Here is a 142,182-nt window from a genome sequence, read left to right on the forward strand (position 1 = left end):
GCGGTCAGCCATCAGATGGCGATCCAGGCGCTTTGGCTTCACTTTAGGGGAGCCGTAATGTCATCCATCTTCATTGACAAACATTCCAAACTGTGTTTAGTGTTCTTGATCATTTAAAAGTTTCCTTGCTGAATTATGAAGATAAACCCCGGTTTTTAATGACTTCTTAGTCGTAATGTCTTAAGCCTGAAACATGCTTCTGCGTTTTCACGGGCCCGTAAGCGCAAGAGCCCTTCCGGGTCCCTTACGTGCTTATGTATCCCTCCTTACGTGCTGACGGGTGTCGACCCCCTTTTCTAAAATTTACGGCAAAGCTCCGCAAGCTCATTCGGCCCGCAAGGCTGTGATTGGTCTGCTCTACATCCCTTCTGGAGCTGCGTTTCCGGTTTCATGACCCATAATACCGGCAGAAATCACGGAAGATGTAGAAGAACGAATATGGACCAAATAGAAGAGCACTTGGCAGAAGATATCCGATAGTATGATCACTTGTATAACCTGTCACTGACTGGCGGATTTGTCCGCCAGAAAAAGGCTACGAGGAGCCGCAGTGGCTATGTAAATAAACAATCGACGAAGAAGAAAGAAGGCGTCTCTCAGGTCGTCTTCGACAAAAAGCATTACTCCGCCTAGTGTTCTGGCGCGGAATTGCTTTGTAAGACGCGCAACGGTTGGGGAAGCATGAATGAAAACGAGTCTTGCGCCACAGCGGCGTGAAAAGACGCAGACGCAGTCGCAGAAGCATGTTTCAGGCTTTAAGCCTGAAACATGCTTCCAAACATTTTTCCATATTCGTTCTTCTAAATCTTCCGTGATTTCTGCCGGTATTATGGGGCATGAAACCGGAAATGCAGCTCCAGAAGGGATGTAGAGCAGACCAATCACAGCCTTGCGGGCTGAGTGAGCTTGCGGAGCTTTGCCGTAAATTTTAGAAAAGGGGGTCGACACCCGTCAGCACGTAAGGAGGGATACATAAGCACGTAAGGGACCCGGAAGGGCTCTTGCGCTTACGGGCCCGTGAAAACGCAGAAGCATGTTTCAGGCTTTAGTCCGAAACTACACGACAAAACGACGCGAGCCTCACGCAGCCCGCAAGGCTTGTTATTGGTCTGCTTACGACATCCCGTCCGGAGTCTAGTTTCCGGTTTCATGCCCCACAATACGCGGAAATCACGGAAGATTTAGAAGAACGAATATGGAACAAATAGAAGAGCACTTGGCAGAAGAGATCTGAAAGTATGGCCACTTGTATAACCCGTCACTGACTGGCCGATTTGTCCGCCAGAAATAGGCTATGAGGAGCCGGAGTGGCGATGTTAATAAAGATTCGACGAAGAAGAAGACGTCTCTTCTTTGTGTGTTTTGTTTTCGAAAAAAAAACGTTACTCCGCCTAGTGTTCTGGCGGTGAATTGCGTTGCAACGCGTGCCAGTAAGAGAAAAAAAGATGAATGCTAATTCGAAATGATAAGATAAAAAGAAATATAGAAATAATGAGCTAGCAAGTCATTAATATTAAATAGTACATTCACACTATGAGATAATGAGTCAAATTATGAGATAACAAGTCATAATTCTTAAATAGTACATTCAAATTATGAGATAATGAGTAATTTCATGATAGTTAGTCATTATTTTTAATGAAATAACATCTATTGTTAAAATATGGACTTACAGGATGTTTACTATACAAAGTCAGGGAAACAGAGGATTCCATACACTTGTGGGGCCTGATCCTGGCAACTATCAGTCACTTACTGAACAAAGTAGAGCAAGGACGGGTTCTTGGTGAGGAATCAGACCTTCATCATTCTCCCTGATATAAGTCAGTGAAGCATCATTCTGAAGCTGCTGCTTTAAGGTTACAAAAAGCGACATAGCGCTGCTTTAAGTTTCCCATCTGATCAAAGCAGCTCTTTGATTTAAGCATAACCCTGAACAGGACTTTTGGACAGGAGTGTGGAGCGCAATGTGCGCGAGTGACAGCAGCGCGGCCGCCCACTCGCACTCTGGATCTTAATTGTGTAACGTCCATTGACGACTCGGCACAATGCTGCTGCCGCCGCTGAGAGCGCGGAGGAGGCGCACCGAGCCGAGCAGTGCGATCAGATGCTCCCATCGAGGAGGACACAGATGGACAGCCTCGTTCAGCCGCTCGTCGCCCAGTACCTCGCCATGGGATGTCAGTCGAAAGAGAACCACCAAAACGAAAGTGCGAGTCCGGACGAGAAGGGGAAGGACGATGCGTAAGTTGGAATCTGTTTTACTCAGGCGCTACAGGTGTGGTTTGGCGACAGTTTGAGCAGCCTACATATTCAACAGTGATCTGATCATTCTAGCACGTCAGAGTGGATTTTGAAGACTGCGTCTAACTGTAGTATTAACAAGCAGCCTTGTCTCTTGGGGCCATCCAAGTATTTTACGCACAACAGCGACACAGGTCCAAAGCCTCCCAAATCTCACTTGTTGCAACTTTCTGACCTGCTGCATTCAAGTGCTTCACGCAAATTCCTTCTTGTTTACTGCTCACTTACTGGATGTCCGCGATGAACTGGTATCCCCCCATTTAAAGGAAGGAAATGAGAACAATGAATGGCAACATTCCGTGTGGGTGGTGGAGGAGGTGGTTTTTAATTCACACAATAGCTCTAAACTGTTTTTCTTTTTTGCTACACTTCACATGTGTAATAATCTGTGGTCTCATTATAGCGTGGTTTGAAAGACACACACTATATATGCTCATAAGCAAACAGAGACACACTTTTTTTGCCTACATCCAACCCTCCTCACTCCTTATCGCGTTTGCTCTTTCTCAAGTAGTGCGACTCCAAGATGCAGCCCCAGAGCTAGAGTCTCTCCACCTGGACTTCCTCACAGGTTCCACAGACCCAGCCCGGCCCAGACGGCCCCGTCCAAATCCATGATGCCCCTGGGTCCCCTCACCAAGGGGGCGAGCTGGGAGGGCATCATCCAGGCCTGCCTGCAGTCCTTTGGTAAGTCCACGCTGAGCTGGCTCTTTAGTTTACACAGATTGCACAGCAAGTGTAGGTGTGTTTGTACTGTTGCAGTATATTGTAATCATGCAACTCTATTGTTGTTTTTTCGAAGAAGAAGTAGAAAAAAGACACACTGGTCTGCAGTGCTCATCTGTGCCAGGCTGCAATCCTCAATATGGAAAACCTCCCTTAATGGGTGATAACATGAGTTTCTATGAAGCTTCGGTTTTTCTCACTTCTTTTTCTGGTATTTTGGCACAAAACTCTGACAAGTTCGGGCAGGACCCATCGACAAGAGGAGGGTGGTGTTTTGCATTTGAATGGAATCTCCTAATACAGCCAAGTTTGGTAATGTTTAGTTTGGTATTTTGTCTTTTGAGGAAGGAATATTTCCCAGTGAAGCTGGTCTGATATGGTGAAAATGTCCTCCTTGGTGATAAGTTTCAGCAACTATTAGACGGCCATGGTATTTGACGATCATTGTATTATTAGTCATATTTAACTGGATGCAGGATTAATAGAGGGATTTTTGTTAGGGAAAAAACTCACAGCAGTGATTGAGTAGGCTGGAGTTTGGATCAATCAAGCGATGATCATTGGCCTCGTCAAGTTGTCTGGAGGGCTCTCAGAGTTATGGTGATTGTGTCTCTGAAGAGACAGGCATTCAAATGGTCGTTGCCTGGTTACACAAATGGAGCGGGAGCATTGGAGAGGTGTGACCATGAGCTGCACATAAAATGACATCCCATAATCACATTTATCTGTAGAGAGGCAGAAAGTACTGACCGCCTGTCGCTCATTTCTGATTCACAACGGAAACAGGAGTAAATCATAAGGAACGCCATCGTACAATATCAAAAGATCATTTCACTGTCACGACGCAAAAAAACTGGATTCATCCGAGCATGCTCCAGATACGCTCAAGTGTGTCATGACTAGGGTTTGTCATGACTTGGGTTTTCCTTGAATGGCCTCTCCTGATAAAACTATGCTCAGCCCTAATGCTCCTGGCCCACATCACAGGCGAACCCCTGAGGTCAGGGGCTCCTGCCACCTTTTCAAATGTGAGCGTGCACGTAAGAGCTATTTGAAGGATTACCCGATGGCTGCTTCAAGCCCGGCTGAGCCGAAAGGTCAGCTCCATGAGCACTGGCCCTCAGATGCTGGCCCAGCCTTTGAAATGCAGAGCGCTATGAGGTGTGGATCAATAGCTATTGACATCATCACCCTCTCTCTCTTAGGCCGCATTGTGCTGTGCTTCACGCTCTGATCATACTCAACTTTACTCATGTAGCCTCTGTACAAGTTGCATATTTATTTGACATTTTTATTAATTGCTGAAATTTATAAGACGCAAAACAGTGGATCCAGGTACTTTTGGTCAGACGTACAGACTGTCATGTTGCATATGTGTTCATTGTAATTGTTTTTATACTTATTATAGATTTCTACTAATATTATCAATGTAGAGATAATTTTAGATGCTTTTGCTGATCAGTCAAAGTTTGGTTTCTTATTAGTACCTGGAAAGGCAGAGACAAGATGTTTCAACTTCTCATGACTTAGTTCACTGTTCAAAACCATTACATTAACTATAGTGGTTTTCTTCTGTTTCAGCTGATTATTCTCTACCTTTAGCCATGTATATTTTAAGAAGTTTTCCATTATTACATTGTATCTTATCTTATATGTCAATATGTCAATGTATATCAATCCATTATTACCTCAACAAAGGAGATTCTGTTTTCAAACTACTGGACTGATGATCATCTAACTTGGTTGAAGGAGGTTTTACTGTATGGGTCGACAAATAATTTTGATGTGGTCTAGGATCAGGGGGCGGATCCAGGAAATGTTCTTACACATTGAGAGATAGGGCATTATTCAACACTTTCATTGATTTCTCAGATAATCATTTATGGATCTTAATGAAAAAAAAACTGATATGTCTAGGAGTCTGTTATTTGAGTGTGTAAAGTTGGGTGCAGAGCCAAAGGAAAATCCGGATCTAGTGAAAAGTATTTATCCATAACTTTTGAATCAATTTATTTTGACCAATGACCAATTATATATACAGATATATTTAATGGTTTTGACTTAACAAATCATCCAAATGATTTGTTTGCTAATTATATTTTCTGTTTTATCACAACAGTTGAACTACTCTACAGTTTCTTTTGTGGAGAACTGAGCAAAATAGCCCTGGTTGGGAATCACTTCTCTAAAGCATGCATGCATACAAACAGTATTATCCATGAAGCTACACTGGGTCCTGATTTATCATGGAGAGTTTTGCACAGCGCGCAGGGAGATAATCATCATCCTGCATCTGACTCTAAATCCTCTGAAACAAAGGGACCATCCAGACGGATAGCGTCTGTCAAAACAAGGAAATATCCACGAGCCACACCAAAACCTGCATGTGGCTGATGAGCGTCTGAGATAACCTCAGAAGTAGGCCAGGCTCCGCATGCCCTCGGCCGTGTTTGTTTCCATACAGTATCGCACAGTTCCAGTGTGGCGGGCGGCTGTAGCTTTCCTAATTTTCCAGTCGCCAAACAGACGGTCCGGAGGGGATTTCCTCCTGCAATTAACCCTGGGAGGGTTAGTGGTTGGAAAGTTGTGAAAAAAAAGATGGAGCAATTGTTTATATGACAGGGAGTCATGACTTCCTGTTGTGCGCTCGCCACCGTTCTGACTCTGGCTGCTTCACACCTAATACACACGAGTACATTGAAGTAAATCAGGCAGGTGGGTTTTTCTGCATGCACATGTTTTAACTACATCTGAGCTCTGCTACTTTACAAGCCATGTATTATTGAACACTATTGAACGTTTCACTTCTCTTTTAGTCTCCTATTGTCTCAACTGGGGAGTCTACTGGGTTTAACTGGAAGCTGCTGTGTCTGGCAAACAGAAACACACCCTATGCAGGATATGCGGGCTGGATTAGTCAGCTGCGGCTGGAGTTGTGAGTTGCTCTCAGATAACAAAGATTAGAAAACATGTTGCCATAGCGTCTGAGGTATTTCCAAGGTGATGTGGTTTAAAAGTGGGTCCTCAGACGCCTGATGTCCTCGATGATGTCAAGATACTGTGAGAGCTCAAACTGATACTCAGCTTGAGGATTTTGGAAACGTTCTTTCAGCATACAGGCAGCGTGAGGAAGATTTAAAAAGCTTTCAATATATGGTTTACTGTATAAATATAATTTTCAAGCTACAGTTAAATGGTTTTCTTTATATCAGCCACCAATTCACTCCATGTGTGTTTTTCTGGAAAGTCTGTGATCTTATGGAATATTTTGATGCCTCTTTGCCAGAGAGCAGTGACTGGAGGCGTTGTGTTTTCGGTTTGTTCATCTGTACTTGTCATTCTCATAACCAGAATATCTCTGGAACCTCTCAAGGGATTTTCTAAGACAAACTTTCACTTGGAATCACAGAATTTTGTGGTCAACGATCAACGTCACCGTGACCTCTCAAAAGATATATTTAGCTGCATGACAGTGATATCTAAGGAATCTAGCGTAATGTACTGGTCAGATTCACTCGCACTCGAGGATGATTTGATTTGATTTTGGTGGTTAAAGGTTATACGTCAATACAATGTGACTTCTCAAGAACCATTTTTGGCCTCATGTGTGTACCCAGGGAACACCTGGAACAGACATTCACTTGGTGGTTGAAGGTCAAAGGGCAAGGGCACTCAAACATCAAGAAACAAGTATTTGCCCAGAACTAACTATTCCTTTAATTATGACACGTTTTTCAGTCAAATGTCTTAACTGGCTGAAGTGAAGTAGCAATGATTTTTTATATTGAAAAGGTCCAAGGGGAACTTTTCAGTGGCATCACAATGTACAACAACACTTCATTACTCGACTCAACAACAGAGGGAGCGATTGTGACCGTACAACTTGTTATTTGATTGGTTGGCGGAGGCATGATGCAACAATCATGTGGTAGCTTTAGTTTATTCATCTCATGTTTCAATTCAAAAAAGTTGTTGAAAATAAAACCTTCTCTCTCTCTCTCTCTCTCTCTCTCTCTCTCTCTCTCTCTCTCTCTCTGTGGGTCTCAAGATGTCAGTTGTTGCTTAGAGTCATATGAGACAGATAAGGAAACATCACAAAGAGAGTAACCAAACCGGGATGAATGTGAGGAGAAAGGAAGAGGAAAAGATGAGGGAAACAAGCAGAAGAGGTTCACATGATCAGAGGATCATTTTCCGAAACAGGCTCGGTCAGTCATCTGTCTGTGATTCACCTGGTTAATCTAAGTCTGTGTGGATAAATCTGGAGCTTTACTCTTAGATAAAATTGTCGTCATCGCAATAAAATATCAATATTTCTAATCTAATCTAATCTGTGAGTTGCTGAAACACTTTATTCAATGCTATCAATTTGCTGTCCATCATATTAATATAGCCTGAAATATTTCATATAAATTATATAGATATTTTTTGAAATATTTTTCTTGTAAACCTGACAAATGACTAATTGATGATCAAATGATTGATATTCAGTTACTCTTCCCTGTCAAATTTGTGTATTGATATTATTTTCAACCCTATAATCCAAATAAGTTAAATATTTAAATGATTACAGACAAACCAAAATATATTAAGTGTACGTCTGTTGTAAACCCTCAGCCTGTATGTCCACTAAGCACATCACAAACATCCATTCAGCCCCACAGATTAAAGGGAGGCTAAATGGCTGAAGCACAAGAATGAAAACACAAATGTGATGTGTCATACGCAAGATGTGATTCTCGTTTGATGTATTCAGGGCAAACCACATGTCCCTGACACAAGTTGTATTTCGAGGAGCTGACATGCTGTCCTGTAATGCTGCTCCACTCTGCTGCAAAGACTCAAGTGTGTGCGTTTCTGTGTTGCAGATTCAAGAGGTTGCGTGTGCGGGAGCGGCCACTTGCTGAACATCACCCTGACCATGCACCGTCTCCTCATCTCGTCCAGTGATCTGCTGGACAAACTCATCACTCTATATCCTTCCACAGCCCGCGGTGACGCTCCGAGCGCTACGGATGATTCCAACGGTTCACTGGCCAATTTGGAGAAACCAAGAGTAACGAGGGGTCAGATCACCGGCTCCCTGTGTGCCGCTTTTGTCTCGTTGTCAACAGCAACGGGCGATCAAGCTCGTACTTGGCTTCCAACGCAGCCAGGAGCTGTCAGCGCAAAACTCTGATAGGAAAGTGGCAGTTTGTGTTTACTCCTGGTGCCGCGTACACCCCTCACGTCTGTTATTGAGCCATTTTTAGCTGCACTGTGTAAACTCTGTTGACTCTGTGCACTGTTTCTCATGCTCTTTTAATAACAGCCAGGGAATCAGAGTTCTGCTAGATTCTGTCGCTTTCATATATTCCACGTCACACAAGACAAAAAAAAAGCATGTTTTTGTTGTAATGTCTGGTTACTTGAGTTGAGGGATATACTATTCTTCTATTCAGGAAAAAGCTGTGGTGTCATGAAGCCTCTCAGAGGAGCTCACAGGACCCGGAGCGCTGCCTCGGAGTTTCAGGTGTTAATTACCTCTGCCTTGTTCACATACAAATGCTCTTCAGCTATATATATATAAAAACAGACCCTCCTTTGGTTAAAGAGGACCCTCGCTCACATGAACCCACGTCACTGCGCGCAACAGCGAATGGCCCCCTCTGCTATTTTTAACCCTCTCATTCTGAGCCCAGGACCCAAAAGCGTACATCATATAAATGCAGTGTGTGGGTTAGGACCAGGGAAGAGACACGGGGGCCATTAACAGCCTTCATCGCCGTCTGGCCTTGGGATTGCGTGGGCAGATCTTCTGCTCCCATGACGCAATTAGCCTTTTTATGTGCATCACTTCAAGCTGATTTCTGCCATTCAAGAGCTGTGCTGTTAGTCTCTTTATAAAAGCTGCTGGGCGTAATAAGAAAATACTTTTGTGTGTACTGTATATAATTCCACGGGATAATGTTGTTTTCAGTCAACAAGTGCAGAATGTAGGGCAGATCGGCCGCAGCAATGACGACATTGATTAAAACATCTTTTGAGTCCTGCGACTAAACAATGCATATTAATCAACTGTTAGTTCTTTGGAATATGAAACATTGATTATGTATTATTTTCTCTTAAATTCTGTTCTTCACCTACTTCTGCATGCCAGCATGATTCATTCAGTGATGCTTATCTGGTTTCTGCCTCATGCAGTTGCCTCCTCCCACATTTCCAAATGTCACTTGTTTTCCTTTTAGTTCAGTTTCTATAGTTTTCACTTAGTAGTTGTTAGTCTGTGGGAGAGAACCATATGCTAATTTGTACATATCTGTTGTGTATAACGTCTGAGATCAGCCCATTCACTGGTGAGATACTTTCACCTTAATCCAAAGTGTGGCTGAAACTTAACCACTTTCAGAAAATGACACAACAAAGAACAACAACTCAGAAAGATCTTTTTGTATTATTCCTTTACCAAAGTCCTTACATTCAAAACAGCGATGGACAATGAGCTGGCAACAGAGTGTCAGAAGATATGCTACCTCATCAGGTCAGTCTAACACATTGACACATTGTCAGAGTGTCCCTCTCTGTGTGTTTTCATCAGTCACATATCATCTTTGATCTCCAGACACTGGATCCAGGAGTTCTGGATGATGTTCCGCTTGCACCACAGCTTGTCAGACAGCATGGAGGAGTTCCGGGAGCTGATCAGGGAGCAGGGACAGGAGCATCTCTGCTCTCTCCTAGAGACCAAATGGATGTAAGTGTTAATGTCTGACCAGCTGGCGACTGAGACACGAGGTCTACACGACGCTCAGTTGTTTGTGCAGTCGTGGAAAGTCCTGAAATCAGTCACGATCAGGAAAACAGACAAACCTTTAGGCTGTGGAGGTGGCTTCAGAGTAGATCTGAAGGTTTTGTCACTTGCTTTATATCAGACACACTCGGTTTTACACTTTTTGATTGTCCTTTTCCAATTGATGCTATACGTCACATTTGACAACACTGCTAACAACTGTTTCACTGTAAAGAAAACTCACCATTATTTTTCTCCTTTTTAGAAACTTTGATCCATAGAATGTCAGAAAACTATAAAGTATGTGTTGCAATTTCTTAGGCAATATATCTTGATGTCTTTGAAATAACTTTTTCAAGACTCCAAAACCCAAAGATATTTAGTTTATATCCTTGAAGGACTCCTTGAAACAGAATATATATATATGTTTTAGATATTTTGCTTAAATGGTTTTCAATGAACTTATCCAGCTTTATATCAAAATGTTCAACTAATTCATTTACTAATTTAGTTCTTGGCAGTATCATTACATGAAATATAAAATGCAATGTACATAATTTCTTGCCTCCTTTACTAGCTGCAATTTTGTAATAAAGCGGGAGGTAATTTTTTAATTACTGACTTTGTCATGAGGCTGGGTGACAAAAAAATATGAATAATTATCACAATATTATCTTTACCAATAGCAATATAACTAAAGTCCAATATATATATATCGATACATAATTTGTATTTCTCTGTCCATAACGAAGAGTAATGCCAGAACCTTCACTCAGGAGCAACAATCTGTCTTCACCATTCTTTTGTGGTGTGTTGTAGAAATGAGCGGGATTGGTCGTGGAAGGCCAGCCAGAAGATGAAAGCCAACAGCAGTAAAAAGAGGAAGGTTTCTCTTCTTTTCGATCACCTGGAGCCCATCGAGTTGGCAGAGCACCTCACCTTCTTGGAGTTTAAATCTTTTTGCAGGATTTCAGTGAGTACACACGACCATGACAGTTCAAACATGAGAAAAACACTTAGCATTTCCTCCTCAGGGGAAATGCCTTGCAGTTTCCGTGCAGCAGTTAACGCTCCTGTCTTTGATCTCTCCATCAGTTTGTAGACTATCAGAATTACATTCGCAGCTGCTGCATGAAGGACATCCCTGTGATGGAGCGTTCCATTGCACTGTGTAATGGTATCTCCCAGTGGGTTCAGCTGATGGTGCTGAGCCGACCGACCGCTCAGCTGAGAGCTGAGGTTTTCACCAAGTTTATCCACGTTGCAAAGGTAGTGGTTGAATCAGCCCATCACTATTTCTGATCTTACAATTTCTGTTCCTCACTTGGCGGAAAAAAAAGGGAACCATATTTGACACTTTTCTCTCTTTGCTTGCGTCTACGTGTTATTGTTCATGCACATTATTTAACTAATGACTGCCTATCACACTGTAGACACTTTACACCATAGATGCTCAATAACGTAGTTGCATAATGCTTATTCACAGAGATGTGGTAATGAATCTCAAGAGCTCTGCTGCAGCCTTTTAGCATATCCAAAGATTTTACCAAAAGAAAAGTATTAACTGAATGCAAGCTAATGGAGCCGTCAAGCAGAGTGCACTCACACATTGAGTTAGTGAAAGTGGAAAAGAGAAACTCGTGATAGTAGCTGCCGATCAGACCTTGTCTGCTAAAACCACTTCAGTATGAAGCTGCATGCGACCTGCTTAGAAGGTGATGTGCTGGCGTAAAGAAGCCGTTAGGCAGGCTTTTACTCTGGAGGGGCCTCTTGCACTGTAACACTAATGCACCAGACTGCTGCTGCTGCTGCTTACTGCTGTCAACCTCAAATCCCACGAGTGTGGGAACGAATTTCACACCATAATGCTCCAGCGACAGCACGAATTAGAGAACTGAACGAGAGGGAAAGGCACTTTCAAAAAGAGAGTGAGATATCACAGCATAAGAAAAGCCAACAATGTAAGTGGCTTATGTAATGGCAGTATTGTGAATCATATAACCAGAGATACCTGGAACAAGTTTAATTGTCTGTGTTTATATATGTGCTCGTGGATGGACTGATGCATGTGTTTTTATGTGTGTGTCCTCTAGAGTCTCCATCTTATGCACAACTACAACACATTAATGGCAGTGGTGGGGGGCCTATGTCACAGCTCCATCTCCAGACTGAAAGACACAACCTCGCACGTACCTAGTGAGGTCACAAAGGTAAACGACAACTAAACACCTACAACGAGGACTTAAAAGCAGAGGAGTGTCATTTTATTCTTTTGAAATAAATACTGTTTAATCCCTAGATGCTGAACGAGATGACTGACCTGCTGTCCTCATGCAGAAACTATGACAACTATAGACAAGCTTACAGCAGGTGTACAGGTTTTAAAATCCCAATCTTGGGCGTCCACCTCAAAGACCTTATATCCGTCAATGAGGCCATGTCGGACTACGTAGAGGACAACAAGGTCAACGTCCAGAAGCTCCAGGCCATCTACAGCCACATCAACGAGCTGATCCAGCTCCAGCAGATCCCACCCAGGCTGGACGCCAACAAGGACCTTGTCCATCTGTTGACGGTTGTTCACTTTTCTGTTTGTTTTTTAAAAACTATTATGAAGCTTTGTGTGAATCACTGCATTGCATTGAACGCAGGCACAGATGCAAATGAGGGTGTTACAGCATGTGGATTGTCTGCCCCAGTGTGGGTGGGATGAGAGACCAGTATCTATGAGTGTGTGGGTGACAAACTGAGTGTGACAGAGTGAGTTGAGTTTGCTGTATTGTTGTGTTATCTGTGCGCTGTGTGTGCTTTTTAATCGTACTTAAACGACAGAATGCCCATGAACAGACAATAGTAGCCCGTGACCCGATTGGCCTTCATCAAAAACATGTTTCAAGGAGAAATGTGGAGACACAAAGAGCTCTTTCTGTTTTCTGTTTACAAGCCATGTGCTGACATGTGCTCGCTCTTTCCCCACAGCTGTCCTTGGACCTTTATTACACAGAGGATGAGATCTATGAATTGTCTTACACCAGGGAACCCAAGAACTGTAAAGCACCGGTGAGTGATGAATAACATGATGTTTATGTTCTTTGTTATCTACCAGTAGATGGGATGTTAAACATGTCTGTGGAGTGAAAATGAAGATACAGCAATTGATGAATATTAGCTTAGCTTAGAGATTGTTGGGGAAACAGCTAGCCAGTCATTTGTCAGATACCCACCTAACTAGCTACAGGGCAAACGGATAAAAGTAAAAGATGAATAAGTCTTGAAGAATTTGATATTTTGGGGATGGCACTTATTCACATTCTTGAGTAATTGAGATTATCGATAGCACCCTTGACACTAAATAGCCACAGCAATACACTGATTATAAAGATGGACGATGAATCCCCACTTTCTCCAACTATCCAGAAATGAATCGTGAGTGTCAGCCGTCAACCATGAATCAAAGTACCAAAAATGACAGAAATCATCTTTCTGAAAAATTTGACTGACGTGTACTTTGACTTTATAGTTGGTGCATGTCCCATCCACAAGCATGGAGGAGGCAGGGTTTATGGCCTTTACTACAAACAGCCAACAGGTGGCCGTCAAGAGACTTTGGCTTCACTTTTTGGGAGCTGTCATGTTGTCCATCTTATTGACAGTCTATTGCTACACCTAGCAACCAGTTAGCTTGGCTTTTGAAAAAGAAATTGTATTTGTCCATTATTTAACTGAGTTTCTTCTGCTACTGAAGAGCACTCTCTACATAGATTTAGTCTCAAAGAATTGTCCAGATAATATTGTATATATTTATAATATATGTCATATTGACTTACACATTAGCCATCCACCCCCTCAAGACCTCCTGTGGTTGTGGAGTGGGGATCAGGAGTGGCACCCAAACCGGACCGCCGAACCATCAGCAAACATGTGCAGAGAATGGTGGACGTGAGTGCTTCCGTTTTTAAATTGTAGCCTCCGCATAGCTGCTGACTAAAACTGTTATATAACAATAATATTTATTTTAACTATTCTTCTGCACGCCGTCACGATGACAGCAAGCTCTTGTGGCCATTGTTCACGATCAGGCCAGCACCTAAGGTTTTTTTTCCTCTTGTCTTTCGCAGTCTGTGTTTAAGAACTACGATCACGACGAGAACGGTTTCATTTCTCAAGAGGAATTTGAGAAAATTGCTGCTAGCTTTCCATTTTCCTTCTGTGTCATGGACAAAGAGAAGTGAGTGTTTAGCAGGTCACACACACACACAAACACACACACACACACACACACACACACACACACACACACACACACAAACAGGGACTTCACAGGAGAGGAAGCCAAAGTGATATTTTTTCTGATGAGCGGAGCAACAGGAAACAGATAATAGCTGCAGACCCAACCATACCCCCACCACTAACTTTTTTCTCACGCACGCCCTGTGCTGCATGTGATTCCTGAACCTGAAAACTATCACAGACAATGGTACCATTATTTCACATCACACAGTGACAAAGTGGCATTCTATGTTTAGCACACGGTGCAGATGAGTAGGTGCATTCATAAATATATCAGGTCTAAAAATGTATGTGGAAAAGTAAAATAAGTTCCAGTCGTTTCCTCTCTTACATTATACTGTGTGTGTGTGTTGGGGTTGTCCAGGGAAGGCCTCATCAGCAGAGAGGAGATCACAGCCTATTTCATGCGGGCCAGCGTCCTCTGCTCCAAACTGGGACTTGGGTTTGTCCACAAATTCCAGGAAACCACTTACATGAAGCCCACCTTCTGCGACAACTGCTCAGGATTTGTAAGTCAGCGCACAAACTCAAGAAATAAGCTTTTTGAGACACAAACACTGTTGTAATACATCACTGCAAATACCATTATCGCATTTAATCGGGTTTATATTCCATAATTATGAGTGTTTTTTTTCTTCTTCACAGTTGTGGGGTGTCATCAAGCAAGGCTACAGATGCAAAGGTAGTTGTTGCACTTCACCCGCTGTGCAACTTCAGAGCTTCGTTTCTTTGACAATTGTCAGTATCAGGCTTGGTTTTCAAGCCGAGGAGTTGTAGATAGTGTAGTTCAGGTAAAGGGAAGCTATCTTAGGAAGGTGCCCTGTGGTTTTGTATGTTGCATATAGCGAGCTGAACCCTGCAGCACATCAAATACAGAATGTTTGCAGTCAGAACCACAATTTTCGCTCCTCCCCCAACCTTCAAAACAGACGAGAACTATTTGCAGTGAGCATGCAAAGGTCTGAGAGTTGCATTTGCAGAACCGATAGTGTTCAAACAGAAGTCAGTTTGTCAAAGTTGGACTGTTGCTGATTCCTGTTCTAACATGTTTGCACATTCTTCTGCTCTGCACAGACTGCGGAATGAACTGCCACAAGCTGTGCAAGGACCAGGTGGCGTTTGAGTGCAAGAAGAACGCCAAAGTGTCCAATGCCACAGACAGTCCTACACCGAGCTCAACGCCCGTCACCGCAGGCACCTATGAGGGTGGGTAGAGGTGATGGGGTTCTTTCGCAGAATTATATATATAGAGAGTCCCGTTTATGCTATTATTAATCACAGTCACAAAAAATACAAATTATGAAGACAACGACTTGCATCTAACAGGGAAATAATCACTAAATCTTTATGCTATGTGCCATCTGGGGGCTGTGAACTGTCACAAATGCCGTATTGGGATTATACTAGAAATTGTGCAGCCAATGCCTGGCAGACACTGCAGCAAAATGCCCCAAATCATAGTTAAGGTATCTTCACATTAGCGTGCAGCATCTGAAAGTAAAGAACATCAGAGTGCAGGGTCTACAGTCTGCGTGATTTCCCTCCAGTCGTTTCATTTACAGTAATACTGAGACACCCACCCGCTGCAAGAAGGCTGCTGTATTCATAGCAGAAGTACTTTCAGTTTTACTTAAAGGGGATTGGCACAACAAGAAACATCATAAAAACACAGACTTTATTAATAGCCCCTACTATAAATTAAAGAGAGGGTTTGGTATCTATAGATCTATAAATGACATCTCTAACTTGATGTTTTATTTTGTGGTTAATTTATAATAATCATATTTAACTTTATTTACATTGCACTTTCCCTAACAATGTTACAAAGTGCATTAACAAGAAGAAATAAAACCTAAAAATATAGACTAAAAGAACATTAGCCACAAGAGATAAAAAACATTTAATCAAACAAATGCAAATCAAACATTGTTAAAAGATTTCACAAAGGGGAAGGTTTTGAGGTGAGATTTAAAAGAAGAGGTATTGGGTTTTGGTTTTGGGGAACAGACACATTAAGTGGGAGGGGGGGTGCTTTGTCACAGAACACAGCCTTGAAGAGACCGGCATGGCTCCAACTGCAGATCTGTGATATTTGGCATTTAGCATAAAGTATTATTCTCCTACATGAAGATTTGAAAATATTAATATCTATCATTAGGAATAATAACTTCCTGTCGCACTCTTCAGGTTCAGAAGACTGTCCCTTCCCCTATCCAACTGATGACAGCAAAGACTGGAGCCCGGAGTCCCCAGTCACCTCCATGCTGAGGCCCCGGAAGGTCCACAGTGGCACCCAGACAGAGCCGACTGTCACTGCATCCCCCTCAGCCAGTCGCCCTCAGCCTGCACTGTTAGTCCCAGCAGTGCCCCCCCTCACCTCATGTCCCAGCCCGGTACCCCAGAGGAAACACTGTGCCAAGTGGGAAAACAGAGCTTCTGTCATGCAAAAGCCTAAAGAATCAGAGGAGGAGAGCAAACCTACATATGAATCTCTAGATTCGGTGCGTATCAAAACCAAAGTTTCCATTTATCTCTACACGGTTCTTGAAGGCACCTCAGCTGTGTCAATAAAAATCTTCTGTGTCTTTCCCAGGACAACCAGAGGCTGCAGAAATCCAACGAGACACTACGGAGGAAGCTGAAGGAGACCGAGCGGGAGGTGGAGATCTTAAAGACGCTGCTGAAGAGACACGCTCTCCACCCTGTGGAGGAAGACTCCTCATCCTAGTCGTGTGCATACAGTTTACTGAGCCTCCTCCAGGGAGACCGCTGCTGCCCCCTTATGGGGGCATGCATTACATTTGGATTCAATATTTAACTTGGTGGTCATTAACGGTGCAAGTAATTTATCTGTGTAAAGAAACCTAGACAACCAGGCATCAGGTGGTAGACAGTGGGAAACAATGCAATCAAAAAATGTATTCCAAGCAGTATGTGACCAACAATGAGGTTACGGAATTTTTTAAGTGTGTATGCTTAGTGCTGTTAATACAGTTTACCAATTTGATACGAAAACAAAACACACACCAAAGCCACTTTACAGTATGATGATGCTAAAATGCTGAAGTGTTACATTTACAGAAGTGAGCAGAAAGAGTCCCTTGTACAGTTTTACAGGAAAATTGCAATTGGCTGAGCCCATAGAGTAGTACCAGTTGGAATTGAGTTTTCTGTGAAAAGTATGTGAACATTGAATGAAGGAGTGACATATTGGAGTGAAGATATAGCTAAATGTGTTTGATCAATTTTTGATCAATTAATGGCCTTAGACATTTATGTTGAACATAAAATGGAAATGAGGGACCGCAGTGAACTGAATGCAGCGAAATATCTATCAAAAAACAAGTTGTGCCATGTATGACAGATGTGTTATTATAAATATTATTATTATTATTATTATTAGAGATGTTCCAATACCATTTCCTCCCACCCGATACCAAAACCAATACCTGGACTGCATATCGGCCAAGACAAATACCAATTTGGGACTGTCTTTGTTGAATTTATTTCGTCATTCGAATGTTTGTTTCCAAAGATATCTGCTGCTCTTCTTCCTTTTCCCCCCATTTGCGTTGGTTACCTCCTTGTGCTCTTTCTTATGATTGTTCCTTATGAGATTGCTAGAGCTGTAATTGGGGACAACCCTCGAAACTGAAGTCTTTTATACATACATGTCGCTGATTTTACTTGTGGGACTTTGCAGTGAGAAATATTCCAAAATTGCTGCCAATTTAGCTAGCTGGCTAGCTGGCTAACGCTACACTACCAGAAATCACTCCTTTCCCCTCAATGTCAGTAAAGCTTAACTGCTGTTTTAATGTGGTGAAAAAGAAGGGATTTCCAGGAAAAGAAAAGGGAAATTTTATCTGCGTGAAACTAATTTACTTATTTAAAAGTCGTGGTATCAGATCTGTACATATATTTGCGTACTTGCCAATGCCCGACCTGGCATTTTTTAGTCTGTATCGGAGTAGTTTATGATGCTATTAGAACATCTAGTATTAATAAACTAATAAGAGCCAATTGATGATAGCAGCAGAATGAAATATCAGCACAGTCAGAACGGCCTCAACAGAACTGAAGTTAGCGCTGCGTTCATATGTATTGTCTCAAACACTACACAATGGTTCAAAGAGTGAGATAAATGAACATTTTGTACAGTGTGCTGGTACTTTCGGTGAATTGTTTATGCTTGAGTGTGTGTGTGTGTGTGTGTGTGTGTGTGTGTGTGTGTGTGTGTGCGTGTGTGTGTGTTGGCATCATATTGATACTTTCTATTTTTATCGTGCAGCCATGTCATTCAATTACTGAGTGGTCCACTGTAGCAGTGTTGTGCTCTGATTGGGAGTGGAGATAGATGTGTTTGTACTATGTATAATGTTCTGTATATATGCACTGTGTCGTCTTAGTTATAGGTCCCCCCCCCCCCCAGTATTGTTATCTTATTATTATAATAAACTGTGTGAGTTCTACATAAAACAATTGCCTGTGCTGCGCTGCCTGACCACTGGAGGTCACTAAAGCCTCATAATGTTCCTCCAGCGTCTTGTTAATGATTGTTGACTTCCTGTTTCCAGATGCACTAGGGCCTGCACTGTAGGTGTTGCACTCTAATTAGCTGTGTGTGAGACTGTTGCTGTCAAATTAGAGAGCAAATGGGGATCAGAGTCAGACACAACTTTAAATGAGTTTACTTTTACTGTAAAGTTAAAAAATATATATTTAAATGAAATAGGGGAGACATTTCTTTACGTCTATAACGTGGATGGATGGATTTGTGGAGACGTGAACCTTTGAGGACCGGCTGTGTGTCACACCTTTGACTGGAGACTGTGGCAATCTGCCCGGTCCCCTGGGCTCTGCTGCTCGTAATGAGTCCAGCTCTGCAGTTAATGTCGCTCGATAATGAGAAGGCGACTGTCTGCAGCTGGAGAAGCACACAACCAAACCGTTCACTTAATCCCTCAGATTCTTTGCATTTCTTTAAGACGCTCTGCACAGCTATTCTTGGTGCTGTCGGACATTTCTATAGATTGATGTGACTCAGATATTGTGCGTCTTCACTTCTTGCAGCTGTAATGACTTGTTGCCTCTAGACTGGCTGGTCAGTGAGCAGAGAACCATCGGAGGAAAAATAGGGATCGTCTCTGATGCGTAACAGCAGCTCCCCAGCCTTGCCTTGGTGACAGCTAATTTACTTCTATTTGAATGTGACAATGCAGCTGCAGGACCATAGCAGGCTCCATGCTCACTCTAATGCTGAATAATTTCCAATATCATGGCCGGCTGAGGGAAATTGACAGAGAAAACGCACGTTAGACTCGAGGGGATGATGCCCTAGCAAAGGCCGCTTCTTCCCGCGCCTCCGTCACAGCTGTAGCACAAGCTTGAGAGGAGAAAAGTATTTACCCAGACATATTAGAGCAGTCATCCTAAAGATAAATATAATCAGTCTAAAATCCATTTACAAACCCAACGGAGAATGTAAACATAATTAATTGCGGTGGTTTCGAGCCTGAGGGAGATTTTAAGATGTATGATGGTTAACTCATCTGCTGCATAACTTAGCAATCCACACACTGAGAGCAAAATATGACACCTCAGAAGTCAGTCTAATTACAGTGTGCAGACAGATGATTTATCACCCCGACATCAGGGCACTTGAGGGAACCGGGCGATTGTGAGATCCCCATATTTAACTGAATGTGCTCAGTCTAATGAACACACTCCAAAACTAATTAGGAAAGATACGGAGCATCCCATTATGTTCCCCTGAAAGCTGAGTGTAGGACACGCAGAAGAACACAAAAAGAACACAAAATGTTACACTGTGCAAACATGGAGAGGAGGAGAGCCGGTGGCGGCAGGAAAACAGAGACGCCACACTAATTCCCTTGATTATTAAACCAAGTTCATTAAGTTCCAACGATGGCCACAGGACCTCAGTGGAGGAGCAGAGGAAGAGAAACTGTTAGTGGGAGGGGATAAAGAGGAAAATAAACATTTTGAGAGAATCTTCTGGAGGTGGTTTGATAATTGTGTGAAGCCGCGGTGAGTTTTTTAATTAACCTTGATGATAACAGAGGAGTGTAACAGGAGAAGGGCCGGGCAGGAGAAACATCACCGCTCTGCTGTGTCTCACTCTGAGACCCCTTTAATAATCATGTAGCTTTAGAATAGATTCACGTCGCAGCTCCTCTGCGTCACAAAAGAAATAGATGGTAGAATTCACTCTGACCGTTTTCGACCTCCGGAGGGTGTTGTGAGTACGGGGTCCAGAATTTCTCCTATGGTTGCCTTTCACTTATGAACAACACAGCAGGTGATTCTCTTGTGGAGATGTTTATTTATGTGCTAGCGAAGATACTATAAACATTTGGACATATCCGAAGTAATGTTCTGGTTAAAATGTTTTATAGAACCTTGACGATGAGCAGTGAAGAAACCATTTTCCTATGTTCTGGTGTATGTAGGATTTGTGACGTCTGATGAAACCTGTTCTAACGAGACAGACCAAACAATGGCGAAAATAACTTGAACCAGGTTGGGGACCGGCCATCGTTCTTTGGTGGTATTCAACACCGAGAGATTATATAGCAATGAGCTCTCTTTTGGGCTTATCACTGCCCACGTTGTGGGCCCTGGTTCATGAAGTGACATTGGTCTGTCTCAACACTAATCACACGGAGTCAATACGTTTATGGATTCACACACTCACATCATTATCACAGGTTTTCTCATTATCTTTGCACTCACATTAGTAAATAAAAAACAATAAATAATTTTTGGTTTTTGTACACCGCTACATTGTGACACCACTGATCCCATAACCCAGCTGGGTCTTGGGGGCGGTGCACGGAGGAGCGGTGTAGCAATCACATGATGTGATCTGTCCACACTAAGGGCCCGGTTACGCAAATGCAAATGTGAAGTGGTCAAAGTTCACCAAATTTGCTGCGCTAAAGGAAGCAAATGTTTCATTCACCTGCTAGCTTGCACAAGTTGGATTGTGAACAACGAGGGCAAGGTTTACCACGGAAACATTTGCGTATGTGTGATACGCATATTTAAGCAGCTGTAAGCCGTTATCTCTACATTCGCTCAGCACTTCTAGCTCTAATTTCAAGTTTCGAGCTGAATTTAGCATCTGCACCACATGACCAGCATCTGCCTCGCCTGTCTTACCTGTACATAAGCTTCCTGAGCATGCGCACAGTGTTGTTCTCTGGTATTTGTATTCTAGCTATATTTATTATGTTTTTGTCTTTGAGTTACCTTGTCTGCTGCATCAGTCCTTCTTCCTGGTTAAATACAGAGGCCCAGCAAATGGACCAGATCAAGTTCTGGATCAAGATAGGGGGGAAATGGCATTTCTTTGTGTGATGTTTTGATTGTTGTCTATGTTGTTCCCCACCTATTGTTTCAAATAGTCTGATCAGCCAGTTTATATTTTTACCTCTCTTCTCCCATTTGTTGGGTCAGATTTTTGAGTTGATGTTTCGTTTGCAGTTTTTTTTTTTAAGTAAGGTTCTGCTTTTTACTAAGTGTGCTTGTCCTTCATTCCTTCATGTGTTTGAAGTTGCTTGCTTGGATCAAATAAATCCCATCTTTAGAAAAAATAACCCTCTGACCTTTGTCCCTCAATCACTTGGCACCTATCAGAGTGTGAGAGAAAAGAGGTCAAGAATTCTGAATTCCTCAGAATAAAGATGTGCACCCTAGAATGTGGATACCTGACCGTAGCCCATTGGGACCTGATGAGTCGGGCTCGGCTCAGACCGAATTTTGTGTATCATGACAATTTAATAGCATATAATGATTCACATCATGAAAGAGGAAACAGGACACAGCTTGCAGTTACATGCTGTTTTGGTAATGTGAGATTTATGTTAATACAGAATTCACCAGTGCAGCTGCCAGAGTGATTTACGATTGATGTGCATTTCGCTCTCATTGCTCCACAAGGTGAACTTTGCAGCAGATGTGATGTGATGGGGAACAAACAAAAAAAAAGCCGTTGTAATTGTTGCATGAAATAAGTGCTGCACATTTGATCACAAAGTTGAATTGAAGAGCAGATAGTTCAGTTGTCTATGTCTTGTTTCATGTTTTATGCAGTAATAGTAGAAGCCAAGAAGTTATGCTTCCAAATTGCAGTATGAGGTTTGATGTAAAGTAGGTACCCAAGCCAAGAACAGAAGGCTGTGTGGTAACAGAACACAGACAGATTGCAGAGGAGGATGTATTGATGGAAAAAAGGAAGAAGAATGAAAATGGAGGGACAAGAGCAGAGAGAAGAGCGGAAGCTGCAGCGTTGGAACAGACGGGGCGCCTTTCGACTCGGAGTAGAACCCTCTGAAACAACACAGTCCAAGATCAAGGAAAGTCAAGCAAAGCACCGCTGCAGCAAAGGGACAGATATAGAGCGAGAGGAGGAGGCAGCGGTAGGAGGAGAGTGAGTTTTCCCCTCACTGAGAATTCCTGATGAAGGTGAGTAACACAGAGCAAATGAAGCGCTCTGTCTATATCTGAACCCTCCGAACTCAACATCTCCTTCTGTTTCCGCGGAGCTCCGGGACACAGTTGGACTCCCCCGCCTGCCTAGTGGGAACCTCAGTCTGCTGCTCAGAGTGCAGCAGCTCAAAAATAGAACGCGCACTGCAGATCACTGAAACCAGAAATTACCTCACTTGTCTGTTTTACAGGGTCATTAATCAGAGAAGAGGCAGAAGCACCTCGATCTGCAGGAGAGATCATAGATCCTTCCTCCTCCATGTTAAAGGATTTGACATAAACCTAAAAGGTCAAGGTAAACAAATACAATTTCACAGCTAAATGTGATGTGACCGAGTCTACAAAGTGCTGTGACAGGCAAAGGAGATGCAGGATGCTCAGGGGCCAATCGCAAACGTTCACTTACTCTGATACAAACAGTTGATACAAAAAAAGCAATAAGAGGAGATCATCGCGTAAAAGCAGACATTTCAAATAAAAAGAATTGAGACAATAAAAAGAAGTTGGGATTACAGCAGTAAACAGCAAAAATGTAAAAGAGAGCATCACATAAAGGAAAGTCTGTAAAAATGGTGACTCATCTGTAACCCTTATCTCCTCGGGCAGGTCGTTCCAAAGCCGAGGGGCCTTGATGGCAGACTGAATGATCACCTTTAGACTGAAGTCTCTGCTATACATAGATATATGTAAGAGAGAGTGCAATTTGGTGCAGCTTGATTGAATTTAAGTGCACTGAAGAACCTTGGCTGAAATATGTGCTCTACTTAGTGCCATTTATAGTTTTATATATCATTTCAAATATTTATAATATAATGCCAGTGGTATTCTTCAGCACAACAGAACAGATGACATCCACACATCAACTTTAAATTAATAACCCCTCTCAGATTTCTTCGTGCGCTGGCAGGACATTATTGTTTTCCTTGAGGCAAGACCTCTACAGCTGCTGCACCTCATTAGCATACACCAGCCTGTGGACGTGGTGTTTGCACCGCGTATCTCCACAAACAATCACAGCTCACAACAGTGTGTGTGTGTGTGTGTGTGTGTGTGTGTGTGTGATCCAGTAGCGGCAGGAGATTCATGGTGGATTTCATCGAAATCGACTGAAAGTAAAAACAGTGAAGACAAATTTAATTACCCGAGCAATGGTTTTTACATCGGGCACAGTGTGATGGCACATGAAATGAATCATCTGCCATAAGTGCTGCACGTCCACTGACTGCATCCCTGTAAAACGTGGACACACAAATCAGATGCAACACCATGCTATTAGAGAAAGGCCAGAAATTCACTGCTAGCATATTTCCAGGCTCTTGATTGAACATTTCGACCGAGGAACCATTGATATTCACCCCAGCATGCGATGTGTTAAAGCTGCAATCAAACCAAATCATGCTCAAATTTCAGGGACCACAGATTCTGAAACACTATCACTGAGGTAGAGCTGCGCTAATTTGCTGAATGGAGCCTCATCAGTGCATCTGTGTCTAATGACGAGTTGGACACTGTAGCAAAAACACAGGGAGTCCATTTCCTCATACCATCAGCCACACACCTCTGCATCGCGGCTGGATGAAACAGCCTCAGGGCTTTAACTAAGGCTAGCCCGCTGCTGCTGGTCGCTGTTGGTCGACCAACTTCTGCTGCTTCCTTCAATGACCCTCGCAATGAGGACACGGCCAGGCGGACAGACAGCACTGTCTCAACAAAATGCCTGCAGGACATAGTGACATATGTACGTTGCACATCACGACAGGAAACCATTGATATCACTTACTGCTCTAGGGCGATACATCACTTAAAGGTCAGAAACAGAGATGGTTCAATCATGCCTTTGCCTTGTCGACTTCTTATTCTCTTTGAAGGTCACGTCCCTGAGATAAAGAATTGGACTGTGATCCAGCATCATTTCTTATATATATTTTTAAAAAGCTGTTTTTATTCCATTGCATGGTCTTTGTGCTACAGGTGAGGCAAGCAAAGGGACACTTGTTTACAGAAGTTAATCTGGGATGTCTTTTGTGTATGTTGATTTGTACTGACAGTCTACCGGTTAGATTCATGAGAGAGAGATTCCTCTGTCATCTTCACCATGGGGGAAATAGACTTAATAAAGATGGACGATGCATCTTCACTTCCTCCCGTTGTACGAAACTGAACCTGAAAAGTCCCTGGTACAGATTCTGCCATTTTTGTTTATTTGATATGGAGCCAGTCTGCGCATTAGTGATCGTGGTAAAGAGCTGTGATATCAAGGAAATATGCCAAATCCTCCATCATTTCTGTATGGTAAATATGAAGCTAATGATGAGGTTAGCCTGAGCTGTTAAATCTGACACAAAGATCAAATGAGGGGAAACAGAATATGGATACACACTCCGGGTCCAGAGAGTGAATCCACTGCTGTGGGCCTTGAAACCTGTCTTCTCTTGAATGACCTGCAGAGGGCGAATCAACTGGTTACAAAAAAGTCCTTTTCTATTGAAGTCAATGAGAAAAACTTGATTTACAATGTCAGTAAACACTTACCCAAGGTATTGCTATAGTCTAAAGGCTGGTCCCATTTAGAGTCAAATAGATGAAAAATCATGGTATGCATTGGGGCATTGATACCGTGTGATTGACAGCCAATACTGTCCAATGGGTGCAGGTCACACGATTAGGCGTGTGTGCATTGTCCCCGAGCTCTCAGCTGACTGTCCACTGGCATTTAAAATCCAGGAACAAATGTGGTATCGATCTTCTCAACTAACTGTGATCAAAAAGTCAAATAAGTATCCCAAAGAATGTACTATTACCTCATGATTTATGAATTATTCGATTATTTAACCAAATAAACACAAACAGGACATTGGTATCATGGCTGCTTTGAATCAACAACACAACACCACACAATGATTCCTGGTTCATTAGTAGACCGACCTCCAACCTTTGTTCCGCACCGTAACCATCGAGGATCACCTTTGCTGATCCCTGGAGTCGTCAGTGTGATGGGCTCAAGTTAATTTGGTTCAACCTGAGAGGAGTCAAACACATCACAGACAACTCCCCACCATCTGTCAGCAGCCGACCCACAGGGAGCAGCCAACTGTTCACATTAATGTGATTTGATGCTTCCGTCACCGCAGGCATCCCCGGAGAGTGACCATTAGCCCTGCAGCCGGTTTCTTTAGAGCAGAACAATAGGAGCTGAAAGGTGGACCTCAGGTTTTTTCTTAGAACTGGAGCAGGTTTGATCAACGGGCAAATCAGAGACACACCTGCCACGATCAGTCATTCATGTGAAAATGCTGCGACGAGGTTACGGCTGCACCGAGTCAGGGGGCCGCTCGCAGAGGTCCGATCTCTCAGTCGACCCTTTCAGCCGAGGTCCCGAAATAGGGCTGATATCTGACCTTCTCTGTGGCGCGCTGCCTGCCTGAGCAGAGGAAGCTCACAGATAATGTGAGTCGACAGCTCAGACCTGTGCAGCCACTGCTCTTCATTTATACATGGCGGCGCCCGGGATCCAGTCCCCTGGTATCTCAGAAAACTTCAACCTCTTACATCTTTGTGAAATCACTGAATGCACAAACTGAGCGACCCACCGCGCATACTGTCGAGTTCTGGGTAGTCAGATAAATCCAGATCTGCAAGTGCACAGTTATAAGTGCACTTCTCCTCAAGTGTATACATTATTGTCTGCAGTACTTTTGTGTTGTTATTTCTTGGTCAAATTGTTTCAGCGCGCCTAACAAATCTATATATAGGAAGTGTTGTTTGGGCTTTGAGCAGTTGTGCAATTAGATACAAGCGTTTCTTATATATGAGATTGTAGTGGGAGGTGGACAGAGAAAAAGCAGACAACAGAAATAATGAGCAAACACAAGGTCACATCTCAGCCTCAGTTCACAGTCTCTCTGGAAGAAGAAGAAACTTCTCCAGCCAACATTGGAAAATTATGAAACTGCCATTCTTTGTTGTAATGCTGCTATATTGTTTTAAGAACTCACTAAAATCTATTTTAAATTGATCATTACGCACTGATTTCTCATCTTGTAATGTTGGTGTGAAAGAGATATTGTTTGGTGAGTGTTGTAGACTGTATGTCAAAGTAAGAGTCAAACTAATTATCTCAAAGACTGTTTGTGTCGACACTGGTGTTTTTTCAAGTGAAATCATTCTAGTAAGTCTGGTTTTGTTATTTCATACTAATTGGGATGATATGTAATGATTGACAGCTGAGACTGCCTCCGGATTGGTCAGGCGCATGTATCAGCAGGATCTTTATACCGCAGCTCCTTCCAGTGATCAATGCTCTGCAGACTGTGGCTTCAAATGATATCTTCAGAGCAAAATGGCGACAATCGTATTGTATTTTGTGTTAGTTTCCGGATAGAAAGAGGAAGCTGAGACACGTCATCCATCTTCATATACAGTCCATGGTGCAATCACACATTTTAGCTAATATTTAGAATTCCGAAACGCTAAGAATATAGGATTAGGAATAGGGATATTCCACATCTTGTCCTGTATTATATTATATTTATCATGTCTACTGTGGTAATATAATTAATTTCTTCAATTGCTTATTGCCTTGTTACATTTTCCCCAAATTATTATATTCAATCCTGTCTTATGAAAACAAAATAAAAACAATAGAAAATACTGTGGGATAAAATAGTTTATCTTCCATATATGTGATATCCGGTTCCTCGCATACTTGCCACTTTTGCATCTTGGCAAGCGAGCGTTCAGATACAGGAACCTCTACATGGAGCAGTGCCATTTAGTAGCTTTGAGTTTAATATTAGCACTCGGTGCTGCACAGCTTTATTGCCTACAGTCTGGATGTATGCCTGCACCATCTGTACCTCCTAATGCCTCTTCAGAAAAGTGAATTAGCTGCACTAACCCAGATAACCTGTGCAGGTTCACCCCCTGTGCCCCCCTCCCCCCCCCCCTCCCGCTCTATCTCATACTTGGTAACCATGGTTACTTTAGGCGTCACTTTGTTTAGTTATTTTAAGAAACTATCATGGCTATCATATAGTGTAGCCTACCACACACACACACACACACACACACACACACACACACACGCACACCTTGTGGGACGCTGCTCTGTTTGTTATGCTGATGCTGTGAGTTACATAATGTTTGACAGGTGTTAATCTCTAGTATGGTAAATACAGCATCAGGCCATGATGTAATGTTCAAAGTAAAAGCTACGATTGTTAGATTACAGTGTGTTACGTATAGCAAATGAAGATTTATACATACAAACTCAACCATCCTCACTTAATAATTGTTATATGTTGTATATTGTGTTCATATATGTATATTATATATTATATGTAAATTATATATTATCTTATTGACAGTATCTTCTAATGGCACTGGTATGTATGGAAAAATCCACATATCCAGTGAAATATCTGATCATCTATTGGATGGATCGGCTCTAAGTGAAGCATAATTATTTTTCTCCCATCATCACTACGTGGTTGACGTGCGCAATTTTAAGTTTTAAATCTCGTCTGACACATATGACATATGTAGACACTCACATTCTTGTCTAAGTGAATGCTCGCTGTGGACTGTTGGAGGAAGCTGAAGTACCCGGAGAAAGCTCAAACAGACACGGGGAGAGCATGCAAACTCCACAGAGAAGAATCCGAACCTAGATTCAAACTAAGACATGTCTTGCTGAGAGGTAACAGTGCTAACCACTGGACCACTGTGCCACCCATCATGTAATGTAAGCTAAATAAAAGCTACCTTCTATTAGTTACTTCCAAACATGAAAAGAAAACTGATGTACAACTTGTCATTCTGAGCCTGATCACTCTCGGCTGTAAAGAAGAAGAACATCATCTATTGATTTAAAAATATGAATATCTCATTGGTTTTTTATTGCTTGGTTTCAAAGAGAAAACCTACATGGAACTGTCTCAGCAATGATTCACAGTGCCACAGTAAAATAGCATGTCCACCTCTGACTCACAGTCAAGTGGGATATAGGTCATTATGAAATGAATGAGAGATTAAAAAGGACCTGATTAAATCTCCATCCCAGCTATCACTCAACATAATGAGCACTTCAATAAAATATAGATACGCCAATGAAATATGTATCCTTCCAGCAGTCCCCAGTGTTAAACTGACTCAACTTCAGTGTCCAGCACCTCTGGAGTCACAGTTAGGTTTATCACGAAGCTTATGAATCTTTAAGTTAATGCACAGAGCTATATGCCGCACGGAGGTTTTACTTTATACTTCAGATAAACTAAAAAGCAGCTCCTCCTCTGGGGTTTAGTGTAAGCTCTGGTTGCTCCAACTGTGACTGTGATGTTCTCATTACACCCAGCATCCTCTCCTCATGACGAGAATAAACAGCTGACACAGAGGCAGAGCCTGTGACAACTCCAGCCGTGAACTTGGGGAGGGGAAAAAATCCACAAATACCACATTTTCGATGAATTATGCATAGTAAGGCATCTATTATTCAGCCTAACAGGGGAAAGCAATGTCAATTATATTTGCAGACATGTTGCTGCCAAGTATCATCCAGAATCAGATCATCTCCCACAGTCATTATAATTGCAGTGCACATATTTTCTCATATATAGTGTCAATTTCAACAACCGCCTTAAAAACATTTTGATTTGAATTTCTGTGTCGTCACTTTACGTGAGCTCAGTGATTACTCTCACATGGCGCAGAGCATGAGCTTATTCCCGAGATGAAATGAGGGAACATTTCACCGACGTCCTCTCCTGCTGCATCACTTATTACAGGATCGCTCTATAGTAACAGGCAGCTGCTGGGGTATAGATGACCAAACTAATATGGCAGAGCAGACCAGTCGTTTAAAAGAGCTTTTGAGCCACGAGCGCTCGATGGATGAGCAGTTAGAGAAATTCATCTTTCTCCATCTCAGGACCCGATGATTACTCCTCTCCCAGGGGTTACACATGCGAGCATTGATTCTCGAAGACGGCGGGCCCGAGTCAATGGGTATCCTGTGGAGCAGTTGTGTGCAGCCATTGACGCTGAAACGATCGCGGGGCAGAGCATCACGGATTTCTGGCGGGCTGTAATTATGTCGCCATCGGTCTTTAGCCGTGGAAACAAGTGTTGCGGCTCCTCCGGGTCCATTAGAGGCTTTAGAGGAAAATGAGAGGCAGGAAGGCACAGATAAATAAGCAGTTCTTCCTGACCTTCTGACACCCACAGCAAACGCTGGGCTTCTTGTATTGTGCATCACGCACAGCTGCGGCCACAGTGACAGCGTGCACAGAAAATAGCTTTTAAATAAGAGCACAGACGGCAGGCTGCCAAGGCTGTGATAATAAACGCACCTGAAATTACCACTCCGAGAGCAACATTAGAGAAAAACATTAGGGAACGTGTGGCTATTGATTCAAATCAGCAAAGAGAAATTTTACAGCACGTTCATAATGTACTGTAAGCCTCATCCAATGAAATAATTAGTTTGACAATTTCACTTTGGTGGAATGTGTTTCTCAAACACATCACACTGAAGAGGATTATGCAATCTACTCCAATCTGTACATCAGCGTTTTAGTTGCATTGTTCAAACTGTACCAAGTGATTTTTGTGCAACTGTATCACACTGATAAAGTATTTCTAAGACAGTCATATTTCCACAGCTGCTGAATGCACAAAGGCATTATACTTTCATAAATAAACCACGGTCTTTATCAGGGCTCATGAGAGCCTGCACTGCAATAGGAGTGTGGGGCTAAGCTATACCACAGTTAAAGACAGAGCTGCTCTCTCAGCCTCAGCAGAAAAATGTCTCCACTGGGTTTTAACTCTTCAGGTTTCCTTCAGTATAGTCATGGCGTTCTTAAACCTGGCACAAGTGATGTGGCAAATGTGTCAGCACCCAGCTGCTGATTTACATTAACAAATACAGAGCAACATTAGCTCATTTTAGAGTCATGTTCGTCTCCATCTGATTCATCCGTTTTGGTCCTTAATTACTCCTGAGGGAAATATCTGGCTGTCGAGTAACTACAAGCAGGTCATCTAGAAACTTGATGGGGTGTTTGTTGTTCTACTCAAAGCAAAAATTGGTTATAGAGCTTTTTTCTCCTAAAAATGATCTTTCTGGTTCTTTCCTCAAACTGTATAAATTGATGGACGACATGACTGTTCCTCCTCAACGTTAGTAGATTGAACCTGGACTATGCTAATCGTATTAGCATGATTTAAGATGCTATAAAAACAGGGTTTGGATGCTCCCTCAACATATTTTAAAAAGTTTGTAGGAACATTAAGTGGTGTGCGGACAATTCTCGTGTCTTGGTTTTTCGTCACTTCTGTCTACCACCAGGGACAGCATGCATTTATCGGTACTGATACATCTATACCCATGTTCTATCCTCAATTCTAGTACAGTTTATCTCTAGTGGTCACATTTATTTTGCTACTTTCTGGTCATCTGTAGTTAATTGAATGATGTTTGTGAAAGTATGCCGAGCCTAATTACACAGGAGTCAGATTCCTAGTATGTGCACTCATACACACGGCAAAGAAATCTGATTCTGATTCTGATGTTGCATGTTGCATGGGGGGGGGGGGGGGGGGGGGGTGACACCAGGTAACTGACATGATGCAAAGAGACGGGGATGAGACACCCGACCCCTTGTGAGCTGCCTTACTTAACCTGCAATGGCTCCGAAGCGATTACCTATTTATAACCATCCCACAGCAAGTCCCACAACCGCCGACAGACAGGGCTGTGTTTTGCTCAGAAGCATATTGAAGACTATGTCCTCTTTTCTGTTTCTGGTTTAATAAGTTTAATGGTAAGTCATGGACTTAACGTTAGTAGATTGAACCTGGACTATGCTAATCGTATTAGCATGATTTAAGATGCTATAAAAACAGGGTTTGGATGCTCCCTCAACATATTTTAAAAAGTTTGTAGGAACATTAAGTGGTGTGCGGACAATTCTCGTGTCTTGGTTTTTCGTCACTTCTGTCTACCACCAGGGACAGCATGCATTTATCGGTACTGATACATCTATACCCATGTTCTATCCTCAATTCTAGTACAGTTTATCTCTAGTGGTCACATTTATTTTGCTACTTTCTGGTCATCTGTAGTTAATTGAATGATGTTTGTGAAAGTATGCCGAGCCTAATTACACAGGAGTCAGATTCCTAGTATGTGCACTCATACACACGGCAAAGAAATCTGATTCTGATTCTGATGTTGCATGTTGCATGGGGGGGGGGGGGGGGGGGGGTGACACCAGGTAACTGACATGATGCAAAGAGACGGGGATGAGACACCCGACCCCTTGTGAGCTGCCTTACTTAACCTGCAATGGCTCCGAAGCGATTACCTATTTATAACCATCCCACAGCAAGTCCCACAACCGCCGACAGACAGGGCTGTGTTTTGCTCAGAAGCATATTGAAGACTATGTCCTCTTTTCTGTTTCTGGTTTAATAAGTTTAATGGTAAGTCATGGAGCACAAAGCTGCAACATATGCAGACTGCTGCTGTGACACTTCAGGAGCAGCTGAACAATATCCCTGTAAGTCATAACGCCAACTGTCATGGCTGGCTGACTCATCTCCTGTTTTACCTGGAAACACACTCCGCAGGATTAACAGCATGCTGTTCGTTAGCACTAATAATCTTTCCAATGGTAATCCTCTGAGGTATTATTCCTTCAGAAATCTTTAATCCCCTTAAAGAGGTACAGGGTGTCAGCATCAGGCCAAAGCTGTTTTCTGATGTAAAGAATGTACACAGCTATCATATGCTTTTTTCTTTTTCTCTACTTTTTTGCAGCCAGGTCTTGTGGAGCAGCGTCACTACATCACAGTGAATCCATCATATTAATGATCCCGGGGTTGCTTCATTATTCACAGAGGAGCAGCTCAGCTGTCCAAATAAATTATCATTGGTCTTCCATTAATGGAAGTTTTCAAATCTTGCCACAGAGGATGCCATTAATCTGTGCCCAGCTTCTCTCTGGAGTGGAACGGTCGGCCACTGTAGCACAGCCATGCAGCAATCTGCGAAGATGAGAAAACTCCCCAGTGCCCTCGTTCACTTGGAATCATGGCTGACGTTAACTACTGCAGCTCCAGGCTGGAGCTCTCCCAAGCTGCACACTTTGCATTATTCTTTTCTTGTGAACATCTAAGTGGGATGTGTGCTCAATACAAGTGAAGGGTACAAGCCACCAAGTGATACTTCTGTCTGATGACAAACGCCGACCTTGCCCCCTCCTGAATGGAGCACTTTCAAATAATATGACACATATTGCATTTGTGTGTTGGATAATTGCAAAGCCAAAAGCCTCTGTCTGTCCCTCGGGAAGCCCCTCCCCCCACACCCACACACACATCCACTCCCCCTGGACCGGTGCACACTGTGGGCCGGCTTCCAGACACACACTGTGTTATTTTTCTGATTGACCGTCTGCGGAAGGACGTTGAAAAGTCACATACTGTACAACTTTATAACACTTTAATGAAATTGCTCCTCATAATGTTGGCGTTCAGCAACTATTAAGTTTTTCATTATGACAACCTGCTGCGAGGGTCAAACTCATTTTCATTTTCCATGGATGTAAGAGGGCCGGAAATTCAATTCATCTAATGCCCTGCAAGGCCTGACTTTACCAGCAGACCTTAGCAAATAGCTTAAGTGGAGTTCTGTCATGTGGATGTCAGAAATTAATTCTGCAGGAGTCTGTTTCCAGCACGTTGCAGTAAACAAACTATAAAAACAGCGTCTGTTGCGCTCGTGGGCTCTTGAGCTCAATTTGCTCCTTTGAGAGAAACAGCCTCTTCCTGAAGGTGAACAGCTGGATTTGTGTTTTTACACCCACCACTTACCTACTTATCTCCTTCATCCCTACTACTCTGTCTCTTTGTCCCCATGTAACAGCACACGATGCGGTCATCGCACCCGGAGCCAGGTGGTGAGTGCGAGGCGGTATTTGGCTGTGGAGTTCTTTTCAGGTTGGTGCTTGCAGCATGCAGCTCAAGCCAGAATGCTCCCATATGCCAGGCTCCCTCCTGCTCCTGCACCTGAGCCTGCACGGCGCCGCGGGGGAACTGAAGTCTCACCGTTCTTTGCAAACTGACCTCTCTGGCAAAATAGACGAGGTCCGAACACAGCACCTGGTGTCTGTGATCAAAACCAGCAGCAGAGAAATTATGGCCTTTGTACGTAGATATGAAGCTGCACAGGTGGACCACTAAGCTTTCAAGCAGATTTAATAGTGTTTTCCACTTTTTTTTATGAATTGTCTCAGAGGTGCTCTACGGGCATACGCTTTTTGTGTTTAGTCAAAACAGGAAGTAATGCACAGAACGGCCATGTGGGAAAATCTGCTTAAATCCCCCCCCCTTCTTTGCAAAAGCCGACTAGGCCAGATCACATTAAGTGGTTTGATACTTTCTCTGCCAATCGGATTAGGCCGACTAATTCCCGAAGGTGTTTAAATGATTAAAGCTGGTTAATGGGCCTGAGGAAAGTTCGGGATGTCAGGGTTGGTGGCGATATCAAACAGGGCAGCAGGAGGAAGGTCAGAGCAGGAGGAAAATGTAAAAAGCATTTTTCTTTTCGTCAATCAAGAGCACAGGGAAATCTTTGTGTTTCATTGTGTGTATGTGGGGGGGGGGGGGGGGGGGATAGGAAATACTTGACAAATAGTGCATCTGCTACGTAGTGACACAGTGCCTAAATATAGAGTGGAAAATGGAGCAGAAGAAAAGGACACAGTCAGGACCATAAATATTCACAGTCCATCTACAGAAGGCTGGCAAACCCAGGGTCCAAGGAGAAATCCTCTCTTTTTACTTAAAGTGTGTGTGTGCTGCGGCCTCCAATTTTAAGATTAAGATGTTCCTGAGCCACTTTGACGCAGATCCTCATTAGAAAATGCAACTCTGAATGCTGGTGTGAAGGATGGAGCAGAAGGAGACACCAACCACCGCCACCCCCTCCCCTAATATACTTGTCTCCTGAGGTAGTGGTATCCATCACGGAGACGGCGGGGCTGTTATGCCACGTTGAGTCGTGCATGTGAAAACAAGGTGACTCTGGAAGAGACACAGCTCGCGTGTGCCCGGTCTTTTAAATGCAGCCCCATGTTTCCCCCATAAAGTGTCCATCAGCACCTTAATGCATCTCCCAGTGAAAGTGACAGAGCCTGGGCTTGCACATTATTAACTCCAGACATTTTTATGAGTCTGTGCCCCCTCTGAATAAGATATGTTCGCGGTGCTTGGAGCCTGTATATCAGTCCTGTAGTTTTTTGGAGTTGCAGCCTCTGATAGGAAATGTTTTCACCGTGGTTTTTACATGAGCCTCAAAATCAGACCGTGTCTCTTTAAATATTGCAGTTATGTCGTTATTATTCCCCAGCGGGATCACAAATAAACTTGGTTTAATTTTTCCCTGTGTGGAACCTATTAAATCGCCCATTTGCTGGAATGGGAAAAACATCTTAACGAATGTTATGTAAACAATGATAAATTGTGGCGTGGAATCATAAGCAGCTTTGCACAGTGGGATTAAAGGAGAAGAGCTAAATTGGCAGGCTCATGATAAATGCATGGGATATCTCTAAAATATTAATCAAATATAAATGTGCAATGAATTTAATAGTGGCTGATTCCTGTGCTATATTTGGAAGCAATTCAAAGCCACATTGCAGGTTCAGAGACGCTAATGTAAAATGGCAGCGTATCCTGAAATACACAATAAGAGCTAAAATTATGCGAAGAAATTCATGTCGAAGAGGGAGGGCTTTGTAAAAAAGGATCTGTTACTTTTTTGTGTTGTGTGTGTGAGGCAGTGAAACACACTAGTTACACAACTCCTCCTGATCTCTCATCCCTCCTCTCACCCCAAATGGACGAGGCAGGTGGCCACCCACACAGATTATGCATTCATGTGGTGTCCGAGTAATCTGAAAAATTAGAACCCTACTGGGAAAATTCCTATGAACCCCATCTCTCAAGCTGGAAACATGTCGTTGCCGAGTTGCTGACATCATCACTTATAAACCATACACAGTAAAAATGTTTTAGCCCTGATTCGGTATTACAGCTGGCCCCATGCCACATGGAATGATGGCACTCAGGTGGTACGCTCCTGTTTGCCAGAGCTGGGCCACTGGTATGCCGAAGAAATGCAGCATGTCAACAAAAGGTATTTGGGGGCCACTATTTACATCATGGGCCACTTAATCACAAATCCAGATAACACCTCACGTAGAGCACCGCATGTTTGCCAATTTGTTTTGGGATATTTTGGCCACTTTAGGCTCACATCCATTTTGTCGGGGCCACAAAAAGGCTAGCATCCGTCTAACACAAGACATTCCGCTCTAAATAGCACCTCCTAATCACAATACTTTTTAGCCAATATAGAAAATTCCATGAGTAATGCCAAGTTATAGATAATTTATATGCACATCGCACACCTGATGTGTCAAGTTGCTCTAATGCTGTTAACACACACATGCAACACGTTTTGTTTATAGCCTCCATGTTAATTTCCCACATTCCCCACAGCACTTGACGCACCCGAGCTGGAACAATGACTTGGGCGTCTCTTTAATATTTTTTAATATCAAGATCTCAGTGGCTTGAGATACTAATCGAATTGAATTTGTTTTTTCCTGTTTAAGTCAAAGTGCAGTAACTTCAGGACACTATACTCTCCAGAGTGTGCAGAGTGGAAATAATGCTCCGTCATGTGATCCGAGACATATTTCTGCAGCTGCTCCACGGATGAGGTATTTATGTAACGCGGAGTTTAAACGGCACCACTGGGGGTGCCAACCAGCGCAGGGGACACCACTCCAAAGACTGTGGAGGAAGACAAGGCGAGCAGAGTTGGGAGATGTAACATCCTCGGTCGGTGATGGAGTATGCTGCGCGCACCACGCAGCCAATCCGTGCGCGAGCTCTTTGGAGCCACAGCTCAGCGCTGAAATGCTGTGCGTAAAAATCTACCTGTCAGAAGCAGCGGCGGTGCCACGGCGGCCAGAGCTCAGCGGGCAAAGTCCTACTCTTCCCCAACACACAGCCGGAATAACAACACCTCCAATACCGCATGTTGTGCTGTGCTGTACACTGGACTGTTTCCCGATAAAAACTGATCATGTGAAGTAGGAAGGTGTGTCCGTCCGTCGACTCTCTGATGCGCCGAGGAACGATGCTCAGCGAACCCGCGGGAGGATCATCAACCACAGGTAAGAGGATTCTCACATAGGTTTATTTACGACTGTAAATGTCCATTGGCCGTGATTCTGCAGTAGATTTGAGATGTCTATGGGATCCAAGTCATATAACATGTGTGAGAGAAATATTTATTCTGTGCAATAGAAAAAGATGTTTCATCACAATAACGAAATAGTGCTTTTTTGTGTAATTCTCTCTCTCTCTCTCTCTCTCACGCACACATTGTTGATTAGCTGTAATAAAAAGACGAAAAACAGAGGGAGAAGAAGGGTATAGGAGAGGAGAGAGAGGGGAAGAGGGAGCTCATGGTCATAAATGATGTATTTCAGAGGACATTACATTGACTTGACCGTAACCATATAGTTAATACTTATGCTAAACCTTATTCTAACCTTAACTTAAACCTTAAACATAATCTAACCTTAAATATATAGGAAGTCACCTTAAATTTTAATGATTCACTTTATGACGACTTGCTTTTTATCCCCATAAGAAAGATAAGTCCCAATAAGGGGACAGTGTGAACTGATTATGGTCCCTACAACCTGAGTTATACCTGGACCACACACACACACACACACACACACACTTAGAGTGCGATAATAAACTGTAATAACCAGACGAAAACAAAGGGAGAAAAAGAGGTGGAGAGACGGAAGAGGGAGCATACGATCATTTACAATAGTGGCGGCTCCGCTCACACTCACATGTGCTAAGTGCCCATCTTCTCATGTCAGATGAATTATTTGTGGGGGGTGGGATGTGGTTTTTGTTGTCTAATGTAGTGTGTAATGGAATTCCCTGCTACCCGCCGGCTCAGCCTCAGGAGCATGCGAGAGTGGAGACCGCTGGACACAGTGTTGGAGACAGAGAACCTAGTCTCTGTGTGTGTGAATGTGTGTGACAGCACCTTGGATGAAAAGCATGAAATGACTTTGACTTGATCGGCTACTTTTCCACTAAAATCCGAATTCCTACACAGCCGCTTCAGTGGCATTAGTCTTATTTGTTCGTTAGACCTGGGATGAAAGATTAATTTGATCATTTAGATTAGATACAGATTTAGATTAGTAAATGGATGAGGCCTCTGTGGGCCAAGAGCAAATGACCGCTGGCCGTCTCTCCACCTCTTTTTCTCCCTTTGTTTTCGTCTGGTTATTACAGTTTATTATCGCACACTAAGTGTGTGTGTGTGTGTGTGTGTGGTCCAGATATAACTCATGTTGTAGGGACCATAATCAGTTCACACTGTCCCCTTATTGGGACTTATCTTTCTTATGGGGATAAAAAGCAAGTCGTCATAAAGTGAATCATTAAAATTTAAGGTGACTTCCTTTGCGGGATGGCAAATCTGAAAAACTAAATTTACTGTAATCTGGATGTGCTCGGATCACTGTCTGTTATTGGTGGACTTGTTACCTCAACGACTGCCTCTTCTAGCCTTTTACATAATTTTTATATCCGATCTTCCACTTCATTTGTCCCACAGTTGCATTTTAAAACATTGAGGAGTCAAGGAGGCCAGTCCGCAGACAAGTCAGAATAATCAGTATCCACTGTGAAATACAGCAGCACCTGCTTCACTTCCCCAGGTTGTTTAATATAGGCAGCTGGGACAAGAGGGAGATTTTTTTCATCCTCTCTGCATGTTTATATGAGTCTGTGGGCGGGAAATGCAACAGTTGAACATACACAGCAGATGGTGATTTTAAGGCCCACACTGCTGAGAGCTTGCAAGAGGAAAATGCTGAATGCAAGATTTCCTGCAGTGAATTCATGTCAAACAGAAAAGCACATCATTACTAAAAACAGCTCATACAGGATCAGTCTATTTTCACAGGTTTGTGCCATGACTGAATTAAACTGCTGTGTCTCTCTCATAAGGTTTTATCACTCTGCTCTATGTGTTTTCCAGCTGCCAGACTGCTAAATCGCTCTCCATCCTCTGATCTGCTGGACGTCTGAACCTGCCACCGTCATGGAGAGCCTCAGCGAGCTCCAGAACCCTCTGCTGGACAAAGGACACACGGTCCACAATGACTACCAGGGCTACCAGTGCGACTACCCGAGCCAGCCTTACCAGGACAGTCTCATCGGCTATTACTACACCGGGACTAATGACAAGCATAAGACTCAGCAGTTCCTGGACGCGACGTCCCTGCACCTGGCGGTGGAGGCCTTCTACAGGCCCAACTTCATCCTGTGCAAAGACGACGTGAGCCTGCACAGCAAGGACTCCAAGAGCGAGAGCTTTGAGACCACGTTCACGGAGAGCAAGGACGCTGTGCAGGATGGAGTGTCCGCAGAAAAAAGCCTGGACAGCGTACAAGAAGAGAAAGACAGGAAGATCCAGACGGTGTCGTACGAGGTGGAGGATGAGCAGGGTCCTGAGTACGAGGTCAGAGGTCACTCGTAACTTATTGTGGAGATGTAGGCACCTGATTTATAGGTCCCTACAAGCAGCACTGTTGTAGTCTGATTGTCCTCTTCGCATGCAGAATGATAAGTATATATGCGGTGTCACTCCTGCTGCAGGTTACAAGGGAATAATCACTGTACACGTCAGAGATCAAATTGAAGCAGGGTCGTTTAGCAGCGTTTGAGTCATTTTAATCTTTTGAGTTTGAGTTGCGATATGAAATCAAAGGCATTTATAAACTCACTCGTAACTGTCAAGGCCATCCTGCCGTGCACACTGTAGTGAGGCCCATATTACTTTTAAACTGCCAGTGTGATTCATGCTCATTCCTCACTCTGTTCTCCAAATAGAACAGAGTGAGGGATGAGATTTGAGTCTTTCAAATCTAGTGTGGGGTAATTGTGCGCTTTTATTTTATAATTACATTCCAAAGAATGAGAATGACGATTCGATCTGTCCAGCTGATGTTCTTCCAGGGCTTTTAACTACTCTTTCAAAAAGAAAATAAACGTGGCAAAAAAAAAAGAGCAAAGTCTGTTCAGAAGTGGTAAAAATCTCATTTCATCCAGGGACGCTTGTGAGACACCCAGGGCTCTGAGCTGGCACAGGAAGAAGCATAGCACTCTCACCGGACTGATGATTGCGCCAGTGCTTGTCACTCGGAGACCTGGCAGATAGATAGAGACATGGCAGCGACCGCCATTAATGCCATAAGTAATGCCGTGCTTTGAGGGTATTAAGCTGATGCATGGCTGCTGGATCAGGTGAGCCTGCAGCTAAAGTTATTCCATGTCAATTCAAAAGAGCAAATTAATGTGATGAAGAGCGCTCTGATAAACGCCGGGTTTCCAGATGGAATATGAGACTTTTTACTCAGCACCTGCGTTTCATTACATATTCCCTTCCTGTGTGTGTGTGTGTGTGTGTGTGTGTGTGTGTGTGTGTGTGTGTGTGTGTGTGTGTGTGTGTGTCTGTTGACTGTGTGTCTCAGTGCCATAACCGATAATCCTTTCATTAGTGAGGACAAACAAACGTGCATGGAACTAGATTAGTTTAGGAGAGGATATTATTACAACAAACGTGTTGAGCATGTGTCACGTGTGTGAAAGCAGCTTTACGCCATCTAATTAAATAAGGCCTTTCAAAGATGTGAGGAATAACATTAAGAGGGAGGAAGTAAAGCTGTGGGAAGCTTAAAACACTTCCTTAAATTCCAGGACATAGTCTTATCAGGGCTTCCCAAAGTTTGCCTTTACACTTTTGCTAGTCGTGTTTAGAATTCTCATCTTATCATCTCTCTCTCTCCCAATTTTGGGAGAAATTTGCCACCATTTAGTTCACAAGATATCACCAAGTGTTTCCGGTGGTGCTGTAAACTGTAAAATGCTGCCACTTATACTGTCTCATCGCTTAAGGAGTCTGGAGACAGAGAAACTTAGAAGGCTGGTGATTATTCGTCTTTGTTTTATTCAGGCTTTTCAACCCTGTGGTGTTGTAAACTGACCCACTGCTGAAGCTAATTCCTGTGGTGCTGCTGGGTGCAACTTGCTTTATTGAACTTTAAAAGGGACCTGCAGTAAATGAACCATGGTGACTACAAACCCGCTGCTGTAGCTGCTGCACAAAGAACTGTTCCCCTGTTTATTCAAAGTGATTTATATATTCATATATCCTGTGTCGCCCGCACTACATTTTTGCACTGCTTTTTCTTAGGCACTTAAAAATAAATATGCCACGAGTGAAGCTGTTAAGAAGAACGGTTCACAAGCTATGCGAGCCAGAGACAGACAGCCGGAGATTTGGGAAATTCTGACATAGATTAATTTATGATTTGTGGAAAGCGTCATTCTCAACCCTGCTTAGCAAGCCCAGAGTGGGAACCCCTGCCCTATAGTGTAGATCCACCAGTATCAACTTGGTGATGTAACTTTACAATAATAACTCCACAGCTAGTTTGTGTCAGCAGCTGTCTGACACCTGTCTGACAGAGGGAATATAAATTGCAGGTAACAAAGGAACATGTGGAAGGTGCTGATGCGACCGTCCCTGCCACTAACAGGGTGCAGGGGTCTCTTCGGCCCTGGAGTTGTCTGTCCCCCTGCAGACCATAACGAGGCCTTGCAGAGAGCTGTGACGAGGTTGTTATACTGGTCTCAGGCTGGGAGTGTGTCCCGTGCCGGCCAGTGTCGGTGTCCAGGAGTCAACGGGACTCAATGCACCAGTCACTCAGGGCTGTTATCAGGTCTTTCTGCAAAGATAAAGGAGATTACTGCTGTTTGGGCTCTCCGGTTTATCCATGTGCTGTCAGATTATATGGTTATGACCAGCTGCTGTTTTGATGGATCCCACCCTGCTGTCCAGGTGGACTGTGCTCATAAAGCAGATAACAGGACGCCTCGTAATCTTTTCTTGGCAGAGGTGACAAAAAAGGTGGTTTGGGTAGTGTAGCACTGACTTCTTCCACGTCTCTCTTACATCTCAATCGGGTTTGTTCACCAAAACATCTCAAGATGATTATACTCGAACCTGTGGTTTGGTAAATGTTGATCGGATTAGAGGTTAAAAGGGAGAACGAAGCCCAGTTTGCTTGAAAACGAGGTTGTCGGTTCACAAACACGCTTCCTTTATTGTTTGCCCGCCTCCCTGACTCTTCTTTAATTACAAATGAAATGGTCGCTTCAGTTCCTGCATTACATATCGATTTCTATTTGGTGCCTTCCTCTTCCTCTTTGATTGATCCCTGCAGGCAGCAAGACTAACAAATGAAACCTGCTCTTTATGAGAGCAATTCATTTAGACAAGCATCCTCTGTGTCTCTGGGACAGCTGAGAGAAGTGAGGCCACGTCCTCCTAAAGGTCAGCCTTGCAGTCACTTTGTTGTGTCCTCACGGCAGGCACGATGCACCGACAAAGTCTTATTGGCATTCGAATGTATGATTTATTGTCTCCTCTGGCCCTGAAGGTTTTTGAAAAAAAAAAATGTCAGCATGCAATCAAAAAAGATAAACATTTGGTTCATATCTGAAAATTTACAAACTGAAAAATGCTTAATCTGAAGCTGCAGCTTATAATAATACGTCATGTCCAACCACTAAAGGCAGCAAAAAAAAGAAAACCATTCAAATAGAACCAAATGAGGAGTTTGAGTATGGAGGCACATTACCGGGAGTCTGTTGAACAGCCAGTGTCTGAGTGTAAGGAGCTGGGTGCATTGAGCAGTCTGGTTGGTTCAGATCTCTCGAGCTCGCGACGCAATTTAGCACATAAATGAAACTGTCTTCCCGGCTGTTTTCCGCTGTCACCTCGCGATGATGGAACAATCCGTTAATCCCGTGTTATCTGTCAGGCCGCTCATGGGTGTTGACAGAGGCACACAATCCTCTCTGGCTGGCTGAGCACATCCTGTCCTGGGTGTTTGTGGAACGATTCCAGATACAGTGGCCTTGGGTGGGGGTTGAGGTACGACTGCAAAGTATCTCCAAAACACACCTGACTCTCTACATGTGTCCGGCCTGACCACCGAATTATTTAGGTGTCAATCTCAGGAACAGCGCGCTCAGCTCACCTGGCATTATAGGAAAGTAGAGCCAGAAAGATATGGATTTTTGCAATATATTGGCTGATGACATTTTATATACATATTGGCAGTGATAACAAAAAACCCTGTTCGCAAAGTAATTATGTTAGACTTGATATTTTACAGTTTATCCGTAAACTTCACTAAAAATAGGTTCCAAAAAAATTCAATACAACTTTCTGCTTTCTTCTGTAAAATAAAACTGTTCATATCTGCAAACATAAACATACCGAAAGGTTCATAACGGACAATCTTTACCGAGCCAACTGAAAAATTCTCAGTCTCTATAAGAAAGCCTACTTTTGTCTCACTAAATGTTTTTCCTCTGTAAAAAAAAAAACGTGCACTAAGCAGTATCATCTTTTCCTTTCCTGACATTTAATGATTCTCTATCAACCGGCTGTCTTCCAGAGTGACAGCTCCAGTGACAGCGAGAGTGAGGACAACTTCATCGTGCTGCCCCCTCGGGACTACCTGGGCCTCGCCATCTTCTCCATGCTCTGCTGCTTCTGGCCCTTGGGCATCGTAGCCTTTTACTACTCTCACAAGGTAAAGGCTCAAGCACCTCACGCCTATCATTAACTCCAATTACACTGTGTTCTGTTTAAGGTCACTGAGCAGAAGCACTCAGACAAGTGCCACGGCAGCCCGTTTTCCACAGCATGACCCTCCTGTCAGTTGTTTCAGGTGACTGACCGCATACATTTTGTAGGTTCAGCCCACTAGTCAGTCTTCCGTGTTCGCTCTAAGAAACCATTAACATTGAGGGTTTTGGTTCACAGCAGTGCGCTGCAATTATGTTATTAATGGTTTTTGTGTGCATAGCTGAGTAAGACCTCATTTGTAATTACAGCAGCGTCTCAGGTTTCTCTAACATCAGCATCTTCCGGGTCCAAAAAGATTCCAGCTCACGCCCTTCAACCTCAGACAAAGCACAGAATAGTGGCTTTGCAGCGTCCTCACAAATAATTGCAGGGACAGTTGGAGAAGAAAATAATGTGTCAAATGAATAAATAGATTGCCTGGCTCCATTTTTGATAAGAAACCAAAACACCACAAACAACACATTTATCACTGTCAGAGGGATAATGACCTAATTGCCATGGTAACTAATGGCTACCCAAGAGCATTTCTTGTTTTCCCTCTTTTAGCTGCAGCTCAACACCTACTCATACCCTCTGTGCTGATGAGTAACACGCCGGCTCAATTCGCTCTCTGCTTTGTTTTGTCAGACGGGCAAGGCCATCGCGAAGGGAGACTTCTCCAGAGCAGGAATGAGCTCCAGAAGAGCCCTGTTCCTGGTTGCTCTCTCCATTACCATCGGGACCGGGATGTACGTGGGGGTGGTTGTGGCCCTCATAGCCTACCTGTCCAAGCCTGGACACGTATAACACTGGACCAATGCAGTTCGCTTGGGGGGGAGACAGTAAGCGAGTGAGAGGAGCCAAGGTTGGATAGATATTTTTTTTTGTACTCCCCTTGAAGGCATCGTGCCTGAGCTGCTGTCGGCTGTCTGCGAAAAGAAGCTATATTGAAGAGAAACGACTGAACCAGAGAGAGAAAAGAAGTGTGGATGGAGTATTACTAAGACTGCATATTGATCTGGACTGGAGTCTTTATTTGTGGGATAAGATATTCCACCGTCGTCACTGGAAGAAGAAATGACAGTGCTGAAAAAAGATGACTCCTCTTCTAGAGATTGTTCTGGACTTTACTATATTAGAAGAAAACTGAGCTCTTAATAGTAACAAACTACCTACCTTTTACCACATTAGTCCATTACAGCCTTTTTATTTTACCTTTACAGTGAATATATTCTATGTCAACACTATTACACATTGTGTACTGTTCACTTTGTAAATGAATATCCCGGAAAAACATTGGCTTTCTATGTTTGTTGAAAGGGTATACTGTAAATCAGTGCATCAGGCAGTAAACATACGGCAGTGGACCCTTAACAGAAGGAGTCCAAAGGTGATGGTGTGAACATGAAGCGGCTGAGCAGTGGTCAAAAGGGTTAGTTGTGTTTATTGTGTACTGTACATTTAGTCAATAAATACATTTGGCATGAATAAGGAAACATCCTACACCATGTCTCCTCTTATCCTCTCATCAACTGCGTCTTTGTGAGAGAGCTCCCAGAGCGGTGAATCCCAACCAGAGGTATTTCTCCTCCAGCAGCTCTGCAGTTGCCAGGGGGCATGTGAAAGCTCAACTGATTAACTCAAGAAATCTCAATTATACCCTCAAAAAATAAACAAGCAGATAGAATTACAAGTTGAGTGATGTATTTTTAGAATCTGCTCATCTAATAGAGGCAAGTCTCAGCAAATCTGTCAGCCATGGACTGTATATGTGTACGTGCCTCTACTTCCTCTCACTATCCATAAGTGAAGCCAGAATATCCTGCATATGAATGCTCTCACCTTGAACTTCTAGAACCAATAGCTACCATAGGATGGAGCAACAGGGTCACTAGATATGTGTTCAACCAATCGTAGTCACTCTCAGTTTCATGCAGTTAAACCTTCATAGCATTAAACAAAATCATCTGAAAATGTACAAATCACACACAATAACTACTCAAAAGTACCTTGAGATAAAATGTATTTGAATGGAACTTTTTAGTTTGTCTAAACTAGTCAGAAAGCCAGCAAGGGTTAACTAACAGGAATGCATACACATATTTCGCTAGCTAAGAAAACTTAAAATTAAAAGCTGAAAAAAGTAAAAAATAGTTGAAAAAAAAGTGTGTAAATAGTAACCTAATGTATTCATTACTTTAAACAACTTTCACTGTATCTTCCTTTTACTGTAAACAATTTTTTAATGAAAATTAATGGATAAAATCATGTATATTGCAGAAACATCCGATTAGCCGCCGTTGCTCAGTGCTCAGAACAATACTTAGCACAATTGAATGAATAGTATTAAAGACATACTGTCACAATATACACTGATAATAATAAATGATGGTGACACCAAGGTTACACAGTAGGAACATATTGGGGAGATGATGGCTGAAGTCAAGGAGGGAATATGGAGCTCAGCTCATGGGGCTGTCAGCTGTCAGCTTTAGACAAAGTTCTAGAATCACTGAACAACATATGCATTGTGCTGTTAAAGAGGCCTGTCAGAGCGTCTTGTCTACCACAGCGTGTATTATTGACCCTGTGCTGTAACGGGCATGGCTCTTCACTGTCTTCTGGAATCGCTTTCATCACTGCCTCGGCTTGAGGTGACTTTAGCTGCCAGAGAGCTGTGAATGTCAGGCACAAAGTCAGGAAGAACCGCACTTCATCGCCTCCAGGAACCAGAAGGACCATCATGCAGGTCCTCTTCTCTTGCCCCCACCTGCCACTCAGAACCTGATCCTCCAGAGTCAGAGGATCTTATGTGCTGGAGTATTGATCGCTTACCAGGCTCAAGATGCACAAGACAAAAAGATTCACCACACCTATAGGTGATACAAACAATGGTATATAAGTTACTGCATGAGGCTAAATGGAGCAGCAAAGTAAGCAAGACAACACAGCCTGACCCGTTCCTGAATTTGTCTGTTTTCTCTTTCGCAGCTTCTCTCCAAATCTCTAATGCATGAAATGTGGCTCGATGGGGGAGATGGGGGCGAAAGTGCCGCTCTCATCAATGGGAGCTGTATGGGATGCTGGAGTGGGCTCGCTCTGTGAGCGAGTGCAGCGCCTGCAATCGCTAGGAAGCTTCACCCACGCCTGCTCGCACATCGCTGGCTCAGACCACCAGAAGCAAGCTGATTTTATTAGTCATCCACCCCCATGTGAATAAAAAAACTTTCCAAGAGGCTGCAGCAGGTTGACTCGGAACTTCTGCAAATGTATGAACACCTTTTATTGGATCTACCACAGTAAACAACTTCCGTCTTTTGATAATAAATGTTGAGTGTACTAATTGTAAGTCGCTTTGGACAAAAGCGTCAGCCAAATGACATGTAATGTAATGTAATAATAATTGAATTGTCTGTGCTGAAGCTTCTATATATAACTATCTTATCCGAAATCAAAGACATTAGAGCTGAGTGCTCCATCAATAAGGAGCATGATGCACTTGACTGTTCCTGCGACTGAAAGACATTTTCAGATGCCTATCGCTGCCATGACAAAATACCTGTCACCCCTCACAGTGCAGGGACAACAGATGCATAAACAATTTCTCCACTTGGTGTCATTCCTCTGAAAAATAACTCTTATCTGAAGTGGTTGCTACAATTACAATAAACAAGGTGTGTATTATATCGTTGTTTAACTGAAAAAAACCTTTCAAATAACTAGACTCAAAATTAAGCAGGAATCATTTCAACGCACCGCATTAAACCACAGTGGGAAGATAGAAGTGATGTGTGGAAAATGTTGGTTGATTTAGATAGATAGATAGATAGATAGATAGATAGATAGATAGATAGATAGATAGATAGATAGATAGATAGATAGATAGATAGATAGATTACTTTATTGATCCCCGAAGGGAAATTAAGTCGTCATAGCAGCCGGTACATTTGAATAAAATAAAATAAAATAAAATAAAATAAAATAAAATAAAATAAAATAAAATAAAATAAAATAAAATAAAATAAAATAAAATAAAATAAAATATAGAAATCTCTTGGCTCTGTTTTGTGTGGGAGATCTTCAAATGCAAATCACACAGTTCGTTTTGGTAGATTACAGACATGCTCATGCGGTTTGAAGCTCATCCAGAGATCTTCAATGCAAGTAAATAATTGAATGTTTATTTGATTATTCCTGGGGTTTCTTCTAAGTCAACAGCAGCACTGACGATGTCTGCGGCAATTGATGGAGCTACATTCATATCTGGCACTGTACAGAAATGAAAGGCAATGATCAAATAACAGCATCGACTCAAACAGTGAAGACACAGTGATTCTTTCTTTTCCCAGCCTGTCTTAAGTCACGTCTCCACATAAACCCCCGAAATATTTATTTTTCTTCCTGTTGTAATCACTCGTGTTCATTAGAGAAGAACTCTGCCAATTTAACACATCAGGATCGTTCACCAATCCTTGGGAGCATATAAAAAGTTGTATGAAGCTTTTTTTCTGGTTCTAGTGGGTGCCATTTAAAAGCGGATAAGTTGCCTCCAATGATGCTGAGTCAGTGTCATTAGGGGCTGAAGACTATAAATTTAAAAGTGACAAAAATCTGGAAGCAGAGGAAGAAAGAAGTGAGGCCTTGAACTGGTAGCAGTATAAGACATAGTACCTGTATTAAGCTGAATATATACTGTACTGAGGGTCGGCCTGTTAGGTCAAATTTGACTTTCTTGTTTTAGTTTGACGTCGGTAATGTTCCCCCTTATTTCAGATCTCACTTCTTACCCTCATGTGTTTCATGCTGCCTTGGTATATATAACCCCTCCCCCCTTAACGTGCTGGTGTCTGTACTTTGTTTCCCCTGTGTCAGTTCGTCTTAGTGCCCTGGTAGTTTTTAGCAGTGTAAAGTAAAAGGTTCATGTTAACTTCCCTACTTGAGTAAAATAAAGTAAGTACTTGCTTTTGAATATACTTCAAGTATTAAATGTGAAAGTACTTGCTGAGTGTAGTACTTCATTATAGATGAGTTTCAGCCTCTTAGGATTATTTTAGGATAGTGATGCTGCTGCAGGAGGCGGGGCCTAATGTTACCTGCCTGCTTTGATTGGATCAGTGGACCAGTTCCTTTCTCATTATTGATTACTTAAAAAAAATGTCACACAATCCATTGTAAAAAACTATATTGAAATGTGAATTGTTGTTTTCTTTACCCTAGAATTTATTTCATTCTGAAGGCTTCTCTTTTGTGTTTGGAAGAGGGGGATGATGTGAGGGGTAGTCAGCTGCGATATGCAACTTCACCACTAGATGTCACTAAATTCTATCCAACTGACTCTTTAAGATGATAATAGATCAGTACTTTCATTCAGGATTTAAATGCCGGACTTTCAACTATAATGGATTATTTCTACATTGTTGTATTGTCCTTTTTTATAGGAGAAGTACTCAGATCTGTGAACCTCTCCCACCACCGCTCAGCTCTGTATTCACAACAAATTTTCTATGGCACTTTCCAGCATGTATCAGGAAATGAGTCCATCTCTACAGCAACTCTTAGCACAACAGATGTCAACATCTCTCTCTCTCTCTCTCTCTCTCTCTCTCTCTCTCTCTCTCTCTCTCTCTCTCTCACACACACACACACACACAACACACAACACACACATCAGAGTTTAAGCTCATCCTAGAAGAATTTGCTTGCATGCTTATCTGCCCTCACACCTTTGTCCCACAGCAACAGGCCTATCTCTCGCCCCCCGCTCTCTCTGTGGCGCCCGGAAAGACACACTCTGCACAGATAAGAAACCTCACATCCTCATCTCCTGGCTTGACTTATCACTCTCGAGCAACAAGGGAGCACTGTCTATCTGCTCATGTTTCTTCTCTTCTCGTGATTAAACCGGACACTTCACTCCAGTCTGCTATTCCTCAAAGCATCCTACAGGAGCTGTATTCTGAGATGCAATAGGTTTTTAATTGCAACCTGACACCTCACAGGGAGTGGCGGTGATATGGTTTAATTTTGTGAGGCCAGAAATATAAAGCAGGAAGTAATAAAGGCTGGTGAGATAAAGTAAACAGCGAGTAATATATTTTATGGTCCGTCCACATGACCTGAGCTGGCATATGAAGCTGCCTACAGATGGCCTGCTGAAAATATCCGGTAATAGTGAAGGCTGGGTGGGTCTGTACATGGCTGTAGTGGACGTCTGCTGGTGCTGTGTCAAGTCCGACTTCAAGAGATAACCTGTAGCTATCGATTACTAGACGAGGCAGCAATGACAGAGAGGAAACTTGGATGAGCCGAGTCAGAGAAGGTTATCCTGGGACACAGAACTCCCAGCACGCCCTGTAATCCTGACGCAAATTGATCAAAGAGCCTTTTTTGGGGATAAATCAAAGAGAAATCATCATTTAGGAACTGCTCAGTCATTTATGAATATCGAATATGGAGAAAAATAATAGGTCATGGCAACTGTTGTCATGCTAAATCAAATGCCAGCAGGTCAGGTGAGGAAATGAGATCCATTTCAATTTCCATTATTCACCGGCCTTGTTCCTTCATCTGTTGTCATCGGACTTTAATCCGTCAGGACGAAAGAATGAAGTATCAAAAGGCCACAGACGTCTCCTCAGTTCAAGCAACCTAATCAAACGGCGTGTGGGGATAAACTGACGTTGTTATTAAACAGATAACACCTCAGACAAACTCAGAGTACTGACGACACATGAGGTGATGATGATGATGATTCTGCTCGGCTGTGTGTGATCAACCACACAACATCTGTGGAAAGATGAACCTTGGAGATGAAATCAGCCCCCCGGCCAGGAAAGATCATTTAGCTGCAGTATCACTCCTGTCTCCATTAACCCACAGCAGACAGCCTCATCGCTGGGAGCTCCACCAGAGTGACGGGAGATGACAAATATTGATCAAGACAGCAGATGATGTCTGCTTGAAACCTGGTGATATAAGCCTCCTCCTGTCAGCCTGACAGGTGGGAATCAGTGTCCTGATCCACGTGCATGTTGTTTCAGCACCGGGACTCATATCCACAGTGTTTACTGATGGTCAAATATGTGACTGTGAACCTGTGACTTTATTTACAATTACATCGGGTTCATAATGGGGCTGTTTGTTTCAGAAGCCAGCTCAAGGCTGCCTCCATGTGGTTGAAACAATGTACTTCTCTTATTTGTGGTAAGATAGAGTCATGAATATTATACTCATTTTTTGAGAAAAATACATTTCTAGATCATCAGTATCAAAACAATTTAAGATAAATACAATTTTCAGTTGAAAGAGGATACAAGATAATTAATAATTGAACTTCTAAACGTACAAGTGCCTGCATATATTTATACTTGGAATAAACACTATTCATGTATGTAAATAGGCAGATTTGTATACATACTGTAATCTTCTTTACATCATCATCATACGGTGCTGTTAAGAAGGTTGAGAGCCCTTTGGGAATGAGGGAAGATCACCAGAGCTGTATATGTAGGCTTTTGTGTGCAAGGCTGAAATAAGCTGTGATAAATTTCAACTTGTTTTTGAGAATATTCGCAGAATGCAAATCGTTTTCAATTTAATATAATTATATTCATAAAATGTCCAAAAAGATTATAAACGATAAATATGACTATTACTATAGATAATATAGTAATGCCTTTCTCATTAAGGGATTTAGCTAACTCTGAAACGTCCTCAGGCTTTAGGTGCACTGACGACTCTGTGCAGCAGAGGGCAGAGCAGCACCACACACACAACACTGCTCTGGTTGATACCGTCATCTTGTGTCTCATCTCCACCGAGCACGCAACAGGAGCAAAGCACCTTCCCAAAAATGATCTACATGCACTTAATCTCACCAATGAAATCATACCCCATCCAAAAGAAATTGAATGTTAATATTGCATTAGTGGAAATCTTTCCATAAACCTCCCTCTGATCTCCCTTTGCGTGGGTTGAGATGATCTTATGGTGGTCTTCAACAAGCAGACTGTCCATCATAAGGGATACTGTGAATTACCTCCTCATATCCAATGTAAACAGCTTGATCTTCAGCAAATCTGATCTATCGCAGCCTTCTATTCCACTCTCAGAGGATTACACAGCTTTGCACTTTAGAGTTGTAATCCTCACTCTGGATATGTCTTGGCCTCAATAACTGGACTGGAGCGGGGGTCTGTGGAGGAGAGGGCTCGGCCCATTACAAATCATTTTACTCACTCAGACTCAAAGGGTTCTGGGAGATTTCTTGTTTAAGGAGGGTGTGGTCAATTTAATTTCTTGTTTGCTTACATCTTAAAAGTGTGATTCTTGATTACCCTGAAGTTAAAGTCTGAATGTTGTTCTAACTGCTCCCAGCAAATCATTCTTTATTTTATCAGTTGAAGTTTTTACAAGGTCATGGCAGAGATGAGCGCAAGTTGTCAACCCAGATACAACTGAAATTAATCAACAAGAAGAAGAAATGACTGTGAACATCCCATATTATTAACGGCTATTGGGCCAAGGGCCAAGGCCCAATAGTCCCTTAAGTTCAGTATAGCTGGACCAAATTAAACAGATTCATAGATATCACTTCCTTGAATACAACAGATTTTTTCTTCAAGTTCTATGAATTTGGGAAATTGGTGAGAATGTCTGTAAAACCGTACAATGCTTAAGGAAGTGAGAAAAACAATCCTGGGATCCACCCCCTCATCTGGATCCACACCAACATTGGATGGGAACTTTGCCTGACCTATAGCACATCCTTCAGTTTTGAGCAGGCATGTGCACAGACACTTTAATAACCAAATAATATGTTAGTGTTGGGGTTAGGGTTAGGGTTAGTGATGTGATGGGCTCCTCTGGACCAGGTAGGGTTATTGATTCTCCCTCATCTGTTTTACTAGTTGATGGCCTGATATAAGATAAAAGAGAGCTGCTACCCTGAGCTGCTTGCTGCAGTTCCCTGTCCTTCTGCTTTTGGAGTCTCTCTTTTCTTGGCATTATGCTGCAAATTTTATAAATGAGATAAATCAATGTTGTGCATAATTATCAAGAGTGACTTACATAATCTCTATAAAGCTGACAACACAGTACACACACATTTTTTTTACTGTTTTCTGACAGATTTGAAGCATAAGCAGCATTACACTAGTAATATACCACAATTTACCTCACCAGACTGTCATGTAGCTCAACTTAAGACCTACCTTTCATTTCAATAATTACGATTTTAAATGAAACAAAACTAGTGAACTTGTCTAATTTGTAGAACAGTTAAACTGCCTTTAAATTCTCTGTCTGTCTGTCTGTATCTCTCTCCCTCTCTCTCTTCATTAAACATGACAAACGTCAGTAAACAGCTGGATAAGGATTTTAAATCACAGAGTTTTTTGTTTGTTTATTTTTTAGGAAACGTCCGACCAGTTGCGACGTAATGTTTTCAGTGGCGCTAATGTTGTGGTTCATTTATCACCAAACAATGTCGGAGGACGTTACCTGTTTGTCTGATGCTGCGGGCATTGTTGTGCAAGTTTTCAACTCTCATGAACTAGTTCATAGTTCAGTTCATATCATAGTTTTAAGGTACCGTATCCATCACTACTCCTTGCCTTTACTGTCGGAATCTTTATCAGACTGTGTGTAAAATCCCTCTCTGCTTTCTCTTGCCATCTGTATATGAGACCGAGAGCTGTTGTGTTGCAGGTATGGCCTGCCCCTTTAAGGAAAGTTTGTAGTGTGTGACGTAGTGCACCAGGGTATTGTGGGAAAAGACGCTTAAAGTTTGTTCCTATAACGAGAAGTGACGGACCACCTAGAGGTGATGCGAGTGTTGCTCCTGCTGTATATCCGAGAAATAAAGTGACCGCATTCCAAGTAAAGAAACATCTCCTCCTCCTTATTCACGGAGCGGTCCGGACGGCTGGTTACCGGCCAGACAGCGAGCCAAAATAATCAGTGACAGGGGCGGCACCTGGTACAGGCGACACAGGAGACTGATTTATCATGACGTGACACATGCAATGTAAAACAATACATTAACGTCACACCATCATCCTCTAACCCCGGGACGCACCGGAGGTAGAAGCGCTGAGAAAAGTAGTCTGCCTCCTTTCCTCGCCCTTGTTAAATACTTGGGCTGTTCGCACCGGGAAGAACCGGGAAGCGCTGAGGCTACACACACACAAGCCCATAATCTCCTGTGGGGGGTGGCGGCGGCTACAGGCTTGCGTGGGTCGGTCACCGGTGAAGACCAGCATCAGTTACTCCTGAACCAGCACGGAGAAATGATGATGATGATGTGGTGTTTTAAAAAGATGTGATTGGAAAACGTCAGACCAAGTGAAGCCACTTTATTCCAGCATGAACAGAAAAAAAAATAAGGGAGTTTGATTTCACTTCACAACAGTTCCTCATAGAAGCATGATGCATACAAAGAGAGGTATAAAAACCTACTCATTTTGCCAGCACAGTAGGGACATTTGCTGATGTCACCACCTGTGGCTCCGCGGACAAGCAAGCCAGCATCTAAAACATCCTCCTGGAAGGCTCCCTGTGTGAACAGTCATGCTGCGGCTCACACAGAATTTGCGCTTCTGCCTCAGGTGTGTCCCTGACGCTGCGGTGATAGACTGTGGTTAGAGTCAAAGATGAATCAAAAAAAGATTAAATTATCAGGTGCACAATTCAGAAAGCACCACAACAATGTAGATTCACCCCGATTGTGGACATCATTAATGTTTATTTGTGACGACATGACATGATATGCTATCTGTACAGGACTCTTTTGATACTTTTTATTATATATTTGTATTGTTTTTTATAGCTTACAATGTATCTGCCTGTGTGTGCATCTGTTTACAGTCCAAACGTTCTTGGGGATGCATGACAGTTAGCGTGTGTATGTTGGGGGGCGCCAATTTGAAATCTCGCCTAGGTGGCCAACATTGCCGGGGCCGGCCCTGACCAGAAAGCTGAGCTCCCAACGACGGTTCGGAGCCAAGACACTGGCCAGAGATATGTGTGCCATGAGTGATGGGTAATGTAGTGCGAAGTCAAGTTAGTTGGTTTAGGTTAGGCTACATCAAGGACATTTTACGGGCACTGAGCAACGACATGGTGCAAGCATTCGATTTAGACAGCGTCTCTCCTGAGGAGAAAGTATTGAAATGTCCTGAGGGTCAGTGAGCAGGTAGGGGTGGGGCACGTGACAGTTCTAGGCCAATGGCTGCAGAGTTTTGTGGGATGGCAGGCTCTCATTGGCTGATGAGTTGGCGTATCAAGGGTGAATGAGGAAGGGGAATGAAGAATACAGTGGTGGATGATAGGAGAGTCATGGTTACGAACAAGAAGTGTGTCGTGTTCGCTGGACTTTAATAAAGTTACTAATAAAGAGAGCAGTTCCCTTTCGTCTGTACGCGAGGACGCCACGATATGAACGTGTTCACCGTTCAAATTCAAAAATTGTCATTGAGTTGCGTTCAGTTCGTCGTTCTCATAAAAGTGAACGTGTTCAATGAACGCGTTCTTTTGCGTTCGCTCATGCAGCGCTCAGCTGCATGAGCACGAAGTGGAGGAGGAGGGAGGGGCGCGGCGGGGGCTTGTGAGCGCCGCGGAGCATGTTGGAGTGATATCAGATATCAAAACACATTTGGGGGGAATTGATGACAGAGAGAGTAATTTTTATTCTTAAATATTGATGATTGAAGAAAAAATTGGGCTCCAGCAGAAGGGCACTTTTCTCAGCCAGGGCAAAAGGGCCAGTGCTTGACCACCACTAGGGGTCTATCTGTGCACGTGCCTGGTTTTGAGTTAACCCCTCAAACGTTTTTTTTAATGCTGCTAACTAACAGACAAACAAACAAACAAGCCAACAGGCACCTCCTGGTCGGACGTGATAAATCCAGGAGAGGAGGAGCATCAAAATCATCCTCTATGAACCATGAATGTTCAAAAACTGTGGCAATCCGACCAATAGCTGATATTCCAGTCAGGACCACAGTGGAGTGACGCTTTGAGGACATATGCAGCTAACATGGCTAAAAACTGATAATCACTCACAGATAGCGCCATCTTTTGGTGACTTAGGAAGCGGACATTGCAAGTAGCTGAGCATCAGAACAGTGAGAAGTAAAGGAGACCAATGAAATTAGCTTTCAACCTAGAATAACTTCAGTGGGGCTGTCTCTTTATCGACTGGTATTTACCAGAAACAAAATATTGAATCACTGTCCACTCTGGAGATCGTATTGTAGCAAATAGATTTCAGAATATATCCACAAAAATGTTGTCTGTAACAGATGAAGATGTATGGTTTGTTAGGGTCAGGTCTTTTTAAGTTTTAAGTGTAAAACAAAATGTCCTTTATCTTTAAGAATGAACTCTCCTCACAAAGCTCTAAATATTCCAATCAGATTTAGTCCTAGGTTCAATGCCTCAACATGTATTACCCTGACACACTCCAGTCCCTTCCCCAGCCATCACTACTCATTGTGTGTATATTATCTCACGTCAACAATGTAATTGGCCACCTTTTCTCCATTAGGTGACACTATGGTTTCAATCTGAGATCCATTCAGTTCAGAGACATGCAGGAGCATATTGATAATCACTTTTTCTTGCTGTCTTTTAAAAAGGAGTGGAATTCACTGGTTCCACTCCTTACAGAGAACCAAAGAGCTAACTGAGGATGAAGTGTAAAATCTTCCGTGGATTAGGGCTAATGCGAACACATGTGTGGTAAAGTGGAGTTCAAGTGGCCTAATACAACGTTTAAAGAACAGCCTGGGGGGGGGGGGGGGAGAGATTGCCAACATATAAAGCTGTTAGACTTGGGTTAAGTATTTAGATAAGAGGATGAAACGGACTGTTGGCTGCTAATACCATCTATTAAAGTGACTTTAAATCAGGCTGAGGTGGGCCTGCTCATAAGGGGAGGGGGGCTCTCACTCTCTTCTCCCGTCCCTAAAGCACCGGTCCCCTAGTTTAATCTGAAATTGAACGCTCTCAACTGCGACGGATTATGGGGACCAACCCGAGCATGCAGCCGGGGGACTGTCTCCTAATGAGCCCAGCCGGCGAAGCATCAAGCGACAACAAGGGCAACTTCACGCCGCCTAAGAGTTACAGTAATGCTTTGACAATCAAATCATTTGTCGCAGGTATGAAAGGAACAGCGGAATAAATAGACACCGAAAACACCACATTTAATAAAAGGCTATTTCTATTTTTATGCTTTGTATTTTTGAGTTATACACATTTGGAAAGGAATACACAAACATTTTAAGGACTACAAGAGAAAGAAAATGATTTAAAATTGTGCCTTAGAGAGAGAGAGATTAACATATCAATTTTGTACAGCGCGATATAGGACAACATTTACTTTCTGTCTCTTAAAAGAGTACTGTCGGTGGGATGGTTCTTATTTCAAATGTCACCATTTACAAACGGTACAAGCAACATTAAAATGAACGTCAACAATGGAACATATAGACCCATAAGACACTGACTGCTCATTGGTGATTGGTTGTTCTAATCAAAATATTATAAATGTTATAATGGATAAAATTTGACTCTTCCAACTCTGTATATACACCAATATGAGTTGGTTCCATCTTCTCTACTATGCACCAGAAATAACGACTCTGAGTAAACAGCAAGTTTGGGAATAAATCAGATAAAAGTGCATTCGCGGCAGATGAGTTTTTCTCCTCCAGAAAGTCCAGATGCGGGCCACTTCAGAGAAGTCGATGAAGGATGACACTCTGCAGGGACACTGTTTTATGTTGGGGTTTGTCCGTACACATGCTGAGAGCAGCCGGGCCACTGCATCCACTCGGGAGAATAACTGTCCTCAGTCTCTATGGACTTTTCTCCTCCTCTGCTGGACTCAGGGGATCAGTGGCGTTTTCCTCGGCCGCCTGTCTCTCCTGTTTGCCCGCCTGCAGTCGGTCGTGAGAAACCGTCCCCAGCACTTTGGCACTGTGCTCCTGTGCCTTGGCCCTGAGTGCAGCAATGCTGTTCTCTCTCAGTTCCTCTTTAGAAATGGCGGGCTTGCCCTCTGACCTCTTTTCCTCTGCCTCAGCCTCCTCCGCCCTCTGAGAGCTGGGCTGCTGGGGCTCGTCGCACTTCCCTGTTGGCGGGGGACCGCCCGTCTCCATGGACTTTTTGTGCATCCCTGCAAAGAGTTGCGGGTATTCAGATTTAGAATTGCGTCTGTTGATTGGTAAGCCATCTTGGACTGAAAATAGCAAGCAAAAATAGTTCTGGTTTAGAATATAATGTCTGATTGGACAAGGGTAAATCATAGCCAAGGTAGAAGATGAAATGTTTGTTTGCTTTAAATGGTAGTTAGCAAATGAAAGTAACTCCTTTACTTAAAATAAAAAAGAAGACAGATTCTGCATATACACTTTCACAAAATGAACTTTTGTAGAAATGATATTTATGTGTGAAAAACCTTAAATCAACTACATACAAAAGGCTATAAATAATTTCAGAAGCTTGAGTCATACGGTTTAAATGCTCAAAATCCCCAAAGCGACAGCCTCACCGAGCAGCCAGGGAGCACAGGACTCCATGATGCCATCCTTGGCCGACTTGAGGATGGACTCAGGCAAAGGGATGGAATGCCTCACCATGGCTCCGTACAAGCCATACTCTGCCATGACAGTGCTGCGGCCCCAGCACTTCTCCCTCTTCCTCCACTTGGCTCTGCGGTTCTGAAACCAGACCTGTGACAGGAAAACACATCACTTCAGCATTTCGTGCCGATAAAACCGATATAAAGGCTGATACAAATTTTGGCAACGATTCCCACGATATAGAAATAAATGGCATTGAAGCTTGATATTTTACAGTTGAACCATAATTATTATAAAGAACTATATAATATGTCAAAGGAAAAACTGTGGAACTTGGATTAAAAAAATAATATATTTTATGTAGAATCACAAATTCACACATTTTTCTGCTTTGTACACTTCTTTGTAATTAATGTATTGATTAATTTCAGAAAATTTAAATAGTAATAATTTACAATTTGTCGTGGACATGATGACTCCATAGAGATGCAGAAAAAGCCTTTTTCTGTATCATATATTCTATATAATAAAAGTTGACCTTAATCTATAAAAAATAAATGCAGATACCGATAACCCTCACCCCAAATGCAACTATCATGAAATGATCTGTTTATCCTGTACAAGCTTTAGAAGCACTACTGCAGTTTCCAGTGAGGGAACTACAGTATGTGGCTGTTAATATTGGATCATTGGAATCAAACAGATTTGTTTGGCCGAAGAAAATCATGTCTTCAATCTTAACGTTTGATAAAAAACTATTTCTACGACGATCACTATTTTTTTTTTTTTGTGTTAGTTGGAGATGATGGAACTTAATGTGACTGGTGACCTTTAACCTGCGATGGCCAGAAATGACTCGTAAGACTGTAGAAGCCTTTCTGGCTTCAGAGAAGTTTAGATAATCCCTTCATTCTAGGATTCCCTTTTATAAGCCACTGAGTTACAGCTTTTTATTTGTACCCTGTCACTCAGTACCCTATATTTCCATTTAGTGCTATGTTCTTTTAGCTGTGTTGCTTGTTTAGTCGATGTTGTATATTTTTGGGATGTTCAAATCGGCTGCAAATCGATGAACCTTCAATGAGGTTCTCTCTTTATTATCAATTCATAAATGATGACTAATCCTTTATTAATCAGTTATGAGATATCATGAGTATGAGTTAAAACGGTGCATTCATGAATGCTGGTAATCCATCTCTAAATGTTTCATATTTTGTTAATAAATGGTCCAGATGTGCTGTGGCTGTATACAAATGATTAAGACCAATTAGTCAACAACATTTCTTATATGAACCCAAAGCTGTTTATATTAATGGGTTTTCCTATATTAACCATGCAGGAGACAGTAGTTGCCAACCCCTAATGAAAGTGGAACACGTGTGTTTATTTTGCTGCAACTGAATTTCCACATTTCCGTGGTTATTCTAAAGCTGCACGAGCCACAAGCCGCCCATTCAGTGTTGATTCAGTGTAACTTGAGGTAGAAGTTGACTCATTGATTCCCCATTATCCCCAGCTCCAGGTGAGAGGGATCTGTGGCTCCTGTCAGGCCTCATCTGCAGCTATCTGCTGCGTGGAGCCATTATAGCTGCTTTGACACATGCAGACACTGTGTCCACAGCTGCTGAAGGCCCCGCAGGTTATCCGTCAGCTCAGTGAGGGGCCACATTGATTGTATGGCACAACACAGGACTGTTAAACACTCTACTTAGGGCCCTGTGATGGCTCCTGGAGGAAGAGGAGGGGGCCAGAGAGCAGACAGATATCAAATTGAAAAAGACCGAGCTTTCCACTCCCCTCCCAAGCCCCCCCCCCCCCCCCCCTCCTCCTCCTCCTCCTCCTCCTCCTCCTCCTCCTCCTCCTCCTCCTCCTCCTCCTCCTCCTCCTCCTCCTCCCTGGTAATTCTGATGATAACCCTTATTTCATACAATGTACTTTTTTTTCTCTCCCTTTTTTAGCGGAGAAATTGCTTCTCTGCTCCTCAAAAGAAACCCGGTGAGGAGGAGCGACCCTGGGGCGCGCCGAGGCTGATTGAAAAATAAGTTAATTTCGGGCCCAATCGATGGCGGCCAGGCGGGCAAATATCACGGGAAATTAAACTACCGGGACTCCCGGGAGCAGCGCTATTGACCCGTGCTAATAAATTCAATGTAGTTATTTCATTTGAACTCCCTCCATGCGTCTGTGCAGCAGCAGCAGCCTCCAGAGCTGCTCTGATTTAACTAATTACACTCAATGAGAAAATTGGGTGTTAATTTTATTTAGGGTACAGCGGGGCCCTCCGTGGCTTATTTATTTATTTCCCCCTCCTTTTTTTTATTATTATTATTTATCCTCTGTTGCAGCCCGTTAATGAGAATGAGATTAAAAAGGCAGCCCGGGCAGATGGATGGTGCAGGTCACACCGCAATCTACCTCCGCCTTGATAGCTTGATTAGGTCGTTAGGCTCCTTCTCCGAGAACAAATTGTTTCACATCCAACTATAGTGCAGGCTGATGAGAGATTATCTGTCCTGGCGAGGATGCAGCAGCAGCAGCAGGAGGAGGAAGAGAAGAAGGAGGAGGAGGAGGAGGAGGAGGAGGAGGGAGACAGGGGGAGAGAGAGCGGGGCTCTGGTGATCGATCTGCGGCCGCTCACTCAGCCTGGCCCCAGCCTGCAAACACAGGCAGCCGGCGGCCTCCTCTCACACATCACCGCAGGTTATTAACACCAGTGACGGACGAGCCCACTGCATCTGGACCTACAGGTGCTTATTTATTAGGTGAACCATTAGAATATCCGCGCAAATTAATTGGGGTTATAATTTAGGGGAAACTGCAAGTTCCCGTTTTAAAGATGCTTCTACTGATCACAAGATTATCTGATTACATGATACATGTGCAAGGTGCCATTTTAAATTATATATACGAAATACTGTGCTTGAACTCTTTAACTGCCTTTATGGGTTTTATTAGCCATATATTTTGGACATATATTTGGCTGGGCGCATCTCAATAAGAATAAAAATATAACAATTATATCTATTTAAATATTGTAAACCCATCTTTTAGGAGCTTTTTGCTTATTTTCTGATTATCATTCAACCTAATTTTTTTTTTTTGCATAATGCATTTCTTTACGCCAAATATAATTGAGTACTGGGTACTGTAATGAGAGCCATACAAAACTTTATATAATTCATCTAAACTGGATTTAATGAAATTAAACCTCCCTAAAAAAGCATACCCTCATATTAATAAAAATCTCCCATGTCAAAAATAATAAGGAATAGAAAAGCAGAATGCTCCATGCTCAAACACCAGAGGAAGAAAAAAGGTCCTGTTTGAAAAATATCTGAAATAGTATTATATTTTAATCTCCTAAAAGCACAGGAAGCCAAAGAGCAGTTACCTGTATCCGGTCCTCAGGTAGCTCTGTTTTCATGGCCAGCATCTCTCGGGCGTAAACATCCGGGTAGTGAGCCTCATTAAAGGCCTTCTCCAGCTCCTCCAGCTGATAGGAGGTGAATATGGTCCTGCAGGAGAACATGGTGTCGTTTTAAATAGGACAAGTTCAACATGGAGCCTATTGTGCCAAGAAGATGCTGCAGACCATGATTTAATTTTAAATGATTTAAACGACAGTAAAAAACACAGTAGGAATAAAAACACACATGTTAAGAACAATTAATATTTAGAAGGTGGAACAATCCCCATCTTTTAATAATTTGGGTCTTTAAATGAATCCATTTGAACTGCTGTACCAAACCATGTCAGACAAAAGCCTGATCATTAGGAATAATGGAGGAAAATCGGATCAACCTGTGGCTGATTTATACCAAATATTGAATCAAAAATGTATTATCTGCATCCAAATAAAAACACAAAGAGCAATTATCAGCATTGCAAAACTCATTTTTCGTGAGGTCAGATTTTCTATTGAAGTTAAACACATGGTGTTTAAATAACAGTGAATTCATTCATTTCCTTGAAACAATAACATTATTAGCCTGTGAGCAGAAACATTGACTGACCGGTGACGTCTTTTCTTGCGTTTCTTGCTCTGACTTACAGATGACTTTGAGAGTTTTCGTTCATTTGAAGATAAATCCTCAGAGTCTGGATTTAAAAAAGGGAGAAAATACAGAGGATAAACAAAGAGATAACAGCGTTTATCATAAATACACTGCTGACACTGACAAACACTCCTGTGTATATTATGCTTTTTATTTTCAATATTACATTTCAATGAAATAACAGTCATAATAACAGGAAAAATAATGAAGGCTAATCATGATAATAAAGTGTTAAGAAAATAGGAAATACATGAAAGGTAGCTTGTTCATAAGAAAAACACAAAGATCCCATTGCAGTGGTTGTAATATTTAGGCTATTATTAGTATCCATTATAAGTAATACTTATTATTATCTCAGTCTAGTATTATACATTGTATTATATTATATACACCTTATTACTGGGGCTCACCTGAGCTGGCGGACTGGCTGATGTCCAGCGGGCCTGCGGACCTGCTGTGCGGCTGCAGGTGAACATCCCGTGCGTCCGACAGCACCGTCTCCAAAAACGCGGGTTGGCTGTAAAACGACGGAATCCCACCAGGACCGATTAATCCCATCCCCACACCCACACCCAGTCCCATGCCGGCGTGGCCCAGCACGGACCTGGCTGCGATCAGGTGCGCCCCGGCCGGCAGCGAGCCCAGCGCGCTCCTTGGGGCCGCGGACGGCTCCTTGTTGAGCCCCAGGATCTCCTGGATGCCGAAGCCGGTGCACCTGGGCGGCGGGTGGGTCGCGGTGCTCTTCGGCGGATGGAGGCTGCTGCTGCCGCCGCCCGCGGCCCGAAGGGAGCTTTTCTCCGAGAGGTTTAAACTTTCCGACAGCACGGAGCCCTGCTTCCCCGTCATCGTGATGGTGATGCTGCTGGACTTGGCCTGTGTTCTGCGTAATGTCAGCGTCTCTCAGGCTGGTCCCCAGTGCATGGTCCTACCACTAACACACACACGCACAGGCGTCCTTCAGAATACGCCGCTTTTATCCAACAGGTCCATTCCGACAAGAGGCAACAGCCTGCAGCCAATCAGCTGCGAGCTTTCAGGATTCCTGTGGATCACGGATGTTATTATCCGCCCTCCAGGAGACATATCTGCATTTACACTGGAGTGTATGGACAGACAGGGGGAGAGGGTTCAGGTTCCAGAGAGGAGCGAGGTGTCTGCGAGGCTGCAGGAGGAGAAATGCTGACAATGACAACTGCATCACACAAAAGAAGCAGGATATTTGTACCGACTTCAAAATAAAACTGCATGATATGACTATTTCGATCTGTTTTGTTTGCTCAGAACTGCACACTGATCTGTTTCCACACCTCTTACACTGTGAGATGCTGCAGGTTTAGATGAAATTACCTCAATCTCCCAGAATAAATCAGTATGTAGTACCACACACACACACACGCACACGCACACACACACACACACACACACACACACACAAACACACACACACACACACACACACACACACACACACACATACACACATCTGTGCCAACGCAGCCACACGCTCACACACACGGATGGATAATTGATCTCCAGATGCCAGGGGAAACTCATCACACGCAAATCAAAGGCCCACCTCCCTCCACACCAAAAACACAACAACCACGACAGCTGGACGATACGGACCCACTCTCCGTGGCACTAATCCCACAGCAGCAGCAGCTATATACCACTAGTGAGCAGATTAAATAGGAAGCGATACAGACCAAGGGCCAGAAAAGGAAACTAATACATTTTCAACTGGTCTTTATCTTTTATTAACAATTATCATTTGACATTATACAAATAATACCAAAAGGCCAATGCTACTTAATAGGCCAATAACTATAGGCCTATTGCAAACTGTACTGAAGTCCTTGAAACAATATGCTGGTTAATGGTTAATTAAGACATTATGATAATAACACAGGTCTAACACTTATATTTTGGCAAAAAATGTCAGGAAATTAAATAAAACAATCATTAGACTACAATATCGAATACAGATTGTATTTACATATTTAGTTGGCATCTGTGTTTGGATGTAGGCCTATAATTAATTATTTTAATTAGAGTATATATCAAATTGAATAGAATTAGTTTTTTTTTTTTTTAAAGAATAAAGACCAAGGCCATAGATTATTCTTGGTGTGTAAAAAACAATTTTTACAAAGCCTATATGGTGAAAATTCAAATGTGTAAAATTATGTAATTATTTATTGTTTCCTTAATTGTCTTAATGGCTAGTGGCATCATTTTTCATGTTTATTACATTCCACACAGTGGGAAATTGGTCCATTTTGTTGCTTTGGATTGCAGTAATGTTTACTTTGCACACTTGCCATGCACACACTTTGCAGTGATAACACAGTTATAATGCATTAAGCCTATTAGGAAATAGACTGAAATAATAAAAACATATTTAACAGAGCAAAACTAGGAAAAATGCTGGCTGATGCCTGAGGACGTGACACGACGTGACTAACTAGTTTTAATAACTACATGAACCGTGACGGAGACTTGATGCAAACTGAAGCCTCACACGTTCATACTTTACATCAAACAGGGTGAAGGGAGCTGCTGATTAAGAAGGAGAAAAATATTGCTGCTGCAATTAGTGGTTGGCCAGTTGAAAGTAATTAGGGCCTATTTAGTGGAAATTCTATTAATGAAGAAATCAATGTTATTAGGATATGCTAATGACACATCGGCCCGCTGGGATCCAGTCATTTATTAACATGGAGGGGTGTGAGTCAGGCTGACCCGTCAATTACAGGCGAGTCACTGCAGCCGCTCTCACTCCATCATCAGACCTGCTGCAATCCATATCTCCCTCTCTCCTTTTCTGTTTGTTTGTTGACACTTTCTCCTCTTTCTCTGTGCGACTTCTAATATCCATCTCCTGTGCAAATGGCTGATTTACATGCAGGAGAGAGGCTGCCTAATAAGGCTCTAGATTAAGGGAAGATTTAGTTCAGTCATTCGTGTAGATTGGGTAGACCATCAAAGACATGCAGGATGTGACGGCTGCAGATTAAAAGGCAAACAGCTGTTGGACATTTTTTTTGTTTATCTGCCTCCCCCTCTTCTCTTCCTTCACTTTTCCTGCTCCTGTTCCTGGCATCTTTACAAAGTGTCCTCAAACCTTTGTAAAAGCACATGTTAGCAGCTCAGGAAAACTTATCCAGCCTATAACCTTCAAAAGAGGTCAAACGCTGACAAAGAGCTGAAGGTAAAAAATAAAATCCGCCCACTGTAATGAATATCACATCCTGCTGATGTGGCTGCTAAAGCTTGAAATGCATCGGTGATAATGAATAAGCAGACGACTTGTTTATGAGCAGGAAGGTCACGGCAGAAGTGGAAACACAACTGAATACATTAGGTGGCCTCCAGAAGACGCAGATCATTTCTCAACTCATCACGTTCATCCCAGACATGAGCTTCTCTTCATCCTATAGAGGTGCATTCTGTATCTTGTTCTTTAGGACGAAAGTGTCGCAAATGTACTCATCTGCGCTCCAACACAAAGACATAGAGTGATTTTCCTCCTCTAAAAATCAGGATTAAAAACCTGTTTGTGCGATTCACTCTCTGCTGAATCAAGCGGGACGCTCTGAGCTGGGAAGAGCTCAGGGAACCTGATGACAGCACACATGTGGAGCCGAGTCAGGGGAAAAAACACTGAAGCATAGCCAGGGCCTCATGCTTTTCCCAAAGCACTTACAGGGCGTGATGTGATGCCATGTAAACGCCCCCCCCCCCCCCCCGACTGAAAAAAGAGTTTCCAAGCTTTCTCATGGCTCCTCCACAATGGCATGTTTGGAAGCTGCCCGTCGACATTGCTTAATTAGGCGAGGAGTTGATTAATTTGTACTAATTGACAGCTAATTTAAGGACTGGGGGCACATCAGACTTACGTTTATAAGGGAGCAGAGGCTATGTGAGGTCAAGGCAGCGCACTGCGGATGGATGGATGGATGGATGAGCTGTGACCAACCTTCCCCCTCTCCCTCCCTCCCTGTCTCCATGTGGAGGGGCAGCTCTGCGGGGACTGACCCGGAGAGGCTGCTCGGCTGCAGGGTGGCTGCTGAGGGTGACAGGCAGCCACCAGTGCTTGTAGCATATTGAGGACGCCAGGTCTGTTTCCACATCAACACTCAGCAGACTGAGCCTTGCTCAACAGTCATCCGGCATCAACAAGTGTCTGGTCACAGCCTGTGTGAACTGAGACTGAAATTTGAAGTATTGTATAAGGATTCTGCAAATTATCCCTTTGCGATACCACGTTTTAATAAGGGACAAAGCTACCAAGTACACTTTTTGTATTGTAAGTCTACTAAAGTACACGTTTGAGATACTTGTACTTAACCTCCTCTGTCAGGCTTTGTATGTTATACTTCAATAATAAATGGAAATAGAAACAAGTTACTTGATAGAACATGTATTAGTTTGTTTAGAAATAATATGAATTTTAAAAAATTTGAAGCGATTAACTTATACAAATGATCGACTGTTATAGATTAAACCAAACAGTGCATAAGATAGTTAAATAAACTTAACCTGGATCACCAATAAGAGTAAAAAGCAAAGTAGGATTCACAAGCACCAGTAATAATGGATCAGCCTAAATAACTCACAAGGAAACCTTTATTGCACCATGAGTATTTTAACTTAACTTAAATCTTGATTATAATAATGTTTTATTAACATTTTCAAAGCAGGATTAAAATGAAATTAAGTACTTTTATCTTGTATTTCTACTTTTTTTATTATCTAAAGGAGTAACTGCACTGTTTATTTCAATTTCTCGTTGGTGTTGCAAGGTTTGAATCCTCTCTATTTGCTAATTATAGGCCTACAGTTCTAAATGTTTCTACAGCATAAATAAACAGAGGGTGTTATTGCTTCTAATAAACCATTCATTCTGCAGTTATGGATGTTAATAAGTAATCAATAGTGTTTTTTTCATTAAATAGCACCCAGAGAACTTCTTTCCAGAAGATAAAAGAGGGAATTTATGCATTAAGTTGCTGAATAGAAAGTGGCACTTAACATATGGGGATTTTGTTACTTGTGATAATTGTGTAACAGAAACGTTATTATCATCATTATATAAAAACATTACAGCCTATATCCTTGTACATAGGCCACCTCTGTTGGGCTATAGCTCAACTCTGTGCAGCTGGATTATCCTACACACTGTCCTGACTGCAGCTGTTAGCCTATTAAAGGTGATTTCTGGCCCCATGGTCCATGCTGTGTTCGAGACCCTCTGTCCCCGTCCCAGCACACACGGGGGCAGTAGGTGTTTCTGAAAGCCGAGGAATTGTGTAAATAATCCATATTTTTTTCAGAGGGGTGAGCCAGGGTCCGTGTGAGAGGCAGGGGGTGGAGCCACCGGGGCAATGGCGGCCTCTGTCCGTGTGAATCGGAAAGACGCTCGGGGGGGCTTATTAAGAGGCCTGGGGAGAAGTGTAACATGTTGGGAGCGAGCGACCAGAGCCTAAGCGACATCTCCAGCCGAGAACAGTCCGAGGCATTGTCCCACCTAATTATGGCAGATGGACTTCTTTTTGTTTCCCATTCGGCATGCCTGTCTGATTCCCTTTTTGCCCGGCCGCTAGCTCCGACGATGCTGAAGTGTGCTAATTAGAAAAGAAATGGTCCTAGTAATTATGTCAACTCTCATTAACGGCGACGACAATGAGCAATATTATTTTTACGCAATGTTTTGTGTAGGTAGTGGGAGCCTGCTTCTAATGCTGATTAAATGGAAAACATGCCCTGGTAGTCAGGAGAGCACTCCCACGTCGGGGCTCCTTCCACGTCCACAGCCGGGGAGGTGCTGTTCTTTGCGGAGCGGCACAGCCATGAAGGTATGGCCCCAATTAAAGCTCCAAGTTAGCCTCACAAAAACTGCTGCATTATCAAAAGTAGGTGCTTCGGCTGCAAGCTTCCGTCACCTTATGTAAACCAACTTCTTTTCATGTTAAAACTTTATTCATACAACCTCACAAATTGCAAAAAAAATTGTAAATCATGCTTAAAATAGAAAAAAGAATAAATAGGGAAAATATGATCAAGACAGGTCTACAAGCTACAGAGAAGCTCTGTGAAAGGTAGTAAATCATTTGAAGTTTCCATTAAAAGGAAAGGTATCTATATAGAGGAGGTGAACTGAGGAGTATGGAGAGATGACGTCAGCATTTAGCTGCAGCTCACTGTCTGAGAGTCTTTCTGGTAGAGGTCTGAACATGGTCAGATGATATCGCTAAACACAGATCGGATGCAGCTTGAAATCACAAATGTCCCATCACTTGAAGAACAAAGAGGAAGAAGGATTTGTCACTTCTTGGGTCTCTCCAAGATGTTCAGGAACTTGCCCCTGGTCATTTCCCTCGCTGGAAAAGAAGAATACACAAAATCACATCGTCAGTATAAAGAGATGCACAGGTTAAGAGACCCTTAATCATTCCCTACTGGAAACTACTGGACGGATTACCATGCAACTTGGTGGAAGGATGGGGTACTGGTCAGGAAAAAACCCATTCAATAATTGTGTGGATTCGATTTCGGGAGCGGATTCCTAATCTTTTTTTCACTTTCTTTAACCTTGCGTTGTTTCCAAATTTAGAAGAAATTGGCTGAAATTATTCTTGGATGTAGATGAGTAACAAAAAACAGCTAATTTAGGTGTGTGAAGTCCGGTGCGGCTTGATTGAATTTAAGGTGACTGTTGGCCCTTGGTGGACATACCAGTTGATACCAGTTCTAATTATTATGATCATAAGACTCCAGATCAAATAAGTTGGTAAAACCAGAACAAAGCAGTCTGCCTGCAGCTCTAACCACGTCTGAACCAATGTTTAGTAATGCAAAGCATGTATTTAATATCTGCAGCCTCACGCTGGGAGGTAATTTATCCAAACATCTGTTCATTCACGACATGGAAAACAACATAAAATAGAGACATAGCTACCACCTAGTCTTGTGATTTGCTTGATTGGTATCTCAGTATTGAGTATTGAAGCTCAAGTACCCGGACCTACTGCATTAAACTGGGATTTGTGTCTTTGTCATGAGAGAAAAGGAGCAAAATGTCTCTATTAACCTCAACATGCAATTATTAATTAATGTCTTCTGCTGAGTATTCGTACATAATCATTTTATATATGTTTATATAATTTCAATACGGTCAGTATTTTTCAGTAAGATTATAAAAAAAACTGCTGAACGGATTTCCTCAAAAATTGAGGATGGGACGAGGGGGCAGATCCAGGAATTCGTATAACACTGTCTTAAACAATTTGAGATAAAGAGTATGTTTTTGGACATTTTCACAAATTTCTCAAAAGCATATGTATGGATCTTCATGAAAAAATCTGACATATTCAGGGAACTGGTATTTATGAGTATGTACATTTGGTGCAGTTTCTGATATAAATGCGTATTTTTTCTTTGAGACCAAATCTCAAAACCTCTGAATTAATGTTACTTTATAACAATGTTACTTCTTTGATTTAGCTAATTTGACACAACTTTATTCATTTTGCCACACACAGCTGACATCTGTGATGCCAATAAAATATATTGTTTAGATTGTTGACACGTGTAAACAAAGCATAGAGGTAATTCCTTGTTGACAACTTGTCTGGTTGGGTTTCAGTCAACTAGGTGTTGCACAACTGTGTGAACTATATACCAACTCCCTGCAGAAGGCCCCTTGTGAAGCTGAGAAATGAAAAGATTTCTCTGGGAATGAAATCATTTCTGAGGCTTTTCTGTCAAAGTCAAACTGTTATATCACAATCGAGACTGTGGGGACTTTCCTGCAGTATCATCATAAACCCTGGAGAGCCACCTCCCAGGTACAGTAATTGCTCTTTGTTAAAGATAAGAAGAGGATCAGCCTCTCAGCTCCACTATAGTCTTCATCAGCACCAAAGCTGGAATCACCTCAGCAACTTTAATTTAACCAACATGTACACCACAAGAATATAACAGAGCAGCCGAGTGAGGACTGGTTTCAAATGGGAATCAAAGTCATCTACCTAACAAAGCCTCTAAGAAGAATGTGATCAGGATCTCAACTGCTGAGACTGCCCCGCCTCCCCCTGCCCACAGCAGCTAATGAAAAAAGCCGGGTCAGTTCGTAATTTAGATGAGTCGCACAGTGTGGAATGATAATGGTGCATCTGGGCGTGGGGGCCACGTCACCTTGAGGTGTCCGTCATTAGGTTAAAGATGATGCTAATTGGAATGGGACGGATTCATTTTCCACTTTGCTGTCTCTTCAAATCACGCTAAACAAAGTCATCAGGGGATCCCTGCACATGCACAGGTGCGTCAGATTGAAATGAAGCCCTTGAAATAATGCGAGAGAAAGTAATTAAATTCAAATGACCCTAAAACCACAAGTGCCGTGATGCCATTTCATTATTAGGAGCAGGTAGAGTAGCGACAGTATGAGCTAGCAGTTCATATTTTTTATTTTAAACATGTCATCCTTCTTGGATTCTCTTGTTATCTCTTCCTCCATCTCTTGACGAGCCCAAACTGTAAAACAGATCAAAGATGGCGCAGCCCTCTCCTCCTGAGACCCCTCAGCCCACCAAGCGTTTCATTAATTACGGCTCAGTTCAGCCTCACGCTACTCAGACAGAGACTCTTAGACCTGATATCATCTCATTAAAGACCCAATTAAATATAAATCAATGATCAATTTATTATGTCTCAAAATACTAAATATATGGAAAAGTGATGTGACTGGGAAGTTGAGGGTGGGGTCTGATTTCGGTGATGAGGCCAACCAATGTTAAACATCAGGAAAGTTGTTACCATATATGCCAGACATGGTAAATAGTACATAGGTAGTGGGACCACTGAAAGAGAAACAACAACCAAAGTCACAGACATTTGATTCAATGGCAACAACAGCACTATTCTTTTCATGTGTCTCAGGAAGCCACACCCTGTTTTTCTATGCATTTTCAGTTTCAGTGTCAAAGCCAAGAATTCAAAAAGTAAAAAGTAAAAATGTCCAAGTGCAACGAAAAGTTCTTCAGCAGGTGTGATGTGTAAATCACGTGACTTAAATGTCACTGAGGCTTCTGCTCTAGAGAATGTTAAAGACAAAACCATCAGATTGGTGTGGATAGAAGAGGAGACTGGGACCTTCCTCAAATGAACACAAAAAACCCCAGAAGCTAAATATTTCTATCACATTTTCCACATTGTTTTTGTTTGACGTTAGACTGGCGCTCTTTTAATGACATCATCGAATTGCAAACCATATCCTCTTGAATAATTTAATGGTGCTGACTTGGAGAATTATTACCACCAAACGCTTTTCTCGATGCACCCAACTCCTAATGTTTTTTAATAAGGGTACTGGATGGAAATCATTGCATGATTATTTAACAATTTGTTGGAAATTTGTTTTTAAAATCACAAAATAGTTGGATGAATGGCTGCGTGAAAGTGAGTTAGCATGAGAGACACTGATACTGAAATCTAGCTTTTATTCATTTAAACCTGAGACGCATTAAATGTCTTCAGTGAAAAATGCCTAAAAATATAAAAATAAAAAATCTGAAGAAATATTGTGAGAATAAAAATAGGATTTTAAATGTGATTGTAACTTCTGTGTTATTAGTAAGTTATATTTATCAATAATTAATTTTGTGTTAACAAACAAGCTTAGCTTAGAGAGCCTCTAAATCACCCCCTCTCCACCACACACCTACCCACCCACACACCCACACACACGATATGTCATACAACATGGCAGATCAATACTGATTAGGAGGGACTTAGAGATTTGTTTAGTTGATTAGAAAGGTCAATTACTAATTTTGCACTAAGTTAATCAGCATCTTGTTACGGCTGCCATCCATACTAAATGACACCTTATGGATTCTGTGGGCCATTTCCTCAACCTGTTGATTTGTTGCTACCCTATTATCATTTAGCCGCGACTGGTGTGAGATTCAATCTTTGTCTAACATGTTCAGTCAGTAAACAGCCACATTGTACTGCATATTAGGTTTTTACCTTAACCTGATATTCAGTGCTGCTTGTATTCCACCTATTAATCTAAGGACATTTCCTTTTCATGCAGAGACAGACACAGTATAAAAAGAAACTAAAAAGGAACTAGAAATTAATCAGGTTATCGTCAGGCTGAGGGATTATGGTCCAGATAAAGAGGCCACAATAGAGTAGATAACAGCGGAGCCGCCTGCTAAAGGTCTCTGCCTCCTGTAGCCCACACTCCCACATCATCAGCCCACTGATCCTCTGGATATAGATCCGCGTTTGATTACTGCTGCAAAGCTGTAACAGCAACAATGGAGATGAACTTCCCGAAGAAAAACTCACTCTAAAGCCCAAGCCTATTTGAATTTTTATAATTAAAGCCAACACTACAGGATATTCTGTGGTGCAACCCTTAATGTTACAGCGATTTTATTTTCAGCTCCAGGCCAGCAAATGATTTTCATTTGCCAAATCCCTGGTGACTGAAATGTAAATGCAGAGGAAGGTAACATCTTACTTTCCCCTCGTTTACGGTGAGTGAGCTAGGTGTCATTGTCACAACCCGCCCCCAGGCCCCTACCCCACAACTCCCCTGTGTATAAAATGAGAGTAATCATCGCTCTGCCCCCCCCCCCCCCCCGCCTCCCCTCCCACACATGAGACGGCACGCTCCCAGTGAGCGGCTGGACCCCTGTTAGCTCCAAAGATAGATGAGCACCTGGGTTAACAGCAGTCCTGGCCCCCTGGCCACGAATGCCCCGATTCACTTTCATTAAGAGTTAAGAGGACTTATCTGACCCTCACTGCCCATGTCCGAGTGCCGCTTAGCTATTACGGGCTGTAAGCTTTATTTAATGGATTTAACATCCACTTTCACTGCTCTCCTCCCCAGGGACGAGGGAGACACGGAGGAGATGACACGCACACAACAAACACACCCGCAAGGAAACACTTGGAGGGACACATATTCAGCATCCGCATCCCCCCTCCCACACCCAGACACCCCCGCCCTGCAACACATACACCTGACGCTCATGTTTGTGTTCAAAATTCAATTACCCACTTATTGATACTTCACAGGGATATTTAAGATGCAGACACGAGCTGTGATTTCCCAGGGGAGCCACTGGTTCCTCTTTATGTCCCAACCGAGAGGGCCCATCCCTCCTCGCCTCTTCCTCCCGCTCCTCCAATGCATTTTCGCCTGGTTGACACACCACACACATATACACACACACACAAAAACAAACACATCTGCACCTCCCATCCCCTGCCCCAGCCTATGGCTGTTCAAGAGGTGTCCTTATTAATAGGCAATCAGTCAAAAATCATTCATTAAAAATCCTAAAAGGTTTTACACCCGGACTATGATTAGCTGGGAAAGAAAATCCAATGAATTCCTAATGCCTTTATGGAAATGAGGTGTCATTTCCGATCTGCTCAGGGAGCAGAACTAAGGAGCAGTGTTCGAGTGTGTGTATGACTGTGTGTGTGTTTGTGTGTGTGTGTGTGTGTATTAAGCTCTGCCTCCCTCTTCTTTCACACTGCTCCGACACTGATCCTGGTTAAGATGTGGACAGGCTCTGTCAGATACAGCTGCAACCTGCTATACCGAGGGAGGAGATACTTCATGTCACGCTGCTACAAAACCCGTTTGGTGTAACTCACATTTCTTTCAACAACAGACAATGACTATAAGTAGCAGCGGTATTACCAATCAACACATCCAATAAATTAAAATCTAGGCCACTTTGAAAGAACTAACCTCACCAGGTCACTGAATATTGAGAAACAAAACCCTGAGCCTTTGAACTGAGCCATCCTCTTTCCTTGTCTCACTTTTCTTACAAGGAAATACACAACACTGACATTCATCGCAGCTACGAGCCCACAGAGACACAGGGGAGAGGTGAGAAGACGAGCACAGAGGAGTAGTAGAGGGTGAGGAGGAGGAAGGGTAGTATCGGCAGTGGTGGGGAGGCATCCCCTGTTCCTCATTCAGCGGCTGTCAGCTCAGGCACTTCATAACCGCCCGCTCCGCGGTCAGCCCGTCCTGATGGATTGATGGAGGCACATTAGAGCCAGTGGGGCCCAGTGAATGCAATCATATTCAGCAGCGGCATGCTTCTAATAGGCCGGAGATTGATCCTGAGGGTGAGGAGGAGGTGGTGGTGTTGAATGAGGGCCCATTAGGAGCTGTCAGTGCAGGGCAACCTTCAGCCTCACCTTCACACGAGGGGATTCAACAGAGGGTCAGACTGGGTCTAAGCTGGGTGGCATCACGGACAGAGGGCTCTGTGGTGCAATGGAGGTGACAACGGGTAGTCGAGTGAAAATGTTTTATATCTGTTTTTGTGTTATCATAATGTGATGATATCGCCTATTAAGTTTTTGCCTGGTCTTAAACGTGACACATTACACATAACACTCTGGTGTAACAATATATTGGTACCACTTAAGATGGAAAAATCGAACTAAAGCTACCTTCAGTCATGCACTGAACTCAGAATCTTCCCCTGAAGTTATCCAGAGGCTGTATACGTGAGAGAGCCAATGTCTGAGTCAGTTGCTCCAGACTTTCTCTGAGTTTTTCCTGCCAGCCCTCTGGAAAAATGTGCAAAGATCCAACATGAGTGAGTGGGCATGTTGATGACATTTCTAACATGCGACAGTTGGCAAACTGAAAAATAACCCCAAAAAGAATACAAACATTTCAGAATGAAAAATGGATGCCCTAGAGGACGCTGTCAACTTGGAAAGATGAGATTCATGAGCTTTTTGATATATGGGCCGTCTCTGGTGTCGATGAGATGTAAATATTAATATGTGATTTTTGTAGCAGAATGTTACGTCATGTCCTGCCTCCTGCCGATCTACCAATATGCCACTTGTCAACTGAATTCTTTGCAGATTTTTCTATTCTTGTGAACACGTCTGACTGAGAGAATCTTCTGCTATGTTCTTCTTATGTGAAAGACTAACTCTGCATCATGTCTTGACAAATGGGGTCAGTTCATGTCATTTTTTTTTTTTTAACTTTATGTTTTGAATGTCACTCACAAATATATTTATCAGACAGTCATTGCAGAGAGGCAGCTTTCGTACTGTTAAATGCTCTCACCCATGACTATAATGGAATGTAATTTTAAGCAATGGTGCATATCCTCTTTAGAACCTAATCAATACCCAGTTAGTTTGTCCGATGCAGACATAGGTCACTTTAACTCTCAATTAAATACACTTTCCTACAACAACTTAAGCACACTTGTGAGTAAATGTTTTTGAATTTTCTACGATTGGTGACTGCAGCTAACTCGAGATACAGTAAAGACGACACTACAGACACTGTAAAGCCTAAATTAACAACAGTCTTTCTTTATCAAAAGAGAATCCTAGTGGGACAAGTGTTAAATGTTAACGTCACCTTGAGCCTACATGTATGATAAAGCACCACCACCACCACCAGTAGACATGTTACCAGCCGTCTCTATACCCGAGGCCCTCCACTGAATCCCAGAGGAACACTCAGCTTTCAATTACCTCCAATAACAGCACTTATCAGAGTCTTCAGCTCTCCCCAGAGACCCCAGGCTTGATGCCGGCGCTCAGCGGCCCACGACAGGGGCATTCATCATGGGGCGGAGTAACAGCTGGGGCCCGGAGGAAGAGGCACGCGTCAGGCCCCTGTGGGACCAGACCAGACCCGGCCAGCGTCACACACCACATTATTGGGGTTGCTGGTGGGGAGGGGAAGTGGGCGTCACATCCTCCCTTCACATCTATGTTAATACATGTGTGCAAACACGAGCATGCAGCAACATGTGCACAGTGCATGAGCTGCAGGAAATAGCAGGAACCAACATCAGTGCTGCTCTGATGGATTCCAGCCACAGGGAATGATGTTCTTTGAAATGTCCATTTCAGGTCCTCACAGCAGTCGGGTGGATGAGTTTTCCCAGCTTGATTGTGTTGTGCCCATTAACAAGCTCCCTCTTTAATGGTCCACATGTTGAAGGGGGAGGGGCAGTAAATCCTGTACCCTGCCCGTCCTCTGCCCTGACTCCGCGGTGTCTCGTTTATGAGGAGTGAAGAGTGCACAAACATGATGAAAAAGTAGCCGAGATTTACAAGGCCTCCCATGACAGCCAGGAAAAGGAGAAAATTAAACCAGAGAGCATTAAACAGGCACCCATTACAGGGCTATTCCGACACCAATAATAACCATCATTGTGTCCCATCATCCCGAGGTACACGACATGATTGCAAAGCCTGCGGTCCTACACCTATGACAGCTAGGATTTTCATACAAGCCAGATTACATGCCTCTCTGGGTTTAGAGTCATGCAGATTAGAGCCTTTCCCAACAAAATCACCTTGTGACTTCACGTCTATGCAAATACAACAAATGCTACACAATCTATAGATGCTTCCTGTAGCTTGTTAATATGCATTTAAGCTTTTCTGACTCCTGCAGTTTGTCTGTTTAGATATTTGTGCAACTCCTTTGCCTAAAATCTGGAGGATTTTTTATGATAATTAAAAAGTTTCTACTTTTACATCACTCGAATTTTATCAAAACCCCTCCAAATGCATTTGACATAATTAGATTCATAAATACACTCCGTCTTCATGAGTATGAGCTGTTAGTTTGTTATAAGCCAAAAGGGTTGGAGTACACACTCCATTATTTCTACTGCTCTGTCTCTACATCAGGTCACTTTTGCCTTATACACATGGATTTAACTGATTTAACCTACATGTTCATTTATTTATACATCCACTCACAGTAAGGGGGTGCCTATACCACAATTCATCACTGCTTGTGTGCTTTTTCACTGTAAAAATAAATACCCATCTTTCTCTTTGGAAAATATGAGCACTTATCTACATCTCTCTAATCCACACTCCACAAGGATTATAACAATAGAGGTAGTGGGGACTGGATTAAAATCTAGAGTTTTGCCTCCATGAAATGCTCGAGCACTTGTTGTGTGGGCTCTTGCGGGGCATGACCCCATTTCTTACCTTTTCCAATTCAACATGATTGACCCAAATCCATTATTTTAAGACCTCAAGGTCCTTTTGTTTACACTGTTTGACAGGAGTGAAGAGCTGATTCTAAATTGCAGTTTAGCAAGTTATTTTTCTACATTTGACCTTTGCATAAGAAACACATAAGTTTGTGCAGTGAACCTGTCTGGGTTTTGAATGTGAAAGTGAAAATCCACCTGCTAGATGCAGAAAGGATGTGAGCACCATCTAGTGGTAACTTGCGAGATTTGGATCAAGCCAAACGCCTTTTATAAACGCCTTTTCTGTGCTCTGTGTGTGTGTGTTGCTTGTGTACTTACACTCCTCTAAGCCCAGCTGGTAAGCCAGGTTCTGAAGTCCTTTGACCTTCTCCATCAGGTTAGCTGTGGTCAGACTCCCCAGCTCTGCAGAGGCAGAACAGGACAAGTAATAAAATCTATATTTAAACTAGTTTTAGCCAAATGTTATCCCGTTTGACAGGATTATATCTGAATGCTGTTTCACTACAATCATCCGGTTTTTAACACTAACAGGTACAGTGAAAATAACCACACATCTGTAAACAAAGTACAGGTACACACCTTTCAACATCTCAATGTCCTCACTCTCTAGCTCAGCCATCCACTTGGGAGGTGAGTTAGTGATGGGCTGAAACATAAGACACAGCAACAGACTCAGCAGACAACTCACCAAACATTTACACAGCAGTCTTATAGAGTATTAGTGTGTGTGTGTCTAGCCTATTGAATTATCTGGTTTGTAAATCAACGCGAGATATGGCAACTGTAACTCACATTTTTACAAGATGCAGCAAATTCAGCAACGCCGGGCACTGGGTGTGAAATGACGGGATCATTAAACACAACATTTGAAAACATAACACCGTAATAAGTGATGACACAAGGGGGTAAACTTACGCTGTTCTGGCCACAGGTCTGGTGACGCTCTGTCCAACTTCTCAAAACTCAGCAAAGACGACTCAAAGTCCTCACCTAAAAACACATTGAGGGCAGAGCAGTGGTGGAGCAGTTAACACTGTTCACCAAGAAGGTTTTTGGTTCCGCTGGACTGGAGACTTAAAGTTGACCGTTAGTGAATATCAGTTTAGATGTTTGTCCCTGTCTGTTTGCCATGCTGCAATACACTGATGACCTGTCTAGGGTGAATTCCCGCACTAGCCAAATAAAGATGTCACAAGTTAAACAAATATACTTATACAAGAAAGTATATATGTTAAGCATTAGTTAGTGCTATCGCAAATTGTGTTTAAAAAGTGCTAAACCTTTTTTTGGCCAAAGGTTATAGTTCATGTTATATATGCAGGTTTAAAAAAGGTGATTATCTATTCAACTGCTTTAAAAGTGACACATGCTAACATCATATTTCATATTCATTGTTCTGTTTCTGTAGAGTTCAGCTTTTTATAGGCAAGGTTTGAACAGTGTGACGATGCTACAACAACCCTCACCGATAATAATCTGCATGAACTGACAACATAAGGTTTTGGACACTTCAATTCTCGTTACATGTGTTGTGTTGCTGTATGATATTTCATGTTTACAGTTGATTAACGGCCCAATTCGGCTGTATCAGCAGCTTTCTTAGGAATTTAATTTTTCCATGAAACATTTGCTGTTTCCAGGCTCTCAGATGTGACGATTTGATGCTCTTTCTTGTTGTGTGTTATGGTAAACTGAATATCATAGGTTTTGGACTGCTGGTCGCAAAAAAAGATCTGAAGGATTCATTGCACTGGGATCTGCAGTTTTTTTTGTGTTTTTAGTAGTAATCTTAACATCTGAAAGTAGGGCTGGCAAATAACATCAATAAACCACCACAATTTATATCAACAGCCATAAAAGCTGAATGTTCATCAATATAATGTGAAGTAATTGATCTACATCAGATTTGTTTAAAACCACAAACTTCACTCAGAAGCAAAAAAACTGTCTTAAGACTCAAAATAAATAACAATATCACATTTAAGTATATGAACATGTTCATCTTAACATAATATTTGGCCAAAAAGTCCCGAAGTATTAGAAAGCATCACTTCGCTGTGGATAGTAAACAAGAACAACAACAATGGGCAGATTATTCAGTGATAATCAGAGGTTGGTTGCTTCCCTGAAACATACAGACCTGAACATTACACACATCAGAAGAGGCCCTTAGAGCACAACATTCATATTAAACTATATTTTGTGTTCAGCACATATTTGTGTGCAGGTATAAGTGTGAACTGAGTGTGGACAGTTCACTTCACTGTTAACCAGCGTACAAGCTGCTGTGAATACAACGTTACGCCCGAGGTGAGACGTGAGACATAAAACAACAACTACAGTGGTCAGTAAAGTGTGTCGGTGCTGTGACTCGACTGTGAATCTGTCACAGACACACATAGACACACACAGACACACACAGAGGTGATGGAGCCTCAAACAGCAGCTCTGTGTGTTTACTGTGAATCTAACCTCACTGTTGTGATTCCTGTGAGCTAGCGACTAAAACACCAGCAGACGATAATAAACAAGATAAACACTTTTTTCCTGTCGCGTCCCCGTGTACATGTGAAGCAGCGGAGGCGAGGCTCGCAGTTAACGCTGAATAGCGGCGAAATTACGGTTTAAACACAGCGCAGCGGCGAAGAGAATTAGAATTTACCTCCATTTGGAGACGCCATCTTCAGAATGCGCACGTGACGGACGACAGCCAATCACGCCGGCCGCACTCGGACTCGACGTGTTCCCGGTGTAATTTACAAGTACGCCACCAGGGGCCTGACGTCAAGTGAAGAGAGCTCGAAAAATTACGTTAGTGAATCAGTCACAGCCCACGTTATTTACGTTACTTACGTACGTTGTGTACATCCCCCCAAACAATTATGTACTCAGTTAAGCTGCACTGGTTCAATAATGGTTAGAATATTAAATATTGACACTAATATAAACAATAATAATACTAATAATGAAATTTATGTCAACAATGACAACATCGGCAATATAATAACAATGTAGAGAAAGTAAAGTTTATTTAATTTATCATCTAATTATTTAAATTACTTTATAGAATACATGACTTTATTTTTATTATTTACAACCTCAGATTTAAGAGTGCTTTAGATAGATAAAAGAACAGAGTCAAATCAATGATAATCCATAAATAAATGTACAAAATTGGGACAGTGAAACAATACAAATTCATAGTTTCAAAAACTTGAGAGAGACAAAAGGAAGTTTGAATAAAAAATGTTGACGGGTATAGCTGTTACTTAAAATGATGTAGTATGACCAGTCTGTATCGGGCCTGCCTCTGGAGAGGGTCTCTTGTGGTTTAAATTACGATACACTTGAAGATGCTGAGGTACACAACTGATGACATTTCCCTAATATGCTGTACGCTGCTGGTCTCCAACATATGCTGCTGGTTAAAAAACGTATCATCAAACTAATGCTGAAGACTTTTTAATCATACAAGGGACATTCACCATCTTGTCCTATGTTCTAAAAAAAAAAGAAGTAAAAAGTAGTGGATGTCAATTTAGACAAGTGGAGCCTTGGTGAAATCCTGTTGATATCAACATCAAAAAGCAAAGACTACAAGAATACCATAGTTTATTGATCACACTGCAATGTACACAGCACTGAGCAGTAGTCTTGTAGTGTCATATAAACAGAAGCTGGTACTGGACAAGTACAAAAGAAAGAGTCACTAAAATCAACACAACCCCAAAAATAGTGTCTGACAGACAATAACTATGTAATAAAGTGTTTTTTGAAACTGAGCAGCATTTATAAATCAGATTTTCATCAAGTCAAGGCAGCTCGGTGATGATCCTCCACAACATTCTGGCTCTTTTTATTGCACTGATTCAAGTCCGTCTTCTCCACCTTTCTTTAAACTACAATACTTGGATATGTTGACACGCATAAAAACTTAAAACAGGTATAGAAGTGTGTCAAGTCAGTACCTTATGTAAATTAAACACTATATAAACACTATATTCATGTCTGTGAAAGACATGAATATGACCTTCATATTCAAGACAGTTGTTACACATCCCATCATTTGTGCGTTGTTGTTGTGCAGAGCTGCCTAGAACTCCCAGGAGTCCATCCACTTGAGGCCAGCCATGGCGCTGCCCGGCTCGTGTGCCAGAGGACCCGTCATGCCATAGGAGAGCGGATGGAACAGGTAGAAACTACAAGACAGGGAATGTGATATTGTAATTTAAGATCAACACATTGAGGTCAATGCTTTGTTAAATGAGTTATAGAAATTAAATGAGACTTCCTGTGATCTTGAATAAAAATGGGGGATTTCTCTTCATTTGAATATTCTTCGAAACATTTTCAATAATTTAATTACACAAGTAAACAAAATATATAGCATTGGTCAAGTTGTTTTAAGACTTTTTTATGAAGAGTTTTTATATAATTATGCATATAATTACTGAATTTTATAGGGTACAGGTAGATTCTTCTTTCACTTAAATAGAGCCAGGATACCTGTTTCCTTCTACTTCCTGTTTCTCTGCTAAACTAAGCTAGCCACCTGCAAGCTTTACTTTGAAAATGCATGGGTATCAGTCTTTACATCCAACTGTCACCAAATCCTCGTATTTCCATGCAGATCGAAACAACTGCATCAATGGTTACATTTTGCATTTCGGAACTAAGACGGGAAAATGGGTATAAAAAGCAGCTGTATCATCCCAACAACACATAAGGATGATAACAAGTTTATGACATCATAAGAATGGACTACAATTAATCCGTCCTTCACAGTAATTACTCTACTTATTGCCTCACCTGTAAAGAACAGTAAAAAGAAACACCATCTGGCCGCCTCTCTTTAGCCAATGAGAATAAGGTGGGCGGAGCAGCAGGTCAGTGTTTTCTAACAGGACGTCAAGTGTAACTCCTAAGAGAAAGAAACAGAATGATTAAACCAAAACGATATAATCACCATGACAACGTCTTTGCACGAATACAAGTTAGAAATAAAGAATTGAAGGAAAACAATAGGAAAGCAGCTTGAATATCACACAACATTATGGCAGAAATATGAGAATAAAAAATATTAGAGATGAGAGAGAGGTACAATTAAATACCATGAGATAAAAAGGAGGCTTTGACTGAATAAAAACTATTTGTTCACATTTCAGTTAATCTGCATCATAAAAAACGAGCCATGAGAAGTTATTGTTAGCTGGATGAATGTAAAACTGTTACATCTTAAAAGCCTCAGTAAGTTTTTTCTGTGATTTATAAAAGTAAATTCATGAACAAGGGTTTCATGATATCCTGAGACAGTTTAATTCACACTGAATCTAAAAATAATTGTATCAGGTCTGTGTGTTTGAAAACAATTTGCATAAAAAATGAAAAATTATCAGCTTCACATGTCTTGATTAATCTCATGCAGCTTTTTGCTTCTAATCTCTTCCCCTGCATTGATACTTCAAATCTTGCTCCCAGTATTAAATAATCCGCTGTGTATGATGGAGAGGAATTTTGGGCAAAATGCACTTGTGGGATTATATACCTGTTAGCATGCTGCTGAAGAGCATGGCGGGGAAGTAGTGGTGATAGAAGAGGATGCGGTCCATAGTGAAGAAAGGTGCATAGTGAATAATCCAACCGAGGAGAAGCAGGCCTCCTCCTCTCTTCAGAACATGAGAGTGCTCTGAAACACAGAGAGGAGAACAGATAATTTACTTCCTGTTGAAATAAATTGTTTCAATGAATTGTCTGCTGCTGCAATCCTGCTCTGTCAATAATTATACCCATTCTTCTTTGGTCCAGTGTGAAACCTCTTTGGATGGCTACAGACGCCACCACCACCATGACCAGATACATGCCCAAACAGGCCAGGTTCATCCACCAGATCACCTGAAAACAGGATTCAACCATGAGGATTTGAATGTGCATTGATCAGACAGGGGCAACAACATGAAGGAGAAGAGACAAACTTCAAGACTCACAGGGTTCCCCAGTAGGTAAACGCGATACTGGGTGTCAATCACCCCTGAAAACCTGATTCCCTTCGCAGAAATAAACCCAGAACATCTGTGGTTAGAACAGTGAAGTACTTCATTTGAATTTAGAGAAATATAAACCTTATTCACTTCACCTGGTAGTTGATGGGCCAATGCCAGGGTTGAGAGGTCATCTCATTGTCTTTGGGTTTCAAGCTACTGCTGCCCTGAAATCAAACAGGTATTTATTTCAGAATTTAGTTTTTCGTTTTTTCAATAGATAGTTTTTGACAATACACGCTTGTTTAGCACAGATTGATTTTCTAAAGGTTTCTTACTCTGATCATAAGAACATGAGACTCCAGAAACATCTCCAGGAAATGGGGCTTTAGCACAGACAGACTGATGTTGGGCACTGCAGTCAAAACATAAAGAGGCAAATATGTTGGTTAGTGAGTGATATTTGTATGTGTGTAAAAGTATGAAGGAGCACAAGTGATAAGTTTCATGTACATTTTGGATTGATGTGATCTTCAATGTTCCACTGAGAGCTCGGAGTTTCCTTCAGGTAGGGGCTGCAGGTCACCTCCTGCTGTTCCCAGCCCCTGAATGGAGACAAAACTTTTAAAACGATTTGACTCGTCCACTCACACTAAAGAATATTGTACAGAGGAAGGGGAAGGGGTTATTTTATTTTATATATTTCAACCTATGCAACGTGTGTCTATAAATGTGGGACTGTAAATGAATGGCTCTAACCAAATACTTTGGAAGCAGATTGTCTCTTCTGGCAGCCGTGACATGGCAGTTGTGGCTACGCTGTAACTCTGCCTCTCATTCATTTCCATCTCCGTCTTCCCGAGTCAAACAAAACATCTCATTTATCTACTGGGCCGATTCTAAAAGTTTTTGTAAGTACTTTTCAGTTACACACTCACAAATATCAACATAGGGCAAAGGTTGAAAATTAACAGACTACCCCTTTAAGTCAGAGTAGTGGTTATTGCTTTTACCACTTGGGAAGAGTCTTGCCAGAGGAGAAAAGAACGCAACCGGTGGCTCGGTGACGAAAGCGGACTTTGCTGCGCAGCACCTTCACCAGGTCGCCCTTTCGACCTCCACACACCTCCACCTGCCATTGGTCATTGGCGTCTCCCGTGGGGTTCTACAAACAGAGCACAGATTCAGTTGCGTGATGGACTCAGACAAATCAAAATCACAATCTGATATCATGATGTTACACTTTAGTTGTGGGTCTGTCAATCTTCCCCTAAAATTCCATCTGAAAATGTGTCTCTCTTTCTCTCATGTTGGGTTGAACTCACTGTCCCATAGCCTGTAACCTGGAAGTGTTTTTTGGTCAGAGGGGCCTCATGGAGGTGACTATGAAGATTACGAGTTGTTCTGAAGGAGTGAAAAACAAACAAACAAAAGAAATACATAACAAAACACAGGAGGAGATTAATCATTTATGGGGATTAAGTGTAACATTTCTTTTGTGATACACATACTCTTTGTGCGCCAACTGAATGATGTCACCATGACGCGCCAGATCAGGGGTCCCAGATTGAGCTTAACGAGGATAAACAAAAGAGAATAACAATGAGAGACTCATACATGACTTCATTATGATTTGTGAATGTTATTTGTTTCTCTTAACAGTAAATCAACCCAATCTTCTCACATTCGTTATGATCCTGCCTGTGAACGAGCCACAGATTGTTGTAGTCCTTGTGAAGATAGGCCGTCACCTGGAAGAATAAAGAATATTTTAGAATAAACAAAAAGCATCATGGGTATGAGCATGTTTAATTAGGTTTGTGAATGTGTCACAGCTAAACCTGTAGCCTGACCTGCTGCTGCTTGCCCGCCACTCCCTCTGGATACAAGTCCCAGTGAGAGTGCAAATAGCCTCCAGAAAAACGGAGGTTTTTCACAGTAATGGTGGAACCGTATGCCAGATCTAAGGAAACACAAAAAAGGAGGAAAACATAATTTAAACATGTGGCACAAGTACGGTCCATGGATAATGACATTTAACAGTGGCATGAGAAGCTGACACCAGCCTGGTATGGGACTGAGCATAAGATGAACAATCAGCCACAATAATACCTTATATGCGGCATTAGATACTTTCAGACATGTACTGAGGCCTAGACTTTCTACTGACATTTCTTGGAGGAGCTGTATGTGAGGACGCAAATGTGAAAGTCAGTTGCTCCAGATATTTTCCCGAACCATTGCTACTCGCCCCCTGGTAAAATATCTGGCAGTAAGTGACGAGTGAGCCCGTGTGAAAATTCAGCAGGAAAACGTCCCAAATATTTCCAGCGAGTGGGCATTATGATGATATTTCTATCATATGTAACTCAGTAATTATAGGTATAATTATATAATATCATGTGCTGTACCCAAAAAAACATAAGTTCCTCACGGACATTTGAACATCATGTTCTGCCTCCAAAGTGTTCTTTGCAGGCACCACCCCTCACCTGAATGTTCTTGACATTTATTGTAATTGTGAAAGTGTCTGACCTGGATAATCTCCTTCACTCATGACTGAAAACTGATTTTGAAAAGCAAACTCTTGAGCCCATCTGGCTTTTATCATCAAAACTAGCAATCAAACATTTGTCTTTGATCTTATCAGTGTTTCAGTAAACAGTGCTACAGCTACATGTGCTTTTTAGCCACACGTGTTTGGGACTCACACTCGGGCATGGAGACGTTGTGCAGGTTGTTCCCGATTAGACGAGACTGGAAGGCAGCACTGAAGACACCATCTCCCGGTCCACTGCTGAAAGAGAACAATCATGACCACCAAAATAATGCAGGGGATGACATCTGTGAGCTGAGCAAGGGATCACACTTTATCTGTTATACAACAATCAGACTCACCTTTTGTTCAGCACAACAAAGTGGATGGCAAATATCGTAACATAGAGGAAGAGAGGAAGTAGGATGAGGCCGAAAACACGAGCCAGGAAGTGCTTTGCAATGTTGACCTGGAGACATAAAAAAGAACACTGATGAGCTTCAGGCAGAATTTATCAACACTAACAGAATATAAAAACATGTTGTCATTTACCAGTGAGAGGCTGAGGTCTCCAAGAAGCCTCCAGATGTCACTGACTGTGTTCAGACCAACCAGGAGGATGACGAACAGACCCACAAACTTCACCCCCAAAGCCCCAGCAAGGTTTACACCAGTCAGTACCAGCCACAGCCACCAGGAGGCAGTAAAAGGCCTGAGAGCAGAAGCCAACATGAGTATTTAATGATGACCATTCAACATTATGAAAAATTCCTGATTTGTTTCTATCAGAATATACTGGTTACTTTAAGACTGGAGTTAAAACTGATGTATAAAAAGCAGCATCAATTTATTAATCCACAAAAATAAATACAGAAGTCCATCTTAATGAGACAGTCCAACATATAATAACTTGTGAAACAGTGTTTCACAAGTTATTATTTTATGAAAAGTAAAATTATTTGATGATTAACAAATTTAAATGATCCAGAAATAATCACCCACTTGTTAACTGTTGACTAGCGACTAGTTACACAAGTGAAGATAGAAAACTAAAACAACAGCTCTATTAGATTTCCTACCGGTGTCTCTGCTGGTTGAATTTGACCATGCTCAGCACTGCAGCCATGATGAAGAACAGGAGTATTGGGTCCAACAGGATGTACTGGGAGATGGTGATTGAGCCAGTGTCTGTCAGGATGGTGACATGAAGCACAAATTCATGCTTGTTCAACAACAGGACAAATACATGCTGCTGGACTTCTCAATACGCAGAGAGACATTTTTAATGAGGTACAAGACATTTAAAATATTCATCACAAAAAGTGTTTGATAAAACAAATGAAAACAACGAGGTCTTCATCTATTATTTGACAAAATGTGTACATGCTACAGGCCGTCTCCTTCAGATCATTACTCACCAAATATGAGCAGAGCAGCAGTGATGAGAGCTGCAGTGTGAGACTGAGACAACTCCAGCACTGTGAGGTAGGCAAAGATCGGGAGGAAGGAACCCAACACAGCACAGAACTGTTAGAGAAGGAGGAAGGACAGGACACATTAGCACTTAAAATACACGTCTATATTCAAACAGCATTGTTAAAAGATTAGAAAAGACACATTATTTATAGTGTGGAAACTAAAGATGCATACCGCTCTCATCCCTGCGTAGTTGTGGTGTTCGTATTTATCTCCAGGCTTTATGAAAGTGTTGGGCAAGAGTCCCTACAGAACTAACCATGTGTAAGGATCCACACACAATGGGTCGTAAAAGCGGGGCCTTTGAGCCAAGATTAAGCCAGCTAAAGTCTCCCTCTTAGATCCAGCATGGAGATTGTATCTTCTGGTGTTAACTTAATCCCTGGGGTCTCCCCAGAAACCCCTGCTCTGCTCCTGGCCCCTCCCACTCTCCTTTGACCTCTGACACTCAATTGGCTAAAAGCCAGCATCATCCCATGACCAGCACCTCAAGGAGGCAGAACCTCTCAGGTAGAATAAAACCACTGAGACATCAATGCTCGCTGCCATTTTTACCCTGCTCTGAAGACATCATGAGGCCCCTTCGGGGCCTCCCAGCTGTTTTAGTTGCTAAAGGGGGTAACCTTAACTTTTAGTTTATCAGCCATTTTTACCCTGCTCTGAAGACATCATGAGGCCCCTTCGGGGCCTCCCAGCTGTTTTAGTTGCTAAAGGGGGTAACCTTAACTTTTAGTTTATCAGCCATTTTTACCCTGCTCTGAAGACATCATGAGGCCCCTTCGGGGCCTCCCAGCTGTTTTAGTTGCTAAAGGGGGTAACCTTATCTTCTAGTTTATCAGCCATTTTTACCCTGCTCTGAAGACATCATGAGGCCCCTTCGGGGCCTCCCAGCTGTTTTAGTTGCTAAAGGGGGTAACCTTAACTTCTAGTTTATCAGCCATTTTTACCCTGCTCTGAAGACATCACGAGGCCCCTTCGGGGCCTCCCAGCTGTTTTAGTTGCTAAAGGGGGTAACCTTAATTATTTTCTTTCATTTCTTTCATTGTCTTTTATCTCAGTCGACGTTTTTATTTTCAAAAGGACTTTTGCTGTTTTAACTTGAAAAGACCAAACAGGAAATTGCACGCGGAACAATCTCAGACTGTTTCACTTTCCCCACGGACTTTACTTTCTTTTCCCAACAATCTACAAACGGCTTCCACAGCCGTCCCCTGCAGAAGCGCGAGATTCATTCCGCTGAGGAGCACGACCTCCACATCCATGAAGAAGAAGGACGATGTTCATCCCGTTGAGGAGCAAGACGAATCTACTCCTATTCGGCCCAGCCGACGCCGCTGCGACAGAGGAACCAGCGCAACAGAGCTTGAGCGGCCACGATTATTCACTGGACTTCGGAAATATCCGCGCGACACGCGCATGCAACACCGTGAAGGTCACAGTAAGAGGCTTTATTGTCTGGGCAGATGTTAATCTAATACGTAGCGTATTGTTTTAATACTTGAATGTATTTGTTTTGTATGAGACTGCAGAGTCTCCAGTGTTTTAGCGGCTATTCGCCACTTCCGGTTTCCGGTTACGGCCTTGTGCCATAGTTTTTAAGCGCCGTGAGCAGCGTCTCCAGCTCATTGTGACCGTTTGAACAACTGTAAAGATACTTTACCGGTCAAACCTCAGCACACAACGCCACTTGGGTGCTGAGTGGTAAAGTAAATGTAACTTGTCTCTGACGGTGCTTTTAGAGAGCTTTGCTCTCTCCTTGTATTCTCTCTCTCTCTCTCCTTCTAAACCGACCTATACACACATCCGATCTGTATTTAGAATACAGTTCATGTGACATAGTTAAATCTATATTCAGAGAGGCTGGACACATCTGGAAGCCATGCGGCCGAACGCCAAAGCAGAGACAAAGAATTCTCTTTGTCTGAAAATCCCTTTGTGTAATTCATGTTACCACCAGTGTGAGCTCCGGCCACATGGTGTCATTAACATAGACTCCATTTTGAAGAACGCAAGTTAAACCACCATTTTGAGTCTATTATTGCCACGCCTCCTCTCTCACTCTCCTCCCATTCTGGCTCTAAATTCATAACGGCTCCGCCATCTTGTTTTGTAGTCAATTCGCCATTTTGAGAGTTTTTAGGCCTTGGTTCCACGAATCATGATCGGCCGCCATCTTAGATGTGACGTGACTTCGTCATCGCCACGCCCCCCTTCTTTTTCTCTCTCTCTCTCTCTCGCTCTCTCACACACACACACACACAGACACAGAGACACATTGATAGACACAGACAGATACACACACACAGATACACATAGATGAATACATGTGTTTTCTAAATTGTGATAAGCGGCTGCTGTTGTTATCTTTGAAATATGGGAGTTTGTTAAAATGATGAATCATTAAATAACACTAACTGTATTTCACATGCACACACATAGACACACACACACAGAGAGACACTTTGACACAGACACACACGCATACCATGACAGACATACATAGGTAGACCGCCGGTTTTACATGTACTTTCTGAATTGTGATAAGTGCTGCTGCTGTGTTTATCTTTGAAATATCGGAGTTTGTTAAAATGATGAAACATTAAATAACACTAACTTTATTTCCCCTTTTTAATAAATGCTTTTGTAATTAAAGTATCTGTAGTCTGTGATTATTTGTGCATATGTATGTGATTGCAGCTGGATTATGATTGCCTGTGCTCGAACTTAGAAGCCTTCACTGTTAATTAAATAATTATTAATATTAAATATTGAGATTATTGATTTGACATTCATCATTATGAGACTGATATTTAAAGATTGAATTGTTGGTCCCTGTAACCAGGGTGGTGCCCCGCGACAATAAGCAATGATTACAGATTTGTATTATTCTTAATTGATAATTTTATTGTTTTCATTAATTATTTTAACTATTATTAATGGATAACCGTATCATTTCTAATTAAATGTGTTACTGTTCTTAATTAATAGCTTTATCATTTTTGATTATTTTTAATAAATAATTGTTAATTTAATAATCATATTTCATGATTATTAATAATAAGCCAACGTCAATTCTACTCCTACTATTGCACAACATAAATGGTGCCCCGTGTGAGGCGGAACGCTGCACCTAATTAACATAAATGGTGCAGCCCGTGTGAGGGAATCTAACTCCAGCTGTATCATAATACTGTGTACAATAATCCAGATTCATTTTCCCCAGAAATAAAAACATTTTTTTTTTTTTTTTGAAAAATTCATTTTTTTCCCCTCTCATTTTGAATTGATCATGATTCGTTGTTAAAGAAGAAAGAAATTTTCGAAATTTCTTCTTTGCAAAGTTTTATTTTTAATACATTTGAACCTTTACCAAACCGGTATACCAGTGCCTGGTGTATCCATGGTTGGCTGCAGATTGCAAGCGGTGTTTGTGTTCTCGATGCACAATAATCATAAATAATTTTAAGAAAAAGAAAGATAATTTTGGAAATTAATTTCTCTTAGAAAGTTTTTTTTTAATCCCGTTGCACCTGTCCCAAGCAGGTATACTAGTGCCTTGTGTATACGTGATTGGTTGCTTATAGCATATCAGTGGTTGTGTCATTTCAATGCACAATAATTATGATTAATTTGTGAAGAGAGAAATAGGTTTAGAAGTAATTTCTCTTTGAATTTTCTTTATTCTTAATTCCCTTTGCTAAAACAGACTTTTGTGTAATTATGGTTGGTTGCTAACTGCATTTCAGTAGTTTGTAATTTTTATAGGAGATTTTCTGCATGTTTTTTAATTTTAAGGAAACAAACTAGATTTGAGAGACTAGTTTTGTTGAGACTTGTTGGTTAACCAACTAGGTCTTAAGGATTGAGCCATCGAGCTATCCTTCAGTGACACTATATAGACACAGGGTGAAGCTCACCTCTGCATCTTGTTGTGTAGTTTTAATTAAGTGTTTTACCCACTTTTCCTAAGCAGGCGTGAGCAGTCCACCAGGTGCCTTTTCGCACTCAGAAGATGAGTAGCATGTAACACCATGTGGCAACTGCTCCCTCAGGACCAGACGTCCTATAAGAGACTGTAGCAGTCTGATAAATTTTTCTAATGATGCGGTGAGTGAGTTGAGTGAGTATGATTTAAGTACCTGCGATCATAAGATTAAAGAACTGTCCATTCACCTGATCAACCCCACTGGCCCGCATCCAAAAATACCCCATGCTCTGGGTCAACTGACACTCCTCTACCAGCAGAGAGCCGAGCTGCAGGCCCAAGAACATGCGAAGGAGCTCCAGGCCATGCAAGCAGCATGTCGAGCGGAGCAGGAGAAAAACTCCCACCTGCGGCATATCATCGAGACCCGCACAGAACAGGACCAGGCGGTGCCGGAGCACGAAACTCTGCACGCGAAGGTCAAAGGTCAGCAGAAAGGGGGGCACAGTCAGACAGAGCTGCCCCCCCCCTCGAGCTGATATCCCTGATGACAGGGCCAGGAGCTGACGTCATTTCCGGTGGAGCCAGCGGAACAGAGACCCTGGGAGAAAAGCTGCGAGCACAGCTACGCAACCCTCATGCAGAGGAAGCTTTGCTCTGGAGAGCCAGACACACCCAGCAGTCGACCGCTCCAACCCCCTCGACACAAAAAGGGGGGGGGGGGGCTGGACTCAACCCCTAGACGTGCAGTGACCTGGGACCGCTATGAGGCACTCCAAATGCCTTTCCAGCGGACACACAGCATCCACTCCAGCCAGAAGGAACACGTCCTGCACGGAGCCATGCTGATCCACACCACAACGACGGAAGGAATCCGTCCTGGAGGGCTGAAGGAGATTCCCAGTCTGCCACTCAGGCAGGGGCGCACCATGACTCACGGTCGCGTCCTGGATGGTCCTCCACTCCCGGTGCAAGAGATGGTGGCCACAAAGATGAACACTGTGGCACACACGAGTCAGAAGACCCTGATGACTCAGCACCCCCTCAAAGAGAGGAAATCTGCACCCGGCAGCTAGAGCCCCTTAAAAAAAAAAAAGACATTTATCGCTTCGACCCAGACAACCGAGGGTTCAACGTAGACGACACCGTGGTTCTGGCAGTTCAAATCCAACTAAATGTGGACCCGGCGCTGGAAGATGACAACTTTCCCCACGCCAAGATGAACCCCAGCAAAGAGAACCAGGAACAGCGACCCTTCCAGCAGGGCGCCCCACAAAACCAAGGGGGTGAGGATTTCAACCAGCCCCACAAACAGTTTCGACCTCAGCACCTGAATCCCTCTCAACAGAGAAGCAGGGGCTTGAACAGACGGAAACCCTATCAGTACCAGGAGTATAGATGTGGTGACCGAAATCCAACACATGGGATGCATCCTGGGACAGAGGAGTAAATACGGAGATGTGTGGATGAAGCAATGAGAAGACATTGTGCCACGTGTTCCTCCAGGCTCCACTGAGAGACCAGACACTGAACCCCGTTGGCGAAACAAGGAGCAGACGCCCTCCTTCTCCACTCCCAAAGATGACTTCAATGACGGGGAAGGACCAAGGCGCTGCCAGAAACCCCCTCTCACCTCCACATCTGAAAAGGGGGGGAAGAAATCCCAATTTTAAACAAAAACCGCTCAAACCACTCACTCCATCAGTAGCTGCATGCTTTAGACCCTCTGTCGGTAAATTGTATAACATAGTTCAGGTAGTGAACCTCCTTAGACCTCGTTGAGGATTTTGAAGTCGTTACCACTACGGTTGTGCAGCCCTCACGGGTACACTTGGCAATTCAGTCTTGGCAGTGAAATTCCAATATCTGTAGATCTGAAAACCTAGAAATAGGATTTATCATAAATTCACAGATTAGCGAACAACAGAACGTGACTTGCCGTTCTAAATGTTTTGGTTTGACAGGATAACACATGTTTACCTCAAAACACCAGCACCTACTCAAACATTTTCTTCTGTTTGTGTTTCCACTTTGCTTTCATTTCACTCTTCACCGAAATTCATTTGGTATTTTAACAATAACTGCTGATAAGCATTATGTGAAATTGAAAATGTGTGCCGTGTTTTAGAATATATGTTAGTTAGCCTGTCTGCCCAGACAATTACCTCTCTCTGTTTAGACTCATGCCTCGAAGACATTTATGCCTCTCTGCCTCATAATGAACTAACTTTCAATGCTTCAACTCCACTCAAGGATTACCTCTCATGGATTATCACTGGACTCTCGACCATAGTTTGCCCTGGAGACCGGGGTCACAGCCCACTCTCCAGACCAAAAGGGGGACTGTTGGGCAAGAGTCCCTACAGAACTAACCATGTGTAAGGATCCACACACAATGGGTCGTAAAAGCGGGGCCTTTGAGCCAAGATTAAGCCAGCTAAAGTCTCCCTCTTAGATCCAGCATGGAGATTGTATCTTCTGGTGTTAACTTAATCCCTGGGGTCTCCCCAGAAACCCCTGCTCTGCTCCTGGCCCCTCCCACTCTCCTTTGACCTCTGACACTCAATTGGCTAAAAGCCAGCATCATCCCATGACCAGCACCTCAAGGAGGCAGAACCTCTCAGGTAGAATAAAACCACTGAGACATCAATGCTCGCTGCCATTTTTACCCTGCTCTGAAGACATCATGAGGCCCCTTCGGGGCCTCCCAGCTGTTTTAGTTGCTAAAGGGGGTAACCTTAACTTTTAGTTTATCAGCCATTTTTACCCTGCTCTGAAGACATCATGAGGCCCCTTCGGGGCCTCCCAGCTGTTTTAGTTGCTAAAGGGGGTAACCTTAACTTTTAGTTTATCAGCCATTTTTACCCTGCTCTGAAGACATCATGAGGCCCCTTCGGGGCCTCCCAGCTGTTTTAGTTGCTAAAGGGGGTAACCTTATCTTCTAGTTTATCAGCCATTTTTACCCTGCTCTGAAGACATCATGAGGCCCCTTCGGGGCCTCCCAGCTGTTTTAGTTGCTAAAGGGGGTAACCTTAACTTCTAGTTTATCAGCCATTTTTACCCTGCTCTGAAGACATCACGAGGCCCCTTCGGGGCCTCCCAGCTGTTTTAGTTGCTAAAGGGGGTAACCTTAATTATTTTCTTTCATTTCTTTCATTGTCTTTTATCTCAGTCGACGTTTTTATTTTCAAAAGGACTTTTGCTGTTTTAACTTGAAAAGACCAAACAGGAAATTGCACGCGGAACAATCTCAGACTGTTTCACTTTCCCCACGGACTTTACTTTCTTTTCCCAACAATCTACAAACGGCTTCCACAGCCGTCCCCTGCAGAAGCGCGAGATTCATTCCGCTGAGGAGCACGACCTCCACATCCATGAAGAAGAAGGACGATGTTCATCCCGTTGAGGAGCAAGACGAATCTACTCCTATTCGGCCCAGCCGACGCCGCTGCGACAGAGGAACCAGCGCAACAGAGCTTGAGCGGCCACGATTATTCACTGGACTTCGGAAATATCCGCGCGACACGCGCATGCAACACCGTGAAGGTCACAGTAAGAGGCTTTATTGTCTGGGCAGATGTTAATCTAATACGTAGCGTATTGTTTTAATACTTGAATGTATTTGTTTTGTATGAGACCGCAGAGTCTCCAGTGTTTTAGCGGCTATTCGCCACTTCCGGTTTCCGGTTACGGCCTTGTGCCATAGTTTTTAAGCGCCGTGAGCAGCGTCTCCAGCTCATTGTGACCGTTTGAACAACTGTAAAGATACTTTACCGGTCAAACCTCAGCACACAACGCCACTTGGGTGCTGAGTGGTAAAGTAAATGTAACTTGTCTCTGACGGTGCTTTTAGAGAGCTTTGCTCTCTCCTTGTATTCTCTCTCTCTCTCTCCTTCTAAACCGACCTATACACACATCCGATCTGTATTTAGAATACAGTTCATGTGACATAGTTAAATCTATATTCAGAGAGGCTGGACACATCTGGAAGCCATGCGGCCGAACGCCAAAGCAGAGACAAAGAATTCTCTTTGTCTGAAAATCCCTTTGTGTAATTCATGTTACCACCAGTGTGAGCTCCGGCCACATGGTGTCATTAACATAGACTCCATTTTGAAGAACGCAAGTTAAACCACCATTTTGAGTCTATTATTGCCACGCCTCCTCTCTCACTCTCCTCCCATTCTGGCTCTAAATTCATAACGGCTCCGCCATCTTGTTTTGTAGTCAATTCGCCATTTTGAGAGTTTTTAGGCCTTGGTTCCACGAATCATGATCGGCCGCCATCTTAGATGTGACGTGACTTCGTCATCGCCACGCCCCCCTTCTTTTTCTCTCTCTCTCTCTCTCGCTCTCTCACACACACACACACACAGACACAGAGACACATTGATAGACACAGACAGATACACACACACAGATACACATAGATGAATACATGTGTTTTCTAAATTGTGATAAGCGGCTGCTGTTGTTATCTTTGAAATATGGGAGTTTGTTAAAATGATGAATCATTAAATAACACTAACTGTATTTCACATGCACACACATAGACACACACACACAGAGAGACACTTTGACACAGACACACACGCATACCATGACAGACATACATAGGTAGACCGCCGGTTTTACATGTACTTTCTGAATTGTGATAAGTGCTGCTGCTGTGTTTATCTTTGAAATATCGGAGTTTGTTAAAATGATGAAACATTAAATAACACTAACTTTATTTCCCCTTTTTAATAAATGCTTTTGTAATTAAAGTATCTGTAGTCTGTGATTATTTGTGCATATGTATGTGATTGCAGCTGGATTATGATTGCCTCTGCTCGAACTTAGAAGCCTTCACTGTTAATTAAATAATTATTAATATTAAATATTGAGATTATTGATTTGACATTCATCATTATGAGACTGATATTTAAAGATTGAATTGTTGGTCCCTGTAACCAGGGTGGTGCCCCGCGACAATAAGCAATGATTACAGATTTGTATTATTCTTAATTGATAATTTTATTGTTTTCATTAATTATTTTAACTATTATTAATGGATAACCGTATCATTTCTAATTAAATGTGTTACTGTTCTTAATTAATAGCTTTATCATTTTTGATTATTTTTAATAAATAATTGTTAATTTAATAATCATATTTCATGATTATTAATAATAAGCCAACGTCAATTCTACTCCTACTATTGCACAACAAAAGGAAAGGTGCCATCATAGCCACTCATGTAGCCAGCGAGTCCAATCAGCATCTAGGAAACAGTAAAGGAGGATAAACAACTTGGCCAATCCAAACATTTTCCCTGACAGAGAAATAACTCTTCTCGTCAGTAACAAACTCTTATCTAAATACATTGGTTTTCTCTATCTAATGTTATGATTCCGTGTGAATAAAGCTGTATGAGAAACGTCAGGTCTAAAGTACTTTGTTTGGATGATACTTCCTCACCGCCTCCCAGAACTATTTCACTCGAGTACAGTGCCAAACACAGTCTTTATTTATTTCATTTTTTTTACAATTCATACAGATTAGCCCCTTTTTTATTTAACTGCTTATCAGCTAATTGAGGAGCAGAAGTTCAAGGCGTGTGTTATCAGTTTGTGTTTCTGACCTCTCCCAATCTTCCGTGACTATATACCTCTAAACCCACCTGTGGATTATTCTGCTGTCTTACTTTTCCAAGAGGAGGATGGATATCATAGAAGAAGGTCCGGTTGATGTAGTAGCTGCCCATCTTTCCAAAGTGTGTCTCATCCCAGCTGCAAACACACAAAATACACATCAGTGTGTTTACAAACACTACACAGCATTAAACCTGGAATCATGTGGGTGTGTTCACTCTGTCTCACCACACTTGGGGGGGCTCTGATATATTGTAGAGACGTGTGGAGAAGGACAGACCCCCCACCAGCAGCAGCAGCAGCAGCTGTCTGCCTGCAGCCCCATCACCGGGGCCTCCTCTGGGTGAGAGCCTGGCGGACGTCCCGTTGGAGGAGTGGGTGTCACCTCCTGAGGAGGGTCCAGCAGAGTGACGGGGCGAGTCCTCTGTCACAGACCCGGAGGAGACGACTGTACTCCGGTTCCTCAGCGTGGACGTGTCCCCTGTCTGCTTCCTCTGTGGGGTCCATTCTCCTGTTGCCATGAGGAAACTAAACCCGGGATCAAAATGACCAGAGACACCTCGCTTGGAGCCAAGCGGCAATAATCCGGGCTGAGCGATGAGGCCTATGCGGGAGTGCAAAAAGCTGAACTACGAAGCCACTTGAGGCTGTTTCCAAAGAAAGAGTGAATTCCTATTGACTCCCATGTTAAGCTCGACTTCAGAGCAGATGTAAATCTATTTCCAGCCTGGTTCAAAATACTGTTTCAGTCTCAATCACTATGTTCTTCCGTTATGACAGCTCTGAGGCGGGTGAATTGTTTTCTGCCTCACTCGTTTTTATAATAGGGGTTTGAAAGTATGAATAATTATCACTTGATGAACCGGTTGACGTCTGCGTTAGCTCACCCCTCCACTCCAACTTTCCACCATACATTGTCAATGCGTCAATACACCTCATGAATAGGAAATGGTGCTGCTGACCAATGGGTTTCCACCGTGAGCAACGCCGGAGTCACGCCATCAAGCTATGCGAAACTTTCTGAAACTGACAGGTGTTTTTTTAGTTTGGGTGGAGGTGAAGAGCGACTGCATGGGACAGCAGTGATGACACTAATGCAGACAATACACTGATAATCAACTGCTTCTGTGGACAACACAGTGAGTGAGAGTGAGGCCGATAGAAAGAACGGAGCCTGAAGCAAAAAAAAAAAAAAAAATTCAAAGGTGGGGGCATTAAAAAACAAGCTCTCAGAATTTGAGGGAACTTGTTGTACTGTCTGTTCGTATTGTATCATTCAATTCAGAGACGGCTGGGATGTCCCCGATCTATGGAATTTAAGGGAATTAATATTATATGCTCGTGTTTGGACTGGGATGGTTCGGTTCCGTCGGTCGATCTGTGTGATACTTTACTCAGTTCAGGACAAAGATCACAGATCATTGAGATCAACATACTCTATATCAGCTGATCAGACATCGCTGAATCCTCTATTCTGCCTCATCCTTCCATTCGCGTGCATCCACTCGAATGGAAGTTTCTGAATTTCTTGTAAGTGACCAGCATCATTTACCTCTGAACCAGCGCAGAGAAATGCGCTCCCTTGGCCACAGGGATGAGCCATGGGTGGAACCAGGACACCAGTGGACACAGGAGCTGGGTCAGGCTGTCATGGCTTCCATCACCTATTCATTGCACAATATCTAATACAATGTAAATTTAAAAACAAAAATGAACAATAACCATTTAAAATTAAATATATATTTTTTTAAATATAAAAGAAATTAAATTAAGTTAAATATATATTTTTTTAATTAAATTAAATTAATTATAAAAAAAAAAACTGCGTGCGCACATCCTGCGCAGAAGCCCATTGCGCAGGAATTGTGCGCGCAGTTTTTTTTTAAATTTAATTTAAAATATTTCTGTTTTTGTATTTAATTAATATATATATTTAGCAATTAATAGGTGAATTCCTGCCAATTTTAAGAGTTCAGCATATTGCCAGCATGAAGATGAGAAAGAGTCAAACCCGCGACCCTGTTGTTGAAGAGCGATCAATCTACCTACTAGGCCACGCCTAGTATGGATGATGGGTACACAGTTGTAGCGATGGTGGATACTTGTGTATTCCAAGCACAGGAGCTGTTAAAGACCTATCTCATACATAACTAACCGTCAAGTAGATAAACTACAGGTCTATTAAAAGAATTTAGATAAACCATTAATATTAGAAGATAATTTCCTTCTCAAACAGAAAAAACTGTCTCTGTTTACACCTTAATCCTAATATAGCTTAAAAACCAAAAGCAAAGAATTAAATCATTTCAACGCAGCAAATCATTCCGCGCAGCACCAAGAAAGCCAGGCGCCTCCTATCCACCCCCCTGTTAAAGCTTTGTGCGCCGTGCAGCGATAGTTTCGGTGTCAAGTCTATCTGTGCTCGCTGCCAGCGTATCGCGCCAGGAAACAAACTGAAAATTATTTCGAACGATATTGACATATTTCATATGACATAAGTGGTCAAATATGCATCACATACTTTGTATTCCCTTTCTGTTGTCCTGTAGTTTAAGTTTTTCTCATTTTTCCCAATCATATAATTAAATGTCACCCTGCCCATCCACCACATCCACACAAGCAGTCATATATATAAAAAAGAGAGATAGAGAGGGGGGGGGGGGGCTATGAAGACCATCATTATATACCCCCAAACCAATACATTAAACAGGTTGATTTTAGCACGTTGGTATCTGGTTATATTATTGTCTGAAGTGAATATAAGCCGTTATGAAGGGTTGTGTTGTTTGAATGGGTGCAGCAGGTAGAGGCAATTATTGAGAAGGGGGACAGTAAATAAAGGACCCTGTAAACTGATGTAGACACAACAAATTGAGCTACAATTTAGTTACATGCTGCTGGTTACATGTAGTTAATTTGGTGAGACAGGTGAAGTGTCATGAATAAAAGCCCTGTGCCACACCATAAAAGAAACATCACGGACAGTAAAACTCTCAAACAAATGTCAAACTAATGCTGAAGACTTTGTAGTGGCTGTCAATGTAGACAAGTGGAGCCTTGGTGAAATCTTGATATCAATATCAAAAAGCAAAGACTACAAGAATACCATGGTTTATTGATCACACTGAAATGTACACGGCACTGAGCAGTAGTCTTGTAGTGTCATATAAACAGAAGCTGGTATTGGACAAGTACAAAAAAAACAGGCACTAAAATCAACACAACAGCCAAAAATAGTGTCTGACAGACAATAACTATGTAATAAAGTGTTTTTTGAAACTGAGCAGCATTTCTAAATCAGATTTTCATCAAGTCAAGGCAGCTCGGTGATGATCCTCCACAACATTCTGGCTCTTTTTATTGCACTGATTCAAGTCCGTCTTCTCCACCTTTCTTTAAACTACAATACTTGGATATGTTGACACGCATAAATACGTACCACAGGTATAGAAGTGTGTCCAGTCAGTACCTTATGTAAATTAAACACCATATAAAAAAACATGCCCCTGAAAGACATGAATAAGACCTTCATATTCAAAACAGTTGTTACACATCCCATCATTTGTGTGTTGTTGTTGTGCAGAGCTGCCTAGAACTCCCAGGAGTCCATCCACTTGAGGCCAGCCATGGCGCTGCCTGGCTCGTGTGCCAGAGGACCCGTCATGCCATAGGAGAGCGGATGGAACAGGTAGAAACTACAAGACAGGGAATGTGAAAATGTAATTTAAGATAAACACGTTGAGGTCCATGCTTTGTTAATCAAGTAAGATAAAAAAAAGATTTATCCTGCTCTCATGTGTGTACAGTAAATATGAAGCTACAACAAGGAGACAGATGAATCAGGATAAACAACAAGTAAAGGCTGAAAATAATCCATAACCAAATCTAACCAATTAACAACTTATATATTTTTAGTTATGAATGAAATGAGATATAATATGAGACTTCCTGTGATCTTGAATAAAATGGGGGATTTCTCTTCGTTTGAATATTCTTCGAAACATTTTGAATAATTTAATTACACAAGTTAACAAAATATATCACATTGGTCAAGTCGTTTTAAGACTTTTTTATGAAGAGTATTATATAATTATACCTATAATTTTATAGGGTACAGGTAGATTCTTCTTTCACTTTAAATAGAGCCAGGCTACCTGCTTCCTTCTACTTCCTGTTTCTCTGCTAAACTAAGCTAGCCACCTGCAAGCTTTAGTTTGAAAATGCATGGGTATCAGTCTCATTTTGCATTTCGGAACTAAGAAGGGAAAATGGGTATAAAAAGCATCTGTATCATCCCAACAACACATAAGGATAATAACACTTTTATGACATCATAAGAATAGACTACAATTAATCCGTCCTTCACAGTAATTACTCTACTTATTGCCTCACCTGTAAAGAACAGTAAACAGAAACACCATCTGGCCGCCTCTTTGTAGCCAATGAGAATAAGGTGGGCGGAGCAGCAGGTCAGTGTTTTCTAACAGGACGTCAAGTGTAACTCCTAAGAGAAAGAAACAATGATTAAACCAAAACGATATAATCACCATGACAACGTCTAAGCAATAAATAATTGAAGGAAGAGCAGCTTGGGCAGAAATATGAGAGTAAAAAATTGTAGTGATGAGAGAAACGTACAATTAAATACCATGAGATAAAATGTAGGCTTTGGCTAAATAAAATCAGTTTGTTCACATTTCAGTTAATCTGCATCATTAAAACGAGCCATGAGAAGTCACTGTTAGCAACTGTACCAATATGGATATCCACAACTATCACTGGATTAGTGTGACACTGATAAATCTTAAAAGCCTGAAAGTCCTTAAAAATGGAAAATTATCAGCTTCACGTGTCTTGATTAATCTCATGCAGCTTTTTGCTTCTAATCTCTTCCCCTGCATTGATACTTCGAATCTTGCTCCCAGTATGAAAACATCCGCTGTGTATGATGGAGAGGGATTTGGGGCGAAATGCACTTGTGGGATTAGGTACCTGTTAGCATGCTGCTGAAGAGCATGGCAGGGAAGTAGTGATGATAGTAGAGGACACGGCCCATAGTGAAGAAAGGTGCATAGTGAAGAATCCAACCGAGGAGAAGCAGGCCTCCTCCTCTCTTCAGAACATGAGAGTGCTCTGAAACACAGAGAGGAGAACAGATAATTTAATTACTGTTGAAATAAATTGTTTCAATGAATTGTCTGCTGCTGCAATCCTGCTCTGTCAATAATTATACCAATTCTTCTTTGGTCCAGTGTGAAACCTCTTTGGATGGCTACAGACGCCACCACCACCATGACCAGATACATGCCCAAACAGGCCAGGTTCATCCACCAGATCACCTGAAAACAGGATTCAACCATGAGGATTTGAATGTGCATTGATCAGACAGGGGCAACAACATGAAGAAGAAGAGACGAGCTTCAAGACTCACAGGGTTCCCCAGTAGGTAAACGCGATACTCGGTATCATTCACCCCTGAAAACCTCAGTCCCTTCACAGAAATAAACCCAGAACATCTGTGGTTAGAATAGTGAAGTACTTCATTTGAATTTAGACAAATATAAACCTTATTCACTTCACCTGGTAGTTGATGGGCCAATGCCAGGGTTTAGAGGTCATCTCATTGTCTTTGGGTTTCAAGCCACTGTTGCCCTGAAATCAACAGGTATTTATTTATAAATGTAGCTTTTGACAAAACACGTCCTTCAAGCACAGATTGATTTGCCAAAGGTTTCTTACTCTGATCATAACAATATGAGACTCCAGTAAGATCTCCAGGAAATGGGGCTTTAGCACAGACAGACTGATGTTGGGCACTGCAGTCAAAACATAAAGAGGCAAATATGTTGGTACGTGTGTGATATTTAAACATACAAGTATTTAAAAATTATGAAGGAGCACAAGTGATAAGTTTCATGTACATTTTGGATTGATGTGATCTTCAATGTTCCACTGAGAGCTCGGAGTTTCCTTCAGGTAGGGGCTGCAGGTCACCTCCTGCTGTTCCCAGCCCCTGAATGGAGACAAAACTTTTAAAACGATTTGACTCGTCCACTCACACTAAAGAATATTGTACAGAGGAAGGGGAAGGGGTTGAAAATTAACAGACTACCCCTTTAAGTCAGAGTAGTGGTTATTGCTTTTACCACTTGGGAAGAGTCTTGCCAGAGGAGAAAAGAACGCAACCGGTGGCTCGGTGACGAAAGCGGACTTTGCTGCGCAGCACCTTCACCAGGTCGCCCTTTCGACCTCCACACACCTCCACCTGCCACAGGTCATTGGCGTCTCCCGTGGCGTTCTACAAAAAAGAGCACAGATTCAGTTGCGTGATGGACTTAGACACATCAAAAACACAATCTGATATCATGATGTTACACTGTAGTTTTGAGTCTGTCAATTTTCCCCTAAAATTCCATCTGAAAATGTGTCTCTCTTTCTCTCTTGTTGGGTTGAACTCACTGTCCCATAGCCTGTAACCTGGAAGTGTTTCTTGGTCAGAGGGGCCTCATGGAGGTGACTATGAAGATTACGAGTTGTTCTGAAGGAGTGAAAAACAAACAAACAAAAGAAATACATAACAAAACACAGGAGGAGATTAATCATTTATAGGGATTAATTGTAACATTTCTTTTGTGTTACACATACTCTTTGTGCGCCAACTGAATGATGTCACCATGACGAACCAGATCAGGGGTCCCAGATTGAGCTTAACGAGGATAAACAAAAGAGAATAACAATGAGAGACTCATACATGACTTCATTATGATTTGTGAATGTTATTTGTTTCTCTTAACAGTAAATCAACCCAATCTTCTCACATTCGTTATGATCCTGCCTGTGAACGAGCCACAGATTGTTGTAGTCCTTGTGAAGATAGGCCGTCACCTGAAAGAATAAAGAATATTTTAGAATAAACAAAAAGCATCATGGGTATGAGCATGTTTAATTAGGTTTGTGAATGTGTCACAGCTAAACCTGTAGCCTGACCTGCTGCTGCTTTGCCCCCACTCCCTCTGGGTACAAGTGCCAGTGAGAGTGCAAATAGCCTCCAGCAATACGGAGGTTTTTCACAGTAATGGTGGAACCGTATGCCAGATCTAAGGAAACACAAAAAAGGAGGAAAACATCATTAAAACATGTGGCACAAGTACGGTCCATGGATAATGCCATTTAACAGTGGCATGAGAAGCTGACACCAGCCTGGTATGGGACTGAGCATAAGATGAACAATCAGCCACAATAATACCTTATATGCGGCTTAAGATACTTTCAGACATGTACTGAGGCCTAGACTTTCTACTGACATTTCTTGGAGGAGCTGTAAGTGAGAATGCAAATGTGAAAGTCAGTTGCTCCAGATATTTTCCCGAATCTTTCCTACTCGCCCCCTGGTAAAATATCTGGCAATAAGTGATATTGAAAGTGCATTATGATGATATTACTAACATATGACAAATACACAAATATCTCGGGATAAAATATGTACAAGACACCAACAGGGATGTCAGTTTGGAAAGACTGAGATTCCAAAACTTTTGGCGATAAAGGCAGACGCTAGTGTTGATGTGCTGTACACAAAAACACATAGGTTCTGCACGGACATTTGAACATCATGTTCTGCCTCCAAAGTGTTCTTTGCAGGCACCACCCCTCACCTGAATGTTCACTGTAATTGTGAAAGTGTCTGACTTGGATAATCTCCTTCTTTCAACAGCTTTTGTCAATCAAAAAGGAGACAGAAACTCAAACAACTCAAACAAAGGCAGCATGGAGTGGAAACATGTGAAGTTAGAGTAGCTGCAGAAAGGAGATCACAAAGCAGATAAACTAGTTCCTGGAAATTTGAACCAAGAACCGGCTGGATTTTTTTCACAATCGTCCTGGATCATGAGGCAAAAAAATTGATCCCTGGAGCCTGAAGTGGATGTTAAAAACCCAGCTAACCTGCTCGGATTGGAACGTGATTCCCTCTGTCCTGGATGACCAAACAAGCTAAGTCTCCCTCCTGAAACTCTCCTGGCTAGTTCTTTTTGCCTCTGGAAAATTCACCCCTCATGAATTGGAAGCTTCTTTCATATGTTTATTTAATGGACGGTTATTTGTTCTTATTTGGAAATTAATTTGTTTGCATTGATTACTGGATATTTTGGTCAAAATGAGTTCTTGGTCTGTTTATCCATCATAACTATTTGATTTGATTGTTAACTTGATTGACTCATTCAATTGACTATGTATATGGATTAACCAAATTGATTGTTTATGATTTATTTTTCTTTGAGGCCTTTTGTAGTTAGGTAGATAAGTTATCCGGCTTTACTCTAACACCGGGAGATATAAACATTTTGATGGATGAAGAATCCCTGTCTGGCGCCCAACTCTTATTTTTTCAAGTTAGAAAAGCTAGGCTACAAGCCCATCTGGTTTTTATCATCAATACTAACAGAACCATTTGTCTTTGATCTCATTAGTGTTTCAGTAAACAGTTCTGCAGCTACATTTTTAGCAACAAGTGTTTGGGACTCACACTCGGGCATGGAGGCGTTGTGCAGATTGTTCCCGATTAGACGAGACTGGAAGGCAGAACTAAAGAAACCATCTCCCGGTCCACTGGTGAAAGAGAACAATCATGACCACCAAAATAATACAGGGGATGACATCTGTGAGCTGAGGAAGGGATCACACTTTATCTGTTATACAACAATCAGACTCACCTTTTGTTCAGCACAACAAAGTGGATGGCAAATATCGTAACATAGAGGAAGAGAGGAAGTAGGATGAGGCCGAAAACACGAGCCAGGAAGTGCTTTGCAATGTTGACCTGGAGACATAAAAAGGAACACCGATGAGCTTCAGGCAGTAAATATCAACACTAACAGAATATAAAAACATGTTGTCATTTACCAGTGAGAGATTGAGGTCTCCAAGAAGCCTCCAGATGTCACTGACTGTGTTCAGACCAACCAGGAGGATGACGAACAGACCCACAAACTTCACCCCCAAAGCCCCAGCAAGGTTTACACCAGTCAGTACCAGCCACAGCCACCAGGAGGCAGTAAAAGGCCTGAGAGCAAAAGCCGACAGGAGTGATGACCATTCAACATTATAAAAAAGCCAGATTTGTTTCTATCAGAATATACTGGTGTTACTTTAAGACTGGAGTTAAAACTGATGTATCAAAAGCAACATCAATTTATTAATCCACAAAAATAAATACAGAAGTCCATCTTAATGAGACAGTCCAACAGTATTTCACAAATTATTATTTTATGAAAAGTAAAATTAATTGAAGATTAACAAATTTAAATGATCCAGAAATAAATCAAAAATAATCACCCACTTGTTAACTGTTGACCAGCGACTAATTGTTGACATTTCACAAGCGAAGATAGAAAACAACAGCTCTATTAGATTTCCTACCTGTGTCTCTGCTGGTTGAACTTGACCATGCTCAGCACTGCAGCCATGATGAAGAACAGGAGTATTGGGTCCAACAGGATGTACTGGGAGATGGTGATTGAGCCAGTGTCTGTCAGGATGGTGACATGAAGCACAAATTCATGCTTGTTCAACAACAGGACAAATACATGCTGCTGGACTTCTCAATACGCAGAGAGACATTTTTCTTAAGATACAAGACACTTAAAATATTCATCACAAAAGGTGTTTGATAAAACAAATGAAAACAATGAGGTCTTCATCTATTATTTGATAAAATGTGTACATGCTACAGGTCGTCTCCTTCAGATCATTACTCACCAAATATGAGCAGAGCGGCAGTGATGAGAGCTGCAGTGTGAGACTGAGACAACTCCAGCACTGTGAGGTAGGCAAAGATCGGGAGGAAGGAACCCAACACAGCACAGAACTGTTAGAGAAGGAGGAAGGACAGGACACATAAGCACTTAAAATACACGTCTATATTCACACAGCATTGTTAAAAGATGAGAAAGACACATTATTTATAGTGTGGAAACTAAAGATGCATACCGCTCTCATCCCTGCGTAGTTGTGGTGTTCGTATTTATCTCCAGGCTTTATGAAAGGAAAGGTGCCATCATAGCCACTCATGTAGCCAGCGAGTCCAATCAGCATCTAGGAAACAGTAAAGGAGGATAAACAACTTGGCCCATCCAAAATTTCTCCCTGAAAGAGAAATAACTCTTCGCCAGTAATAATCTTTTATCTAAAAACATTAGTTGTCTCTTTCTAATGTTATGATTCCATGTGAATAAAGTTGTATTAGAAACCTGCAGTCTAAAGTTCTTTGTGTGGACGATCAGGGTTCATACACATTTCGACCAATGGATTTCCCTGACTTTCAACTTTTTAAGTCGTTTGTTATTAGTTTGAGTTTGTGACCTCTCCCAATCTTCTGTAGCGATACATGTAAATCTCTACCCGGTTTTGCTGCGTTTCTGATGAAGCCAATGTGATGTGTTATATTTACACCCGAGGATTATTCTGCTGTCTTACTTTTCCAAGAGGAGGATGGACATCAAAGAAGAAAGTCCTGTTGATGTAGTAGCTGCCCATCTTTCCAAAGTGCGTCTCATCCCAACTGAAAACACACAAAATACACATCAGTGTGTTTACAAACACTACACAGCATTAAACCTGGAATCATGTGGGTGGGTTCACTCTGTCTCACCACACGTGGGGGGGCTCTGATATATTGTACAGACGTGTGGAGAAGGACAGACCCCCCACCAGCAGCAGCAGCAGCAGCAGCTGTCTGCCTGCAGCCCCATCACCGGGGCCTCCTCTGGGTGAGAGCCGGGCGGACGTCCCGTTGGAGGAGTGGGTGTCACCTCCTGAGGAGGGTCCAGCAGAGTGACGGGGCGAGTCCTCTGTCACAGACCCGGAGGAGACGACAGTTCTCCGGTTCCTCAGCGTGGACGTGTTCCCTGTCTGCTTCAACTGGGAGACGCATTCTCCTGTTGCCATGAGGAAACTAAACCCGGGATCAAAATGACCAGAGACACCTCGCTCCCAGGCCAGGTGACGTGTAGCTAATGCTAATTGAGCTAGCAGGACAAGCAGCCCTTGTTTAGCTTAGACATTAATAATGTTGGATAAACCTTCCCCACTGCACACATCATCAGCCACTGGGTTAGTCACATTGTCGCTGAGCCACCGGGACATTTCCATCAATAACTCACTCAACATGGCGTCTAAGTTTACACCTCAAACATCCAGTCCGGTGTGAAAACAGTTATCAGCCTGCTTGGGCTCCTCCAGCGCCTCACGTGCTATTCTTCAAACCGTTACGTTAACAGCGTACGGGAGCTCGAGTCCAAGGAGCGCGGAGGAAGCGAGGGGGCTTCTGGGAGATGCGTTCCATAGATCTATGACGTATTCCACCCGGATACACTAAGATAATTACACGTTTTCCCAGAATCCCTCTGGATTCTCTCCCGATTTTCAATGGGAAAAAAGCAGCTGGAAAAGAGACGGACCCGAGGACGCTGTGTGGCTCGATCTGGCCACTAGATGGAGGTGTGGTATAATAAATCACCTGTTCTTTCCCCCTGTTTTCTCTGAGTTGTTTTTCATTAAAAAGATATCTACAGCTCCCTGTAAGATTTATTATATTTACATGTGTTTATTTATTATTAATTATGTTATGCATCCACCAGATCTTTGGCTCTTGTCAAATGAAGTACAAATCTCAGGTTTTTCAATCCTCGCCTAGTTTGAATTTAATACAGTTATGGGTGCTGGTTTTTGCATTCAAAGCAAGTTAATAGTTTATAAATGAGGTAAAATTTGCTCCGATTCGACAAGCTACAACCTAAAATGCTACTTATAGGCTTTTTTATTCAAACAAATCTTAAATAATTCAACAACACTAGTATGTTAACCCAAACTTGTCAAATTGCATTGGAAACATTTTCAGTTTCGTCTTATTACCTGAATATATTTAAATTAAATTACTACATTTAAAGTGAGGGATCTGAATACTTCCTTCATCATAGCTACACACTATTGTACAAAACTGCTCCAAATAGAATACTGCTGTGTGACATGACTGTGTGACTACACACGGAGAAGGTGAAGTTTGTTTTTTCAAAGAAAAGGCTCAAAGAGAGAAGAGGTATTTTTTAATGTTTTTATTTTGATGACTGATGGCGAATACAGTCGAGAGGTAAACAAAATGAATGAGCAATATATTTTCCAATGAACACAGACTTACAACAAGAAATTTATCTGAAGTTATCTGTGTGTTTGAAAGGTTTTAAATATTGAAACGTTGTCCTAAGTGTCAGATTTCTGTTCCGCTTCAGGTGATGATATGAACAGTAAAGTACAGTAAAACAAAAAGATGTTGTGTTTGTACAAGGTGCGTCTGAAGATGATAATGCAGGTTAAGGGCACAAGTCTCGTCATCCTCTAAAGTTAGAATCAGACATTTTTACGTTCATGCTGAACTTCAGTCCATCAGACAAATAATGCCATAACTTTCTTAAACCTGAATATGAGAGACACAAAGGTATTAGAGGGAGTATGGAAACCAAATGAGTAGGCTGATACTGTCTATGATACATTCATGACCAAAGGATCGAACAGAGACTTGAAGAAATAATGTTCACAATTAATAATATTTAGCCAGAAAGTTGTAACGCAGAAGCCGGTGCTTAAATTTTCAATAGCGTCGTCTTTGTAATGTACTTGAAGAGACAAAATGTCTGTGGTTTGAACAGTGCTGCCACTTCCAAAAATATATATAATTCATTGTCTGCTCCACAGGGCAGGTTATACACACAGTTCCTCTAGTACAGTGTCAGCCACTCTCCTCCTCACACATAAAAAGATATGCCTTAAAAAAAAAAAAAAAAAAAAAAAAAAAAACATTTTTACAGACATGTATAAATCTACAAAGCTATAATGCCAGACTTTTTTTCTTACACTTTAATGTTTTACGTCAAACAAAATATTGGTTGTGCTACAATGCATTAAGAGAATAAGTAACAAAAATAATACATAGTACTAGATCTGTACAAAATAAACCAAACCTCTCCAACGAAGCCTTTTGTCTCTACGTGCGCTCAGAGATGCACATGTGGGAACAGTCTGATGTGAGGGAGTCGGAATCCTTTTGGTGCGCGGAACCAATCTAACAGTTAGAGAAACAGTGATGCCTGTGGATAATTTCAACTAACGTACCTTCTTATGGTTTTCTAGAATCAAACTTAAGTGGTGCATTGATTTGAGTATAAAACAGGTTAATACTGTTAAAAAGAAAACTAAAAATTGGGGTCAACAGCCGCACTACTTCATTGCTAATATTATGAAACTGGTATCAAACAGAGGAAGGCCGGTTATTGCACCTTTTTCAAAACATTACATAGATCATCATATACATCTATAGTCTCTTCATGTCCACGTACAGGCTGAAGGTTTGAATAAGGAGGTTTGGCTTTGCTGGCTTCACACTTCTTGGTCCAGAGATTCTTTCAACTTCAGCTCGTCGTTAATCGTGAAGTTCGGGAAGCCAGCGGCGGGGGAAAAGTTCCTTGAATTGGTGACGTTTGTAAAACCCTGGCGCCCGTTTAGTCCAAGGCGAGGGCGAATTACAACGGCTGAGCGAGACATTAGAGGTTTGACAGTGATGCAGAAGCTGTTTCATGAGTTGATTTCCTCTTCTACAACATCACCGCCCCACACTGTCTCCGAATCAATTGGTGAGACAAATAAAACCGAAGGGGAGCGAGTATGACGTCTGAAATTGTTTCCTTACTTTGCAGAGGCGAGTCATGGAGATGAAATAAATAATACAACAACAAAAGAAGAAGTGACAGAGAAAATAATGTGGAAAATAAATCTGTACGTCAAATTGCCTGGGGTTACTGAATAAAAAAACAATCAGTCTACAAAATCCCTTTAAGGCAAATGGATATCGGGTGAATATTAAATCCCATGTAATACATTCATTGCACTGTGTTCCTGGTCCTCTCGAATGTGTACGAGAGGGAAACGTGTGTGTTCTGTGCCGAATGTGTGTGTATGTGCGTGTGTGTGTGACTGTAGGGAGACGAGTTTGGACGTTTCAGTGTCACTGTTGGAAGTCTAGTGCCAGACCCTTCAGAGGAAAAGGCCACAGGGGTGTTTAAGGCGGTCTTTGAAAAAGCAGTAGAAGCCAGCGCTTCAACAGTCACTGTCTCAGTTTCCTGTCTCTCTAAGCCCCGACTCTGGGATCGTCGGGATGCATTTGTGCGGCTGGGCAGACTTCACGAAACCCGGCAAACAGGTGCACTTGTACGACCCCTCCGTGTTGGCGCACTCCCCGTTCTGACACAGGGGCACCTTGTCGTTGATGTCTTCACACTCGTTTATGTCTGCAGTGAAAAAAAGAGACATGAGGAGTTAATCAGCGACGGGAAACAGACGTCAGATTCACTTTGAGTTTGGTGATTTCAGTATTTTCAAGGGCATTGAATTGGAACATTTGCTCTTGGCATTTGAAACAGTCGGTTCATTTAGAAGCTGTTCTGCGGCATTTTGTCATCACGCGTGACCTTCGTTAGCAGATGAAGTTTGAAAGTCTAGGAAAAATGACGTGGTCTTGTATGTTTGAGTCTACATACATTTTTTTTCCAGATTCATATGAGGTCACTGGGACCTTTGAGCTTCAACCACCAAAATCGAGTCAGTTCATCTTTAAATCAAAGTGACAAGGTGACAACTTGTCATAATTTGAAGAAAGTCAAAGGCAGACTTGCGATATCATGTTCAAGAGGTCAAACACGTGTTTTGTGTGGCCACCAGGACCTTGACCCTTTGACCCTTGACAAGCAAAATCTCATCAAGTAATCACGGAGTCCAATTGAACGTGCCAAGCTTGAAAGGATTCTCTCGAAACGTTCTTCAGACGTCAGGTTCAAGAGGCCAACTCGATCATGACCTTAAAAACCTTTATTAAACTACTTTCCTCACCTCAACTTCTAAAATGAATGTGAAGGAAAAGTCCTAAAAGATTTCATAAAAACAAGAGAAATGTACAGAAAATGAACAGGACACTGTGTATTACTCTACACTAAAGTATGCATCTTTTGGGGTTTTGGATTGTTTATTAATTTAGTTGGAGAATTGAGAAAATAATCATTAGTTGCATCCCAACATGATTCATGACAACCCCATGTGCTGATACTTATTTTTTTAGAATATAGGACTAGAAGGTGAATATTAGTACGTTTAAAGGCCGCCAGCAGACGTTAGAGACGTGACCTCAGTTGTGCGCCTCAGCTTCATAGTGTTTTGGCCTCGTAATCGACGACACAGCCCGAGCTTGAGGCTGCGCTGAGGCCAAAGGTGAAGATCCTGTGACACAACAGCTACTAAATGCACATTTAAAGGAGATTGTTTAACCTTGTGAACAATAACAGGCGTTTTAAGTGTTTCCACAAAAGCTCAGATTTTGAATTTTCAAAGTTGTCTATGTTGTTGCGTAAGATCTCATCTTGTATATCTTCAATCAAGCATGCCGTCATGTTGCGTGTCGGCCGGATCGAGTCTGAACTGTACCTCCCAGCCATGGTGAGCACTGAACTGTTCACGATGACGGTAAAATTAACAACCCACTGGATTATGTTTCCCTTTTGGCCTTGAAGAGAATTTTTCCCCTCTTTTCAGCATGGGAGGTCTGATTGTACTTTCAAAGCAGCTGATCTCAAAGGACCCTTCCTCTGTTTATGTCATGTCTTGCTGGCGGTGATATTTATAAGAGGAGGCATGGCACGAGCTGCGCAGCTCCCACATGTTTCCACCGCGTCGGCATTCAATCACTTTCCTGGGGAGAATGGCCTTGGAGCTGATAAGGTTGTGTGCACTCAGAATATTGCAAACATGGCATTTCATTAAAACAAGACAGTCTCACTTTCTCACAAAGCAAACAGAGTACACTTAAACGATATAATATCTCTTGTAATACACCGGGTGGCTGGGATTCAAGGCCTCCTTACTTTTGGCAGCGTGCGACCTGGGAATTTCTGACCAAAGAGAAACACAATGGTTTTGAGGAGTTCACTGCTTTCCTTAGTTTCCCATAAAACGTAACCTAATGCAAGGTTGTCAAATTCAAAGCTTCTCCTTGAGCTTGATGATATACTACATGAAGAGTTACCTCACGGAAATGAATCCAAGAGCTCGCCCCCAAAAAGCTGGGATCTGAAGGGAGAGTTCAGTGCGGTTTGATTCGAAAACTAGATGAAATGAAGTGATTGATTCTTTATTGATTTGGGGAATTCCCTGAACATTTGAGTGTCCATGTGGGTGGTCTGCTGAGAAGAAAGGGCCCTACCTATACAGGCCATCTTGTTCAGGTCCAGCTCGTATCCATCAAAGCAGTCGCAGGTGTAGCCTTCTCGCACACGAACGCAGCGTCCGTTTTCACAGCCATTCAGGATTCCACATTCCTCCGCCCGGAGCCCCTCAAAGCCATCGTAGCGCTCTGATGTGAGAAAAAAAAACACATCACATTATTAAACAAGAAGCACTCTTATTCCTAACAATCAACAAAGTTTGATGACAAAGTTTTCACTGTGCAATTTGATACATTTTTATTAGCAATTTGAGAATCAATTATCGCTTCTTTATCCATCGTGGCATGACAATTGTGGGTGTTCTATTTCCTGTTATGATTGTCAGTGGCTGAAGGTCATAGCTTGTCTGTGTTTAATTCGCCAGTGCATTCATAAACATAACATTAGATATTCAAAAACATTCCAATGGACATATCGGAGATGAGAGGTTTAACACTTTAAAACATAATTCTGGTTCATATACTGAACAACGATTCTTTTTACTTGTCTTTACTGTGCCTGGTTTTGAAGAATATGCACCTGGAAATATTTACAAATATTGTTGACTTGAGATTGCTGGTTAAAGGCCATTGTTGATTGTTGTTATGTTGATTATAATATTATCAATATATTTCTTGATATATACAAATATCAGAAAATATAGGAATGCATAAAAAAAAGTATTCCAAAGTAATTTAGCACAAAAGTAGGCAAATTCCGGATTAAAAAAAACATAGGTGAGGAGTTTTGCAATACATTGAAGAACACAGATGTTGCCATAGGAATGAATACACCTCTGGTCGATTGGAGCTGTTCGTGGCGTAAGAAGGATGCGTTTACCCACCAGCGTAAGAATCCACTGGTCGTGGCTGCTGCTCCTGCTGACGTGGGATGGGGACACGAACAGACGGCTGTTGGACGCCGTAATCATTGTCGTTGAAGAGCGGAACGCCTTCAGGGAGATCATAGGGTCCTGGAGGGCTGCCATAATTGTCCCAGTATGGAGGAACAAAAGGTTCCTCTGGCTCCTCAACACCGTATTCATAACCCTGGCGCTCTCGCAGACTGTCTGCACCTCCTCTCCGGGCCAGGTTGCACATGATTGCATAGTCATCTGAACACAGCATCACACAGGAGTTATATGTTGGACATTAATAACAGTAATGTGTCAGGACAAAGACAATTATCAAACAGGGTCAGCACTGGGTCATTGGCATCATTCTTCTCACCAGAGTCTCTCCGGGGACAGAAGGCACACTGTCCGCTCCAGGCGATGCCGTACAGGCAGCAGCACTCGGTGTATGTAGTCCTCTGGCCCTGGAGGGGCTCTGAACATATGCTGTCCCCCTCCAGACGCTGCCAGCAGATATCAATGTGCACATCGTGATCAGGCTCAAGAGTTTCTGGGAAACAAAACGAGGAGGGGTCAATAAAAGTGAGCGAACACATCCAAACTCTTCAATACCATCGTGCACTGCAATGAAAACTCTGTACTGTCTATGCAGTGAGAAGGATTGAACTGAGCCTCACATCCTTCCACAAGGAAACTTTACACTTCAACTCATCTCACTTCTCAGCTGATGATCATTTTCAATGTTAAAAAACCAACAGGTTAATTTCCCAAAACAAAGACTGATCATTTGTTCTATAGAGTATCGGAAAATGGTAAAATAAATACAGATTATAAATTTCCAGAGCATTCAAATTGATTTCTCTGAATTGCTTAGTTTGTCTGAACAGGTCTAAAGATTTTGAATTTTTCCAATGAAGAGCTACAACCACAGAATGTTTTATTAGTAAATCCCTTCTGCGGTGGATGAATTTTGCATTAATCAAATGAATGCTTCCATCGTTTAATCCCTAAAAGACTCTTAAAAGAAAGCACCACATATAAGAAAAGTGTGTCGCACCCTCTGTGGTGTTGAGGCCGATGCAGCGGCGCCGGGTGCTGTCCAACACTAATGGAGGACTGCAGAAGCAGTTGAAGGAGCCAGCCGTGTTCACACAGGCTCCATTCTCACAGGCGATTTCAAATTTGCACTCATCATAATCTAAAAACACACATATGAGCACAAACATCAATCATCAGGGATATTTCATTACATTTCAACACATGAGTATAATTGATCCAATTTGACCACAAATGAGATTAAAAGATCTGAAAAATGTCACAATAGATTTTTAATGCGAGTCATTAAATCCGACAGAAGTTAAATATGGAGGATTGGTGTAGCTGCATACTTATAGATGGAGTAGAGTTAATCCTATTGTTACACAATTGTTTTCCAGTGCTTGATTTTTTTCTCACCCACACACTCCAGCCTGATGTTATCGTAGTAGAAGCCGGAGAGACAGTAGCAGGTATACGTAGAAAAGAGGTTTGAACACTTTCCGTTCTTACAAATGTCGGATCCAAACATCTCACACTCGTCTGCATCTGAGGGGGAGACAGACAGATTCACACCTTGGTGTTACGTAAGTGTTGAAATGAAAACTAACGCAACGCTGTTTCCAAAACATTAGCGCGCTGCCTGAGATGTCATCCACTCCACTTGTAAGAAGCTGTCTCACCACAATTGCAGTAATTAGTCAGGTATGCAGGTATCCCATTAAGCCTCGGCCTGCTGTTGAGGCAGCCTAATAAACACACTGAGGGATTATGGCTGTCTTAGAAGTTACCGCAGGTTGAAATAAAATGTTGCACCTTATATGTGCCAATGTCAAGTTGGTGAAAAGAGCTTGAGCTGCATGCTTATTACTACGACATTTCATTTCAAAACAGTGCTATAAAACTAAAATGATCCCTGTATATTTTGTCTCTGTTTCCGTTTTACTCATGACACATACCAGCAGTTATATCATGATAAAAAATACAGAATTTAACTGCACAACAGCTGTTAGCAAAGACAACAGGGTCAGCAATGCTTCTACACTAATGCCTGGGTCATGTGATAGGAGCATGACGAATCAGTGAAGACTATGTCGTGACCGGAGAAACCCAATCAGCAAGCGGCTCTGAGTGACTTCACCATTGTTTCCAAACATCTCAGTTTCTGCCTGGCCAGACTCAAATTTAGCCCGGAAGTATTTCAACTACATTTAAGTCAGCAGCATTTCTCAGTAATAACAAGTTTTCATGTATGAAAGAGAGAGTACCTATGTAAGGGCGCTGGTCTCCCAGAGCTTGTACAGAGGAAACAGGCAGAGGCAACAAGCCGCTGCCATGAGGACACAACTGGTTATAATCATCTGGAACAGAAAACATGGCTCTGTTAGTCAAAAGCAAAAAGAGTTTGAGACAAAAATGTTCATGAAGTCTGAATAGGGATCGTCCACCTCTTCCTGGGACAGGACAGGCGTGGATCTCGCAGTTGTCCCCCCAGCCCGCCCCCACCGTGCAGCAGCACTCCTGCTTGGTGGTGTTGCGAGACAGCACGTTGTCGCAGAAGTTGGCGCCATTCAAGTTGTAGTAGCACTCCTTCCTCTCATCAGCTGAGGGGGCAGACGGAGCGGCAGGTTTCAGGTCGATATCTGAGGAAGAAGGGCAAGGGAAGTGATTTTCTAGGCTCAGGGAGGTCAGAGGTCAAATGTCATGGTCGCAAAAGCAAATGTGGGGGTGGGGTTCACCACATTATGTTACAGTAGATCCCACATTTCACTTGTCAAGTGGCCTCTGCTCCTCATCCATCAGAGAGCGTCCACATGCCTCCAGCAGGTAGTGCACTACCCTGCCCTGCCACTGCTGAGCCTGCTCATTTGTCCAAAGGCATGGGCTCAGGCATTTTACCCTTAAGCTGCCGGCTTAACCAAATGGAAACACTGGCATGTGAGTCAACACCCCATTCACTCTCACATGATTGATTAACACACGTCGAAAGCAAACAGTGGAATGTGGCAAAAAGGTACACAAAGGCATAGCTGGGGTTTAGTGCCCAGGCAGGAGGAAAAACATCCCGGCTGAGGGCGCGCCGCTTGATAATGTAAATACGCCCAATTTGTGTACACATACGCCTATCAAGCTGGAGAGGTGATGGTATTTCCATTACTCAAAAAGGCCTGTTCTGTCATTCTGAAAATTGCAATGCACTAAATATGTGTAACCTCTGCACTTAAGATCATTTTATCACGGAAGAGAGCAATGTGTCTTCAGCACTAATTGCCCATAGCTACACCTTATCCATGTTTGTCTTGGTGGGGAAATGGGTTTACAGCCACTAGGGCCTCAGGGCATTTGCTTGGCTCTAGCAGAGGAGTTACTTAATCATTTGTCTGAGGGATTAGGCTAATACAAATTTTTGGAGGCAACCCACCCAACCATAGCTCCAGCCTATAAAACAAATGGAAACAGCCAGGTCCGAAAGAAACTGTAAGTGACGTGGAGTTAAGTCATGTCCACCTCTTCACCCTTGTTGTTTGGATAATGAGAGACGGCTCATTAAATCAGGGACAACTCCGTCTCCGAGAATTAAGTCCTGTGAGTCACTATGAGCGCCGGTGCTGCTCTATTACCCAGGGAGCGGCACTGGCTGGTGATGGGATCAAATTCCTCATTGTCGTTGGGGCAGATGCACAGGAAGCTGCCATCGACGTTCTCACACAGGGCCTCCCCGCACAGCGCCAAGCTCATCTCGCACTCGTTCACGTCTGGAAAAAAAGAGGAGAGGAGGGCGCCGGGTCAGTCAACGGGATCAGGCACGTACGCACACGTGCTCGACATGGTCAAGCAAAGGTCATGCTAAGGCGAATGCACGAAATCACATAAAAAGGCATATATTTCTTTATAGGGCACTTTAAAGCTGTACAATCAAATAGATAGATAGATAAAGATATAGAGAGATATATTTATATATTTATATAGAGAGAGAGATATACAGAGAGAGAGGGAGAGGGAGAGAGGAGAGAGAGAGAGAGAGAGAGAGAGAGAGAGAGAGAGAGAGAGAGAGAGAGAGAAAGAGAGAGAGAGAGAGAGGGACTGGATGATAGATAGATAGATGGATCTGAAAATGGGTCACATATAAAAACATAATTTTTCAGAATAGGGTGGGTGATTTTCAAAAACAGCAACATATCTTAAACAGGAATAAACACAGCTGATTAGCTCATTAATATGTGGCACTATTTTCAGCTGCACATTAATACAAATACACATTTACTGCCCTTGTCGGTACTTATAGCAGCAGGATGGACAATGTGTGTGATGGACTCAAAGTCTTACAGTGCGCCCATGTTTATCATAATGGAGCAACATGATGTGTTTTTAATAGCTCTGTGTGGTTCATATTGATTGGAGAGCAGTTAACACACCGACACATCTGCTCATGTCTCCGGGCGGGTTGGTGTAGGCCTGGTAACACTGGCAGTGGAAGGAGCCGGCCGTGTTCTCGCAGAAGCCGTGGTTCCCACAGATGGTCTCGTTGACGCACTCATCAATATCTGCAAGGCCCAAGCACACAGAGAGGTTAATATTTACAGTGTCAGTCGACACAACAGACTTCAGTAAACACGGCAACGCTTATCCAAAATAAACACCACTACCATTCCGAAACCTTACAATAACAACAGAGATGGCTTCCATCATAACATGAGAGACACAGTGAACAGATTAGACGGTCCATTAGGACGTTTTTCAAACGGTTGGTCCGTTAATTCAGGGAGAGTTACTCTCTCTGCGCCAGCTCAGGGTACGTGAAGGTGCTGTGGGCCTGGGTAACTGCATGTGGTGGAGTTTACAGCACAGGCAGCATCAGTGAAGAGATGTAACAAAGTACATATACCTTGTTTCTGTACATGTCTGTAACTAACTTTTACTCGACTATATAAATATATATTACCAATATCTGTGGGAAATTGGTCCTCTCTTACAATCAGCGTGGGCATATCAAATTAGACCCCGGCTCTAACAAGAGTGAAGCTGCAACAGCATAGACCGCCACGACTCAGCTGTAATGATGTAGTTCACAGATGCATAAGGGAGTTTGCTACAATCGGCAAGTACTTTTACTTTTAATAGTTGAAGTATATCTAAAACCAAGTATTTACTTACTTTTACTCAACATTTGTACTTTCTTAAGTAAAATGGTAAATGTTCTTTATTTATAAAGCTCTATTCTAGTCTTGATAACCACTCAAAGCCATTCACACACACAGACACACACACACACACACACACACAGACACACACACACACACACACACACACACACACACACACACACACACACACCTACTGTATGTGCAGCACTTTCCCTATCACACATCACTCACACACAGCGGGGGTTCTGGGTCTTAAAGACCGGAGGAGCCAGGGATCTAACCACTGACCTTCTGGTTAGTGGATGACCCGACCTGCCTCCGGAGCAGTCACCAATCACCCAGACACTTTAGAGGGAGATGTCTGAGAGTTGAGATTTATTCTGAAGAGGTTTTTGACAGCGTCCCAGTGAATCTGTTGGAACCCATTGAATGTGTTTGACAACAGCTGTAGATGTTCTTCAAAATCAAGAAGGATTCCGAGCAAACTTAACGATTTGATTATAGGTCCGACATGGTAGGTAGAAATTAAATGTGGCAGACGGCGGCTTGTAGTGGTTTTATTCTTTGCATGGTAATAAATCATAATGCAAGGTTAATAAAACCAGTGAAGGGACGCTGCTATATGTCAGAGTATGTGGAGACGTGCATATTGAGACTGTTAACACTGGACTATATAACAGCACTGCTGAGTCTCTACCACTCGCTGTGGAAAGGCAACATTTGTTAGTAATTTCTCACACACTAGATTTTGTATTTCTTGGCTTCTTCAGTGCAAGAGTTTGGCCCAAAGCTGATAACACTGGAGGACAGGTCTGATTATAATTGTTTACGAAAAAAAAACAGTCACACTTTGTGGACCTGTCCTGTGGTCACTTAAAACTTGCCACTGCTCAATGTTAACACAACTGTTCTCTGACAAGTTGACCGTCACGGTTTTGAGTTTCATTCAACCATTCATTCAATCAGTCCAGGCGTGAGTACATGTTCTAAGGTCAGACGCCGACTCTCCCTCACCTGCCTGCTGTTCCTGGCAGCGGAACCACCTGACCTGCTCGTCCTCGCCACTCACCTGTTCTCCATCACCTCATAAGCTCCGCGGTGTATATACACAACCGTCACTCTGTTTCCACTCGCTCGCTGCCAGATGTCTCTGTGCCATGTGTCTTAGATTCCCAGCACTCTCTGTTCCTTGCCTGCCTGATCATCCTGATCGCGTTTTGGATCTTGCCTCTGTCTTTTGGATTTTGGCTCGTTCCGACCTTTTGTACTTTGTTTGCCTTCTTGGATTTTTGTGTTCTTCTTTTTTTTTATTAAACAAGATTCTTTACTTGAACATCTACCTCCTGAGCAGGGCTCTCGGGTCCCTTTTTCTGAGAACTGTGACAAGTTCAAAGTTAGTGCGGAGCCATAACTGATGTTTTTATTTAGATTTGAAGTTCCCCTGAATTCCACTGTGTTGACTTGTCAAAGGACCAAAAGGCTTCTCATCTGTTCCTGTGTCGCTGTGGTTAAGCAGCTTTTCCAGATAATTTGTAGAATTAAAAATGTGTTAAAGTTATGTTAGAAACAACATGTTGTTCTTTTTAGTTATGGAATAAGTTACTCAAAACTATTTTTGCCACTTATGTAGTCACAGTGAGTCAGTGCTTGTTTTTTCTGTAAGTCATTAGGTTGTGGATGTGATGACAAACAGCTCTATTATTCCACATGCGCTCATGATATTAGAGAACACACCACTCTCTGTTTTGTAATAAACATAATTGGATTTCTTTTTGTTGACTTTAGTTTCATAACAAGCCTCTGTGATCATTCCATACAAAGTTTCCATAACTAGTAAAATTCACTGGAGCAAAGGTTTAGAAAAACTCGAAGGACCTATTTCAAATCTGGAAAAAAATCAGACAGTGAAATCACAACAACTTGAATATTAGAACAGAATTTGACCCGTTTCATTTGACAGCCTCATGGAGCTCTCTTGGACTTAGAGTGTTGTTCAGGCTGTAATTTTCTGCGTGAATCGTCCAACCCCATGAGAAAACTAACAGAACCCTGAAAGGAGTCTGATGTTCCTTTACAAGCACGTGCAGTATTAAAAAATCACATAGATAGACCAGCCAATGTGACCGAAAACCAATCCTAACCCAAATATCATCTCGAAATTCATGGTTTAACGGGTCCTGACAGGCTTGGGTTGGATATGTCTGCTCAGTTAAGAAAAAAACTTAGATGGCAGATGTTTAAAAGAAACTGATTTTCTGTCGCTCACATGTTGTTGAAACCAGTTTTATTTTGTCTCTGAGCGCTCATGACGTATTCATTTAAGAGAGGAAGGAAGAGGGCCAGAGAAATCATGAGCCATTTGATTTGACAAGGTCGCTTAGCCATGGCCTTGTCGTCCCCTCCAACACAGACAACCGTTTTCTCACGCCTGCTGGGGGACAGTCCTCTGTCAGTGTCTCTGTCTCTTACATACCTCATGGGTCAGAGACAGGGACTCCCACTTGCTAATAAAACTGCAGTGACACAAAAGTCTTTGTCATTTGTCAAATCTTTCACAGAAAACACTGACAAGAGACAGAATTGCTAGAATAGACTTGTGGGCTCAGATGGCAGCGAGAGAATAGAGGGGGATTGGATGGAGACATACTGAAAACCACCAACCCTTCAGATTAGCATTTTTATAGCTGTGGAGAATAGTGCGGAAGTGGCGCATTTGAAAAAAACATTCTAAAGAAGAGTTTTCGCAAAACTTTATCAAGACTCAGAGCATAAAGTGACGGGTATTGTATATCTGGGTTTGAAGAACATTTCCTAAAGTGTGAAGCACTTAAGTAGCGTTAGGAATGTTGGAATGGCGGCGACCACCAGCTGTGAGGTCTGAGAGGAGGGCGATGAAAGCGCTTCGGAAATAGATGAAATAATCAGTGTCTGCAAGCGGTTTTTCATTCATGTGTAACATGGAACAAAATCTGGTGCAAAACCACATGTTGTGATGAGATGCAATCAAAGTATCATCCCAGGGAGGAATGAGAACATGGAGCATAAATTCCATGTTTTTTTGAATTGCCTTTGTTTTGCTGTGTATGTAGTGTTTGAGTGGCAGCGTTACTTAATCAGCATTACTTGATCGGTCATCCTAGCAGAGAGTCAGCTCGCTTCATCACGGCTCTAATGGTTTGTGGGGGGGAAAATGAATAATAGAAAATGAGATAACTCCAGCAAGAGCTCATCTCACACCAGCAGGACGTGGGATTGCCTTTCTAAGTCTTTCCATGGACTAATGACTTACATTAGGACCCATACAGCACTGGGAATTACAGGTTTGGGGGGAGTTCAGCTGGATAAGGGGGGGGATAGGCATGACACTATTGGCAACCTCTCTTTTGAGTGGACCCATATGCAGAGGTGATTTCTCACCTGACTGGAAAGAGATGAGTTGGGGTATTTGTTTTCAGGGAAGAAAGTTTATGGGCTTTATCTGGTGTTGGATCTACAACCTGGCCAGCCCCTCAGGTTAACTGTTAAGAGGATGTCAACCTGTCACGTCGAGTGAGTACTTCCAAGAAAAAAAACGATATCTTACATCTGGGCAAGAGAACGAGCAAGAACACACACACATGGTGAAGTCTTTAGATTTCTATATGTTTGCAGGGGTGGGAGGTTGGCAAGAGTGTGACCGCAGACAATTTCCGCTCTCGGGCAAGTCTTATTAAAGACAAGGCATAGCTCGAGGGGATTTATGAGCTCGATGGTGAGTCAAAGCTAAAAACGAATGACCTGGGAATACACACATCTACACATACACAGGGTTCACAGTATGGTATCATGGCAGGGCTGAGCGCGGACCTCAGAGCACAGTTGCTGCTGAAGCGTTGCTGCGGGGAAGAAAAAAAAACCCAGTTTTTCCCCTTTGTGTCATGGCCTCTAAATCTAAATGAGTGTTGCGAGTGGAGCCAAAGACAACCGCTGCCCCTTCGAAGGTCAGTGAGTAAAAATAAAACAACGCCCCTCACAGAAACTGCAAATTACTGCGTCTGGCCCTTTCTTAAATATTTGATGATTTTTACAAGCAGACAAAAATGCCCCAGAGTAACTGAGCTCCCTCCGTAGACTTTTATTGGGGTGACGGCAGCATCTCCCACAACTTCCCATCGTGAGGTGAAACAAGCCGCTATTGTGTGTAGCGTCGGGCTTCTGCGGCTACGAGGGCTGGGTTTCAAACCGGGGGCTTTGAGTCAATAATGAGAAGTGCAAGTGTTTGTTGTGGGTTCTTGAGAAAACACGAACAGCTGGCGTCACGACGTAGCAACAGGGAGAGGGTGGTCAGATGTGGTCATGACTCACTGGGATGAGTTAAAATGGGAGTTTTTGCGGCAACATTGGGAATGATGTGAACGTTTTTTTCAGGCAGGTCCCATCTACAGAATCAATCATGCTCCACAGGACATGTCAGGAAAGATAATGTGTGAGTTACAGCATGTAGCAAGCCTGTGGAAGTCATTGGCCCCTAATACAGTTATCAGGGACATATATTTAAAATCACACATCGTTATGTATAAGTAGATATAGAGGAGCAGAGGTGAGCAGCTGGTTTCAATCTGCCCTTATCACCCTACAGGCCCCTGCACTCTACAGCTGGTGCCAGACAGACAACATCATGAAGTGCAGTGAAGATGAGGGCGATGGTCCGATCAGTCACTGATCAGCGCAGCGGCAGCATGTTCCCGCCTGATCTCCATCTGTTGATTGTCCAATAAAAACTGTGAGGTTACATGAAGCTGCACTCAGCTCTGTGCGCTCGTCTAAGACCGTTACAGTCCCCGGTTCTCCAATAGTAACGCAAACAGACGAGTGAGGACGCAAACACTCCCCACAGTTAAACCACATGCACACACAGTCGCGCACTGTCGCACACACATCATCCACAAACACCCACAGCTTCCAACACATCATTCCAATCTGATGCTCTCAGGCTGCTTTCCTGACTTGGCTTGTCAATCTGCGATGACTGTTTGGATCCCGTCTCAATGTGAGGAAAATATTTGGCCTGGTGTTTACGTCTCCCATAAATCCAACTTGCTGCTTTATGATGCTGTGAAAGCAACAACGACAAGCTACACAGTGCTGGGAAATAAAGAGAGATAAACTTACATCCTTGTGCAACAAACCACATTAATATTACAGGCTCAAGGTGTCTAATCCTGCCAGTAAACACACTGTAAGGCTTCATGTATTCTGGAGCTTGTGGGGATGAGTCTGTTGTTGCTGGCTGGTTGTGGGTCCAGATGTAGCACGAGTACAAACCCAGCCAGTCAACCTGTGTGAGCGGGCTGCTCCATGGGGAGTACAAAGAAGTAAGGGACCATATAAGCTGGCCTGACAATCCTATCTCTCTCTGAAATGAGAACAGTGGTGATCAGGTTCCATCTTGTGTCTCTGCCAGAACCACTCCATTTGCCTTTTTGTCAAGAGAATGAGACCATTATCGGCTGCTGCATTGACAGTGCACTCTTTTTTCTAAAGTGCCCCAATTTCAGGGGCCACTTCTCCTCACATCCCCCCACGGTCTCTGGTGCAGGAGGACCTCGAATACCTGATAGCTTTTGATTCAAATCGGCCTCTTTGTGTCGCCGTGCCAGACAGATAACATTATCTGTGCACAAACACAGAGCCCTGAAGAGCAGAGTGGTGAGTTGAGGCTCCTCTCTACTCTCTAACTCTATACTCCACGGTAAATGGATCAAATCAGGGTACATGTATGATACAAGCCCGAAAACAGCTAGGCTACAAATTCTTTTCTTAACATAATCGTGTGTGCTAGTCTTTAACTACATGTGGTTTGACCGCTCACCACAGTCTTTGGCGTCTTCTCCCTCGAGGCCAGGCTGGCAGCCCATGAAACACCGGTAGGAGCCAATGGTGTTCTCGCAGCGCCAGGTACCACACACTGTGCTCCCAAACTCCTTGCACTCATCCTTGTCTGTGAAAAGACAGATCGAGAGAAGCTGTTAGTTTAAGAGTGACAAACAGAGGCACAAATACAACCACATGTGCAATCAGACACTAACACGGACGCATGCACCCCCGCACGCATGCTATTACTCCCTTTTCTGCTCCTCTGCTTTTAAAGTAATGGCTGTGCGGCGGGAGTCGGCCAGGGGGCCTGTGGTGTGGAGCTGTCTTCAGTAAACGCAGCAGGCAACAGGGGTGGCCAAGAACAATATTATCACAGCAACCAAAGAACTTGTGAAGGAGCTAAAGAGAGACGTTCCAGAGGGAGAAACACCTCCTGCTCACAATGGGGTCATTCATGCTCCCCTCGGGGGAGACGGAGTTCAGGGCTCCAGCCACGTAATCCAGGCACCCCTCAGTCCTGGAACCACGGAGGACCATCCTCCCAGCCAAGCTTGGACACTTTGACGAGCTCATTCCCAACTGGTTATAAATAATCAATCAACTGTGCTATACCAGTTATGCTTAATCCTAAATGTAGTGTGACAATCAATCAACAGCTGATGCAAAAATGCTGGTTTCAGACAGACAAATTATCGGGACAGTGTCAACCCACGACAGACACAACAGGACATGACGAAGCAGTTTTATTTCTCCTCACCTTCACAATCAGCCGTGTCCGCGTTGAACTTGAAACCGGCTTCACACAAGCACAAGAACGAGCCGTCGGTGTTGAGACACTGGCCCTGCATGCACACATTATCGTTACTGCATTCATCCACATCTGAGACGGGGGAAAGAGAAGGAAAAGGGCAGACAAGTTAAGAGGGATAATTGGGGAGAGGGTGGGACAACATTTGCTACATATCTATTATTGCTAAATATCCTCCATCCTCGTTAAATCCATAGGGGACACCACTCCTTTTCATAAGCATCACAATAATAATTCGTAATCAAGCCCTGAGCACAAGATTCATTAGCCATTTTGAAACACTTACTGATAAACTGGCAAACATGAACCAGAGGAGAAAAAAAACACCAACCTCTACCTCAGCTTTTCAGGCTGAGACCATTTCCCTCCAACTCGTAAAAATTAATAATGAAAGCTGCATGCCTGATTAGCTGTGGATTGGTGGATAATTGCAGCATTACAACATAACTTGTTAGGTGCTCAGTCTTTGGGTAAAAGCTGAGGGGAAAGGCAGGAAAGCAAAGGAAAATGAATCACAGTCCAGCTTCCTTTTCCAAACTTTGATAATCAGATGAATCTTTAAGAGACGACAAGGCAAACACCCATTTACTAAGAAATGGAGAAAAGGGAATAAAACTTGAGCAATTACAAGCAAACATAGAACTATTTTGTGGCTAGACAGCTTTGGAATGATTCAAGGACTTAGAGATTGAAAGGCACAGCAAGTTAATGGCGCAACCTAATGATTTTGATTGATCTTAGGCGTGTTTCATTCTGCTGTCTGTCCTTCATTGCACATGTTCTGTTCCATGGTTCTGCTGAAAGACAGGCCCTGGTCAAGGACAAGCACCATTTTGGCCGCAGCTGACTAAGACCCATCCTTCATTCCCATAACCCTTCATATCCTCATCCTCCCTTCACCTCCCTCTGCAGGCTCATATCAGAGTGGTCTGGCTTTCATTGTGTCAGCACTGTACACACATTGGCAGACTGCAAGAAAATATATGACAACTGCTGATTTATAGGATAATTAGAGTCCAGGGTTTGTTGGGGCAGGCGGCCAAAGTACCTGATGCAGGCTGGGAAGTTTGCTCAGAGTCTTTGGGTGATGTCGAAGGCAATATAAGTCTCAATGTTAGGAGGGACGGAGGACATCATAGTAAACCTCACCCATTACAGGACCATGCCAGTGTCTTACAGCAGCCTGGACCCAAAGAGCTAACCCCTCCTGCAACATATCTCACCCTGCCTGCACCATATCACGACAGGATACTTCACCGCCAGACATTCCCCTGTTTACTTTACTTCACCAGCAGAAACAACACAATTTCTGATATCCAAGCCAAAGTGATTGCATGTATTTTGACAGCAAATGCTCTGGTTGGTTGACAGAGAAAAGTCTTCCTTAGCTGATGATCACGCAACCCTTATTTCCCCCCATAGCTGTCAACAAAGGGTTAATGGGTGCGGCTGGAATAACATCAAGCTGATGTCCGTGCTGAGAGCGAGCGAGCGAGCTGAGACAGTTGATGAAGCCATGGCCCATTACACAGAAAGGAACCATTACCAGGGGTCTCAAGCCCGGCCTCAGAGCCCAGGTCAGTGTGGTGGGGACACTGTCTGTCAGTCTGTCGGCACTGAGGGGAGCAACGTGAGCGAACCGGCAGGGATACTGTCAAATGACTTCAGCAATATCTGCTAAGAACCATTATTACATTATTACCAGCTTTCTCCTATGTTGACTCTGCCTCACCCAATTCCCCAAACCCATAAAATCATCTGCACAATGTTTTCCCATAACGGTTGCTGTTGGTGCTGCAGTCTGTAACTGTACCTTGGCAGCCGGTCCTTCCATTGATGGTGGTGTAACCATCAGGACAGATGCATGTGTAGGAGCCCTCCGTGTTAACACAGTCTCCTTCTCCACAGATCCCCACAATGGTTAAGCACTCGTTGATATCTGTCACACACAAGCACAAACATGCACACACAGCTGAGTCAAGATGCCAGCATGAGGTAAGCCACAAGAAATGGTTAACCACTAATGGTATATTTCATGTGTCAGATGATCCACACTGCATATGTGTGTGTGTATATGTAGTGCACCTCTGCAGAATGTCCCATCCTCCAGCTCCAGACCAATGGGGCAGAAGCAGCTGAAGGAACCAATAGTGTTGGTGCACTGGCCTCCGAAACACAGGTTGGTGTCCTCACACTCGTTCACATCTGCATTGACACATGCACAGACGTCATCAGGGTGACACATCAGCAAATTACTGGGTCCCTTTTTCAAATTTTCCCAAGTAAAGTCACATGGATGACAAGTTTCCAGACCACTACATCAGCAAGGTATTGACTAATTCTCCCAGTGGTCCCCTGAAACATGTGGCTGCGAGGTGGACTGCACAGTTATCGTAAAGTTCAACGACCGACAAAGTCCCAACCAAAACACAATGGTACAGGATTATACTTGAATGTGTGTCGTTACTTATAATGCATGCTTAACTCTAGAGATAATGTGGTTCACAAGACTTAGCGTTTTTTCTCATGTTGGATTGGATATTTCCACTGTCCTTTCTCGAGGGTATTGTAACATAGAACTCCTGACAAGGGTGCTTGTCATATAGGTTAAATTGTCCTATATTGTGTAATGCACAAGTCTTTCCTGCAGATTTATTTGTGAGCCGACATTGTTTCCTGTATTTTTTTTCATTTTATTTCCTTGTTCTGAATTTTTTTTATTAAATTGGAGAAAAAATCCACCAGTGAACCGCAGTGAACCGCCCACTGTACTGTACCTTCACACGAGAGTCCGCTGGGAGCCACTGTGAAGCCCGGATCACAGGCCATGCAGGAGAAGGAGCCCACTATGTTGGTGCAAACACCCATGGGGCAAACACCTAGGGTCTGGCACTCATCGATGTCTGAGACACAGTAGAAGAAGAAGAAGAAGAAGGTTACTTATAGGTTATCCTACAAAGCAAAGGGACATCTATGGTCCACTTTTTTATAACTCACTCGCTTATCTGTTATAAATTATTAATGGCCATGTGTGACTCAGCCCAAGGCACAGGAGGCAAAGTCCTCTTTATTAAAATGCACTGACAGTGTTTTATTAAGAAGGGTGGAAGGATAAGTATGCAGGATGGTCGCTGAATCCAAAACAGCATGCTATTACAGGTGGCGTATAATTACTGTATCTACAAACAGTCGCTGGCTCGCTGTTACGTGACCATTGGAAATTCCTCGAGATGGCACAGATTGAATTTCTTAGGAAGAAAATAGTGTGGGCCATTGTTAAGTGATTGAAACCGCTGCGTTTTTGCCTTGGGGTGAACAGAGTGAGTTCAACAGGGCGAGCTCATGGAAGGCAAGGGGATTGGCTGACTTCATTTCAGATTAAGCCCTTAATATTTTCCATGGCATCAGACACATCCATTAAAATCCTATCAGAGGTTGACTTGGACCCGGGCTTGTTTTGTAAAATCTTTTCCCAGCACAAAGACACGTATCAGCGGGGGGATCGCCTCGCAGGCAAGATCCGCACTTCACATTCAACAACACACCACAGCCTATATGACCAACTGAGGCCATGTTTGAATCCATTTAAATAATCCTTTCCGTGCTGCTTCCCATGAAGTCATGACAGATCTAAACTCCCAGCATTAGCCAAAGCGGCCGCTTCCCTGCATTGATCTCATAAATCATGTCATGACATATTACTGAGTACTGTGAAGATGTTCTGTAATCATGATCTTGGTCTAATGCAGTCCATTGTAAGAGTGGTCTGCTGTAACAGACAATCTTGAACACAGGGAAGACTTCAGAGGAATAAACTTCCCGGAGCAGGTAGGTGAATACAGATGTGGTTTTACCCTCGCAGCTGTGACTGTCCTCAGACAGTTGCAGACCAGGTTCACAGCTCCTGCAGGTGTAAGATCCTGGGCTGTTCAAGCACAGCTGGCCCGGGCACACGTTAGCCATCAAGCACTCATCCACATCTGGACACAAATACACAGACACATCACAGCACAGATTATCATCTCTGGCTTCAAATAAATAAAACCCGCCAGATGTAATCAGTAACATCGATAATCACTGGAACCGGGAATTACAAATGTCGACACCTCTATCATTTTAGCTGAGCGATCCACGGGGCATTCGCCTGACATCATCGTGTTCTATTTGAGTGCTGGTGTTACATTGTGTTGAGCAAGGATTAAATGAGTGGTGCCAGAGGCGGAGCGGTCCACGTTCCAGCTATGATGTGATGTCTAGAAGGAGTATTTTGGGATTTTGCAAACAGATGAAGCGGCTTTTGGTCCAAGATGTCACACCTGATGCTGTTTACACACCAGCTGGGAAACATGTTCAACAGAGCTGGCACAATCACCCCCTCACTGCAACATCGCTGAGTATGAAAGGATGGATTCTTCTATTTTTCAAAAGAAGAATAAAGGAAGATACACACACACACACCTGTGCTCAACTATACAAACATAACAAAGCACATTCCTGCACAAACACAGCCAAAAGTCTCACCATCGCACTCCTGTCCGTCCTCAGACTCTCTGAAACCGGGTTGACAGACGATACATGTGAAGGAACCCAGTGTGTTAGTACATGTTCCCAGGGGGCATGTATTGGGCAGCACACACTCGTCAATATCTGGAGTGAAACAAAAGAGACTGTTAGATGTCCTCAACAGCCAAGAAGAAAGGTCCAAATTCATGAAGTAAGGCAAGAGGCACTTTCACCACCAGACTTAGATATATGAGCCTGAATTTCAGCTACATGTGGTTTTATGCAGGGATCCATTTAAATGAGTGGTGCTGAGTGAACCAACCTTCGCATAACTCCCCGTCATATGATACCCTGTACCCTGTGGGGCAGTTCTCACAGGTGTAAGAGCCTTCCGAGTTTAGACAGATCCCATTGGCACAGGTAGACAGGGACTGGCACTCATCGATATCTAAGTGAAACACACACACACACACACACACACACACACACACACACACACACACACACACACAAACACCAGTACAGATATGGTTGGATATCACTGAAAGGCTGTGGAAGGAATTCAGTTGCACATCAAAGGAGTTTTAATGTTGAATTGACAAACTGCCCAGATGTGTCGTGTCAACAGTCGTAACAATACGAGAGATTTATGCTGAATGAGTTGGAGACTGGATTTACCTTCACACCTCTGCCGGTCTTGTGACACCCTGTAGCCAGCCTTACACCTGGTGCAGGTGTAGGATCCCTGCGTGTTGGCACACACTCCACCCAGACACAAGTCACCCTGGGCACACTCATCCACATCTGAAAGCAAAAAGACCAAATTCACCACAAAAGTGCAGACAGATCCTCATCAGTTCATCAAAAACTGTACTAGACAGCAGATTTCATACCTTCACATCTCAATCCATCAGCTGATGGTCCAAATCCGTGCTTGCAGTTCTGGCAAGTGAAAGAACCTGCTGTGTTGATGCAAATCCCTGTAGGGCATGTGCTCCCAGTTTCGCACTCGTTGACATCTAACAGAGAAACAATTTGCACACATTAATCCGCTGTCAGAGGAGCTCCACGAGTGGAGGAGTACGCAGTGAGGACTTACACCCAATGGCCCTAATCCTTTACAGACCTTCACAAGCTTTGCTGTCTGAGGTGGCTTGGAAACCATGGTTACAAGTGCATTTGTGGGTGCCGTCCAGATTGACACAGCGGCCGTGGAGACAGACTCCTGGGAGCACACACTCATCCACATCTGGAGGGATGATATAGAGGTGAAAAAAGAGGGGCCACGGGACATAAAGACAACTGTAAACTCTTTGTAGCCTTTTTATAAATGTTCAATGCTGACACAAAGCTTCTGTAGTAGCACTTCGGAGAGCTTTCACAGACCCGTTACTTTGATATGGGCCGTTAATAATGTTCGACTGACCTTCTGACAAACGCTTACCTCGGCAAATGTTGTCCGGTGAGACTTTGTAGCCTTGGAAACAGTTGCACCTATAGGAGCCCTCTGTGTTGACACACCTACCGCTGCCGCACACTGTTTGGTTCAGGCACTCGTTTACATCTGGGGACAGAGGGGATCGGCATTGTGGAATGAAGAAAACAGCTTTGGTGCTTTGGGTGAGCCATCCCTTGAAAGTAAGATTAAATGTAAGATACAAAGTTGAAAAAGCCAGTAGGAAAATGTAGCTTTTCCAGCAGGAAACAGCGTTCTGAAAATTAAAATAAAGAGCTGTGTACAAACTGAGGTCTGTATAAGCATATAACTGCAGTAAAGGGGAAATAATCAGAGCATAATTAGAGTGTAAAATGACTGCAAACAGCAGCCATTAAATCACATCAGTGCACAGAACCAAACCTCATTCATGAAGGACTTTTTACTACTTGCGGCAGTAGCTGTCTTTTCCACTTCATGAGTCAAACCAGTTGACCCAAGGATTATGTGGAAAACCTCATGCAGAAATAATGTTTTATAGTGGAATTTACCAAGTGTTAACTATGGCAGTTTTTTTTAGGGTTACATGGAGAGAGTGGAGAGAGAGAAACAGAACTCTGAGCATGAGAAACAGACAGAGGGGATGACTTTGAAAGAGGAAGGGAAAGAGGGGGTGAGGAAGGAAGAGTGAATGAGGTGGAGAGAGGACGTTAGTGAGAGGTGATGGAGATTCTGAAACAGAGTGAAAACACAGCGAGCGAGTAACAGACTGGGTTTTGTTTGCCTACTCGTTGGCACTGCCAGAAATCTGTCAGTGTGGCCCAATGGTTTGTTTCTGCAATCATCCGGCATCTCTCAAGCACCAACGATAAGCCTTGACAGGGGAATGGGGCTGTTTTCTCTATCGCACTAGCAATTAGGCTTATCCATGATTCGGCCAATTAGGAACAAACTACTGAGCTACCGTCAATTGACTGAAGAAAATACTGCAAACCCAGCACTCATGTTGCCGGTTTGCTCCCGCAGCACCAAATGTTTACTGTGTGGCTGTTAGTGCATCTTCACAGAAACACTATTTACTTCCAGTGTCATCCCTCATTAACAGGATTCTTCTAAGTTACTATTTACCCAGATTGAATACTACTAGAGGTCTTACAAACAGAAAAGTAGTTGAAATGGTGTTTTCTTTAGAGGCTAGGGAATCAAGATACTTTAAACAAGGGCAGCAGTTGTCACAGTCACCAAGTAATCGATTATAAGTACTGGTAAAGTAAATTTCCGTATTTTCCATTCCCCATTTGGTCTTTTAGATTTTCACATTTCTGGAATTCTCCCTCCAGGAGCTTAGGTTTCAAAACAAATTAGTGGGGCGCATGGTCTTAAAGAGGGGATGTGGTATGAGTTGCACCAGTCAGGATGTTATGTAACAGCCACATTCAGGAAGGGACGCTGCTGGCCTGTTAGCCTAAAAGCAACACACACCAAATGTAGTTTATTGTCCATTTGTTTACTCTTATCTAATAATCTGCAGTGGACTGTGACAAGACAGTGACATGCCCACTGCCTGGCACGTAGCACTGAGTGATTTGTGGGTCGAGACGTCGTTGCTGCCTTGAATTGACCTATTCATACATCTCCTGTGAGCGTTCAGTCCTCTCACCTCGTCCGTGGTAATGAAGCCTCGCTGGCCTCCTCCGGACCCCAGAGTACAGTGGCCAGAGCTCTCTAACAATAATACTGTTTTTTCAAGGCTGTGGCCAAGAGAAAATATTTGGACTCTCCCAAATTGAGGTATTATAAACAGTCTTTTTACGGGGTCCAGTGATATCCAAAGATCAGCAATAACACAGTGAATGTGTTTGAACAACATTGTGGATATTCAGAGGCTGCTGGGTGGAGGAGCGGATATATCATACTGTACATGGAAACACTGAATGAGGAGAGAGGGGGGAGGGCTGTGCTAAATCCACAATCACCAAGACATTGGGCTGTGTCAAGTGTGATGTGGGACCAGTAGTGCACATAAGCATCCAATATAAAAACTTTGGAAGCATAAAATATATTTTTTATTATATAATTTAGGCAACAGCAATAGGATTATGTTTTCGTTTGAAAACACAGCTGTTTGGAAAAACACGTCACGCATGTAATTGATTATCCATGTAGCGTTCTCCACTGGTAGCCGAGGTTAATGCAGGTTGTTTTCTTCTGGAATGAAGTAATATGATAGGACCCTGATGAACACTTCCCTGGAATTTTCAAACTAAAATTGGGTCAGCAGAATTTCAGCCCAATTCATGCTTCTGCATCGAAGCTACGTCGTAGGTACGCATGTAGCCTACGCACAGGGCTGAGCATTCATAGTTGCTGGGTAGGTAAGCCAGCCTATTTCCTTTCATTGGTCGGAAAAACACTCAGGAGTTTGCTTAGTGTTGCTAATGCTATGATGGGTTGTGAGGCGGCCTTACCCAGACATCTTCCACTGACGGACCCGAGGCCCGGGCCACAGACCTGGCACTGGAAGGACCCGGGAGTGTTGACGCAAGCGCCATCGGGACAGGAGTTGGGATCTCTGCACTCGTCCACATCTGCTCGATGAAAATAATCATTTGAATTAGTTTATTACTTGAACAATGTCCACATGCATGGAACAAAGTGTGTGTAAGCTCACAAATGCTAATATATACAAACACAATCTCTCTGTCACGAACTGAGCATAGCTTTCACATAGTTGTGTTCCTGGCTTCCATTATAGGAAAATAAATGTGTTTTAGCTACATTTGAACTCATGGCAGCTAACAAATGGGTCTGGCTAACGTTGTGCTGTTATATGAACTTGAGTGTGTGCGTAGGTGCTTGTGCAGGAATTCATGTCACCTTCGCAGAGGCCTCTCCAAGACTTGGCGTAGCCACTGTTGCATTCACAGGTGTAAGATCCTTCTGTGTTGACGCAGTCGCCGTTCTGGCACTTGTTGGGCATGCTGCACTCGTTAATGTCTGCCAAGTTGAATGAAAACCAAGGAGAACGGAAAAGAAAGTGACTATTGTGTTCCACTACATTAATTGGGTAAGGATGCTTTTTAAAATAAAGAGCACTGACGGACGAGACCTTGCGGGGCTCGAACAGAGAGTTAGTTAAAAGCAGCCTGTGGTGACTTCCATCGACTGGGAACATTTGTTCTCTTGCTATCACGTGGGGTGTGTCTCACCTTGACAGAACTTCCTGTTCTGGGTGATCACCTGGCTGTAGCCGCTGTGGCACTGGCAGATGTAGGACCCATAGTTGTTTATGCAGCGGCCCTTCCCTTCACATGGGTCCTCGTCACACTCATTCACATCTGTGATGGGAGATGGAGAATGAGGGGACTGTATATCGAACTTGACACCATAAAGCAGTTTCACTTCACCAGCAGAGACAGTTCACTCGCAGAGTTCTGACTTTGGAGCTCCTCTACAAACAGGCATTCCTCAGCGATGGACCTGAGCCCAGCCGGGCGGAGCAGAGGCTCCGGCCAAGGCCTTCACTCTGAGGTAAGGGATCGCAACACTGTGGCAGCTCTTTGGACGGCCTGCACGCTGTTGTCAGGCATCACGGAACGGGTCAACATAAACAAACGGATCCCTTTCACTTTGGCTCGCTCAATTTCTCAAGGCTTCTGTGCCGTGTAATGTTTGGTGTTGAAGAATGACTTCTGCTGATGATAGACAGAGCCGCTGGGGCCTCTGGTTTAAAGATATATGTGTGTTTGTGTGTGTGTGTGTGTGTGCCTCCTCCTTCCCCCTCTGAGTGCCCAACCGTCACCCCTGTCTCACCCCATCTACCTCTCTCCATCACTGTTTCTTACCAATGCAGTTGGTCTGCAGGGCGCTGAGCTTGAATCCCAGCTCACACTGGCAGGTGTAGCCGGTCTGCACAGGAATACATTTCCCATGTCCGCAGATGGTGGGGGTGGAGGCACACTTGTCATGACCTAAAAGAAAACCCGCAGAGATGTGCAAAGTCATTACTCAAGAAGCAGACAAGATGTTTTTCTTTTTTTTTTTACCATGAGTTACACAACATTACAAACACCGTAAAAAATGAAAAGAGGATTCCAGTAACACATGTTGTTCTGCATGGGAACCCGTCTTGCTGTTTTATAGATGGGTTCCTGGACAAGAGGACAAGTTTTACAGCACTGCAGTGATCTAACAGGTGGTATGGAGAGCTGACAAAGGCGTCGAGAAGTAACAGCTCATGCACAGTAGAGCTTGACATTAGTGTTGTTCTTGTATCTCTATAGATTAAATGGACTGTGGTAAAACAGAGACACGGAACTGGGCCCCTGAGTATACGACCGAGGAGGACAAAACTAACAGTGCCGTGTCTTTTTCTACAGGATTACTGCCTATCGCTCTTCACACTCTCTCACCATCCCCAAAATACTTTCACTCTGTCTTCTTCCTCCATTACTCATAAATCTGGCCACTGTCCACACAGGATAGCTTCCCTGTCCAAAAGGCACACTCTTTCTTGGTCCCTCGCCCTCTCACCCTCTGTGCAGTGCTGCGTGTTCAAGCCAACTTGGCTTTTGAGAAAAGGGGTCAAATGAAAGCACAATACAAGCTCTCCCCAGCCTAACTTTGGGTCATCTTGCAAAAATGCCTCAGGAGACACATCGCTTGTCTGCCAGCAGTTGACAGAAAGTATAAAAAATGAGGAGTTCAGCTTCAAGCTGTTGTAGTGCATGGCTGATCTACAGCTCCATACCCACCCACTGTTTTTAGATTTGTAACCCATGTAATAAGCTGCAAGCTTATACACAAGTTATTTTTGTTTATATACTAATCTAAAGTATCGCTAATTAGGGTGTATGGAGCAGATTCAGTTGACTTTATTGTGTTTCACATTTATTGAGAAGTTTTGTAAATTTACATAAAACGTATCATTCAACTATCTAGTTTTATTGCTTAACAAAAACGTTATTAGCATTACCTATAAGATTCATAATATTCTTGTTTATTTTAGAGAATAATGAGCTTGAGGAGCTTGGTTTGCTGCTGGTGGTAGGAGAAAGACAAAATATTCTAGAGAACATATTTAAACACTTGAAAAAGTAATTACAGACATAGTGTTCATCTATGTCTTTATAGGTTGGACTCTGAACTGTTTGCTGGTTCACGATTGTGAGTTTGGGACTGATTGCTGCTGATGAGGTGTGTTTTTTCCTGGACGTGAGGTAGCTACGTTTGCTAGAATATCACCATAGTCAGTCAGTAAGATACTGGTTGCAATTGTTAATGACAGTGGAGCCTGCGGTCGGGAGAATTTTCAGTGGTCTTGGCAGTATCTTTGCCCTGTTCTGAGGATAGTCTGCTGTCAGTCGCTGCTCATTGCTGCCGTTCAGCTGCAGACTAAAATAAGTCTGACGACTGTGATTTGCATTCCACGGTGCTGCTGCTGTTCTCACTCTGTGAGAAGGTAATAAGTGATGTTCTAAACATTCCCGGTCAGTGTCCAGAATCACTAAAATCAGTTCATTTAAAAAAAACAAGTCATTCAGTTATGGAGCTCTTACTGTTTAGACTCACTCACTGAGCTGAGACGTGGCAGAACGATTTAAAGATCTTCATGATCCCTTCTTTCAGAACCAGGGTAGCTGTTGCTCTATGACTAACAGCTTTTAATGGCTCCTTGATTAATATGAAGGTCAAACACTGGATTTGAATGACTTCTAAGTGTCTGATCTACAATTCAGCATAACTCTTGAACTTGATTCTGACCATTTGAGCCGTTGACTATCACTCGGGGTCATGAGGACCAATCATTGAATGTGCACTGATGACTCACTCACACAGTGAATACTTTCCTTTCATCGCAGCTGCAGCATCACCTGTTAATCTCGACTCTTTTCTTTATTACAGCTGCATTAACATTTTATCAGGGACACTTATCAAAACAACAATGAACTTTAAAGTGTGTGCTTGAGTTCATGTTACTTTGTGTGAGTAAACATGTTAGGAAGTCAGTATATCCTTGAATGTGAATTAACAAATGACTGACAGGTGAACTGAGCTGAGAAATGGTTGACTCACAGGAGAACTTTCTGTTCAGTTCATACAAGTCTGATACTGTGTTTGTGCTGTTGTTTCTCATCACACGCCGTACAACTGTAGAAGTCGATGCTTACATCGCTTAAGTAAGATCATACTGGCTCATTAAAACCAGTATTCATTAAGATTTCATTAATAATTGGAATGGTCACACATACGTACGCTTTGCAGGTCAAAATCCATCAAAGTTGAACTCCCCAAAAAAAACACACTGTAGGATTTTGAACAGGAAGCACATGTTTTAATCGCCTCCTTGCTCTAAGAAATTGGACGCCAACAGGCGAAGCCCTACGAGTCACAGTTTCCAATTTATTATCAAGGAAATGTCTCTAATAAGTATTAGAGTTTGATACTCTATTGAGTGCTGAGCCTGTAGTGACAAGTGTCACACTTGTGTATCAAAAAAAGGCCCAGTGTTTAATATGCGTGTTTTACCTCTGGATGTTTCAGTTGGGTCCCTTGAATCTGGACCCAGGTTGATGGAGGAATCTGGAAAAATGTATGTGAAGAGGGATCGAGGAAGCAGGTGAGTGCAAGTACAAAAGAAACGCTAACACTGCCTCAAACATTCTACACCAACATTATGATACACTTCTTCTCCCAGCCACTACTGCCTCCGGTGTCACTCACTAGGCAGCTGGATAAAAATGATACACTCTTTTCTTTGGGCTGAAAACCGTACAATGACTAAAGTAAATCAATTTGACTCATGTCGAATATGTTGGTAATCTTCCATCTTTAATGTTGATGTTTTCACTGGCTTGAGGGTAGAGAGCTGAGACTGCCACCACTGTGCAGGAGTGAGCAATTTGTAGAAAAACACATCACACGTCTATGTATGAGTGAAAATACTATTTGCCCTTGAGCTAAGACACGGAAAGTAAAACCATAAGAGGCATTAAACATCAGTGTTGAGGCAGAAGAAGATGTAGTGTTATATGATCTGTGTGAGTAAAGTTAAGGGGAGAAAATACCTGGATATCCCTGTGGTGAGTCAGTCACAACAGCTGGCTGAAAAACAAGCAAATATTGCTTGTCAGAAAATTAATCTTTTGCATATTTTTCAAACTAATACAGCATGTCTGCTTTTTTCCATCATATGTACTGCTAATTAGCTGTGTGTGTCTACCAAAATGTGGTCGGGATAAGTTGCATAATCCTAAACAAACTCTCCAGCTGAGATAGCTAGAGCATATCGTTTTTAAGATAAACATGGAAAAAGACAAGGGGCTGACGGGGAGGGAGAACTTACCGGGATCAGAATTTCCACATCTGCCACCAGACAGAGAGAAGAGGAAAAAGTTTATCAGTGGCAAAAGTTCACATTTACAAGTACCATTACATACCCCAAAACGTATGTACTCGACATGCAGCTTTGGAGGTGTTTAACTCTAATAAAACAAAGCTTACAGTTCATTTATCTTGTAGGTGGGACAGAGAAAGATGTTTCATAAAAGCAGTGCAGACTGCTGGCCAAAGAAGAATGCAAAGACAGAGACGAGGAAACAGATATCGCTGATAATGAAGACCAAAATATTTACATAATTGTCTCCTCGCATAAATCGAAATCTTGTAGCGGTGCCAGTAAAGTATCACAAAGGCATTAAATTGGTAAAGAAAAATTTGCAGGAAATCCAGAGGATTTAGATGTCTTGCTGATGTGAATTACTCATGTGCATCACGGTGACGCTCACTGGGGTTTCATGTTGATGTATGGCCAAAATGACTACTCCTCTGAATATTTTCGACCTTGGATCAAGCATGTATTTGTGGAGCTCAAAACATCCTGTTGATGTTTGGATTCTTACAAAAGAAGCTAATCCATTTACATCCTGTGAGAAAGAAATTCCTATTTTGTAATGACTCAGCTGCCCGGCACTGTTTATGCCATGGGTTTGTGGTAAAAATATCCAAGTGGTAAAGTGAATACCATGTTTGGATACAAAACATGCAGCAGGATTATCTCTTCATCTTTTTTTTTTAGCATTGAGAGTAAACATTTATCAACCTTAAAGTCAACTTGGCAGAGGTTCCATGCACAAGGCATTTCAATCTCACCTGGCTGTTTCGGTGTCTCTTTGGCTGGGTGGGAGGGATGGAGAGGTTGCTGCGGAGTCAGAGGGAGCCCCGGGGCCTGTGGCGTCTCTGGGTACTCAGGGTACTCAGGGTACTCGGGGTACTGGGGCACTTGGGGTGTCTCTGGGTAGATGGGAAACCCTGGCCTGCTGGGCACCGGCAGTGACGGCAGGGAAGACGGAGGCTGAGGATAAACTGGACCCTGCTCATCCCATGTTACTCCTGTACTCTGCAGAACATGTTCTCCCAGAGGTCTGACAGAGATCTGAACATCTGACAGAGAGTAGGTGTACCCGTGACCAGCTGGGCAGATCTCCCTGAAATGATCTGGAAGGCAGGAAACACATCATGCAAACAATGAGCCCTAGAAAACATTGCCTCTGAATCGTGCTCTCCAAATTCTAAAGCTAATATAAAATGCTGTGATCGTGGCTCATGTTTTTGTCTGATGTTCACAGCAATACCAAAAAAGCCATCCGTGTAATACTGTTATGTTGAGCATGCTGTGTTTTACTGTGTGTGGGGTCAGGTTTCGGCTTGCGCTGCGGAGCTAGCGAGCTTGTGACAGCTGTCACAGAGGGAGAGAATTCGTAGCGTTTAGGGAATATCTGCAACAAACAGGCACGACCACGCTAGTGAGGGAAATAGAAGATTCAACTGACCTTTGAACCCTTTGCTGTATATAGGGGTGTGAGTGAGAAGCTAACAGAGGATTGGCTGGTCACTTAAAAAGAGGTAGATTGCACCTCTCTGTGTCCGAGCACAACAAACCTCAGCGATGGTGAATCCATTACAAGTCAGACACACTGTGTCCCCTACCTGACCCAAAACCGCAGCAGCTCTACGCCAAAAAGAGCCTGGAGTAGAGAGTAACGACAGACATGTGGTCGCTGAAAATTCTTGTGTAAATGCAGGAAACATGGATATGATAAGCTACTGAATGATGCATTTAAAGTGGAGGGAAGTGGGAATATACATGATCAGGATCCACATCATAGAAGTCGGTCTGGAATGAAAGTTGGTGGGCTCCTGTTACCAAGTCGCAAGAAATGTCCAGAGCATGGATCTAACAGCTTGTCAGGCAATACAAAAGCCAGTGTCCCAAATAACCAGAGGCTCTGTGTCTGCACTCTGTGTTGGTCCTGGCTGAGCATCACCACGGAGGTCTGTGTCTGTGATATCTGATCTATGACGATCCCCATGAATCACCGGCCAGTGCAGACACCAGACCAGAGTGTTTCGCTCTGAGACTTTGAAGATTAGATCAGTATGGAGAAAAAAAAGATGACAAGTACTTCCCATGTTTCACTTGGCCGAGCTATTTAATTCTGCTGTGAAGCTTTGCCGATCTATTAGTGGGGTTTCTCTCTGGAGGTTGGAGTGATAACACAAGACTGACTCCCATTATTATGTAGCCTTCAAAATATGAAAACTGTTAAATTTCTTGGTCCCTTTCCACTCCGAACACATTTGCTTATTTTGAACAGCTTGACATACCAGAGGAAAAATGGTGATTGAATGTAAGTAAGTAAATGTGCTCTGTTGCTGTCCCTTGCATAAGATTACATGTGAGATTTTATAACTGTAAATATCCCTTAATAACCATAACCCAACTAATGGTTTTTGAGCAGGCCCAGTTAAAACCCAGATATGGACGCTTGAAATTTACGGATCCATGACATGCTAAGACTCAAGGAGGATGTGTCTACATGCAGTAGCAGTATTGGGGAACTTTTGATTGTACCTGTTCCATGCAAAGGGCAGCGATTACACTCAGCGCCCCAGGCCTTGCCCACTCGGCTGCAGCAGCAGATCTGTTTGGTGATGTGTTGAGCGAGCGGCAGAGAGCATGTTGCTGCTGACACCGATCGGTAGCACAGTGACTTCTGGTTGGAAACAGCCTTGTCCGCTGAGGAGAGAGTTGATAGCATCACATAAAACCGATGCGGCACATAAGGAAACAGTCCCAGCATTAGATAACATCAGTGTGCATGAGATACTTACAGACACAGTGACTCCTGTCAGTGTCTAACAAGTAGCCGAGTAAGCAGATGCACCTGTAGCTTCCCTTGGTGTTGAGACATTCAGCGTTCTTACAGATTCCAGGCAACAGGCACTCGTTGATGTCTGTGAAATATGCAACAGGTCAGTCACGCAGTATCTAGTACATTCGGATTATGGAAATAGTATGAAGTAATGTTTTTTTCCATTTCCAATTTTCTGACCTCCTGCTGAAACCCCTTAAACAAAATTGCTACAGGTATCAATGTCAGATTAAGTGTTTCTGCGTTTCACGTCTACTATACAGAGCTTTTCGTGCTCGCAGGGCAACAGATATGATGTTAATATGTAGATATAGCTTTAGATCATGTACTCAGAACCACCAGCTGCTGGACAGTAATGAAATACTGAGACTGT

The 142,182-nt window shown here is 42.7% G+C and overlaps 7 protein-coding genes across 11 annotated transcripts in view; 2 read left to right on the forward strand and 5 right to left on the reverse strand.

Moving 5' to 3' along the window:
- The first annotated feature begins 1,937 nt into the window (after positions 1 to 1,937).
- Positions 1,938 to 18,579, forward strand: LOC133962214 (RAS guanyl-releasing protein 1-like). Of its 3 annotated transcripts, none has more exons than XM_062397708.1 (17): positions 1,938 to 2,244; positions 2,819 to 2,991; positions 7,899 to 8,004; positions 9,488 to 9,550; positions 9,632 to 9,763; positions 10,619 to 10,772; positions 10,895 to 11,068; positions 11,893 to 12,009; positions 12,099 to 12,374; positions 12,779 to 12,859; positions 13,634 to 13,738; positions 13,918 to 14,027; positions 14,454 to 14,598; positions 14,735 to 14,771; positions 15,164 to 15,295; positions 16,277 to 16,590; positions 16,683 to 18,575. In XM_062397708.1, exons 1-17 carry the CDS (start codon positions 2,108 to 2,110, stop codon positions 16,815 to 16,817), a joined length of 2,391 nt encoding a protein of 796 aa, XP_062253692.1. In that variant the 5' UTR covers positions 1,938 to 2,107; the 3' UTR covers positions 16,818 to 18,575. The 3 variants fall into 3 exon arrangements, with proteins under 3 accessions (XP_062253692.1, XP_062253694.1, XP_062253693.1); XM_062397710.1 differs by having other exon boundaries at positions 2,053 to 2,244; positions 2,816 to 2,991; positions 16,683 to 18,579; XM_062397709.1 differs by lacking the exons at positions 1,938 to 2,244; positions 2,819 to 2,991; positions 7,899 to 8,004 and adding an exon at positions 8,021 to 8,542 and having other exon boundaries at positions 9,481 to 9,550.
- Positions 18,580 to 36,468: 17,889 nt separating this feature from the next.
- On the forward strand, positions 36,469 to 45,017 carry LOC133961452 (synapse differentiation-inducing gene protein 1-like). Its single transcript, XM_062396562.1, has 4 exons — positions 36,469 to 36,852; positions 38,757 to 39,239; positions 43,249 to 43,386; positions 44,070 to 45,017. The coding sequence occupies exons 2-4, from the start codon at positions 38,820 to 38,822 to the stop codon at positions 44,226 to 44,228; spliced, it is 717 nt and encodes a 238-aa protein (XP_062252546.1). The 5' UTR covers positions 36,469 to 36,852; positions 38,757 to 38,819; the 3' UTR covers positions 44,229 to 45,017.
- Positions 45,018 to 56,648: 11,631 nt separating this feature from the next.
- vsx2 (visual system homeobox 2) lies at positions 56,649 to 62,985 on the reverse strand. Of its 2 annotated transcripts, none has more exons than XM_062397716.1 (5): positions 62,472 to 62,985; positions 62,020 to 62,104; positions 61,398 to 61,521; positions 57,976 to 58,156; positions 56,649 to 57,600 (listed from the first exon to the last, which is right to left on the reverse strand). In XM_062397716.1, the coding sequence occupies exons 1-5, from the start codon at positions 62,905 to 62,907 to the stop codon at positions 57,284 to 57,286; spliced, it is 1,143 nt and encodes a 380-aa protein (XP_062253700.1). In that variant the 5' UTR covers positions 62,908 to 62,985; the 3' UTR covers positions 56,649 to 57,283. The 2 variants fall into 2 exon arrangements, with proteins under 2 accessions (XP_062253700.1, XP_062253699.1); XM_062397715.1 differs by having other exon boundaries at positions 56,649 to 57,663.
- A 5,036-nt stretch (positions 62,986 to 68,021) lies between these two features.
- On the reverse strand, positions 68,022 to 79,861 carry lin52 (lin-52 DREAM MuvB core complex component). 2 transcript variants are annotated; one of them, XM_062398115.1, is made up of 6 exons: positions 79,777 to 79,861; positions 78,030 to 78,104; positions 77,907 to 77,944; positions 77,694 to 77,760; positions 77,433 to 77,516; positions 68,022 to 68,444 (listed from the first exon to the last, which is right to left on the reverse strand). In XM_062398115.1, the coding sequence occupies exons 1-6, from the start codon at positions 79,793 to 79,795 to the stop codon at positions 68,389 to 68,391; spliced, it is 339 nt and encodes a 112-aa protein (XP_062254099.1). In that variant the 5' UTR covers positions 79,796 to 79,861; the 3' UTR covers positions 68,022 to 68,388. The 2 variants fall into 2 exon arrangements, with proteins under 2 accessions (XP_062254099.1, XP_062254098.1); XM_062398114.1 differs by lacking the exon at positions 79,777 to 79,861 and adding an exon at positions 79,655 to 79,697.
- An 848-nt stretch (positions 79,862 to 80,709) lies between these two features.
- On the reverse strand, positions 80,710 to 97,198 carry LOC133962499 (protein O-mannosyl-transferase 2-like). The gene is made up of 23 exons (XM_062398130.1): positions 96,891 to 97,198; positions 96,716 to 96,800; positions 96,236 to 96,292; positions 95,671 to 95,673; positions 87,279 to 87,323; positions 87,047 to 87,155; positions 86,708 to 86,816; positions 86,181 to 86,340; positions 85,991 to 86,097; positions 85,804 to 85,886; positions 84,946 to 85,055; positions 84,777 to 84,843; positions 84,604 to 84,664; positions 84,418 to 84,496; positions 84,106 to 84,257; positions 83,606 to 83,697; positions 83,431 to 83,507; positions 83,248 to 83,319; positions 83,099 to 83,158; positions 82,901 to 83,006; positions 82,660 to 82,800; positions 81,924 to 82,035; positions 80,710 to 81,313 (listed from the first exon to the last, which is right to left on the reverse strand). Exons 1-23 carry the CDS (start codon positions 97,181 to 97,183, stop codon positions 81,208 to 81,210), a joined length of 2,286 nt encoding a protein of 761 aa, XP_062254114.1. The 5' UTR covers positions 97,184 to 97,198; the 3' UTR covers positions 80,710 to 81,207.
- A 2,559-nt stretch (positions 97,199 to 99,757) lies between these two features.
- LOC133962308 (protein O-mannosyl-transferase 2-like) lies at positions 99,758 to 107,994 on the reverse strand. The gene is made up of 21 exons (XM_062397855.1): positions 107,311 to 107,994; positions 107,136 to 107,220; positions 106,650 to 106,754; positions 106,419 to 106,527; positions 106,080 to 106,188; positions 105,564 to 105,723; positions 105,374 to 105,480; positions 105,187 to 105,269; positions 103,650 to 103,759; positions 103,481 to 103,547; positions 103,308 to 103,368; positions 103,122 to 103,200; positions 102,809 to 102,960; positions 102,584 to 102,675; positions 102,402 to 102,478; positions 102,243 to 102,314; positions 102,094 to 102,153; positions 101,896 to 102,001; positions 101,655 to 101,795; positions 101,055 to 101,166; positions 99,758 to 100,357 (listed from the first exon to the last, which is right to left on the reverse strand). Exons 1-21 carry the CDS (start codon positions 107,604 to 107,606, stop codon positions 100,252 to 100,254), a joined length of 2,289 nt encoding a protein of 762 aa, XP_062253839.1. The 5' UTR covers positions 107,607 to 107,994; the 3' UTR covers positions 99,758 to 100,251.
- A 763-nt stretch (positions 107,995 to 108,757) lies between these two features.
- LOC133962061 (latent-transforming growth factor beta-binding protein 2-like) overlaps positions 108,758 to 142,182 on the reverse strand; it is an 83,727-nt gene continuing 50,302 nt past the window's right edge. Inside the window, exons 10-41 of the mRNA XM_062397498.1 lie at positions 141,769 to 141,891; positions 141,509 to 141,673; positions 139,747 to 140,091; positions 138,941 to 138,960; positions 138,663 to 138,699; positions 138,124 to 138,177; positions 135,441 to 135,566; positions 134,805 to 134,933; positions 134,473 to 134,592; positions 134,064 to 134,183; positions 131,605 to 131,724; positions 131,287 to 131,409; positions 131,054 to 131,179; positions 130,839 to 130,964; positions 130,483 to 130,608; positions 130,179 to 130,304; positions 129,512 to 129,637; positions 128,435 to 128,560; positions 127,743 to 127,862; positions 127,471 to 127,596; positions 125,607 to 125,729; positions 124,845 to 124,973; positions 118,265 to 118,393; positions 117,470 to 117,604; positions 116,297 to 116,491; positions 116,117 to 116,209; positions 115,269 to 115,397; positions 114,871 to 115,011; positions 114,190 to 114,363; positions 113,805 to 114,074; positions 112,960 to 113,109; positions 108,758 to 110,998 (exon numbers count right to left, since the gene is read on the reverse strand). Coding sequence (XP_062253482.1) covers positions 110,823 to 110,998; positions 112,960 to 113,109; positions 113,805 to 114,074; positions 114,190 to 114,363; positions 114,871 to 115,011; positions 115,269 to 115,397; positions 116,117 to 116,209; positions 116,297 to 116,491; positions 117,470 to 117,604; positions 118,265 to 118,393; positions 124,845 to 124,973; positions 125,607 to 125,729; positions 127,471 to 127,596; positions 127,743 to 127,862; positions 128,435 to 128,560; positions 129,512 to 129,637; positions 130,179 to 130,304; positions 130,483 to 130,608; positions 130,839 to 130,964; positions 131,054 to 131,179; positions 131,287 to 131,409; positions 131,605 to 131,724; positions 134,064 to 134,183; positions 134,473 to 134,592; positions 134,805 to 134,933; positions 135,441 to 135,566; positions 138,124 to 138,177; positions 138,663 to 138,699; positions 138,941 to 138,960; positions 139,747 to 140,091; positions 141,509 to 141,673; positions 141,769 to 141,891 — 4,328 coding nt within the window. The 3' untranslated portion in view covers positions 108,758 to 110,822. The remainder of the gene's footprint in view (positions 110,999 to 112,959; positions 113,110 to 113,804; positions 114,075 to 114,189; positions 114,364 to 114,870; positions 115,012 to 115,268; positions 115,398 to 116,116; positions 116,210 to 116,296; positions 116,492 to 117,469; positions 117,605 to 118,264; positions 118,394 to 124,844; positions 124,974 to 125,606; positions 125,730 to 127,470; positions 127,597 to 127,742; positions 127,863 to 128,434; positions 128,561 to 129,511; positions 129,638 to 130,178; positions 130,305 to 130,482; positions 130,609 to 130,838; positions 130,965 to 131,053; positions 131,180 to 131,286; positions 131,410 to 131,604; positions 131,725 to 134,063; positions 134,184 to 134,472; positions 134,593 to 134,804; positions 134,934 to 135,440; positions 135,567 to 138,123; positions 138,178 to 138,662; positions 138,700 to 138,940; positions 138,961 to 139,746; positions 140,092 to 141,508; positions 141,674 to 141,768; positions 141,892 to 142,182) is intronic.

The sequence above is a fragment of the Platichthys flesus genome, chromosome 10 (genome assembly GCF_949316205.1).
Source record: "Platichthys flesus chromosome 10, fPlaFle2.1, whole genome shotgun sequence".
Lineage (NCBI taxonomy): Eukaryota > Metazoa > Chordata > Actinopteri > Pleuronectiformes > Pleuronectidae > Platichthys > Platichthys flesus.

Excerpts from the sequence above, each read along its gene's own strand:
- lin52 (XM_062398114.1), bottom strand. The coding sequence starts at position 79,682 with ATGTACACGGGGACGCGACAGGAAAAAA. Across the intron at positions 78,105-79,654 it reads GGGGACGCGACAGGAAAAAA|GTGAGGACTTTGAGTCGTCT; the intron begins GTGTTTATCTTG and ends ATGTGTTTTTAG. Across the intron at positions 77,517-77,693 it reads GGACATTGAGATGTTGAAAG|AGCTGGGGAGTCTGACCACA; the intron begins GTGTGTACCTGT and ends CTGCCTCTGCAG.
- LOC133962499 (XM_062398130.1), bottom strand. The coding sequence starts at position 97,183 with ATGGCAACAGGAGAATGGACCCCACAGAGGAAGCAGACAGGGGACACG. Across the intron at positions 96,293-96,715 it reads TCCATCCTCCTCTTGGAAAA|ATGCTGATTGGACTCGCTGG; the intron begins GTAAGACAGCAG and ends ACTGTTTCCTAG. Across the intron at positions 86,817-87,046 it reads TGCTGCTCTGCTCATATTTG|ACACTGGCTCAATCACCATC; the intron begins GTGAGTAATGAT and ends CCATCCTGACAG.
- vsx2 (XM_062397715.1), bottom strand. The coding sequence starts at position 62,907 with ATGACGGGGAAGCAGGGCTCCGTGCTGTCGGAAAGTTTAAACCTCTCG. Across the intron at positions 58,157-61,397 it reads TACCTGAGGACCGGATACAG|GTCTGGTTTCAGAACCGCAG; the intron begins GTAACTGCTCTT and ends TTCCTGTCACAG. Across the intron at positions 57,664-57,975 it reads CTGTGCTCCCTGGCTGCTCG|TCCAAGATGGCTTACCAATC; the intron begins GTGAGGCTGTCG and ends TGCTATTTTCAG.
- LOC133962308 (XM_062397855.1), bottom strand. The coding sequence starts at position 107,606 with ATGGCAACAGGAGAATGCGTCTCCCAGTTGAAGCAGACAGGGAACACG. Across the intron at positions 102,676-102,808 it reads GGCAAGACTCTTCCCAAGTG|GGGCTGGGAACAGCAGGAGG; the intron begins GTAAAAGCAATA and ends GTCTCCATTCAG. Across the intron at positions 101,167-101,654 it reads CTTCAGCAGCATGCTAACAG|GAGTTACACTTGACGTCCTG; the intron begins GTACCTAATCCC and ends TCTTTCTCTTAG.
- LOC133961452 (XM_062396562.1), top strand. The coding sequence starts at position 38,820 with ATGGAGAGCCTCAGCGAGCTCCAGAACCCTCTGCTGGACAAAGGACAC. Across the intron at positions 39,240-43,248 it reads AGCAGGGTCCTGAGTACGAG|AGTGACAGCTCCAGTGACAG; the intron begins GTCAGAGGTCAC and ends GCTGTCTTCCAG. Across the intron at positions 43,387-44,069 it reads CCTTTTACTACTCTCACAAG|ACGGGCAAGGCCATCGCGAA; the intron begins GTAAAGGCTCAA and ends TTGTTTTGTCAG.
- LOC133962214 (XM_062397710.1), top strand. The coding sequence starts at position 2,108 with ATGCTCCCATCGAGGAGGACACAGATGGACAGCCTCGTTCAGCCGCTC. Across the intron at positions 11,069-11,892 it reads AGTTTATCCACGTTGCAAAG|AGTCTCCATCTTATGCACAA; the intron begins GTAGTGGTTGAA and ends TGTGTCCTCTAG. Across the intron at positions 14,599-14,734 it reads GCGACAACTGCTCAGGATTT|TTGTGGGGTGTCATCAAGCA; the intron begins GTAAGTCAGCGC and ends TCTTCTTCACAG.